The sequence below is a fragment of the Strigops habroptila genome, chromosome 3 (genome assembly GCF_004027225.2).
Source record: "Strigops habroptila isolate Jane chromosome 3, bStrHab1.2.pri, whole genome shotgun sequence".
Classification (NCBI taxonomy): Eukaryota; Metazoa; Chordata; class Aves; order Psittaciformes; family Psittacidae; genus Strigops; species Strigops habroptila.
Window position 1 is genome coordinate 31,150,757 of NC_044279.2, and position 124,484 is coordinate 31,275,240.

Sequence of the window (124,484 nt, forward strand, 5' to 3'; positions counted from 1 at the left end):
CATGGAAGGAGTTGCTTTGGGGTTGAAACAGCAATTTACTCTCCAGGGGTATTTAGGTACTCTGTATTTCTGCTGTGAGAAGGGGATCAGTTAGCAGCCGCAAAAGCACCTTTCCACTAGAAAAGGGCCGATACAACCTGCTCATTAAAACGGGGACACCAGGCACCTGTCACTTAGTAAGAGCCTTCTGAGTGGAATAGGAGTGGATAATGTGCTGGATTTTAACCACTGGCCTGAGGGTAGAAGCACCTGTATGTCTCCGTATTAGGTATTATTTCTCATTGATTTGACAGGGAGACCGCTCTCTGTTCTGGCATACTGAAAAGCAAAGACCACATTAAAAGTTTAACCCTTGAATACATTCCACAGGGGTCTAAAGTCCCAAGATGCTTGGTTAGGTATGGTTTACAAGCAAGCTCAAGTAATACAAGTCATTGCAAGGAGAAAGTTATGCAAACTAGTATTATTATGGTATTAGGATTAGTATTATTATAAAGATCCCGATCTCTGTCAGAGAGTTCCAGATCATCACTGATTAAATTGTTCTTATTTTTGTCAGTAGGTTTTGCTTCTTCAGGTATATTCATTACACCTCCCGCAGCTCACATGGGTCATCCACAAGGTCATTGGCAGGTGATGGAAGACTTTCCAGTTAGGAGAAGGGCAGCTGGAGACAGATCCTTGTAAGTCTCTTCCTTCAAATTCAGGTACCGAATTTTTCACGAGGGATTTTTGTTTACACTTGAGGAAAACTGCACCATGTCAGCACCACCTGGACCAAAGACTTACACTCAGATGTTTTCCTTTGTGGCTACAGTACAGAGGCTGCTTTTATGCAGCCCTGCACCTCCCATTTTCAATCAACCCTGGAAGTATATATGAACATAACGAACACAACTTCTCTGCTGACATCTCTTTGTATCAAGAAAAGGAGGAATGCATCACATAATGATGGCTGAGATAAATATGGGCAGATTTTCAAAATGAACCTTATGCTTTTGAGATTAAGGCACTGGTAGTAAAGAACCTCTTTCAATACTGCCATGCAGAAAAATGGTACAGGAATGAAACCTGTCTCTTAAAAAAACATACAAGTAACCTAGAAATACTGACTCCACAATAAAGTCTCTAGTTTGGTACACAAAAAATGCCCAGGGGAATAGTGAGGAGTTGTCGTGGTTTGAGCCCAGCCGGTAACTCAGAACCACACAGCCGCTCGCTCACTCCCCCCCCCCTTCTTCCTCCCCCCGCTCCCGGAGGGATGGGGAGGAGAATGGGAAGAATGTAACTCCCACGGGTTGAGATAAGAGCAGTCCCGCAACTAAGGTATAACACAAAACCACTACTGCTACCACCAATGATAATAACGATTAGTGAAATAACAAGGGGAGAGGATACAATTGCTCACCACCCGCCGACCGATACCCAGCCCGACCCGAGCAGTGATCTGGGCCTTCCGGGTAACTCCCCCCGGTTTATATACTGGGCATGACGTGCTGTGGTATGGAATACCCCTTTGGCTAGTTTGGGTCAGGTGTCCTGTCTCTGCTTCCTCCCGGCTTCCCCTCCTCCCTGGCAAAGCATGAGACTGAGAAAGTCCTTGGTTGGAATAAACATTACTTAGCAACAACTAAAAACATCGGTGTTATCAGCGTTGTTCCCAGGCTGAAAGTTAAAAAACACAGCACTGCACCAGCTACTAAGCAGGAGAAAAATGACTGCTATAGCTGAACCCAGGACAGTATCCACCCCTTATTCCATACCATTCACGTCATGCTCAGATCCCACATCTCTCAGCACACCATCACCCCTGTCCCATATATACACATATATATACACCCACACCCACACACAGAGAAAGATATCGTTCCCTAGTCCATGGACCAATCCCTGTAAAATTGCTGAACTCATCCAGTCCATGATGTCAGGTTCCATCTCTTGTAATAGTCTTTCAGGGCAGGAGGGACGGTACATGGTGTTGGGTTGTTGCCTGCTGATGATACCGCCAAACTCATCTGGTCACTGCTGAGCTCATCTGGTTTCCTCAAAATTCATTCTTTGTTGAGGTGATGATCGGAGGGAAGTCAGGGTCAATGGCTGGTGACCTGAAGATATCTAGCTGGTGGGCTATAAAAGTGTTATAGAGCAGGCAACAGCGTACAATTGAGTTCATTGGCTGTTTTCCCCCAAAATCAAATCCCCTTGAGGTACACATCGGACTTCCCCATCTTCCCGCATTACCCACCAAGTATATCCAGGTCCCTGAGCAAAAGCAACCCCACGAGTGGGTTTGCCTTTACCTGAAGCAGGAATAACCCAGACTGTCTTCCCCAACAAATTCTTTATGTGCACCACAGGAACTTTATCCCCCTCTACAGTACGTAAAAGTTCTGATTGGGCTGGGCCAGCCCTGTTGGCAGATCCCCTACTGTTGACCAACCAGGTGGCTTTTGGTAAATGTGTATCCCAGTGTTTGAAAGTCCCACCACCCATTGCTCTCAGTGTAGTTTTTAACAGCCCATTGTACCGTTCGATTTTCCCAGAGGCTGGTGCATGGTAGGGGATGTGGTATACCCACTCAATGCCATGCTCTTTGGCCCAAGTGTCTATGAGGTTGTTCCGGAAATGAGTCCCATTGTCTGACTCAATTCTCTCTGGGGTGCCGTGTCGCCACAAGACTTGTTTCTCAAGGCCCAGGATAGTGTTCCGGGCAGTGGCATGGGACACAGCGTATGTTTCCAGCCAGCCGGTGGTTGCTTCCACCATGGTAAGCACATAGCGCTTGCCCTGGCGGGTTGGTGGGAGTGTGATATAGTCAATCTGCCAGGCCTCCCCATATTTGTACTTCAGCCATCGTCCTCCATACCAGAGAGGCTTTAACCGCTTGGCTTGCTTAATTGCAGCACATGTTTCACATTCGTGAATAACCTGGGCAATAGTGTCCATCGTTAAGTCCACCCCTCGATCACGAGCCCATCTATATGTTGCATCTCTGCCTTGATGGCCTGAGGTGTCATGGGCCCACCGGGCTAAAAATAATTCACCCTTATGTTGCCAATCCAAGTCCATCTGAGCCACTTTAATCTTAGCAGCTTTATCCACTTGCTGGTTATTCTGGTGTTCCTCAGTGGCCCGACTCTTGGGTACATGAGCATCTACGTGGCGTACCTTCACCACCAGGTTCTGCACCCGAGCAGCGATATCTTGCCACAATGCAGCAGCCCAGATGGGTTTACTTCTGCGTTGCCAGTTGCTCTGCTTCCATTGCTGCAACCACCCCCACAGGGCATTTGCCACCATCCATGAGTCAGTATAGAGATAAAGTACTGGCCATTTTTCTCGTTCAGCAATGTCCAAGGCCAGCTGGATGGCTTTCACCTCTGCAAATTGACTCGATTCACCCTCTCCCTCAGCAGTTTCTGCAACTTGTCGCAGGGGACTCCACACAGCTGCCTTCCATCTCCGATGCTTTCCCACAATACGGCAGGACCCATCAGTAAACAAGGCATATTGCTTTTCACTCTCTGACAGTTCATTATATGGTGGGGCCTCTTCAGCACGCGTCACCTCCTCTTCTGGTGACATCCCAAAATCTTTGCCCTCTGGCCAGTCCATGATGACTTCTAGAATTCCTGGACGACTGGGATTTCCTATTCGAGCTCGTTGTGTAATTAGTGCGGCCCACTTACTCCATGTAGCATCAGTTGCATGATGTGTAGAGGAGACCCTGCCTTTGAACATCCAGCCCAGCACAGGCAACCGGGGTGCCAGGAGGAGCTGCGCTTCAGTTCCAATCACTTCTGAGGCAGCTCGAACCCCTTCATAGGCTGCCAGTATCTCTTTTTCAGTGGGAGTATAGCTGGCCTCGGATCCTTTATATCCCCGACTCCAAAAGCCAAGGGGTCGACCTCGAGTCTCCCCTGGAGCTTTCTGCCAGAGGCTCCAGGTAGGACCATTCTCCCCAGCTGCGGTATAGAGCACATTTTTCACATCTGGCCCGGCCCGGACTGGTCCAAGGGCTACTGCATGAACTATTTCTCGTTTAATTTGTTCAAAGGCTTGTTGTTGCTCAGGGCCCCATTTGAAATCATTCTTCTTCCGGGTCACGTGGTAGAGAGGGCTTACAATCAGACTGTAATTTGGGATGTGCATTCTCCAGAACCCCACAACACCTAAGAAAGCTTGTGTTTCTTTCTTGTTAGTTGGTGGAGACATTGCTGTTATCTTGTTGATCACGACTGTGGGGATCTGGCGGCGTCCATCTTGCCATTTTATTCCCAAAAATTGAATCTCCTGTGCAGGTCCCTTGACCTTATTCCGTTTTATGGCAAAACCGGCCTTCAGCAGGATTTGGATTATTTTCCTCCCTTTCTCAAAAACTTCTTCCGCTGTATCACCCCACACGATGATGTCATCAACGTATTGCAGGTGTTCTGGAGCTTGCCCCTGTTCCAGTGCAGTCTGGATCAATCCATGGCAGATGGTAGGGCTGTGTTTCCACCCCTGGGGCAGTCGGTTCCAAGTGTACTGGACGCCCCTCCGAGTGAAAGCAAACTGTGGCCTGCATTCTGCTGCCAAAGGGATTGAGAAAAATGCATTGGCAGTGTCAATTGTGGCATACCACTTGGCTGCCTTTGACTCCAGTTCATACTGAAGTTCTAACATGTCCGGTACGGCAGCACTCAATGGTGGTGTGACTTCGTTCAGGCCACGATAGTCTACTGTTAATCTCCACTCTCCATTAGACTTTTGCACTGGCCATATGGGGCTATTAAAGGGTGAGCGGGTCCTGCTGATCACTCCTTGGCTCTCCAGTCTGCGGATCAGCTTATGGATGGGAATCAAGGAGTCTCGGTTGGTGCGATATTGCCGCCGGTGCACTGTTGTGGTCTCAATTGGCACTTGTTGTTCTTCGACCTTCAGCAACCCCACAACAGAAGGATCCTCTGAGAGACCGGGTAAGGTGGACAGCTGCTTAATTTCCTCTGTCTCCAAGGCAGCGATACCAAAAGCCCATCTATACCCTTTTGGGTCTTTGAAATACCCTCTCCTGAGATAGTCTATGCCAAGGATGCATGGAGCCCCTGGACCAGTTACAATGGGGTGCTTTTGCCACTTCCTCCCAGTCAGGCTGATTTCAGCTTCCAGCATAGTTAACGCTTGGGATCCTCCTGTCACTCCAGAAATAGAAATGGGTTTCACCCCTTGATACCTTGATGGCATCAGAGTACACTGTGCACCGGTATCTACTAGAGCCTTATACTTCTGTGGGACTGATGTGCCAGGCCATCTGATCCACACAGTCCAGTAAACCCGATTATCCCTCTCCTCCACCTGGCTGGAGGCAGGGCCCCTCTAATAGTGATCACAAAATTCTCCACTTCTGTCTTGTAGAAAGGGATTAGTATTCCTTATCACAGGAGCTGGAGTAAAATCAGCTCTTTCGCTCCATCTGGGAAACTGCTCGCCAGAGACTGGAGCAGCAGCTTTCCTGGGAGGATCATCCTTGACCATTGTTCTCCTCTTCAGTTCACGCACCCGTTGCTCCAGAGCTGAAGTAGGTTTTCCATCCCACTTTCTCATGTCTTCTCCATGATCCCGCAGGTAAAACCATAGGGTGGCCCGTGGCGTGTACCTCGTATATTTTCTTTCTCGAGCAGTAGGGCGCCTTCTGTTGATAGCTGAGACATGGGTTGGTACGCGTGGAGAGCTGGATAGATCGGATAAATCGTCTCTCAATTGTTTGAACTCCTGGGACAGTTTTTCCACAGCTGAAATGATGGAAGGGGTGAGATTGTCTTCGAACTCTCGGAGTTGACGAATCAGGCAATCCACTGTTGGTGATACTCCGTCATTCCAGGTCATTGATGCCAATGTGTGGGCATACGATGATGGCGCACTCCGTGTAAGTTTCCGCCACATGGGTCGTGTACATTCGACTTCATCTGGGTCTACGGATGTGTTCCTGGAATCCGGCCTACGATAGATCATCTCTATAATGGCTGATTCCCTCAGGGACTGGATGCCTTTCTCTATCGTGGTCCAGTTGGCTGAGCAATTCGTAATATCGTCTTTGTAGGGAAACCTTTCCTTCACAGCTGCCAGGAGCCGCCTCCAAAGACTGAGGGCTCGCTTCTCTCTTGCAATCGCTTTGTCAATTCCTCCTTCCTTAGCAAGTGATCCCAGCTGCTTGGCTTCCCTACCTTCTAGTTCATGACTGTCGGCCCCATTGTCCCAGCACCGGAGCAACCAGGTGACAATGTGCTCCCCTGGAAGACGGGTGAAATCTTTTCGCATATTCCGTAGTTCGGTTGAGGTCCGGGGTCGAGAAGTGACCTCTTCTTCTTCTTCCTCTTCCTCTGACCCACGTAGTAGTGACTCTTGTTCAGGTGCTGTTGCATATAGTAATGGCACTGGGTCTTCATCTTTCTTCGCTTCACGGGTTGCTCTTTGTGCCTTTCGTTTGCTTTTGCTTACAGGGGCAACAGACATTGCCACAAACTGGACATTTGGTTTAGCTGCAGTGTTTGTCACTGTGGTTGGAGTGGCTGCAGTGTCTGCCACTAGGATTGGAGTGGTTGCAATGTCTATTGCTGGGGTTGGTGCAGCTGTTGTGCTTGGGAGTTGAGTAACACCAACAGCTGCATTATCTGTTGCTGTCGGGGTTTGAGTAGCTACTGTGCTTGTCACTGGGGTTGGTGTAGCTGCAGTGCTTGGAGTAGCCATATTGTCTGTTGCTGTCGGGGTTTGAATAGCTACTGTGCATGTCACTGGGGTTGGTGTAGCTGTGGTGCTTGGAGTAGCTATATTGTCTGTTGTTGTCAGGGTTTGAGTAGCTACTGTGCTTGTCACTGGGGTTGGTGTGGCTGCGGTGCTTGGAGTAGCCACATTGTCTGTTGCTGTCGGGGTTTGAGTAGCTGTTGTGCTTGTCACTGGGGTTGGTGTAACTGCTGTATTTGAAGTTGGAGTAGTTGCGTTGTCTGTTGTGGTCAGGGTTTGAGTAGCTGTTGTGCTTGTCACTGGGGTTGATGTAGCTGCTGTACTTGGAGTAGCTGTGTTGACTGTTGTGGTCAGGGTCTGAGTAGCTGTTGTGCTTGTAGTTGGCATAGCTGCGTTGTCTGTTGCTTTGCCATCAGATCCAGAGACATTTTTTTCCCTTTGAAGGTGCTGGATAGTGTTGAGCAGGGCTCTGTAGGCATAGGCCAAGCCCCAGCACGTTGCCAAAATTTGTCCCTCTCTGGTATAACCAGGACGACAGCACACCTCGTTTAAGTGTTTTACTAGTTTTTCCGGATGTTGCACTTGTTCAGTGGTGAAGTTCCAAAGCACTGGAGGGGCCCACTGGCCTAGGTACTTGCCCATACTATCCCACACACCCTGCCACTCATAACTGTCCAGCCTCAGGGAAAATCTCCTGGTGGTCCTCCTATATCGTCGTCTAACCCTAGACCAGATTCGAACCTGATACTGCTGAATTTTTGACATTAAACGAAATAGGATGTTCCTACGACGGGATGGCCGTGGGTAAAACACACTCCGTATGTTTGCCAACATGCTGATCCCCAGCACAATCAGCAGGCAGGTTTCAAGGGTACTCAAAGGCCATCTAAAACCTTCAGAACTCTCAATTGCTGTTGCAAATAGGCTGGTGGGGGAACGGGGGGTGAAAGAGAATGCTTCCTTCGTAAGTTTACCCCCCGAGGAGAAAAAAAAAGATATGCAATTGCTAAAATATTTCATTATATACCTCCCAATGTATAGTGGTGATGGCCACGCTGGAAGCACAAACCAGACCAGTTTCATGATCAATGAGTCTATTGTATTACAAGTCATTACCATGAAGTACAGTGAAACAAGAACCTTAGCCCAGGCCCCCCAGCCGATAAACGCTAAAACAGCAAATAGTGGCTGTAAGTAAGGTACAACATGCTGAAACTCTGAGATCAAGCGCAACACGTCTGAGAGCCAAATAATCACCATTGTGACGAGTAGTAACAATGAATGCTTATCACAAATATGATTAAACACACTCTGGTCAGATCTGTCGTTATCTCAACCTTTCGTGCCCCACGTTGGGCGCCAAAAAGAACTGTCGTGGTTTGAGCCCAGCCGGTAACTCAGAACCACACAGCCGCTCGCTCACTCCCCCCCTCCTTCTTCCTCCCCCCGCTCCCGGAGGGATGGGGAGGAGAATGGGAAGAATGTAACTCCCACGGGTTGAGATAAGAGCAGTCCCGCAACTAAGGTATAACACAAAACCACTACTGCTACCACCAATGATAATAACGATTAGTGAAATAACAAGGGGAGAGGATACAATTGCTCACCACCCGCCGACCGATACCCAGCCCGACCCGAGCAGTGATCTGGGCCTTCCGGGTAACTCCCCCCGGTTTATATACTGGGCATGACGTGCTGTGGTATGGAATACCCCTTTGGCTAGTCTGGGTCAGGTGTCCTGTCTCTGCTTCCTCCCGGCTTCCCCTCCTCCCTGGCAAAGCATGAGACTGAGAAAGTCCTTGGTTGGAATAAACATTACTTAGCAACAACTAAAAACATCGGTGTTATCAGCGTTGTTCCCAGGCTGAAAGTTAAAAAACACAGCACTGCACCAGCTACTAAGCAGGAGAAAAATGACTGCTATAGCTGAACCCAGGACAGGAGTACAGTATCATCTTTCCTTTAAACTTAGTGCTGGTTCAGTGACAAGATACATATCATTATTTCCCTTTAATAGTTTTGGATCATTAGTTGTCATCATAGTTGATTACAGTAACTAGCTATGCACTTAGATGTATGTAACTGGAAGCATGATCAGTAAATTTAATTTACTGATTCCCTAATGGGTTCATCTATGTCTTCAGCTGGGTGAAATTAGTAGTAACAGGCAGGAGTTGGTTTAAAGCCCATCTAAGTCAGCTCAGGATTGTTTCCTTGGTCTCCAGGAAAGTCAGATCCATACAGCATGCTGATTTACACATGTAAAAACATTTTACTAAAAAATGAAAACTCATTTCTCAGAGATGTCTTGGCTGATACTTATGTGTACACATGCCATGGTGTATATACAAGAATTACATTTTGCATGCATCAGCCATTAATTTTACTTTCCTAAAGAGGTATGAAGATAAAAAATAGTTTCAATGGCTAAGTTCATGTGTGTGCATAAAATTAATTGCTGGCAATGTAATAGAAATTATGATAAGGTGTGTTTCCACATGTAATGGGATATAGCATAAATTTTATGATTATGCTCTGTGGCACATAAACAGTACTAATTCTCCAAAGGGCCCTTGTGGATATCAGCTGATACTGGTTTTGTGCTGCTGCTGTAAAACCAGAAAACACTACATGAGCTGCTTTACCCTTTTCACTATTTTGTCTTTTGTACTAAACAGACATTAGTAACAGAGTGTGTGCAGAAACATTCCATGTCCTACTCTGAAGAATCAACAAAATGCATTAGATTTTGTCACTTTTTCTTTCAGTATCGTGGTTCTTTTAGAAAATACAGCATTAAACAATGTTGCAGCTCTCTAAATCAGAAGTTTTCCACATATTTTCACCACTGTAGAAATGTAATCCTGCTTGATATTCAGTATATATTTTCTCCTGACAGTTTTATGGTACAATTAAATTTCATACTTTCTTTTCTACCACTCTGAATATGCATTAGAAAACCAAGCATCATAATTCTAAGCCAATTGGCTTGATTTGCTTGTTTAAATTCAGATATTGCTTCTTTCTCTGCATTTCAAAGAAAGGCCATGGGCTGTAACAGTTTATTTAGAATCAACAAAGCACATGGTCACCAAAGGTCTAGCTTGCATCAAAATTGTATTTCTAAGCTCAAGTTATGCACTTTACATGAAAAATGAAATAATGTAATTCTAAAATGGTTTATTGGAGAAACAAACTGAAGAGAAACAATAGAGCTAATAGAGGGGTAGGGAGAGAGTCAGATTATGGAACTCATTGTGTATTAGCTGAAAATTATACTGATATTTCGATGGACTTAATAACTTAATAAGACTCATTTGAATGCAAAAGAATGAACATTGAGTTGATATTAACTTTTAATGCTTGTCATTTTATGTTCATTTATATTTTTAAATTATAGTCAATTTTTTTGTAATCAGACTGGCTAATTATACCTCAAACATGTAAATTTGACATGATGCCAAAACCAAATTAAAGAAAAAAATTCAACAAAATACTTGGTTATAAAGACCTATAATTCACTGAAACTGGATTCTGGCTGACTTCCTCCAACCACACAAAGCATTACGCTTTGCACTGGTAAAATAGTTCCGATTTTTCTGAGATTATTTCTTTAGTTTGTTTTACTGAGGAGACAATGCTAACACACTCTATTTGTGTAACCTTTTCCTGATCATTGAGTTGATCATTCTTGGAAAAATCCATCCTATAGCCTTGATATCTGCAGATGCGTTTTTCAAAACGAGATTTTTCTAACACTGAAATAGTCTTGAAATGGGATTGTGAGCTCTGTTCCAAAACAGTACAAAATAATACGTTATTTTTGTAAATCCTAAAGGTCTACTAATCTTCCAAAATCAAAATGTAAAACTAGTGCCTTACATTTTATATATCTGATTCCCTTTGGGGCAATTATTTCTCAACACATATTCAACAAAGTTACTGTGTCTAAGCATGCCAAATAGACAGGAGCTTATATGCTGCTGGAAAATGAGCACATTGTTTTCTTATTAATACACTTTGGAGTTAGAATTTAGTTAATTTCCTTTATCATGGTTCCAGAATTGAAATAATGCATTCCTTCTGTCAATGCTGTACAGATAGTTTTTTAAGAGCTCATAATTCAGATGTCTTTAAAATAACAATCTTTTAGGTTGAATGACCTTGGTCTTCACCAAATTGGGAGACACTGTGTACAAAGCTTTATATACAGCAAGAGACGTGCTGAGCTGATAACCTTGGTGCACCAGCTCCCTATCTGTTTGAAGGGATTTGTTTGTTTAGCAAGTATTTGTGTAATGGAATCCAACTATTTCATGACATTTTTTTGTTTGCAAAACAGGTGAGCAGATGAGATGATTAACATATATCACAAATAAAAATCCTTACTCCTTCAGTACACCATTTGTTCTCCTCCTCCCACCTTTCCTGAGGGTCAGCACTTTATTCATGTTGTCCTTCAGGACACAGATTGCAATGAAACCAGTAAGCTAAATTTTCTGAGAATCATAGAATGGTTTGGGTTGGAAGGGACCTTAAAGATCATCTAGTTCCAACCCCCTGCCATGGGCAGGGCCACCTTCCACTAGACAAGGTCTCTCAAGGCTCTGTCTGACCTGGCAAGACTTCACTCAAGCAAAACTCCAGTTTATTCAAGACTGAAGTTTCTCCCAAATAGCAATTTCAACTTGAACTGTGGCTTTTGGGGTAAAAACAATTTAGTTACTGCAAATAGTTCGGTTAAGTGAAGTTTCTACCTCTGCTTTACTTAATTCCGTAGAAATGTTGAAGCTAAGGTATGCCCCTGGGTTTATCGAAGTATTTTACAATGCCATCATAATTCCTCCTCACTCAGCTGTACCTATAGCCATGCAGTGTTCCTAATGCACAAAACTGTAGGTAGTGTCTCAAGCAACGTTGGGAAAGATGAGCAGAAATTCTCCATTCTGCCTTACTATTGGAGCTTTTCAGGACAGCTTTCCAGCAGCAGGACATTACAGTGCTGCCCTTGCTAAGGCACTGCAGAGGTCAGGCAAATGTGCTATGAAGTTAGCAGTCCCATGAGTTTACTAGCTGCAGCCACAGAGCTCCAGGGGGCACAGTTCAGTGCTGGGTTTCCACTGCTGTGGTAGGAGCTTGGTCTGCCTATTTTCTCTAACCTTTTTAGGTGTGGAGGTCACCAAGTTCACAATTACACCTATAGTTAATTAATAATTACTGAACATCAGTCTTTGTAGCTACCAGCTGAATGTGGTTCCCCTTCCCTATCTGTCCAAGCCCATACTATCAAACTGCTTATTTACATTGAGGCTTTCAATTCCCAGCATCTTCCTTATTGGTAGTTTACATCCAAAATTATCAAGTCAGTTTTCTATCACAGTTCATCTTCTTTAATGCTAAAGTCACAGCAATCTTACTTTGGGTTTTTTGTTTTGTTTTGGGTTTTTTTGTGGTGGAAAGGGAAGGAAAGATTGGAAGGCAGTTGGGTTTACTGACTGGTAGCGGTCTCATTCAACAGAGATTATTCAAGCACCTGTATAAATGGTTCTGCTCTAGCATCTTTTATCTGCTCTCCACTTGGACCCATGAAAGGCACATAATAACAGTTACAGAGCACTAAGAGGGTTTGCTTGCCCTTGGTACAGAGCAGTGAAAATAGAATAATTCTGAAATTTGCAGACCATCCTTATGATAACTAAGAACACATCTTTTCAGTGGCTCAGAACTTATTTTCTTTTATTAAAGCATCTTCCATAATAGCTACTGCATACTTACAATGCTAGTTACTTTCTTGCAATTATGTTATTCAGAAATAATTGGATTTCTGGGTTTAATTGGGCTCTAAATTAGCCAGAGCTTTCATAAAAGCTATTACAGAGATTTCTAATAGCAGCTTTTCCTGCTATTTAAGCACAGAGTATTTCAATAAGAGTGATTCACCAGTGTAAAAAGTCTTGGCTGCTGTGAACTCTAGCACAGGTTCAGATTAATTATGACAATTTAGGCACCATCCTTTTGTAATTAAACATTTGCTCAAAACATTAGCCAGAGTGCACCACTGTGTCAGACAACTGGTTGCCCTTTATTTAGAAAGATATGATTTTGTTTTCCAGCTCTTTGGAAGATCAAGAATCTTTATGGCTGAGTTCAGAGGCAGGGTCAGCATCTGTTTGCTCCCACCAGTCATCTCACCAGCCCAACCGGGAGGAGGCTGCATGAGGTGTCCTGACACCCTCTCCTGCCCAAGAGGTCCTATGCTCCATTTGCTGACCTGCACATGTGGGCTTGCGTGCAAACATCCCAGCACCAGGAGAAACGAGGAGTAAAAATGCAGTCAGGTATTTTGGAGAGTATCCTGAGGATCCTTTGACTTTGCCACAGATGACTGAAGGGTGATGATGAGGTGATTCAGGGTTAAAAGTAACAGTCCTGGCCTTTGTGCTTTTCCCTGCTTTCTGTCAGTAGCACCGCTACTCACGTGCAGTAGTATCTGTGATCCTCACGATCTTCACTATACCCTATAAGTTAGGCTGTATTTAGGCATTACTTTGATTAAGGAAAAGTGTGTTGCCTTATCCTGCCAGACAATAGAACTCCGAGACCATGATTTTTTCAGGTTAAAAATTAAGCTTCTCCCAGAAGACTATGTTAATTATATAACATTCAGCTTGAGGACAGAGTGTGACCTAGCATGTGACAACTCAGGAAGGACTTGAGAAGGCAGACTGCCTGGGTTTTGTTTTCTACAGAACAAGTTAGCAAGTCCCTATTTGGTCTTTTTTGCTTTAGAAAATGGATAATCTAAGAAAGTTTAAAATTTATTGTGGTAAATTTGCCTTATTCTCTGAATCACTCACCCTTCTGAAGACGACCACCCCTCTCCAAAGGCTACTGCCAAAGGAGAGGAGCCCCAGTGGAGAAGGTTGGTCTTGTTATTACCTGCTTTGTGGAAGCTGGTTAGCCGCAGCACAAATTTGGTTGCTAGAAAAGGCAGTATTTTCCCTGGACTAAATCAAAGGCAAGAACCATCTGCCATCTTCTGAGCTCATGATTTGCACTGTCCTTTCTTGGTTTTTCAGAAGACATCTGGTCCCAGTAACATTCTGCTCTGTTATTAGCACCACTTTCCATGCAAAATGGATACATGTTACATACAGCTTTTGCCTTCCACTCTACCTCAGCACCTGAGAGGGGAATCCCAGCTGGCTTTTGGGTGTTGATCCTGGAGGGTGCATACCTCTAGAGTTCAAGCATCACAACTGTAGCCCCATGTCCAGGTCTGGGGGACTTCAAGTAGCATGAGAAGCCTGCATTTATGCAGCTGAACTGTTATCAAGAAGTTAAAACACTGAAATAACTTTGGACACTCAGGGACTTCATAGGACACCGTAGGATATCAGCATCCCCTTAATTCATTATATTACTATGAAGTCCAAACAATATAGGATCTGAAGGACAGGACACAAATTCAAAATTTGCCAGAAATAAATATGAAGGTTGAAATAATTCAGTTAAACTATTTACTATTGAAAATTTTTCCTTTTCCTATGAAATGCTAGAGAATCAGAGAATCATAGAATGGGTTGGGTTGGAAATGACCCTACAGATCATCTAGTTCCAATCCCCTCCCACACTCAGGGACAACTTCCACTAGACCAGGTTGCTCAAAGCCCCATCCAACCTGGCCTTGTACTTTGGTAAGAATGCATTTTCTGGCAGAAAAGTCTCCTATTGACAGGCAGACCCCTTCGCAGGTATACTTCAGACAAATGGTGAGTGATGATAACATTTCACTATCTTGCAGCAGATGCTTTTTGGCTTTGTTTTATTCATACCAGCTTGAAAGGTTCCTTGAGATTTATTTTAAGGCTGAGAACGTTTTTTGGAAATTCATTTGCTGAAGCACATTTTTCACCTGAGAAGATTCAAGGTTCTTTTGTGTAAACAGTGGAAAATGACAGCAAGGCATTGCATGGGTCAATTCACAATCCTTTTCTAGTCAACGGGAGTTTTACAATTGACTTCAATAGAAGCAAACTTAAATGTTTTAAATCAATATCCCAGTTTGCCGTGGACTAAGTACAAATAAAACCTTACTACATTGTAAAAGGAATTTAGTTAATTGAGTCAATTCACTAAGTTAAATGATAAAAAATTTAATCAGAAGAGATATCTTTTTAAAAAGCACTGTTTAAATATATGAACTTCTTTTGGGGCCTCTTGCATATAAGCAAAGATTTATCAATATTAATCAATAATATATTCACCTATGATGACTGTGAATAATGTGATGTTTAATATTCCCTAAATTTTTTAGATAACCTTAGTAAAAAGTCATTAGTTATAATATTTATCTGTTACTTGAAAAAGAACATGATATAAAATGACAACTCAATTTTCCTCTTTGACATTTCAAATACAACTAGGTCACATTAATCAATCAATAATGTGCTCATCATATACTGTGGTCAATTATACCCCAACTATCAGTGACAGTTTTCTGGCTTGCAATCTGGGCACATATACTGTCATGACAACTGCATTCTTTTTAGCCCTTTTGTATTTTACAACCAGAGCTATTGCTTAAGGCACATCATAAATGTGAGAAAAGGGCATCAGATACTTCAAAATCCCAATTGCACTTTGGTGCTATTAGTGTATTTCCAAAGAATAAACTTTCAGTGCACTGAAATCCAAAAAAACCCAGGATAAGATCCCCTTCACTGAAGAGAAAGTTACACATAAAATAAAACTGGCATTACTACAAGTAGAGCATTTGCATTTGCTGATTGCACGGTTGCAATTATAGCTCATCGTTTTAATGAAGCTGTAAACTAGTTGAGCTTACTTCTTTGGTTTATTGCATCATGAGAACCTTTTGGAGGAGTTGTAACCATATAAACTATAATTATTAATGGTGTCTTTGTGAAAGACATTATAAATACTGTTTGCCAGGATATTATTTATATTCTGGGCTGTCTGTAAAGATGAGTCAATATCTCCCATATGAACTTTGACACAGTTTAAAATACAACTTCTCACCTTCAGACAAATCATATAAATCTTGACCTTCCTGGTTTTATTAATATTATTCTGAATGAATGATACAGTCATAAATGTTATGATAAAGTATTTCTCCATTGGAAAATGTTGGTTGACCAGTAGAGAAATTGCTTATTTCAACAACACCTCACTCTAATTTCTCTTGAAAAATATTTTCTGATAAGGAACAACAGAACATTTTAGATTTTTTCAAGGGGACTATTTCATTTTTCTTTTTAAAAAGAACTTCTTTTGAAATACTGAAAGTGAGTTATTAACACAACATGAAGGATAATGATGAGAGAAGCAACTCCAAAATATATTATCCAGAATTCTTATTTTAATTTCATTTCACATTAATGAAATCTGAAAACACTTTTGGAAATACTTGCTTGGAATAAGAGATTGTTTTAAATTGCAGAATTTCCCATGAACTATAATAGACAGCTTTTATGGGGCCACAGGCTCAGTTAGGCTAAAGACACAAGCACTGGTTATCAACCTTCTCCCTCCTGCAGAGATGATGGCTTCTGCAGTGCTGTCCTCCACAATTACCCAAAAATACAAGAAAATGTGACCTTTCCTGTGTACATTTTTTTCATCTTTCTTGGGCAAAGTCCTGTTTGCTCCAACTGGAGTGCTGAGAAGGAAGAAGATGTGTGTGATGAGATACATTTCACATCTTCCTTCATTAGTGCCAGCAGCTGAGTAAGGAAACAAGATGAGAGCAAATTTGAATATCAAAAGTCATTCTCTGATTCAGCCACTCTTAAAACCTGTCACATCACATTCCCATCAGTAATTAGCTACCCTGTTCCAATTCAGAAGCAACAGTATCTCATAGGCGTTTGAATGACCCTATCAGTTGCAAACTATTCAGGATAAAAATAAGGAAAAAGGAAGAATAAAATGTTGTGCAGATCTAGCAGTTCAATAGTTGTTGTTTACATGGTTTTATTGTTTTTACATAGTATTTTGATGCTGTTATACTCATTGGGACATTTAGAGGGTAATATAGTAATAATTAATGAAATAAGAGAGTCTGATATGCAACAGTATTCCTAGTGGTGCATTTCATACCATATTAGCAATACAAAAACCATAAAAAGCTGACAGTGGCAGTGAGTTCCCACTGGGACATACCCTAATACAGTAGTATCCATGTCAGCTTTTTTGCTTTTTAATCACAGCTTTGACATTCAGTGTTTTTCTTTTAAAAATCATATAGGTCTTCACTCAGGAGCCCAAATCATTTAGGTGATAGTGCTTCTCCTACAGTAAAGCCAAATCACGGAAGGAGTGTCCTTAATGCAGCTAACTTCCATTGATGTACCAACATTATCTGTGTGTGTGGTCTGTAAAGAAAAAGTCCTTTCTTAAGCCATAGCTTGAGTCCTAGTTGGTGCTGCAATGAGACATGAGACTGGCAAGCATTCTGATGGCAATCTGAATGTATATTTCTTTTGCTCTCAGAAACATGACGTTATGCTACCAGTGCACAAATATATATGAAAATTGCTAACAAAACCTGGTCTTTCAATATTCACTTGATTTAGTATACCCAAAACAAAGATTGGCAAGACCCAGATATTTTGAGCTTTTCTTAAAAAGCTGAAGTGAAAATGTTGATGAGAAGCATATGCTGAGTGGTCCGCTTGCGTGATTGGACTTAGTGAAAAATGGTCTCCCAATCTCCAGAAAAAAAAGTCTTAAGCGTTCAATATTTTACTCATCAACTGTAAAACTCCCTCCAGTTAAGTCTCTGAGAACTTCAGCATTGCCTGAAGTGTGGTTGGATTGCCAGTCACAGGTCTTGCACGGGGGGGCAGAAAGCTTCCCATATAAAGCCCTGTTCTGATTTTAGCCATGCTTTGAAAGAGAGACATAGTATGCCCACAGGAACAATGTGCAGGAATGGGGCTTTAGGTGGTGCGCAGTGGTATTGGCTCTGCCTTAGAATTGCCTTATTTTCCCCAAAAGTGTCTTTAAAATTTAATCATCCTGGATCTAAAAAATAACTGATTGTACTGTTGAATCTTCACATTCTTTTTTTTACACCATTCCCAGATTTCCATTATATTACCATCTCCCATCAGAGAGATCATCTTTGTTAGAGGAAACCGACAACCACTGGTTATGACAAAAAAGAATTCCTATTAACAAGTCATCATCTAATCATATTAGGATCTTTGTATCCTATTATCAGCTTTCTTATGAAATACCGTTTCTTAATGACAGGGATTTGACTAATACTGTGTGAACTCTATTAACATAATTTGAAAGTTACTACCAAGTGTATATTTATAGAATAAGGTGTCATCATTTTCATGCTTGCACATAATTCTAGCTTGCGATTTGATCAGATGTGAATGTTGAAAGCTAATTTTCATCAGATCAACTGATGAAGGTGGAATAGAGTTATCAGCACTTTGCGCTGGATTAAAACATATTGGCACTGAATTCAGTGGGGCCCCAAAGGGAGTCAGATATCCCTTCTCTGTGTCCACAAAAATTCTTTTGTGGATGACAGAGGCAATCCATCCATTTAAGCATTTTCTTTGAGGGCAGTGGTACAGCTTGTATATGCAATATGTAATATTTACTGTATTTCAGCTGGTTTCAAGGAACCAGCAGGCAGACCTCAGGCCCCTTCAGTCCCAGTTTCAAACCCCATGCCACAAACCCAATGCCTGATTCATTTCTGCCACCTTCCTCACTCCGAAATACCACATCTTTTTCTCCATGTTCCCTCTGTTGCCAATACAGATCTTACCTTAATAAGAGCTGCCTGAGTCAGCTGTCCAAGCTTCCCAAAATGTGGAAATTATTCACTGGTGTAACCGTCACCTCAGCATTGGAGGTCTACACATGGAACCATGTGAAAGTAGGAAAGAAATTTATCTCCTCTCTTTTTTTTGTTCCATACTTTTTGGTCCTTGTAGCTCTAATTCAGGGATAAAACACATGGCACAATATGTACATATTTAATAGTTCACTTTCCATCAATCCAAAGACAAATTTCTTAGGTAATAGTTTGTGCAAAAATACTTTCCAAGACAGAAAAAACCAAATTCTTCTTTTCATTGTCTTGAGAAGACAAAAAGAGATTTTTATCCCCTTCCTAATGATGATCTTCATAACACCTATCCCTCCTCCTTAAAAGAACAAAAAGCATTCAATTATTTTTAGAAAATAAAATTTGGTATGGGAAATAGCCTTTTTGGATCTATTTAAAAGATGTATATATATATTCTGCTAAAGAGTAAACATCAACTCGTAGAAACAGAATTCTACTTTACCTTTTCATAGGTAGACTGACACCATGATTCTGAATGAAGAAAACAATTGTTTTAGTAGGGTTTTTCCCAGTTTGAAGTACAAATGTAGACATGCCTATCTGAAATACTATACATAGACTCACAGAACTTCAGAGATAAATTTATAGTCGACAGCCTGTGCAAAAGACAGCCTCACACTGGCAGAATGCTGAGCACTAAGGTCAGGGACTGTCCTTTCGGTTTGTGTTTGTACAGCATTTACCATGAGCTAAGATCAATGGCTGATGTTCTTAGATCTACTATCACATAAATAGCAATATATTTTTATCAAGTACAATGCCACAGAGTGAAATAGGTAGTATCATAAATGACAGCAAATAGAGCAAAATTGTCAAAATAAGTAAGTTACCTATTGTGCTTCACTATCATTGCCATCTTTGTTATGGAAATCCATGTAAGGGGATAATGCAAGCACAGTAACATCAATGGAATACTTTGATTTCCATGAGCTTTGCATCATGTTTTTACTTTCTAATTTGCAACATCTGATAATCCACAATACAGCCCAGAGAACTACTAGTTTGAGTTAGCGAAGTTCTCCTACCTGATTGGTTTTAAACCAATTTATATAGGCTTGTCTAAGCTGTTAATACTGTTCAAGATTACCATGGTATTACTACAGTCTGAAATATTTCAAAGCTTACAGCACTATTTGTCACCAAATCCTTGAAATGGATTTGAAATTTTCAACACCACTTCTAGTTGTCTCATAACTATCACTTGTGAAACAAGCCCCTGAAAGCCTGGACTAACTGTGCTAAGTGTCAGAAAACAGCGTGTAGTCTGCTGAAAGAGTTAAAGCAGGAATTCAACTATTCAGCGTAAAAAGGGAGAATGCTTTTTCATTTCATCCAACTTCAGGTAGCTGGATAAACATTTAGTTAATTAAGCTGTGAAACTGTTTTCTTGATTTAGAGGTTCTGGTAGTTTCACTGAGTTCATTGCTTAAACTCAACCTGTTATTTTCTTTTGCAATTCATCCATTTTAGTAAAGAGTTACCCTTTTGAAACAAATACTGGTTTGGCACACATGAAAAGAACCCCTTTAATAAGTCTGTGTTCTGCTCTAACTGCACAGGGAGATAGATTAGTGGTGTAAGTTAGTCTGCACAAACAGAATTTATGCTTTCTTGCTGCTTAAAACAAAATCCGTGCATGGCTAAGGAAACCACCTCTGAAAATGTGTAGCTCCAATGCTCAGCCAGTGCAGAAGACATTATTGATAATCCGAGGTCTTGCTTTGAAAAGTTTAGCTAATGACAGTAGTTTGTGTGAGAGGGGAAGCAGAGCACCATCTGCTGTACAGCCGTGCAAATGTTTCAGAACAAAAAATGCAAAAAACCAAAAAAACCCAATCCTGCCTTAAATTATCCAAATAGTTAGGTCATATGGAAGGCCACCATCATCTAAAATTGCATGACCATGAGCTTGAGATGGACACAGACTAAAATTAGAGAGATGAAGAGCAAGGGTTCAGAGTTAGCCATCAAAAGCTACAGGGATGAAACAAAGTAAGAATTGTTGTTTCTTTGTAGAGATAGGCATGGCTGTGATTTTTAAAAGTACAGAATTTGACTGCCTATATACACATGCTACTATACTGACATTCTGTTTGGCAGACTTGCTAGCTTGGACTAAAGCACCGTAGTGAGAAAATGCCCAGAAGTTGTCTTAGTATGCCTATACCTCAGGAAAAAGGAAAATTATATACTCAGGGGCCACTGTCAGCATCTTGTGCAATTTCCCATAATTTATAAGGAGCTGGTAGCCATTTGAAGATGAGCCTCTTGGGGCGCTTTTATTTGGGAAAGTTGAAGTTCTTTGCAGGGATCTCAAAAAGCCGATCAGGTTTGGGCATGCCTGTCACACTCTGCAGAGGATGCAAGTGTTACGAAAAGAGATGCCAGTGACTCCGGAAACACCCAGCAAGCCTGAGGGCAGCCTGCCGTCCACACATCCAACACATCCTACATGAGCCACTGATAAGTGCAAGAGTGACTGATTTCTGTTCTATGAATCATAAAACCATAGAATCGTTAGGTTTGGAAAACCTTAAGATCATCTAGTTCCAACCCCCCTGCCATGGGCAGGGACACCTCACTAGACCATGCCACCCAAGACTCCATCCAACCTGGCCACGGATGGAGCATTTACCACTTCTTTGGGCAACCTGTTCCAGTGCCTCACCACCCTTACAGTAAAGAACTTCTTCCTCATATCTAACCTGAACTTCCCCTGTTTAAGTTTAAACTCATTACCCCTTGTCCTACCACTACAGTCCCCGATGAAGATGGCTAAGGAAACCATCCGGAATCCTTGTAGGCCCCCTTCAGATACTGGAAGGCTGCTATGAGGTCTCCACACAGCCTTCTCTTCTCCAGGCTGAACAGCCCCAACTTTCTCAGCCTGTCTTCATACGGGAGGTGCTCCAGCCCCCTTATTATCCTCGTGGCCCTCCTCTGGACTTGCTCCAACAGCTCCATGTCCTTCTTATGTTGAGGACACCAGAACTGTACGCAGTACTCCAAGTGAGGTCTCTCAAGAGCAGAGTAAAGATAGTCAGCAGAGGTTCAGTTTTTCTTCCTGAAGCAGGGGAAGGATTCATTATTAATGCACAGGTAGGAACTTAGCCTCAGCAGTGAATTCCACATGGCTCTTACTTGTGGGCAGCAACTCAGGACCTTCAGGTTAGAAAATCAACACCATAGCAGTGTTACTCACAGCTTGTGGCTGGCCCAGGCAGGGCACTCTTTCAAAAAACAAGCCAGAAGAGTGCTACACTTTTAGAGAGATTAAGAAACAGTACGACCAGAAGTCATCGGTCCTTTATTAGCAGGTGAATCCAGAGATAAGTCATAAACACATAGGCTACTCAGACATGCACCTAGAGTATTAGCTCTGAGCAATCAGTAATCCATCAATTTGAGTGAGGAAAGCTCCAGAACCAGAACTGCAGACCCAATCCTGGAATGCCATTTGTTGACCCACCCTGCACAAGAAGACGATTTAAAATACACCTGGACTGATGCCCAGCATCCCTGGCGTCATCCAGCTCCACACTTGCCTGACTTCATCATCTGGCAGAGCAGAAAGTGTTACTCCAAGGGCACACCCAGAACCTCCCTGAAAAGACAGCCTACAACTAGCCAATTTGCTTAACTATTGCTATTTGGCTGTTAGGATTAAGAAAATGAAATTGCCTGTGAAAAGCTGAAGAAATCCACTGCAAACATCCTATCTTGTACTCAATTTTGTGGCAGGGGGTATTTCCAGCCCTTTACTTCTCAGAGCTGCAACAAACATGAAGCCCAGCTGCCAGTAGCGGGCAGCCAGATGTGCTGCCCATTTTCAGCCCACGCCTGCTCAGAACCATGGAGCTTTAGCACAGAAGCCAATATACAATATATATATTGTATATAGAAGCCAATATACACTCATACACAAGTTTCATAGCAACTGCTCTGCTTCTTTCACCTTTCTGTGACCTGGTGGAAAAGGCAGGCAATGTTCTGGTCACTTCAGCCCTGCAGCTCACTTAGAGTGGTTTCAGTGATCCTACTAGAAAGGCTGATTCAACCTTTCCCCACTCTTAAGAGCAGTAGAAATGTTTTGATTGTTTTCACTGAGCACTAAATCACATCCTTGATGGGCAAGGGTAGTTTATTGCATTGACCAGCCAGAAGAAACATGAGGCATTTCAGACTCCAACTCCCAGAGAAAAAAGCTGTACTTTGTCACTGTCTGCGTCCTTCTACAGGCCTCTGTAAATAAGAAACTAGAGTTCTTCGCATAACTTATTTCATATCAATCATCAGCAAGTCAGGCAGCTCTAATAATAGCCCAAAGTGATCTACAACTCACAGCTCAGTCCAGTTTACAAAAGCATTTTGATAAGACCCTAGAATGAGAAGGTAGTCACAGCCTCCTCTGGAGGGAACCCTTCACATGATTAAGCTGTGATCACCATCCTAATTTGGACGGAGCTGCTTTTGTGCCATTTCCATTTCATTTGGACTTTGTGTGCTGCTGCTATGTCAAGATGCTATTTACATGATGGTTGGTTTTACTCAGAACTGAGTCAGCCTAGCAGCTGAGATTGTATAAAGCAGTAAAAAGCGGTCTTTTGCCATGAAGAACTGGCAAGCAAGGTTGATGGCAACGCATGAGGAGAGGCTGAAATAAACAAGGAGCAAGGGGGATGGCCCATGGGATGGGACAGCAGGTCTGGGGTCATGCTGGGGCTGCAGCCACACACAGGCCACACTGGGAAAGCCACAGGTGAAGGGGTCAGGCAGACAGAGAGCACTGAGGATGCTGGCAGGGGAGGGACCTCCCAAAGTCCCAAGAGGAGCAGCCCAATGTGGAAGTGGCTCGGTCAGCAGTACCTCAAGTCGGTCAGAGGGGACAAGGGAATATGCAGTTAAATCCAGAGATTAAAAAGAACAGCAGCCTAAAACAGGCAGCCAAGGGAAAATTAACAGCTGGATTTTACCTCAACAGTTCAGCTGTCAGTGACTGTAGCAAAGACAGCTAGAAAAAAAGAAAAGCACCAAAAGCAGGTGGATTTCACCTTAAAACTGGGACTCCAACATGCGAAGGAAGGAGAACATTTCAGCACCCTTCTGTCTCTCCCCCTTCATAGGGTGCCTTGGTGGGGCTCATTAAGTCCCAGAGGGAATACAGGAAAAGCCATTCTCCTTCCCCAGGGAAATGCAGCATTGTGATTGTTCACCCCAGTCTGGGATGAAAACATTTGGATTAAAACTTTTTTCTCTTTTGTTCAGGTAATCAAATCAGAGTAGTATAATTCAGTTCAATCTGCAGCTATAGAGGGCTAGTAACTTCTTATTTCTCATTGCTGTTGAATTGCCATTGTTGTCATTTTTCTTAGTTCGTGTCACTTCACTGGAGTGACTGACCAGTTGGAACTGTGCTCCATTTACCAAGTGTTTTAAGAGAAAAAAAAAAACCCCACTGTGAAAACCTTCTTTAACAAAATGAAGTCTTTGGGCATTAAAAATATGCCCATGCTCCTTCTGTTTTACTCCAGACCACACAAATGTGTTAATTTCATGAAATAACAGAACCTAATATTATGTAAAATTAATATGTGTTTCCTTAGAAAACTCAGTTTTGGGCCAAGTAACCTCTCTTAAAAATACAGATGAAAAAGGAGTTCAAAGAACACAGTTATAGTAGCACTACTCTTCATAAAACAAATTTAGAGGGCAAAACAAGAAGCCTGAGATAAACACAGATCTGATGCTGCTAAAGTTGCACTGTCGTGCTCTCTTTCCCCTGAGGTTTTGCTGAATCTAGGGCTCCTCGGTGGCTGTATCAGTAATGGTCTCTTAAAATTAAGACCAAATGTGAAAGGAATGCAAAACAGTTTGTGAGTTCTTCCTGTCTGCGGAACCAATTACATTATTAAAGGCTGCCAAACAGTCTGTATTTAATTCCTGCTCAAGATTTCACCGCGTCCCGAAAAATAAAATTCAGTTCCTTTTTCAACTAGTGCCCAAGAGATATTTAAGAACAAAACTGCATGAAAAGAGTCACCAGAGGCGTTATGAGAGGTGTGCCACTTAATTTCCTTAATTTCATGCATTTCCAAAAAGAGTATAACATCTAATTCTTTGCCTATCCCATGTTCTGTACACTTCACAAACGTACCCCATTGATTTTCAGTCCGCAGAGTGCAGGGCAAAGATAAACAATAACTTTATATAGAAAAAATTGATTTTAAACCATTGATCCAAAGCCCTAGGGTATCAAAAGATTAGTTACTTCTGAGGAAAGTACTAAAGGTGACTTTCGGCTACTTCATTATTGAGAAATGTAAAGCAAATAACTCCTGCTATTCAAAGCAGCAAGGTACCAATACAAAACAAGCCAGTTTGGCATGCAAGAGACCAACAGAAAGAGACCCAAATAGGCATTGCCAGTAACTGTTAGCGATAAAACATAAATGCTACATCTCCCTGAGAAAAGAAGGAAGAAAAACCCCACACTAAAACTCAGTGTTTTATTGTAATCTCCAGATGAAAAGAGAACAGCACAGAATAAAACTTTGTGATGTGAGATCCCACAAGGATGTCTTCAAGTATATGATGGACCAGATAAATAGGACAATGGGGCTGTAGTCTGGTGGGCATCACCGCCTCCTCCTGAAGTCGCTAGGAGCGGAGGACCCTCTGCCCTCACTGGTGTCAGCCCTGGGGAAAACAAGACATCTGACAGTGCCAAAGGAAAAGCAACCTTTAATCCACCAATAAACTACTTCCACAATCCCCTTATAAAACTCAGGACTGGAAACAGTGAGGGAGGGCTACCGTAACTAGACCTTGTTATCCTTTAACATAGTGTGGTGGGTTGACCCTGCACCAGGTGCCCACCAACGCTGCTCTATCACTGCCGTCCTCAACTGGACGGAGAGAAAGTATAATAAAAGGTGCATGGGTTAAGACAAACACAGGGAGAGATCACTCAGCATTTACCATCATGGGCAAAACCAAACTTGGCTTGGGGAAATTAGTTTATTACCAATTGAATCAGAGCAGGATAAGGAGAAATAAAACCAAATTTTAAAAACACCTTCCCCCCACCCCTCCCTTCTTCCCAGGCTCAACTTTCCTTCTGATTTTTCATCCTTCTCCCCACCAGCAGTGCAGGGGGACAGGGAATGGGGGCCGTGGTAAGTTCATCACACGTTGTCTCTACCGCTCCTTCCTCCTCAGGGGAGGACTCCTCACACTCTTCCCCTTCTCCAAAACGGGCTTCCCAAGGGGTCACAGCCTCCTTTGGGCATCCCCCTGCTCCACTGTGGAGTCCTCCAGGGGCTGCAAGTGGAGAACTGCTCCACCATGGACCTTCATGGGCTGCAGGGGAACAGCCTGCCTCACCATGGGCTGCACCACAGGCTGCAGGGGAATCTCTGCTCTGGCGCCTGGAGTGCCTCCTGCCCTCCTTCTGCACTGACCTGGGTGTCTGCAGGGTTGGTTCTCTCACAGATTCTCACTCCTCTCTCCAGCTACAATTGCTCCTGTGCAGTATCTTTTTTCCCTTCTTAAGTACGTTATCCCAAAGGTGCTATGACTGTCACTGATGGGCCTGGCTTTCGTCGTGAGCAAGTGCACCTTGGAGCCGGCTGCATTGGCTCTATTGGATACAGGGGAGCTTCTAGCACCTTCTCACAGAAGCCACCCCTAAAGCCTGCTGCCCTGAACCACAACCTTGCCATGCAAACCCAAAAGGCATTTGCTTGTTCAGTTTTAATGAGTCTTGCTTTTTCAAGATTTTCTCTTTTTTTAGGCCCACGCCGCTGTCTGAAAGAAGTTCCAGATTTCAGCTGCAAAGTGAATGTGTGACAAGAAGAAAAATGACGAGAACAAAAGCAGCCTGTGGTAGAGTGTAATCTCTTATCGAAAATTGCCTTTCCTTCACGTACAGCAACCTCACCAGCATTTCCGTCTCTTTCAGTAGAATCCTTTAAGTCATGGAAAATGAAGATAGTTTACCCCTAAATAGATGCTCTTCACAGTCTATTTGTTGTTTATATTCACATTCACACTGTGCCAAGAGTACAGTCATGCTTAAACTCAGAAACCTTTAAACATCTCATTCTCGCTGCACATGGTGTAATTCTCCCTCACATCGTATAAACTGGTGGGAGAACCTGCCAACATGGGTCCAAACAAACAACGCTGAAAGCAAGGTCAGAGCGAGGAGCGGGCAGATCTTGAAGGTAATTATGCAAAGCCACTATCAAGATTATAGTTACTTCCAAGGAACATTCCTCTCGTCCTCCATCACAAGCAGGTTCATGCTGAGAACAGCAGTTCATGGTCATCAGAGCCCTCACCTAGAAAATTGGGGAAAGCATGACTGGACCAACCTCCTGTCTAAAAAATTCCAGCTGAAAGACTGTGCCCAAACAGCATTCTGTCTAGCAGCTTTACAAATCTGGTGATAACTTTATGTACAGAGCCTGTGCCAGGTTATAAACATTAACTACACAAGCAGGTTCCACCTTTGCTGTATCACTGCAAGTGTGATTCACCGCCATGTGTGATTCAGGATGATGGCCTTAGACAACTTGCTAAAATCTACGCCCTTTCTATGGCAGAAGCAATGACAACTCATTCTACAGGAGCGAGGACTCCTAACCAAGGAACTGTTAATATTCAATGCATGTAATGTCTTCTGCTGGCATGTGGGGAGAAACACAGAAGGACCATCCTTCAGGACGAACAGTATTCATACAACCATGGATGAGACCTTATCCTGAAACCTTATCCTAGAAAAATACAGCATACAAGAGTCCCTTTAAGCTTTTTCACTCAAACCCTGAATTCAGATTTCACAGTGGTTCAGGATTTCTAGATGCAAGAGCAGATGTCTTTAAGCAAATGTACTATGGAAGCATGGAAGAGAACCAAAACTGTTTCCACAAGCAGGCACAAAACCAAAAATGACTGCCAAAATAACTTCTACTAAGCCAGTGGAAAGGTTCCAAGTTTTTAGATTTTCCATATATCCTAAATTGACATGGTGAAGGTTTCCCTAGGGACAACAGATCCCTGCCCAGACACTAAGCCCAAAACTTAGATCACGTTTTATCTGTGTGCACCAAACAGTGTTTGTCTTGCTACTGACAAAAGTATTTCTCACTGTGAGTGAACAAAACCACTCCAATTACCTGGACCATCCTGTTACCCTTCTACAATATGAAGATGCTTGAGTTTCAGGGACAAGACCTTAGAGATTGCTATGAAAAGGCAGAAATTGTGATGATTATATAGAAAAAAGGAGGAGGTAGAGGAAAGAGAACATCATGGGCACACAGGGCATTTAGGATACTTAATTCCTCACCTTCTGTAATGCCCTCAGGCTGAGAGACTAAGTGGAAGCTTGTATCAGATAGCCTCACCCTAGAATGAGGAAAGTGTCTGAGGTGTCTCAAAGACAATCACAAACAAAAGGATCTTAAACTCCCAGCTTGCAGAGAAACTGATATGAGGCTATCCCCACATGGAAAATAATCTTTAGAATATTGTGTCATTATCCATTGATGATCTGATGGTGCAAAATATCAGGTTGCCCAGAGGTAATGAACAACAGGAGGGCTTGGATCCAGCCACGTGGCATCCAGAGCTTCACCATCTCAAAGAAAACACCCCAGAGTCACTGTTGAGTTGCATGTGCTATAAGTGTACAGGAGAGCTTTCTACTCTGCTTGTATTTTGAGGACATTTACATGCAAACATTGACGTACGAGCAATCAAATGTGCTGGGCTTTTAGGTGACTGAAGGGTGCTAATTTTAACCAGCTTAGTGGACCAGAAGAGCATGACTAATAAGTCAAATGGCACTATTTTTACTGATTTTTGCATCATCAAGAATTTTTCAGGATAAGGATGACTTCAAGTCATTAGCTTCACTGTCGTTTTGTTTTTCATTTAAAGTTCTTTCAACTACTTAATAAATCCCTCATATGGCCTTGATATTTACACTCTTTCTACAAGCTGAAAAAGAGACACAACGTTTATTTCCACAGTTTATTTGATATGAGCTTCCATTCAGCCCTACATCACAAAATAGTAGGTAGAAATTAGTGTACACTGTTTCCACACTGCTGAAAATGAATGCAGATCCTGAATATGACAGTCTGGCAGAGAGTTGTTCAAGCTGCTGTCTGCCACTACTTAGGAGCACACACAGAGCACAAGTAAAAAGACAGTAACTTTTGTAAACTTCCTAATTGATTTTGTTGGGCTACACAGATTCCTTCCCAGAAATGAAGGACAGAAAAGCCTTATAATACTCTCTAAAGTTCAAACTTTCTTATTTTAATCATGCGATACCTACAGAAAGGCCTTCTTTTCTGATCAAAACAATATTGCCAAACTGAAACTGGCAGCCAGAATTAGAAATGCTGACTCAGGAACAGAAATAGAGATAACCATAATTCACACATCAGCCAAATCTTTTAAATCGACAGTAACCTACACATGCAATGTACAGATGCTGTAAATCAGCTGGCTGAAGTTCATTTGCTTTAGAGTCATAGAATATCCCAAGTTGAAATGGACCCTTAAGGATCTTTGAGTCCAACTCCCTCATAGGACTACCTAAAACTAAACCATATGACAAAGAGCATCGTCCAGATGCCTCTTAAACTCCAACAGGCTTGAGGCCATGATCACTTTCCTAATGTTCAGTCTGAACTTTTCTGGTCATTGTTAGATCACCCTAAAGGTTGCTAACATGAGTAACTAACACAAACTGGATTTCTAAGATACATTAGCTAGGGGAAAAAAAAAAATATAGCTACATTTGTATTTGCATCCGAAACCCTATCACAGGACGTTTTCCTGCTCAGTCAGGAAACAGAACACGTATCACTTACTATCCAGTGATTTCTCTTGGACTAACCACGGACCAACACTTAGCAATTAAATTATTCAAGCAATAATTTCAAATAAATATGTTTCAGAAAAAAAACCCCTTTCTTTCCTGGACATGTTCACAAGTAGTTGGAATGGCAAGGAATAAACCTTAAATGGATCCAGCTTTGTCTGGGATTCACCTTAGCTCACATTAGAAGCCCACATTGTGGCACTTGCTTCTGACCTAACTTCCCAGTCTCTATCAGTAAGGAAAAAACAACTACTTTTAGAGTACAATTATCTGATTTACATTACATGCCTACCTCAGACTGAAATGAATCATGTTGCAGAATTCTGTAAATTCCTATTTTTCTTTCATTTAAATGGTGGTCTACCATCATTAGTTCAGAGAAGTTGGATGCTATGAATGCAACCTAGCTCTTCAGTAAAGGCACTATAACATTTCCTTATGCATAGACTCCTTTATTATGTAGCACCAAAGAATATATGAAAAGCAATACCTCGCATATTGAAGAAATAACAGCTGAAAAAACTCCCATTAAAAAGTTATGAGTGCCAATATTACTGAAGAAAAAAAGAACTGAGTGGTAGCTAAATTTTACATGGAATAAACAGAAATAACTGTAGGCTACTTCAGAACAGGTTATCCAATATAAATATACATAAGACCATTCAGAATAATTACATATTTCTGTATCAATACAAGGTTGCAATTTAAAGAATTGTCATGTCAAAAGTAATCTTCTACAGGTCAGTTCAAGGACACCACAGACAAAAGCTAGAGCCCTCTGATGGAAAGAATTCTGTACCATTATGAGGATTTTTTTTCTTCACTGCAGGAGAAACATTTGCATGGAAAGAACACTTCCATTCCTCCAAAGTTCATAATCTGTAATTTGCTAAGATATCATAATTAAACTGTTAACTTTAAGGAGAAAATAAACTGCAAGACACAAGCTCTGCTCTGATGCAGGTACTGGCCTGTCCAGCAGTATTTCTCCTTGTTGCAGTCTGAAGAGAATGGGCATCAGGTATGTTCTCTGAAGGGGTTTGGGTTTTCAACAGTTTTAACAAGAGGCAATGGGCACCAACTGAAACTCGGGAGGTTCCCTCTGAACATCAGGAAACTTTTTTACTGTGAGGGTGACTGAGCAATGGCACAGGTTGCCCAGGGAGGTTGTGGAGTCTCCATTTTGCAGATGTTCAAAAGCCATCTGGACACAACGCTGGGCAATCAGCTCTAGGTGGCCCTGCCTCAGCAGGAGGGTTGGACCAGACGACCTCCAGAGGCCCCTTCCAACCTCAATCCTTATGTGATTTTATGATTTTTTTGAGAGTTCTAGGAGCTACTTTGCTTGTTCCTAACCTGCATCTGGTTTCTGCTGCTTAGGCTCTTAAGATCAGTTGTTATTGAGTGGACCAGCTATTTTACATCCGTGAAAAGCAGGTGCACCATTTGCCAACATCAGTCATTCAAGTCTCATAAGCTACCTTTTTAATCTGTTATGCCTCCTATCAGGATATTAAAACATTAGAAGCTGGAGGAGGGTTCTTCTTCTTCCTTGTGTCTTTCTATTGACCAACCTACACATGCACAGCTAACTCTTTTTTGCACAAAGCTAAGATGGTAGGGATAGGGACATCAATTTTTAATACCATATCGCAGCCTCTCTGAACCTTGTAGCATGACCCCAAAGGAAATTGTTTCGGGGATCGAGAGATTCCGGATGGAGAACTTAAGCCACGCACACAAAATAAGTAAAAGATGGTTTATTACCCTATTATACGTCAGCTAAAAAAACAATTATAGAGATATAACACTACAGAGATTTAGACAGGTACTGTTAAAAGAGTTAAACACGGATTCTTACCGACCCACACAGCTGTCCAATGACCAAGAGGCCAGCTCTGAGGTGCATCGTGACAAGAAGGGGTGGCAGGCACTACCTTAGCGGGCGTCCTCGCGGAGGCAATGTTGCCCTAGGTGGTAGTGAGATCTGCCTCACCATCCCTCCCGAGCCCTGGGCCTTTTATCTGTTAAAAAGTGCACACTCATTCTGACATGAGGGGCCAGCCCACACCAGAAGGGGTGGCCTGGATAGCTGTCTGCCGTGTCTGTGCCATTAGGCACAGGGGGCTTATGGGGTCTCTTAACTTCTGCTTTCTTTCTCTCCTTCCTTCACCATCGTCACCTTCAATTGCCCTTGGCTACCATTTATGGGTAAAAACGAGATGGTATAATCCAAACTGTACCCACCCCAAAAAGTTAGCAGGCTGTTTGAGGAAGTTAGCAGGGCTTCGGGGGTGTGCCACCACAGACCAGTTCCTCTTTGTCAGACTCATTTGACACATGCCATTGCATGTCCGCGCGTGGACTATCCCCGATTCAAACTAAGCGCACTTCAAAAGGGTTGGGGGCGGGCCACTATGGACCAGCTCCCAGTTGTCAGGCTTGTCTGACACAGAAATAAAGGACTGGGGTATCTCCTCTTTTCGACAAGATGTCAGTCTACAACACACCTTCAAGACATTAGGTCTAAGATGATATTATGGCATTTTGTGTTTACCAATATGAGCAGACCTGAAAAGCAACACCTCAAAAGCAACCCCCATCCCCATTCACATCTCCCTTCCTCTTGAGCACTGATTGTAGCAGACTTGAAATCTCATTCTTCTGGAGGAAATCTCCTATAAGTTGGTTAGCCTGCTTCATATTCTGTGTGTGAACACACGAGATCAAAGACTGGAAGGAAAGGCATTATCTTCTGGAACAGTCAAGGAAAGTTGCACCAAACCTGGAGGTGACAAGATGCAGAAACCAGCTGCAGATAAGCCAGCTTTGTCCAGTACTCCATCTGTCAGAGATGCGTCTTGCAGAGAGACACAAAGATGACGGCAAGTGAAGTTTCAGCAAGATAAAAATAACAAAAGGTAAAAATTAAAATTACTAAATTATGTAGGAATTACCATAATGTCCAGATTGCAAAATTGGGAAGTATTATGGGGAGAATAAAAGAAAAAATCCCCGCAGCTGACAGAATTAAGGACTAAGAATTAAGGACTAAGAATACAATGCCATAATTTTTGGAATAAATTAAGAACAAAAGAAATAAAACTAGATTCACTACTAATGACAATGTTGTTGATCATGCAAAAGCATTCAATTAAGTCTTCTGCATTCAGAAATAAAATACATTTGTGTCACATGAGGATGTTGAAATACTTTCTTGTCCATTAGCAAACGAGAAGAAACTTAAACAAACATTGACCAAGAATAAATGTTTCCAAATCAGTGGATCTAGACAATTTAAAGTAGGAAATCATTAAAGAATTTCCTGACGAATGCTGCTGTTAATAGTTCCAATAAATCTTAGCATTCCCAGAAAATCTCAGAAGATAACCTAAATAATTTTAGCATTATCCAAAATACTAAGATACTTGTAGTCAAGGCTATTCCCAAATATAAATTATTACAAACATTGCAACACTACTAACTGGAAAAGAATTAAAAGAAAATACTACAATCAGAAGTAATCAGTGTGTTTTCCAGGAAAAGAAAGCTTTTCAAACCAATCTGGTATTTATTCCTGAATATATTCTTTTGTTCCATGAAGTTGAAATTATACTATGCAAAGAAAAAACCAGAAACATCAAAACTTTGCAAGATTAACTGGGCACTCTCAACAACTAAGCGCTGATAGAAAAGTTTTACCAAAGAGCTGATTCTAGTGATGTTATGAACGACATAACATTATTAAAAGCTTTCATCAGTAATTTGGAAGTAAATACAAAGTCATGCAGATGACAATACCTGGCAAGATGATAAACAACAATAACAATATCAGTTTTGCAGCTGAATCTCCATTACTGTGGTGAAATGGCATCAGGCTGAGCTCATTTTAACAAAGACAAATGCCCCATATCAAGGATGGTAGATCTTATCCCAGGAATGGCAAGTGAGCTAACAAAAGCATTCTATATACAAATTCAGAAATGACTAGGAAAATTTTACCTGTGTATTAAAATTACCAAGTCCTTAACTATACTGAAACCCAGTATACCATCCTGGTGCCCATATTTTAAGCAGGATTTTGGAAAATTGATGAAGGTAGAGAAGGAGCCACAAAACTTAAATGACGCATGTCTTCGTGAGAGTGTTCATGAGCTGAATTTGCCTGGCTTATCCAAAACTGAGAAGTGATTTGATTATGCCATCTAAGTATCTCCATGAGGAGAAATGGCAGGATATGAAGGAGCTCTTTAAGGAGTGGAGAGAGGCATGAAAAGAATCAGTGGCTGGAACCTAATACCAGAAAATTTCAAATGAGACCTGAGGCACATACTCATCGCTATGAGAATGATGAACCATTGCAGCAAACTGGCAAAGGGAATTATTTTTCCGCTTCATGTCTTCAAACCAGGACTGGACACTTCTCTGAAAGGTATGATTTAGCTGGACACTATTATGCTTAGTCAAACTACTGGGTTCATTAGATTAACAGGGAGAAATTTAATGGCTTGTGATATATGATGGATGAGACTAGATGAACTATCACACACCCCAAGGCTTAACTCTATTAATTGATTTATCAGTGTTTTATGCTGCCATCCATCGCTATAGTATCTGAGCACTCTCATATTAAATCAATAGCAATAGTGAAATCCCATGTGGACTTTGAGGAGCTTCTGAAACTTTTGCTTGCAGGAGTAAAACTAATTAGAGGAGGATTTTTGAGTTTTTTTAGAGGAGGGCAGAAGGTCTGCATTTATCCTTCTTGCTATAGACTGTATATTACTTTACTTCCTTTGTGCTTATATCGTGTTTCGAAGCAGTGAGCTAATGTTTTCAGTCAGGCACAGTACTGCTAAATGGTTCTGTTTAAGAAACACAGTTATGTTTGCTCCTCTGACACTTGCAAACGTGCCAGGAGATATCACAACAGAATGCCTCAGAGCTCTGCTTTCCAGTGTTGTTTAGGGTAATGGACACTCGCTTTGCTGATACCAAGACAAAAATGCATGCCCAGAGAGTTGTAATTTAGATGAAAATGAAGAGTGGCAGTAGGCCCAATGCACCATATAATCTATTCCTTAAAAATTACATATTTTCAGAAACAAGATACGACTCTAAGAGGATAATGTGTCTGTTCTACAACAATTCTCACTCCAAAGCAATTGGATTTTTGTGTCTAACAGTTATTACAGACTTACACTGTAGGATACAGTGTCCTCAAAATACATGCATTTTGCAGAAAGGTACTAATTCAACCTTAGACTCTAAAAATTATAAAAATGCAAAACTTTTCTGGACAAAAGTACGGAAGTTCTTCCCCGTGTACTATTTAATAATGTACATTAACAAAGCAATATCTAATTCATTTTGAGACTCCTTGAAGTCTAACACACCAAAGATAGAGCAAATTTTCTAAATGTTTCATTTTTCTTACAAAACAAACTTACAATAGCAAACCACTAATGCTTTATTATTCACGTTAAATCAATTTTCATTAGTTACACCCTATCGTTCTGGCCAAAGAAAGATCAAGTTAGGCAAACAGGGTTACTGCAAAAATAAGATATTGATCTAGTTTTTAAGCAATATCCTACCATTACTTACTTTTGCTCAGTTTTATTCATTGCTTTTATGGACCAGTGAAGAAGGTACTTCACAAAACCATCTTTCAATGGGCCATTTGCAGCTCTTAATTTTTCCAGCCAGACAAATTGTACATATTGTGCACTCTCTATTGCATTCTGTAATCCGTCCAACACCTTTTTTGGGCTTTCTGAAGTCATAAGTCAATTCTCTGTCTTTGTACATGGCACAGAAAGAGGAGTTAACTGAAGACCACTTTTCCCTTAGCTACTGTCCAGCACCTATAGGAACAGGGCGGAGACCAAGCCCCTCACTCCACTGCACACCAGGTGCCCTGGCACTTGTCATTTGCTCACACTGTTCCTCAAAGCCCTGCTGAGCTTGTCTGCCTCAAGCAAGTAGAATGGCTCAGATCACCACTGTTTAACAGCTTCGTCGGCCAAGCTTTCTTCCTGAAAGCATGCCTTTAGTAAAAAGCCTTTATCTCTACAGAAAAATAAGATTAAAACTTTCTAATAGTCTACACAAAGCTGAAAGAAAAACTCAGTTTAGTCCCTGAGCTACAGGCAAGAAATCCACAGCACTACTTAGGAACTAGTTTGGGTCAAGAACATGCTTACATGCCCAGATGTGTGCTCACCCACTAGCACTGTGGAGAAAGCAGCATGCCCACTCCAGGGTACCTTTTTGGCTGGAGATGGCATAGTTAGCTCACTACAGCCAACAGCCCAGTTCTGAAAGCACATACCTGTTGGCAGAAGCAATACTGGCTAATGGGCGTAACAGCCACCCTGACCCAGAAAGATGATCATGAAAAGAGCAGATGGAGTGACAAACTCCTGGAAAAGACAGGCAGCAAGGCGACGAGAGTGGTAGCAGAGAAAGGAGGCAAGCCAGGAACAGAAAGCAGGAAAGATGATCCCCATGACAGGCAGTAACCCCTCAATACATCAAGTTTACCCACTACATTAATGAAAAATATCAAATCAAATAAAAATACAGTATATAACACACCCTGGGTAGCAAAAGTGGGTTTTATTTCTTGGGTTTAGATCTGCAATCCTGCTTCACCTTGATGAACACTAACCATAGCAAAAAAATGTAAAACCAAACAACAAACCATAGCAGAATACTTTAAAATTAAAAATGAGGAGTAGCAGTGATGTATCAGAAACTGCATGATATCATACTTCTGAAGTCCCACAATATCCAACAGCAAGCAGAACGTCTCCTAGGCACCAGCTGCTCAGTGAGACAGAGTAGGTTAGCTTTAATTAAATTTAATTTCCTAGTCTTAAATCAGGAGTTAAAAACTGATTATACTGCTTCCATTTTCTTACAAGCCTAAAAAACACATGCCCTAAATATTCATTAATTCAACCGCAAAGATTTGCAGTTTAGGATAACTTCTACATCTACTTTTGTATTTCAAAGCAATTCATATGAATATTACAGACTGATTTAATGGGACTTGCTCTAGCAAAATGTGTTCACAAATGACTGGCAGAACATTAAGATTCATAAGACATAGACATAACAGAAAAAATGAACCTGTTGTACCCAGACCATAATTCTGAGAATGAGGATATGATATTAAATGACCTAGAGGAAGAACAGGAGATAAAGCAACCTCCCAGAATATGAAAGCAGTAGAAAATTCATTAGGCTACTCTAATAAATTGTTTATCTCATTTGGTTTAATAATTTAATATGAACTAGATAAAACAGAATGGCCATTTAGGAATAAACAAAAAACATTTTCAGAAATCAGTGTTCAATGCTAGAAATAAGGGAGGAAATGAAAGGCAGTACAATCTAGCAGCACTTCTTTAAGTGGGGAGGAAGCCACAGACAACTTCCGCAGTTGCACCCCATGACCTTATAGAAAGAAGTCTGAAGTGCAGAAATAATCACTAGCAAACAAACTTCATAGTCCCTTTCCTTCCCTAGCAAAATTCTTTTCGGTTTCAAGGGGACATTCATTAAAGTAAATTCCCAATGTTTTGCTTTGCTCTGAAAAGGCAAACAAATCTATGAATTTTGCTGTGGAAAAGAGCACAGAGGGAAGAAACGGGACTTTGAGAATATTAGTTAGACAGCTACCTTGAAAAGTATTAAAGACTGTAGCTGACAGGCTTCTAATGGACTTACTTTGGGAACATAATATGCCTGTATCTTCAAAGATTGGCACTTAAAACCACAACAGACTATATCAAACCCAATGAGTCCTGCTCTTGAAGACCCATTCTGATAAACAGTGCAAGGAAACCGTCCTGACTTTTAATGTACATGTAAGACCCATGACCAGTCAAAACACATTCCTAAATGAAGGTGTTCATGTATCAGGAGAAGCTATCAAGTTTATTCCCCTCTGGCTTTGACCCAGGCACAGAAAGTTGGCTTTTGGTGTTGTTTTTCGTAAGTGTCATGTGGAATTCTGAAGACAGCAGTGCAGGAACTAAGAAGAAGATCTGAATAACTGCATCTTTTCACCTCCCTTTCAGCATGACCATTAGACAACCACTAATACCAGTATCACTAAACAGCAGCAAGTGGACAGTTATTGTGGGTTTCAAAGAGTTCAGATAGGGTGATACTAAGGATCTACAGTGATGACTGATGGTTCCTTTCTTTGGTGTTTACAGTAAACAAGGAACCAGTCTTTTAGAAGATACCTGCCCATGCCTCTGCATAAGGGGTTGACTAGGAGAAGTCAAATGATTTGACTGAACCAAGGATGCTGACCCTTACATCTACCAAATCAGAAATTAAGACTCAAGGATAGAATATTATTTCAAAATTGTTAATTACATTTCACAAATCTGTAGTTCTCTAGTTTGTTATGAAAGTTTCTGCATTCCTTATCTCCCTATTTTATCCTTACATCCTTTCCAGTTGGAAACTAAAACAGGGAAATGAAATCAATGATGAACATCTAAAAGTGGAAACAGACCATGTCCCAGGTTTGTTCAACTGAGGTGGCACCCAGATAGGGGATGAGCATTTAAAATCCAGATCTAGAAGTGACAGTCACTGGTCTGATTAAAGGAACTTGCAGTCATATAGATCAAGTAGCCAGACAGCAGCCAAGCATCTATCATAAGACAGCACAGGGATACTATTGATTCAGAAAAGAAACAACCAGCTGATCACTCACGGCACATAACGTATTTACTAAATGCTCAAAAATTCCTCCCCCCCAAACATCCTCAAATAACAATCTGAATAAAAAATTCCAACCACAGTAGGACTACAGGTCCTCCTTTAATTACAGGTCTCTGCATTCAAACAAAAGAAGAGTTTGGAGATTATCATTTAAAAGCAGTGCAGGGAAAAGGGGGAGGGGAGAAGAAAAGAGCCTTGTAGAAATTTGCTAGCAAATATACAGGAAGATGCACATTCATAGGTTTAAATGAGGACTCTAAAGAATTGAATGCAGCTGTGCATAAAGCAACTGCAAAGCTGAAGAGACACAACTGAATTTCTTCAATGCAAGAATTTCTGATTAGTTAATATTCCTTTAAGAAACTTACAATCTTAATAGGCCCAGAAAGGCTTAAAAATGCAGTGGGGAACCACCAATCTTACATTTTATGACAAGCTTGGAGTACAAGATGTTCTTCTATAGATCTATTAAGTGGTTTCAAGAGAGAGATTTTGAGAACTACTTTAAAATGAGATTTTCTCCTCACTTCCTGAAGTGGAACTTTCACCATTACCTTTGCAAACATCATCTGTTTTTAAATCTGAGCAGTATTTCTAGTAGTCTACTAGGACCACAAAGCAACTGTGCATTATCGAAGACTTAGCAGTTAAACACAGAAAGCAAGTTGTGTTTCTCTGTAGAGCTAAACTTGAATCAAACATTTTTCTTTTTATCCAAGGGAACCTAAAGTGCATACACTTGTGTTTAATTTTTTAAGATTTGACTTGCTGAGTTCATGCTTTGCCTGCTTTGGCAACTTGAACAAGTAACTTGGCTATTATTTGTGCAAAACTTTGTAAGAATTTAAGTTATTCTTCTCAAATACACAGATAAATTTAGCTGGTGGCCTGGGTTCAGCCGTAACAGTTATTTTTCTCCTTTCCAGTAGCTGGTGCAGTGCTGTGTCTCAGCTTTAGTCAGAGAACAATGCTCATAGCAACAACTAAAACATCGGTGTGTTAAGTAATGCTTACCCTGATCAAGGACTTTTCAGTCTCATGCTCTGCCAGGGAGGAGGAGCACGAGAAGCCAGGAGGAAGCAGAGACAGGACCCCTGACCCAAACTAGCCAAAGGGGTGTTCCATACCACAGCATGTCATGCCCAGTGTATAAACTGGGGGGAGTTACCCAGAAGGCCCAGATCACTGCTCAGGTCAGGCTGGGTATCAGTCAGCAGATGGTGAGCAATTGTATTGTGCATCACTTGTGTTTATTGCTTTCTTTTCCTTTTCCCCTTTTAGTTTTATATTCTCTCCTTTTGTTACTTCCCTTATCATTATTATTAGTAGTATTAGTTTTATATTATACTTTAGTTACTGGACTGTTCTTATCTCAACACATGGGGTTTACGTTCTTTCAGTTCTCCTCCCCATCCTGCCTGGAGCAGGGGGCGAAGGGGGGAGTGAGCAAGCAGCTGTGTGGTTCCGAGTTAACGGCTGGGTTTAAATCACAACAGCTGGACAGAACTGAAGAGATGGAACAGAAGATATCCAGACAGACGAGAAACATGACAGGAAACCACTTCAGGTTGCTTTTGAACAACACAAGTTACAACATCAGTTCTGAGTGTTTCTGTGCACAGAAGTGCACAGACTGACAGCAACAGCCACATCGGACACATCTAAAATCTCCTCCAAGATCCATGGTGATGAGAAGTACCTTCCCATTACTTCATACTTCTATTGTCTATGCTACAGAAGATTCCACTTCCTGCTAATGAAGAAAAAGCCATACCTTCACTTTATAGTTCTCTGCTACTTATTTTAGCACACAAAATTACGGGAGCTATTCCAAATGCCATCCCTTCACAAAGTAGTGAAATGGGCAGGGAAGCTATGATAATTATGGTAATCACATTAGATAGCATGGGAGGGAATGTAAAAATAATGGACTATTTATTTTTTAAAAAATGGAGACACAAACAGCCTACACATCCATTTAAATTATGCAGTATTCCACTCAATCAGGTAAAAAAAATTTACATAGTCAATAAATGGGTATTTTATTAAACCTGCTTGATAGTCGAAAATCTTTTAATTTGAAACAGAAACTGGACAAGGGAAAAGAATTTAAAACTTCTAAGAAATGGAAATTCTAGGTATGTCCATGTGTTTGGAGACACCTTTACAAACCAAGTAGGAGAAACCGAAAGTCTAGTGATTTCCTACAGATAAGCTAAAAAGTAGAAGACTGATTTTACTACTCAGTTTCACCCCATTTAAACCACCACAAATACCACCACATCCATAAATGTGAGTAAATAAGCAGCAGTGCTTCATTCTTACTTTCACTTAAAATAAAGAGAGCCTAATAATACACGTATACGTAATTCATTACACTTCCAGCTTGGCCTCTTACATGTTCTGCTTCTAAACCTTCTGAGCAGACCCACACCATTCCCTTCTCCCACCACTACATTGCAGTTATTTCCTCCTCCATGCTGTCTAGATGGGAAGTGTAATCTGGGAGGAGGAAACGAAAGAAGACTGCATTCTCAGTCACCCTGTTATGGAAACAGCAGAGTCAGAAGCACGGGAAGCCTGTGTGGCTGGAATATGTCTAGTATGGACAAAAACATGGTTACAAATCAAGAAAAAAGCTTAGTTTTCCAAACAACATTTTGCCACAAGCTTATAGCTTGACCAAATTTAGGTCAAACCCAGCAAAAGGCAACTCCATGTTGCTTTAAAATCTGTTTAAAATCAGAATAAGGAAAAACAAATTTTTTTCTTCTAAACCTCTTTTCTAACTTTTCTAAATTTAAATCAAAAGCTTACCAAAACAAATTCAACTGTCATTAAAAGATCACCTTCAGTCTAAACTTTGACAAAACTATAAGTACTGGAAAGACATTTTCATAAGGCTTGGTAACAGGCAGAGGTGCAAGTACCATAAATAAGGATGCTTTGGTCTCATTAAGGGATAGCTGGCCTTTCATACTGTCTACAAAGAGAGACAGAACTTCATAAAAGTAAGATAAGACATCTTCAAACAGACCTGTACCACAAGACTCTGATCCCTCTTACACAGAGACAGAATAATGGTACCATGATACAGAAACATCAAGCACGATGAAAACATTTATCTTAATTTAACCTGAATGTACATTTCCTGATGTTTACATTTTTCTATGAAACTTTACAATTCTATTAGTATTAAAGAAATTTATAATAAATAAATTGGTAAAAATAGGATTTCTAAAGTTCCATAATTTTTCAGGTCCTATTTTGTTGGTTACTTACTGTATCTACGGAAAAAGCAGTTTCTAAAACTAGATAGCAATAGAGATTTCACTGTCTATATCTAAGTTTCTAAACATGTGTGCATATAACCTTACAAATCAGGTATTGAAATGTTTGGGAGCATAACTGGTTTTCTATTGCACTGCTCGGTTTTCCAGTCTTATTACTGTCTCTAAATGTTCTGTCAGTCAGATTTGTTTTAAAAGGTAGGTCATCTTTCTAAATTTAAGACATAGGAACTATAGCACTAAACATTTATTCAAAACAGATGAGTACTCCAGAGAGTTACTTAATGGAAGCTACGAAGCACTTGCTGTCTTTTAAATTTTCTAAAGTGTTCATGAGTTTTACATGGAAATGGATAATCGAGATCAGTTCAAGTTTATATTAATAAAAATTATACAAAAACTATGGCGTAAGACAGTATATTCTGCTATCTGTAATATGCTAAGTAAACATTGCTTGAAATAAGTACAAAGAAAGAATTTTTATCCTATGATAAGCTTCAACATTAACCCTTTTTGTTCTAATCACCTACAAAAACTGAACTTTAAGTGGAAAGGTTGCTGCTGGTGTTCACATTCCACTTTTTTTTCTAAAATGGCTTAGCAGGGTTTAAGCAGTATCTTCACATGCATACAACATACTAAAATTAAATTCAAATCTGAACATTTATGTAAAGACAAACAAAAAACAGGCCAACAGAAGTACTTTTTTAAACACAAAACACACAATGCAAGTAAAAAAGAAAGCTGAAAACAAATTCATATAAAAATCAGTATTTATGTAAAAAAATAATGCACTGCATATTGTAAAATCAGTCAATAACAGTATTCACCTTCACACAGATTTCTAGAGTTTCAGACTTCAAAAGGTGACACAGCAAGGAAAAGAGACTGTAATTACATGTGAGGCAGACTGCTTCCTAGGTTCCATCCCAGAAATTTACACCCTGAGCCAGCAGGGAGATTAGGAGCAGAATATAAACTCTGCTTACAATGGAGTGTGTTTTGTACTGCTAAAGCATTTGTCCAGCCCACACGGATCTGGGAGTCAGAGCCAGCCCACCTTTGGCAAGGAAAGAGCCACAAAAATTAAGCTTCTAAAATGGGGTTGGGATGAAGGTGCAAGTCAGTGAGTGGATCTTCCAAGTTCAACACACGGGAACTTTTCTGGAATCCAAAAACTCACTTTATGTAGACTTCATCTCAGTTAGACCAGTTATCCAAGTTCAAATATACTTTACAAATACATTTCATACCATGCAAGTTTAAATAATATTTTACTGTAAAACTAGAACTCAGCCTTTTTTTTCATGTTTTTCTCGGGGGGGGGGGGGGGAGAAGTTTGTACTAGATAAAACATTTTCTTTTTCGACTAAGAAAATTTAAGAAACTAAAGAAAGCCTAATCCCTTGCCTGTTGTAAATCACTATAATGCTACTGACAGTAATGCATTCACTTAGTTGAGGGTCTGCCCCAAAACTATTTTAAAGCCATGTTATTAAAAAATATGGTAACAGGATATATTCTAAAAAACCCATCTAATACACAGTCTGGTGAAGCATCAGAATTCTTATTACAGTTCTTCACTTTTCAGTACTAAATACTCCATAATAATCATCACGTAATAATTCTTAGTAAGGAAATACAACAGCTTTTCACTGGTGGTTTTTTTCCTGCTTCTAAAATGCCCTATAAAGCTGCAAAACCATGTAATTTTTAAGAAGTATTGTAAGACAGACAAGTTCAAACCAAATTTTTTGCTTAAAAAAAAAAAAAAACACCCCACCAAAAACCAAACCAAAACAAAAAACCCCACAAAAAACAACAACAACAACAACAAAAACCCCACAAAAACCAAAAAACCACCAACCCTCAACTCTGCTCTATCTTTTGACCATGTTGAAACAAATGCCGTACATTAAAAAGTCTCTGCATCTACACACAGAGAAAACTAATATCACATACTGGTATTAATTTCTCAGAAAATCGTATTTATAGTGTGCAGTTTACATCTAAAATATGCAAAACAAGATTGTCAAAACAGTACTTCAACATGTAAGAGATGAACGCATAAAGGCACATACAGATTGTCAATTATTATATCACATTTCTTTGAAAAGAGTGTTTTCTGCACTTGTAAACAATTTCGTTTACATAAAGGCTTACACCTTTAAAGTGAGGTTAGTGCTGCTGCCTCAGTTATTGCTACATTCACAGTTTAGCAGAATTTTAGGCAATGAGGTACACTCCCAAATAGAACCATCTTCATTTCTTCTTTGTTCGTCTGATCATTAGATAACTGAATTATACAGACTAAAACTACTGACCGGAGAAGCCAGTAACACCTAAATCATTTTATCAAACATTAGCAGTGATTAAACTTCAAAAGAGCAAAAAGTCAGCTTTGCAGAAAAAACTTCCTGTTCTTCATTACAAGAATATTTTCTTCATTTTTATGTATGCTAGTAAACTTTTATCTGGGCACAGTGAGAACCAATTCAAGCCATATTAGAATTTTTGCACCTTTTGAGAAGTATGTTAATTCAGTCTCTCGATTTAACAGCTTACAGTAAAATCACCTTCCCTTTGATCTTCTGGCATACAAGTCTCTTATGCTTTTTGTCAGCTGCTTTATGAACACTTTGTATACTCTTCCACAGTATGTATGCATGGTTTTACGTAATTCCAGTTCTAGGGGCTGCAACAGGGAATGAACCAGATCATCTCCAAACGAATACTGCAAGGAAGTTAAGAAAAGAAGATTTAAGGTCAATAGAACAGAGAAGAGCGTCATTATTCAGAGGGTTTTAAAGAGTTTTATAAAAATGTCTCTGAACATTGTATTTGCTTTCTAAAGGTTTCTTAAATATATTCAACAACTCAGCTTCTTGAATGCAATATTTGAAAAACACCTCTAAATTACAGAAATAGTCTCTAAGGCTTTCAATAACCCTAACAAGTGAGATTATTTTTTTATTTTTAAATCTAAGCATGAAGATATCCAGACAGACCAGGAGGACATTTGAAGTTATCTTATTAAATTAAAAATTTACAGATCTAAAATGATTTCCGGTAATTTACTGGTCAAACAGTAACTTTCTTGAATGACAGATAACTTTTAAGGAATACAATTCTCATCAAATTATAATGAAACAACAGCATGAAAAGTGGTACTACTGAAGTTTCATTAAACTGAATGATGGTCGAAAACATACTATGTTTAACATGGGGATGAAATAAAGAAGTCATCAATTCAACAGTGCAATAATTTTTATAAACAAATGATAAGCTAAACCAGCATTTCAAAGTAACGTAATTTTGTTCATCTCATTACCACTGAATCAGCAGCATTTTACATATTTTCTCTGCCATATTCATAAACCAAATGGGATAATAAATAAAAAGAATTTTTTCTTCTGTTTTTGACAATGTTCAAAGGAAACAAAGAAATCGTATTTTTATGGCAACATATTCACGTTCCCTGCAATGTATTCTCAGACCCCCAAAAGTACTTCTCTTCATTTTTATATCCATATGACAACATGTAATAAAGCACCACTAAAATATACTATTGATTTTTGAAGGTTATACACACACAATAGCCTGCTACATTAAAATGTGCATCAGTGCTAAATTTTACAGCTCTTCAGCGAGTATACTGATGCAGTGATAAATAGTTTATTAGATGCCTTATTTGCAGAATGAAAAGAAGTCATTGTGCTTAATATTTAAAGGAACAGCAACATATTAATATACAATCTCTAGAAAAGGTCAAAACACAGTATTAAAAAAAAAAAAAGTATTTTCTACAATCCAAATCTAGCTACAATTAAATGTTTAAATGTTGCCATAAATACACGCAAACCATGGGAAGAAGGTCGAGGGGGGGGGTTTCCTGCATTTTAAAGTCTCCAGAAGAATGAAACTTCTAGCAATCTCCAAATGCTCAGACAAACAGCTTACCAGATGTATTTATTAAAGGAATGGGACTAAAGCCTTTTAAGTAGACATTGACAGCTACAGGCAATGTTTTAGAATCCTAACCTACACATAGTCTACACTGTGCTTCAGAACATGCTCACCACAAAAAGAATACACTGGAATTCTATCCAAGCAGTAAATGAAAAGCCCATGAAACACTTAACATCACTTAAAAGAGAAAAAAATTACTTTGTCGCAATCAAGGAATAAACAAAACCTACAAAGTACATGCAGCACTGTAGATAAAACAGACAAAAAAATAAGCTTTTCACAAGTACAATGTTGAAAGCACTTACGTTTTTTATTGCTTCATAGACAGCCCTAAAAGTCGGCTGTTTATCATCATGGTAAACACCTCTGTTTCCATGAAGAATAAATATACCCTCTTCTTCAGCTTGCTTACAATTGCTTCCATAGATGCAATGGTCAGGGCGATAATTCCATTGGCAAGGAAAGACATAAAGACTTTCTATGCAGAAAAATAAGAACACTGGATTAAGTATCAAAACAATTTCAGGAAATATACTAATCTTTTTATTTTTTTCTTAAAGCTGCTTCATAAATTTCTGTACAGTAATTTTGAAACCTAACAGCTAATTACACTCTAGCAATCTCCAATGCTGTCTAAGTAAACGCTTTCAGAAAACATAAAGCAGCAACAAGTCCCTTGAATACTTTCACAAAAAGCCTTCTAAAAGAGCATTCTCCATGATTTTTTAACATCATAGAAAAGATCAACTTTGTAATGTTTGACTTTGAATCAATGTGGATTTACCTGGATTGTGGAAAAACATAATGTTCAATAGGTCCTGATCACCCCAGGTTATGTTCAACTTGTACTTCTTCAGCAGTGGCATAAGAATTTCTCCCCACTGTAACCGGACTGGTGTCATATCATTCTATTAAACAAAAAGCAAAATGACACACATTCAGGACAATTACTCCTATTAAGATGGAAATGCCCTACAGAATTGCAGTAATATGCTTTTCGAAATTACAAATCTCAAATGCATAGATGATTTCTTCCTTTTAAACAAATTCACACATCTAAGGAAAATAGTTACAGGCATTTCCAATATGTTTTCCCTCTCAATTATTGTAAGGAAAATTATATGCATCTCCTACTTCTATTTAACTGCCACATTAATTTTTTGTCTCCACAATTTCCCTCAAACATCTTAAACCAAAAGTGTTAAGAAATAGCAATTTTTTTTATTCAGCAGTAGGATCTAACAAAAAACCTGAATTTAAGTGATGCATGCAAATAGCTGAGCATATTTCATGCAATTTCTCTATCACAGAGTGCTAATATACACAGGTTTTAAAGTTAACTTCAAAAATTCAGAACAGATCAATATAAAATTAATTATTCAATAGTTTCAAACACATAAAGCTGAAAAATACTGGCTACAAAGCAGTGTACAAAAAATAACAGAAATCCTTCAAAGGTTTTCAAAAGAATTTTCATTGAGTTGAACCGATTTTCTTAGTTACTGACCTTGAACTTCCACAGCAAAGGCGTAACTTCTCATTAGCAAAAGGCAGCAAGACTCTAAATCAACCACTTAATTCACAAATTCTTCACTCAGTAAAATCACTTCAAAGGGAAAGGAGAAAGTTCTTCTGAGGTTTTGGCTGAGGAGGTGCTACCTGGAATAAGCTGGTCTACACTGAACTCCACATTACCAAAGGTGTTACCATCTGCAGTATAACAAAGGTACACATTCTAAAACTAATTTCTCGTCTTTACACCACATCTGAGCTCAACTAGAACAGAAAAGGAACGAGGCTGCTCACTCTGTACCTCCTACATCAGTAGGGAGAGTGAAGATGGAGTAACAGAAAGTCCCAAAGAGAGAAAATTCCTGAACCATTACAGGATAGTACCCTTGATGCTTTCCAACCAAGATGGAATAAATAAATAAATAAATAAATAAACTTAGAACTCCAGTATGGTTTGGGATGTGTACACAGAAACACCATATTAATGTTGTTAACATGTCATACATGTTAAGAAACACAAAAGATTCCCAGGCACAAAATACTCAGTTTAGAACTATAGAATTTTAGAATTTTTTAGAATTCTCGGAGCTTGCCGCTGACAAACTAGAAAGTGAAAAAATTAGTGGTTTGGTTTTTACTCTTTCCTCAAATCATCTCAGCCACCAAATATACAAGGCTTTCAGAATTGAAGACTTAAAAAAAAAAAAAGAAATGCTATCAGATTCCAGACAAGAATTGGTACAAAAACAATCCATAGCTTATTTTATGTAAGAAGCTAAACACAATATTACAGTCCCTTCTGTTCTAAAAAATTTATGACTGTGATTGCTTGCAAGTATCAGATGAGAGCAGGCATAAGAAACACACATGAGAATTCTCCCCTAGCAAGAATTATCATTATGCTTAGTGCAATGTGACTAAACAAAAGAAAAACACAGCTTAACACTAAGGTGAAACCTTCCAAAAAGCGAATCAACCAGAGTGAATCCCAGTGGGTAAAGATTACTCTCTCACCTGAACTTTGCCATCCATAGAATTTTGGCCTGAGGCTTAAATTTAGACTCAATGCTAAGAATCAAAAATAGACTTAAATTAGCTCACTGATACCAGGATAATCATAGGAGAATATACAGTAGTAAATAAAAGTTTTAGAGCAACTCATAGAGATATGACTTTTTACTTTTAAAGTGATTATTTCATACAATTTCCATTTAACTTGTACAGTTTTAATAGCAGTGAAATCCAGAGTATATCCCAAGGAAATGCAAAGCAGTTATAGCATGCTCGCATTGCCAGATGTCTAGAAGCAATACTACTTGATAAATAGTGCTATCAGATTTAAGAATTTGAAACTGTGATATTTCAATAAACTCTGCATAAACAGAAAAGACTTACATATTAATTTATTAACAGCGATGTGTAATGAAACCAGTGAAGGAATCACATACCAAGAGAAACTGAATAGTTATACAACCTCCTTCTTTAAAATTCTACTGCAATTTGTAGCAAAGTCAAACAGTGTGAGAGGTAGACTACTCAAGTTCAATCAAAATTGATGACAGAATTGCTTTTCAAAAGTTCTTTAAGTAAATATGAGAAAACTAACTCTACGACAGCTTAAGGATTTCCAGAACATAAACCTCTTCTCCAATGCTCAACAAGTTGCAAAGCAGGTTAAAGAGGTTTAAGAAAAAAAAAAAAAAAAAAAAAAAAACCAAACCGAAAAAACCCACTACAGTGGTAGTGGGCATTTCTGCGATGCCAGAAGCTGGTACAGACAGGCTCTTATGAACCATCAAAACTCTACATTTTTTGAATGGAAGAAAATGTGTAAGAATAAAATCTACATAAGGACATTAAGATATTCTCCTACATGGGAGTTTTTTTTTGAGAAGGTTTAGATACTGTGCTGTAATTAGTTTGGCCATTATTGACTGTCCCAGAAGACTTCTGCCTGGCCAAGGCTAAAGTCAGACTTAAAAAAGCTGTTACATATAGCTTGTAGTAACCTAGTATTACCCTTCTCTTAATTCTAGTAAGAAAATATAAAGTGGAAGAAAAATATTCAAACCATACAGCAATATCTAAAACTGCAGCTGTGTCCCACAAAGAGTTGACCAATTTAAATTTTTTTATGCCAGATGAGAGCAAGCCCATTGGTTGGGTTATACGGATTAGTAAGTAAGATAGAGTCATGTACCTTGTTTACATGACTCTATCCTCTTCTTGCATTAACAGTGTAGTGCTAATACTTACTAGATGTTTTTTGTGAGATGATTTACTTCACTTACCCAGCAGAAAGATTTCTTCTTCCTACTGTTACCAAATTTAATTGAATCATAGAAGGGACCAACAAACACCAGAGGTTAGGACAAAGTAAAAAAGCAAGGAAAAGCAGCTGGTAAGAGATGGGAGCCTTCCTTTTAGAAGGGGTTAGCTTTTGCACAGGCTCACTGTATTTCCTGGATCTATAGCCTTAAGCAATACTGAATGGTTAGGAAAAAAAAAAAAAAAAGTGTATAACAGATGAGGTCATTAGAACTCTCTCAACTTTATGTTTTGGGTTTTTTTTGTCTAAAGTATACCCATGAATCTCTCCTTTGCACATACTATCTGGAGTTATTTTGTGTGAGGCTTGTTTGATTTTCTAAGAGTTTTTTCCTTACCATCATTGCTCACATCCCAGGCACCACAACTAAGTTTCTTAATAAATTTGTTCAAAGTCACTGTTCTCTATTCATAAAGCATCAGTGGTCTAGGACTTTTTCTTAACACACATATCTGTGGTATTGGCTACATCTGTTGCAGTCTGTATGTACAGAAAAATTTTAAAAGCCATTATTACCTCTTCCGGCTCCTAAATACTCCAAGCCATTATTACCTCTTCCGGCTCCTAAATACTCCTGCATGCTTTACATTCCCATTTTAATTGCTGCTTAGCAAAGACAACAGACAGGCACTAACCATCAGAAACTCATTACTGATTTTAGTCTTATGTCCAGTTTGCACTGTTTAATGACATTATATTCAAAAACATGTATGCATGCATATGTATCTGTATACATGTATACACGTGTGCTTATACACAAAGTGCATATATTTGTACTGTGTATATATACACAGAGTCTCAAAATACACAAGGCGAGTAAGATAGGACCAGGAATGACAACTTCCATAAGGCACCACAGATAGCCAAGCAGCTAGGATGCTTGTCTAAAATGAATAGACCTGACAGCCCTCAGAAGACTGAGGCTTGAATAAGTAAGTGGATAAAATAAGACTTAATCCTGAAACAATACATGGAACCACAAGTTTTCTGCAACTCAGGTGAGCACTATAAACGCTGGTTAAAAGTCTCCAGTTCTTTTTATTTATTCATCTTCTGGTTCCTCCTGACTTTTACAAATCAATGTGACAACAACAGAAAGATGCTTAAAGGCACCAAACAGCTCAACCTATCATTTCTTCAGCCCAAAATTACAATAGACAAAGAACCTACAGTTTTAAATCCGTCACATTGAAGGAATATCCTGATCCAAAGTTTCCACTATTTCGACAAGTGCTCTAGCCACCCAACAGTCATACAAAAAGGTCTATAGGCAGCTTTTTAAAGATACAAAATTTCCTAGAACCTATATACTCTTTGAGGAATTTGTTTAGTCTCCTGAATATATACAAATTTGACCTTCCTATATGTAAATGAAGCATTTCCTAGTTCTACCATATTTGACTGGCATAGTTAATGGGACACAACATGGGAAGCTTGTGCATCTTAGGGCCCTGTGATGCTCCACAAGCTTGTGGGACCACGCTCTAGGTACAAGGGGGGCAAAAACTAAATTGTTCCCGCTGGTGAGTGCTCTCCAAGCCAACTTCTCAATAATTAATGTTGTATAACTCATTTCCTGCTTTGTCATTACCCAAGCTGCACTACCTAGCTATGAGAGAAGGATAAAACAAGCACTATCATTCCTAAGTTTCACATAACCTAGTAGCTCCCTAATTAGACATCCTCAAACTGTTCTGACTGGGCTAAGCATGCTACTACAAAAGCCTAATACTATAGGACGCTTCCCCAGTGTGTCCAATAGGTGGAACAACTAAGTCAACAGCATGAACCCAGTTCATAAGGTAGTCTCCCATATGAAACAATACTGAGCCTTCCAGTACCAAAAAGTGTCCACTGATAAATATGTTGGTCACTGTCAATAAGGTCTAACAAGAGTCTCAGCAAGCCAATCACATGGAGCAAGTATCCATCTCCACAAATTCAGAGCTTGAATAAACAACAAACATTACACTTGCCGGAAACATACAAAATTTCAAAATGCTTCAGCTTAACAAGAAAATCCATATATGTCAAAACACCGTGCATCTGAACATTTTATCCGTGTTTCTTGCTCAAGATAATCAGACTAAGACTTCAAGGAAGATGTACAGGATGATGAAAACAGGGGTAAAAAAGGTATGGGACTAGAAGGAGGAAGATAAAATTAATGCAAGAAATAAGTTCTCAGCAACCACGTTAAAAGCTGTACACAATCAAAAATTTAAAATGTACCAAAAAACCACTCAGATGTACAGAACAAACCATCTTTTTATTTTTTCTTTTTACTTCTTTACTACTTTCAAGGAAAAGTGAAAGAATATTTCTTTGTGTGCACCACTAGTCTCAAATATTTGAGGAATAGACACAGTGCACATACAAGCATTCCTGGACAAACATGAAGTTCAGAAGACATGCAAAAGCATGGGCCAGAAGTATACCTGCATCACAAACAGAAGGGGAAGTTTAGGTTTGAAGTGACAGTAAAGCCCTGGGAAGGATTCCAAAGATTGATGACTAATGATTCAGGGCAGAAAATGTATTTCTAACACTTAAAACAACTGAAATGATGCAGAGGAATGGCTTAATTGCCTTTTATTCATATATATATATATATATATATAATTTTTTGTTAACTAAAGCCATCAGAAAGGGCTTTGAATCATGTGCCTTGCTATCGGGAAGCTTTACCCTGTTTCTGCTTGCACAGCACTGGGTAGCTCACTCCAATCTCAGTTCCTTCCCCTTAATTGTATGAATGCTAAGCCTGCAACTCATCAAGCAGACTTGCTTAGTACACTACATACTGAACAATTTGAGAAAGAGCATTAAGATTAATGTTTTCAGGACAATTCAAGACTTCTTTCTGTTCTGATTTCCCCATACCAGTTTTGACACACAATCTTCCTCACAACAGAAAGTCCAGTGGCCCACTTAGCCACTGTACATCATGCTATCTATACTGCAGTTTGCCAGCAGGATCCTAAGAAAAGCATATGGATTTGTGCCTTGCCTTACAGCTGACGCCTTATAAATCACAGGTATTCACCCTCATAATACAGAGCAATTATTAAAAAATTACTTCCTCCAAGGCTGGGTTTTGTTTAGCAATCTGACATATTCCATTGCATAATAAATATACAACATGGCAACAACAGGAATATGTAGCAGATATTTTCAGCACCTAGAAAATGCTCCAGCTCTCTAATACTAACAAAAGGCAGAAAAACCCCATTTTGAATTTCTAAATACTCATGAATTATTTCACCTACTTAAATCTGTATATATAAACTTAAATTCTAAGAAACCACCAGTTACAGGTGTTAAAGAGAAATTATTTTACATTTTCCTCTAGTTAACTGCAGAAAACTGCAGTTAAGGCAATTTTAGTATCCTACATTATCTATATACTGCCAAAAATTTTAACTCCAATTTCGGCAAAATTGCATAAAGTTTCCAATAATTTGATAACTTCAGTTGTACTGAGAAGCCCAACCAAAATTCTGAAATAGTATCAATAAAAGACCTACCTTACCTCAGAGTTTACCTCACTAAAAAATTTATTACACAGAAATGCATTGTGAGAGATTAAGATACACAGTTTTCAATCGCATATTTTTCTCATTATGCTTTTCAATATTTTCATTTCTCCAAATACTATAAGCAGGAACATAAACGAATAACAAAATAGACAAGATTCCACTGATGATATACACAGAGAAGCTTTCTTCTTGGGGAATCTACAGCTACACACTATAAATACCAGAACTGCCTACTTTAACTACAACTGAGACAATTCATTCTCCATTTATCTTAAATTCTCTATATTTCCATAACAAAAATACATAGCAAGAATGTTAAGATAAAGGCTAAATGTTTCTTAAGTTGGAAATCAGGGAGATACAGTGTCTACTGCAAGTTTATCATCCCTGGCAGTGTTCAAGGCCAAGCTGGACAGGGCCTTGGGTGACATGGTCTAGTGGAAGGTGTCCTGGCCCGTGGCAGGGGGCTTGGAACTAGATTATCTTAAGGGTCCTTTCTAACCCAAACCATTCTATAATTCTAAGTTTATATTGCCCCTCTTAAGGGTGTACCTTCCAATAGTTTTAGACTGCATGATTACTTTTCCCTAATCAAACTTCTCTTAAACAGAGAAGGACTTTTTTCCCTAGCATAACCACATAGCACTGCTTTGTTACTTGCGTTTCAAGTACAGAAGAAAAAGCTTCCGATTTGTGAAAGACTGGCCATTTCTGCTGCTGCATGCACTGCTTTAGTAAGCATGTTCATGATGAACTTACTTCTCTACAAAAACTATGACTTCAAAGAAAATCAGAAGATTCTTAAGGTGATAATCTCCTGGGTTACAGTGTAAAAGATCAAAATTTGGAAACCGCAGTTAAAATAGCTTACTAAATGTTCTAGCACCACCTCCTGGTCATGTTACTACACTCATTTTTAAAAGCAGTTTACAGTATATGTTAACTGTTTTCTGGGATCTCTACAGTGAAGAAAAAATACCAGAGTATCTACTGACAAATGTAATTTACAGTAAACTGTATAAAAGTCACAGGATTTCTCAGATCTAAGAAAAATTTAAACAATTGAACACGCCTGAAATACAGGAATTCCAAGTCCTACAGTGAATGACATTTAAAAAACACAAGTTAGATACCATTTTAAACACAGTGTATTTTCAGAGCATTATTCCAATTACAAGAACAATAGTTTGAAAAATGCTGTCTTCCATGAATTTGAAACAGAATCAGAATTAAAAGATGTAAATCCATGGAAAATGCAATAAAGGCAATACACATACCTTGAAATACTTCCTTCTGATACGTGTCATATTCATTAACATGACTCCAGAATTTATTCCAGTTACACCATAGTAGGGATGTCTAGCAAAGCGATTATACCACCCAATACGAGGCTCTTCATGTTCCGGTGCCATTGCAGCAATTTGTGTGGAGTTGAACTTTCCCAGAAAAGACCAAATATCATCAACAGGTCTCAAAAACAGGATGTCAGTATCAACATACAGTAGCGAATCCACATTTTTGAGGATTAACTGTGAGGGAAAGAAATTTAAAACCAAACTTTTAAGTTTTACTGAGTTTATCTTCATAAAGCAGAAGTTGCTACCATTACACGATGAAGCCTGATACATTTGTCATATGCATATAAATTCACTTTAGACTGATGGTTTGCAGTCAATAAGTTTGTCATCATTCCGTCTTTATTCATTTTGGAAAATTTTTGTAGAGTGTAGAGCTTTATACCCTGGGGCTCCTCCAAAGTTAGTGGCAGGCCAGGTGAAAAATTATCATAGCAGGAGCTCCTACCTTCCTCCTGTTCCCCCGCTATTTAATCAAACAAGCAAGAGGTGTAAGGGAGCCCCAGATGAGACAATATTTGGGAGATAGTTGACATTGTTATAGTTCAGCTAGCCTTAACGATGGTTTCTGAAGTCTCTTAGATGATCAAAGGCTACACAAAACACTGGCAACAACAGCCCATTTCTTGTTTCATTCTAACACTTCTCAGACCCATGCATGCAGGGAATTAGGTGTGATAAATCCTTCTTACCTCTGAGAGGATGACATGACCTGCACCTCTCACTGAGGATACTGTGCCATAATGCAGTAAATGAGAAAAGGACTTTTATTCTATAATGTATTAGTGCCACAGAAAAGTTTAAATTCAGAGGTTTTTTTCAGGATGTCACAGAAGTAACTTTTAGGAGGAGTAGTAGTCCTTAATTTAAAACTAAGCAGAAATTAGATTAACAAGACAGCTTGATGCTTCATAAAGAGACTTCTGTATTGTCCTTTTACAGAATAACTTACTGGCAAGAATAGCCTTTGTGAAGCACACGGCTTAAATAATTTCTTCCATTCAGCTGCACTCTCAGCTGGAAATGTTATTGGATATAATGTATAATTAACTTTTCCTTCATAGGGGAAGTCATCAAGCTATGTGAAAAGAAAAGATCATAAAAATTACTTCAGTTCAATTACATTACAAGAAAAGAAATCAATCCCCCATTCAAATTGATAATTGAACACAACTGCAAGACCTCTCTTCCATATCAGAAATGCTTCCTGAACTACAAGATCCTGTCAACTATTCAAAATACTTGAACAGAAAGTGGCACCTGCAGGCCGCTATGAAGAAAACATATTTCAGATCATATACAGAAGAACAAGTAAAATAAATTAATATTTACAAAAAGTAGATACATCAAACTTTTTGCCCTCTTACCTAGTTTTTACAGGAGAAATATCAACAAAGTCTTTCTCAATTTAAAATAACCTTACCCAACTTTTGTCAGTTACTGTTTGCATGACATTAGTGTGCATATATCAGTATGTATAATATACTAATGTAACAGTATGACATTTTCAGCACAAAAATAGTAAAACCCTCCACAACTATATATTAGTCAGCTTCAAATACCGCTTCTCCAGTCATAAAGTTATATTCATTAACTGAAATTTACTAAAATTAGACATAACCATATCTATCATTTTCAAAGATCAATGTTTCACTTTGTTTAGGCAACGTAAAGCTGACTCATACAGTAAGCACAGGGTCAAAAAAACAGACAGATCTCCATTTTCTCTTGTAAAACCAACTTTAAATAAGCTCACACAAGATAACTGGTTTGTGTTTAGAACACTGGGTTTGTATTTAACAGATTCGAGGTGACAAATGAGGAAGCTTTGGTCTGTCTCTACAAGAAGTTTTGATATCAGCAACTGGCATTTTTATGCAGGAAAAGAAGATTCAAAATTCCCATCCAACATTACAGAAGACTTGGATATTACCTTATTCATAGGCCTCTGCATTTCTGCCACTATATCCAACAACTAATGCCCAAGAAGCAGAGAAATTGTTATAAATTACTCAAATTGTACTACAAATTGACTAAATAAATTATTTGGGTACTTACTATGTCCTTGAATCTCTCATGCAACTGGTCCTCAGCAAAAATATGAAACTGTAGAGGTTTGATGCTGAAAATAATGGCTGATCTCAACATAGTAACAGTCTCCTCCAGCCTTTCACCACAGGCAACCACTGCTAGATGCATTTTCTCAGAAGGATGTGTCTTCATATAATCATATCTGATACAAAGATATTTTTTCATTTGGCATCATTTCTAGCACAGGCTTAAAAAAAAGCTCTACCATTTACTGCAGCATGTAATTTAACAGAATAACCTTTATCATATTTAAACCAGCAAAGGGTAACTCAAACAGAACATACAAACTACAGCACTACATCTCATATACAGGCTTACATTTAACCTGAACTATTCTCATACTCACTCCCACCATCCCAGGCTATGAAGGAAAAACAAGGTATGAAAGAGCTGTACAGAAACTAAACAAACAAACATTTGTTTTCTTAGTAATTTTACTATCCAGCACTAGGAAGGAATTCCATCCAAACAGCTATGTTAAAAGAAAGATCACATGAAGTTACATCGAATTTGAAAGACATTGTCTATGTGCATGTGCTCATTTTCTCCACTTTCCTTGGACTCAGTACAGAAATAGGTAAACGTGATAAATATAGCAGAATCAAGCTCAACAACAAAAGTGAAATAAGCCCTACTTTTTAGGAGTCCTGTTAAGAACATTTTTGAATGATCTAGGCATTTTGTCTGTTTTCTGCCCTTTTGTCAAACCCATGCTTCAGCACTTCTCCTAAGCACTGGCAAAACACAAGAAGCTTTCTCCTCTCCTTCCATCCCGCAGGAGTACAACTTGGGTTGGAAAGCAGGGAAACTAACAGTTCAAATGGCCTTGTGGGATGTCCTGGTGCTCCCAGTGGTTCTGGAAAGTCTCTCAGGTACCCTGACCACATGCACTGCCCATGTCCTTGGGGCTAAACCACTGCAAGGTGTGGCGACTGGGACCTTCTTTATTCCTGAAGACAGCTGCTGTCCAATAGCTATGGTGAGAAGTGCCTGGTAGGTAGTATACTGGATACATTCAAAAGTTATTATTTTAATCCAACAGGCTAAAATTATTATTGGGTAAATACCATTAGCCTGGTGGTAAATGCAGTGGACATGCTAAACCTAAATCCATGTACTCCTGGATTTCATATATTTAATTAGTCAGAAAAACATTCAAAGGTTTTAAACATATGTCAACTCAAAGCCAATTCTCAAACAATATCCTGTGCTTGAGCTAACTGCACAGACTGTGGGAGTAGGGTGGCTAAGAGAGCTCAGAGTATCTAAAGGTTCAAATTACAAGCTTAAATCCAAGTTATTCAGACAAAAAAAAAAAAAAGAAGTTAGAAAATACTTTTCCAACCCACTAACAGTAGAGAAATTCTTGGCAAACATACCAACTATTCTTAGAAACTTGACAAAGAGAGAGACACTTCAAACAGAAATTAACAGATGTGTTTCTTAGCAAGTAATCTCTACTCAATTTTTATGTAACTAAAACATTTAGATGTGTACAAGTTTTCCTTTAAATTGATAAAAGATACTGTGCAAATACACCTTTTTTTCTTTAAGGCATGCGAGAGCAACACACATTATTTTGAGTTCCACGAGGCAAAACATAAGCAAAGTTATCACTGTAAAATGGCTTAACTTTAATGCCATCAAGAACTTCTGCATTTAAAAAATATTGAGTTTTTGAAGAGTTTAATGCCCTGGAACAAAAAAAACTCCAGCATCTCAGGGATTTAAGATTAATAAAGTTTTAATTAGAACGTGCGGTCTGTCAAGTCAAGGTTTAGGGCATTATTAAAAATCACATGGGTGAAAGACCTCATAGCTAAGATTCAGATCCTAAACAGGACACCTAAATGAAGATGGTGACATACGAGATTGTATCCAAAGTCTCAATAAAGCCAATGGAGATCTAGTGAGCAGGATACAAAGCATAGAAAGCAATTAATCTTATTTCAAAGTAAATATTTAGCGCTTGATGCAATACCGCCATTTAATAAGCTCTAGAACATCACACCTGACCTCCAGGTGCCAGTCCAAAAGGATTGGGTGTCTCAAAGATCATGTATCTACTAGTCCCAAGGAGATGTGTAGGATAACCAAGTGCTTCGCAATTAACACCAGCCATTTACTTCTCAGCAACTTAATGGCCAGTCACCTGCATCATTCTCTACGCTCTTCCAGTTTCAATGAATGCTTAAGACCTACTTGACATAGACACCCATACACAGACTTCTGTGTTCACATGATTTAATCCACAGACTGAAACCTTTTCCAAGTCTTGCACAAAACCCTGAAAAATTAGTTCAGGTTAACAGGGAGAAAAAAAAAAAAAAAGTAGAATCCTGAAGCGTAACTAGGCATTCCCATTCAGACCTTTATTCATAAAGCTAATTTAAACATTACACCATGCAGTAAGTAGCTCATGTAAAAAACACAAAGCAAGCTGGATGTGATGAGGGTAGCTGAAACCCGGAAAGCAGTACACTGCTGCAGTCTGAACAAGCTGCAAACAGCAGATTAGCCTCATCACTAGTCCACTGAAAAGGGAATTACAATAATTAAGCCCTGCAGTCACAAGAGCTTACAGTGATAGTGCAAGGTCATGTGATAAATAAGGACACAACCTACACAAACTGCATAGCTGAAAGCCAAGTTCCTGCACCACATGTAATACATGGCTTTCCCTGAATAAGGTATGATGAAAAGTATGCCAAAGCAACTCTACAACACACTGAGATTCCAAGACTATTTGATTATTTCTACATCGAGTGACATCTGTGAATGAAAGAACACTTCAAGCCACACAACAAAAAAACAGACTGATCATATTATAATGCTTTTACATTTTGTTCACACTATCTGTTCTATGAGCTTCTGACTTCACAAGTTCAATTTTTTAGATCTGCCCTTAAAAATATTTTTTTGAAAAGGCAAAAAAATTTTTAGAAAAAGCTAGTAAAAAGTGAATCTCAGTTGAGATCTACAGAGGTCTCAACAGAAGACAGGGAAAGAAAAACCTTGTTCATTTAGACAGTCCTGGGTCTGGTATAACCAATGACACAAGATTTTTCAGCAACACATTTCTATCTTTATCTTTTTTTTAGCAGTTCAGCAGCTGAGCTGACCATGAGCAAAATATAAAGTATTTTACCAGAACTGTAACTTGTCTGAACCTGAGCGATTTTGGTGTCACGAATATCACACCTCTGGTATCAGAGCAATACCCTTATTGAACCTCAAAATCCAGGTTCTGAAAGTGTTAAGACACTTTCCAAGAAATCTTCAGATGCAACGTGGAAAACACAAAAATACAAATGAAGATTTCTTTATTCATATTTCTAATGACCAGTAGCCTGATGTTTTGGTCTGGCAGTACTTAGTGGAGAAGCTGGGAAAAGCAACAACAGAGTGAAATACAAACTGTATTTTAGTAAGGCTTTTGAACAGACTAACAAGGAAAACTTGACAGCCTGATTTGTAAAGGGAAAAAAAAAATCTCCAATACTGTGGGAGCCCTAGCTCCTGCAAGGGGAAAACCAAACAAACCCCCCCCCCCCAAAACCCCACACCAAATTCCAGTAATTAAAATGAAAGAGCAAAGAATGCACCTGTAATCCAACAGGAGATACTGAGCAGGAAGCCATGACAGAATTTCAGCGTTCAGGGCAAATAAGAGAACTTTATTTGTCTGAGGATACTAATTACATGAGCAGTAGGGACAGTAAAAATAAATGAAATAAAACACTTGAGAGAGCACACCACACATAGTCCCATGAGTTTAGAAAACACATTTCAAATAATCCACTTGGACACTTGAGAGCAAAAGCATACGCTTTACAACATGCTGCTCATCAGCAGCATAAGGCCAGGTACAAGCCTTGCCCTGAAGTATTTTGTGTTGAAGTGTAGACCTTCATTCTGCAATGATTAATTCTGCTGTGGGGTTAATAACCTCTGACAGCGGAACATAGCTGGATACACTCAATGAAGTTGCTACAACAAGATTTTCCAGAACCTGTCTGTCAAAACACTGCCTTATGTACACCATGACACACTGTATATTAAATTAGCACTTCTAGGTCAATTAAAATTATGAAATAATCATTTAGTAGTAAGCTACAGAGGTGTGTTTAGATGAGTTGCTCTCTTCTAGAACCCTCACTGCATCCCAGCTGAACTTCTTGGGGAAAAAAACAGAACCCAAACAGTACTGTCACTAAAATACTCATCAACTCCATGAAAATCCTAGCTCTGCCCTCTAGACTTGGCACAAGGCACCATAGCGGGCAGTCTCCTGTGTAAGTTTAAGAGAGGGCTCTCCTGTTCTTGTTATGTAACACACTGAGAGCACAAGTGAGAGGGTATCAAACCCTCAGGAACACCTGGACATAAGGAATCCTTTACACAACTCCACCTAATCTGTGATCATTAAGCCTGTCCCAATCCTATCCTGCTATATACTGAGGTCACAGCACAACGGCTGCTTCTGCTGCACGCACAGACTGCCACACACCAAGCTCCAAAACTTCCAGAGCAGCTACAGCATTACAGCATCTAGTGTGAGCTGGGTACCATTCAAAGAGCTGCTGCTGTGTCTAAGGACAATTTCATTTTTCTCCCTTTTTTTAAGCCACATTCAAATACAGTGGCACTGTTGCTATGGAAAGCCACGAAGGAACCACAGTCAGTCTTAATTCTGTGTTACAAACTTTCCCATCTGTTGATGTACTACTAAGAACACACCTAGGGATCAACAGAGAGCTCCCTGCTCAGCTTCCCTGGCAATCATGCTGTCCTCTCCTATTTCCTTAACAGGGCTGGGGGAGCCAAGGAAGGAAAGATTAGCATCCAGGTACTAAGAGCATAGAGTGGTATGAGTAACTGAAGCAATAAATTGACCTCAGTTGTCCTTTCAAATCTTCCTCTGGCCCACTGAGGAGAGGAATTACCATTTTTAATATAATTGCATTTAGCTTGAACCAAATATGTATATAAAAAGACAAAAACATTTGTCTTTTTCTGAGAAACCTGCTGCATCCTAACCTGCACCACTAGTTTTTATATACAACCACCGTCATATTACATAATGGTAATGCAAGGATTATTTTGTAGCTTATAAAAATAACTATTTTAAAAATTATTCTACATCAAAACAAGTTCTCCTACACTCATTCTGGTAGAGCAACAGCCCTGCTTTTCTTTGATCTTTTCTCCATATGGTCTGTAACACATGAGGCATGCAATATATGGCTTCCTAAACATGGTTGCTTAATAAAGTCTCTCAGTCCTTCCACAACATCATTAAACTTTCCCTGATATTATAACCAAATGGACTAGGCTGCCAGGCTCAGCTGTGTTAAAGTTGTTTACACTTACAGAAAGAACAAACAGAAGCCCACTGCAAATGTGTTTTCTTCTTCAGTATAAAAAGCTACTCACATTATCAGTGCAAATATTTCACCACTGCAAGCTTTTTTGACAATTAGCATGGAAAATGCAAATTATATCCATTAGAATATGCAGGGGAAATATTTTCCTATAATCAACCTGTATTATTTCAAACCTGGCATGAGGTACCTGAGAAAAACAAATGGTAGATGTGTATACACAAAAGAAATGGCTTACTTATCGCATCCTTTTTTTCTTTCAATGTTTTGTGTTTGATCTAAATCAACTGATCAAACACAAATTGATCATTAAAGAGCCTAACCCAGCAATCTTTAGTTACCAGTAAAAGAAATAGGCAGAGTGAGAAGGCAACAAAGACTACACTGATTGAATTGCAACTGTTAAAGCATTTCCACACATATTAGAATAGGATCAAGGTAACTACAGAAATTATCCAGATTTGAAAGTGATGAAAATTCCAGTTTTTACTCAGCTTCTTAACTTTCTACTACTGTATATTGAATTAAAAAGTTCATAATCAGAGCTTAGTTTGTAAAACTATGTTAATGATACCAGCACCTATGATGTTCAAATGTCATCTATTAAATTACCAACTCAATTAAGTATGTTAGGTTTGAAGTTACAACATATTAGCTGTTTAAAATTTGACTATAAAAGTCCAAAGCTCCATCCTCCAATGAGCTAACTAGTTTAGAAGAGACATCCTGTTTTTCACGACTGTCAACATTCATCTCAAGATATCAACACCACCTGGACCCCAATATGCTCAAAAACAGTGAAACTTTTTTTTTTTTTCCCCATAGGTAACACAACTTAAAACCCACTTACAAGCGACATCTAACAACTGAAATCAGGCAGGTCAGATAGCCATAGTAACGACCCCTAAGAATGTCTTAATCAGTCTCAGTTGGAAATAAGCAAGCATACCAGCTAAATGACACTCAGCACCTTGAAAGGTGTATTAGAAAAGATATGCATCATCTAAATCATGCAAAACCTGAGCGTCATGTTATCGGCAGTTTCTAAATTCTTGATAAAATCTATACCCTGTATGTAAAAGTGATCTCATGCTTCCTCTATCAATGTGAAAGTTAATAAATATTTTGTACCACAAGCACAGCACAAGACATTCTGTCTCAATGTTGATAATCAGAATGGTGATAAATGTGGGGGCAGAATAGCTCCAAAATCCTTCCTACATACAGCATAGACAAGAGATCTTACACTGATACTTAAAGAGACAAGATCCTTACTATCCATTATTAGAATTAGCAGCTGTTCAGAGCTCATCAATTTAAAATGGTGTTGAATTAGCTATAGCAAGAGTCATACTGAAGTCTATATATACACACCTCTCCTAAAAAATGTACAGATTCCTCTATAGGTCTCCAACACTTCTATTATACTAACTTGAGTCCTACAAATCCACAGAATGTTAGTTGTCACTTCACACTTTATACACTTACAGGTACTCAGAGGAAATGACACAGCAAGCTGCATTTCAAAAATGTCTGTGCCAAGTTCTTTCTCTCATGGATAAACAAATCCCTGTGGTTCTGATATCCAGGAGAAAAAGCCGCCAACTGAACTTTAAGTCAGAAACAGACAAAAACCAAGCCAAGTTTTTTTCAAAGAAAAGAATTAAAAATCCAAAAGTTGAAGGACTACCTTCCAATGTTTGAAAAACTTCACTGGTAACAGGAAAGGAGACATTCTAACACTGAGATAAATTTTATGAGTCTGCTATTGGCAAAGAAATTCTGGCTACATGATCTGCTCCTCTGAACCACCTAAATTTGTTAGTTTATTGACAGAGCAAAAATAGAACACCAGAATCTCCATTCACAAACTGATTTATGATCTTGATAAACAGTGTTCTCTTTTTGTGAGTTAAATCAGGCCAAATAGAAGATTCAAGTAAGTGTTAGTGCAGTTCAATGACCTGACTCACCCACTTCTATTAAAAGCAAACTCATTGGAATTCCCATTATTTTGTTGGCACGTCTACAGGCAGTGGAGTTGGCTATCTTACGATACCACCACATACATAACACTTAGGTTTTTCTCATATCCCTATCCCTTCAGAGTCCAGCTTTATCCTGCACCTCACTACAACTGCACTTAACAAGAACACAAAGGCTTAGTCAACTCAGGATCAAATTATTTGGAATAAGACACTGTGGTAGAACTCTCACTCCTTTCTATTTCAAAAGATACACAACTTGGAATGACAATGTCGCCTCTTCACAGAAAAAGCTTTCAAGAGGCCTTATCTTTATGAAGAATCTTGAAGTGGCCCTACACACACAGTCTCAGAAAACAAGAATGCTAGACTTAGTTTCCTGTGGTTAATAAACCTGCAGGGAATTAAGTTCATTCCTCTTCTTCCAAAAATCTGTCTGCAAACTTCAGAGCAACTATTCAGTATCACATTCAAAGCATAAGATGATATCAAAGTTCTGAAAAACCCTTCAGCTTCTCAGCGCTCCTAGTACAGTGCACATATTTTGACTTAAATAAAATCACAGCTCATATCCAAAGCTGAAACAAAACTGCAACTATCTTTTGTGTTATTCCAGCACATACGAGGAAATGAGGCTTAGACAGCAGGTTCAGATGCTGAGAAATTATAACTGCTTGCTGCTATCCAAAGAGGAAGCATTTTCGCCTCCTCTCTGTCGTCTTCCCAACCTCTTCTACACAAACTCACTGCACCTCTCTCAAACCAACTGAACGTATTAAACAGGGCAAGAAATTAAAATGAAGTTTGGAGGAGGCAAGGGGGGGCGCTTCTGAAGTTAGAGCATCTCACTGATGAAATCAACAAGCAGAGTGCGCACAATATAGGGGGATTAATAGTAATATATTGATAATCAAACTCAACCTGAAATGATTAATCTGAATACCACATCCCCATTACACATTTAAGCAGCTTTTTTTCCTTTTGGTTGCAAAATGTATACGAAATTTTGCAAATATTAGGGGTTTGCAATGACAACTGTTTCACTCTGAAAGAAACTACACTCATTGAGTAACATCATAATCAATACATTCTTCAACAGACTTGTCTTCAGAGCCACATAGGGCATTTTAACAAGGTAATACAAGTCACAACTTAAGGTATGTGCAAAGAAACTGCAGGGGGCTTCTCTGCTTCTGGTTCTAAAGTCCTACCTGCCTTAATTCTGGCAGAAAATCCAGAAAGGAAATTTCCTGCTTAGTCCATTACATTGCATTGTGGAGAGTTCATGGACATCATCACAGTCAATAGGGTCAGAAGACAGTGAGACCCCCTCCTCCCTCAGCACTACACAACTGGCTCAGATGTCCATGGATGAATGAAGCTTACAATCACATCCTGTCCCTCCACTAAGCATTGGCTAAGCCTCTATGCCCTCCAACACAACAGTACTAACATTTGGTTTACCCCTCTGTGCTAAACTTCATAAAGCTAAACTCCCAAAAGCTAACTTTTAAGGAAAGAAAAAAAAGTTAACCTATTCAGACAGCTAAATCTGCCAAAGGGAAAGCCAGGTGAATACCTGCAGATTGACACGCTGGCTACCAAGGACAGCAAGAAAGACTTGGCAGTCCCAAATTACAGGTGCAGTTCGCTAACAGACTAAAAAGTCAATCTAAGCCATCTCTTTTAACTTCTTGGCAACGGATGACCTTAAAAAGCACTGACAGCACAGAAGCAGAAAAGAATAGAGAAGAGATCTGAAGTCTTTCCCACCATCACAATTTTCAAAAATACATTGTCTTGTGAAATTAAACCTTTTTTTTTTCCCCCTTTGCTTACCTAGGAATATTCAAGTTTCAGACTAAGAAGAAGAGATAACCATATCAAAGGATGATCATCGGTAAAATTTTGAATATAAGAAAAATTGATTTACAACATTAGTTATATACTCAAGAGAACTATGCAGGTTAGAGAACATATCTGTCAAGTAGCTTAAGGCTTCTTCCATTTCTTTTCAAGCTACTCCGTAACCTGACAGCCTAAAGCACCTGAACAACCACATCAAAACATTTAAACTTATTGTTAAAGATGTAAGTTTAACGACACAGTCTATGCTTTAACGTAGTGTATCTTATGAACATTCCAAAACAGCTGTTTCAGTGCTTTTGGATGAAGCACCCTCCTCAAATTCTATAAAACATGTAACTTGAATAAAGAAACTTCAAACTTACATACACAGCATATCTGCCAGTTTTATTGAAAGTTAGTTACATCATGGGTATTACTGTGCAGCAAGTTTTATGTATCAAAAATAATTCATCAATAACTTTTCACACAATATTCAGATGGACTTTACTCCAGTGTTAGCAAGTCTCTATTTAATGAAGCAACATAACTGGAAAAAAAAAAAACCCTACTCTTTATAACAACACTTGAATCTACAATTTTATAAACATAACAGGAAAAAGGCCAGCTAAAGGCAATCATAATATAAGCAGGTGAAACGCATGTGAAGCAATCAAAGTATTTTGCTTTGTCACCTTGCTAAATAGCCAAAAACATTCATGAGCTACACCTGCCTGCAATCAAATAATAAAGTACTATTTAATAATAGATCCTACCTAAAAGCAGCTTCCCAAAAGCAGTTCATTCCACAAACATCAGAGGGCAGCATCCAATAGGAATTCCAGAAAGATACAGACAAATTCTTACACCTAACAGGATAAGACAAAAATAACCTACATAAGTGTTACTGATTTTATGGCAAAATTAAATGGATTATTTTCTAGCTCAAACATAACTTGAATAGTTAATTACCTGGCAGAAGACTGGCTATGTGACAGAACTCGGGTAATACAAAAGAGGAGGTACTAGGTGCCAACCAGGAGGATTCTGTTAATGCAGACTGGTCCCCATCCTTTAGCCTTTCCTCTCCATGTATTTTCAGAGTGAGAAAAACAGACGGGCTGGGATTTCAGAAGGTCATTCTATGTTGTTGTCTTAGTATAAGTCTATAGGTAATACAGTGAATGGCAACACTTACTGCTGGCAAAAACTCCTTCACCTCTGCACCTCTACTTCAAGCAGACGAATAAATGGAGAATTTCTTTTTCAAAGTTATATTGTCTATTTAAACGCAATCCCTATTCACCCATGACCCTACTCAGTGCAAACCTGCAAAGCTGATTTTTAACAAAACACAGGGTTTTGCAGCACCAACAAATTCCATTGTTTCATAACAAAAGGTTAATGCAATATCAAAATAATAAGGTTTTACTAGTCTACCACTACATTTTATGCAACAGTAATATAGGAAATATTTTAAAAGAGCATCAGAAGTGTATTTCAGAGGCTCTGGTGAGGAAATCAACATCAAGATTTAAAATCTAAAATGAGCAAGCAGGATATTGCAAAGCAAGGGGTATACACTTGTGTGACCTCCTCTGCTTCCATTATTGGCAGTGGTGACACAATGCCAATAATGTTCATCCTCCTTTGAAAGCTGGCATCTGTAAGTGAAAGATATGTGCAAGCAGAAAACTCCCAAAAAGCCTGATGATGAAAAGGTATTTAAGGACTACAGTTCAAAACTCTACCGGAAGTTGGCTTTGCAAATTTCAAATGAATCAGCATCATCTTGGTGGAATCATCTGGTACTTGTAAAGACCAACATTTTCAAATACCAGACTTAATACAATAACGTAGCACCAAAAATGGCAAGCTGTATAATTTCTTCTTTTTTCAACACTTGAGACCTGGTAAAGAGTGTTTCACAAGTGTTTCACACCTCATGAAGCACTGAGGTGGTGGACCAGTTCTTTGGTAGAGATTGCAGGAAGTCCTTCTATCCTGCATACGCATGAATTAGTCAAGTCGTTCTATCTCATGACTTAAGAATGGTCTCCACAAATAAATATCCAGGTACAAAAAAGGATAATGTAGATTGTGACTGGGATATCTGCAGTCCTCTGGAGAAGGTAAATAATGTAAAACTACAAGTTGTCTCTGCCAGATTCTTTCTTACATTAATCTTCCTGGCTTTTGAAGTTTTTTAAAGACTTCAAGGCACATTAAGGTCTTGTGCCTATCTGAAAAACAATCTTCACAATCTTCAGTGTGAAGCATTTTGAAGTAACTGTCTCATTACTTTTAGGCTAAATTAATAGACTATCTCTCAAAAACAGTTTTCTGGTTTGGAAGATTATTATTATTATTATTACAGGGGATTCCTCTTCCAGCTGTCAAGGCTGTGTTTTTCTAGCTGCCTTGAGCTACCATCCAATCCAGACTACCAAGCCAAGAGGCAAGCTTGAATTAATGCCCAAGTCTTTTCTCTGACATGTCAGGCCTTTCTGATATCCCATTTAGCACAATAACAAGGTTGTCAGCCTTGGATATGATTCATAAATTTTGTGTTTGAAACATATATACATGTCCTAATTACATTCTTACGTAATTTACCTAATGTTAGACTAAGACTTTTTTCCTGCCTGAGAAGTCCTTCTCAGCTGACCATATGCTATCATATTCCACAAAGCTTTTGCATAGAAAGGATTAAGAGGCTGGAATCCTTGGACAGCATTTTCTTCTTGTTGTTCTCAATAAGATCATTCAAAATGACACTCATGAAGGTTTATTTTTACTTGAAATAAAACTTGAGGAAAGCTTAGACTACAAATAAGTGTTACAAGTGTTTTACAAAGCTAGGGAGATGCACTGTATCTGTTCATCAAACAGGCACAGTCATAGTTACCTGAGCGAGGTTACTAGTCAGGCAGGAATAGTCACCTTCAGCATCAGGGAGGAATATTTTGCTCACATCTATTATAGGTTATGCGATTAAAGGCCAGTCGCCACCAACAGAAAGCAGAAAATAATGTCAGGTCAGGGAAACCCAGCAATCTAACCCAGGCACATGGAGCACCCTGACCCAGCTCCAATGCAGAAGAGCAGTCAGTCCATGGGCCAGGCAGAAGATCCACCGGATGAGAAAACAGGCAAGGCTCTCCAGACCAGCTTACCAGATGTCTACATGGGTCTGGTGCTCACTGTGGGATCAAGGTGGACTGGGGAGGAATGAGAATGCAAAAACAGAGAGAAGAGGGTCCAGTCACACGTAAACAGGTGGCCAGTCAGTACAACTGGCCATGTTGTGTGCCTGGTAACCAGTCTCCTCATTAAACTCAATTTCTGTTTTCCTGGGTGCCGGTGGGCTCCATTCCATGCGCATGTGCATGCACAGAGGTGGAAGTGCCAGCGAATGAAAAGATGGCTACAGATCAAAGGGGCCCATGAACCTGCAGTGCCAGAAACTGGAGAGACCTGTGCGCACACAGTGTGCGGGTGTGCATGTTGGTACGCATAATCACTAGCACATACCAAGCCAGACTAGCCCACGAGTTGAGAAAGAGGCTTGGGAGCCAGGTATCATATAGGCCATAAGGCTGGGCCAGACTGCAGCAATCACAGCATCTGAGCTACTTGAAAGAGCCTCTCCACCTAATCACAAGAGACAAGGGTCTCAGGGATGGCTACTGGAAGGACCAGAAGGCCTAAGCCAGCCACCAGAGAGGCTTTTGAGGGTTGGCTACTGCTAAAGATCATAGGTCTTGACCAACCATCCGAAAGACCCACCTGCTTGAGGCAGTCCCATGGTCAGCTGCCACAAGGCTAAGGCCAGTAACTGGAAGGATCCATAGTGTACTCATATGTGCACATCCAAGAGGGTCTGAGTACCAGAACTGAACTGGGGCTGCAAGCCTCATGGGTTTGCATGCTCAAGCCAGCAACAGGAGAGACCAGAGGATCCTGTTCCTGGATAGCCTGCGTGTCTAAGACCAGTTACTGGAGGGAACTACACTGTATACATTAACATATTTTTCACTGAAGACCCTTCACCCTGACCAGGCCGCTTGTGTTGTTTGTGCACTGTTTTCTCTGTGCTGATCTCTGTGGCCAGCCATGTATGCATGCGCTGTGGGCACACATGCCCATTGGGAATAAATGCTCAGCTTTGCTACTGGCTGGACCCAGGGACATGGAGCTGCAGCAGCCTCACCTCCATCAGACTACTAGGTTGGACAACTCCTAACACCAACCACTGTCAAAAATACAAAAGCAAAGAAACAAAAGTTTTTAAAAATCGCTGATATCAGACCGGCATTCTCAAAGATGTTTGCCAGTTCAAGGCATCTCTCCCTTAAGCAACCAGCCATTTCATAATTACCTTCATCAGGTAATTTAGCTTCAAAACCAATGGATAGTAAAAATTTTAGTCTTGCAGACACAGCAAAGGTGCCTATACTGTGACCTGAAAAAAAAAAAACCACTTTTCAGAATCAAAGGACAATTTTGTGTGCAAATTACACAGTAATGCACAAGTCACATTGATGAAGACTGAGGGCCTGTGCTCAGATAAGTCAAGTTTCAACCATAAGGAACCCCCCAAACATCAGTGGTAAAAAAAAAAAAAAAAAAAAAAAAAAAAAAAAAACCAAAAAAAAACAAAAACAAAAAAAAAAAAGTCGTTTTGTTAACTGCATTGGTGGGCTTCCCATTAATGGAGATCACAGTTCCCAAGTATACTTTTCAGTCTGTGTGGCATCTTTTATCCTGCTGTAACTTCACAGCATATTTAGCACTATGTCCAAATGGGGAGGGTTGCAGTCATGACTACTGCCTCCCTTCCAGCACTGCATTAACAACCAAAGTCTAATCAACTGAAAGAAACAACTAACAGACAGACTGGTGTCTCTCTACAGCACAACGTGCAGCGAAACAGGAAGGATGCATTTTTTTTTAGTTCCTTCCTGCTCATCATCACAGAAGTAAAAATTTGGGAAGACTGATGCTCAATTCAGCTCCCAAATGCACTGAGAATTTCTGATTCTTCTGAAGAGCTTTTCCTGAACACCTGCAGCAGTATCAGAAATTTCTTATGATGTATTTTGTCAGAGAAGCAATGGCTTTATTAGATAGGAAACAGTAGATGTAATGTTAAATGTCTGATACAGACAACTTAACTGGAAAAATCTTGATAATGTTTCATTAATTTACAACATTTCTATGAAAAATAACATTTGCTACTCAACTTCACTGCTTGACAAATTCAGCAGATTTTTTTAAATGGAGTTTCAACTTTCAACTCCCTCTTGGGAGTACTGTGTGCAGTTCTGATGTCCTCAACGTAAGAAGCACATGAAGTTGTTGGAGCGAGTCCAGAGGAGGCCACGAGGATGATAAGAGGGCTGAAGCACCTCCCGTATGAAGACAGGCTGAGAAAGTTGGGGCTGTTCAGCCTGGAGAAAAGGCAGCTGCGCGGAGACCTCATAGAAGCCTTCCAGTATCTGAAGGGGGCCTACAACGATAACGGAGAGGGACTTTTCATCGGGGACTGTAGTGGTAGGACAAGGGGTAACGGGTTCAAATTTAAATAGGAGAAGTTCAGGTTAGATATAAGGAAGACGTTCTTTACTGCGAGGGTGGTGAGGCACTGGAATGGGTTGCCCAAAGAAGTGGTGAATGCTCTATCCCTGGCAGTGTTCAAGGCCAGGTTGGACAGACCCTGCCCATGGCAGGGTGTTGGAAGTAGATGATCTTAAGGTCCCTTCCAACCCAAACCATTCTATGATTCAAACTGTTCAATGTTTCATCCTTTTAAAAGTTTTATTCTGAAATGCTTAGACAGTTTCTAGATCAATTTCTTAAGGCACAAGTGTAGCTGAAAAACTGCTGGTGAAACTGCTGGCTAAGCTCTGACACAGATGGAAAATAGCTGCATACAGCACAAGGGAAGAATGAACTACCTACTACAACCAACCTCGTCTGCTGTCTAAGCTTGTGGGTATACTTCCTACACTTTTCCACGCACTATGATCCACTTAACTCTCCCTTTACCAGGACAGTTGGAGAGCAAGAGACAGATACAGTCAGATATCAGTGTCACACATAACAAAACTGCATGGCTGGCTGCATGAAAATGCTAAACTAATGCATAATAGAAAAAATGTTTCATTATAATAGGGTCAAATCCACTGACCTCACTGAATTCACAGAACTGACAACAGACTGATTCCTGCTCCACTTCTCAAACTTGCCATGAGGATAGCACTTTTCCTAGACCTGAATAGAAAGATGAACATTATCTGTCTAAATGAAGTCGAAATATTGATAAAATTAACTGAAGATTCACTTCTCCTATGCACAGTCTGCTAATTAACTGATCTGAAAGCATATGGAAAAAGACTGACTTGAAAGTATATACTCCACTGACAGCAGATTATAGCTCTATTATGTGACATACATGTAGCAAATATGCATTTATTCGCTCTGGTTTTTTCCATTTTTTGACAACCACCTTATTCACCCATAAATCATAATAGCAAAGGAAAAAAGAGTGACTACATATACTGGCTTTTGACTGACTTTATATCTTCTGGAAGTAGACACTTCAGTATTTCCTTTTTTTCAAGTTCAGATCTATTGTTCATTTAGTTATTATACATGACAGTTATTATTAGTAATGACTATTCATTACTATTTTTATAACTGGAATGAATAATCAGGAGGACTGATTACCTTCAATGTTAATCTTTTTTCACAGCTAAAATCCAACCTTAGGACTTAGCTAACAAATTCTTGAAAAGTTTTTCAGCTATTTCTATCAAGTTTCAAGACACAAGCCTTTAGCTTCCAGTCCTCTTGTAACTCAGGCTACGGTAGCATTTGAAACAACTCCTCACCAAAGTGATTACCCAACAAGCTCCCCTGAATTATATTGTTTATTGGAGGATCTTGCCTGAACCTGTAATTCTAGTTTCAATACAGTACTTCCTTTCTAATTAAAGATTCTCTACTTATAAGCATCATCACACTATTGCAAAATTCTTCCAGGTGTGGTATTCTGAAGCTTTATTCAAAGCTTGCAGTTTTCATGTTTGCATGCTTCTGAAAATTAGCAGAAATCTCAACTTTCCCCTCTCCCATCCCAGAGCATGACTGAGCTCATTCTGCACTTTTGTCATATATATAACTAGATTATTCAGGCAAAGAAAACCCTTCTTAGCTAAAGAGAAAACAGAATCACTGCTGAGTGTGTAAATACCTTCAGATGGCAGTTACAATGGCTTTGCTAAACTGTATTTTAAAGTTATCAGTGAAAACAGCTTGAAGCAATCCATTACTGAGAGTTACTATTAAACACATATGAAATGTTAAACTTCAAGGATTAGAAGGTTACCCAAACACAATTTACTCTAAAAGGTTATGAACCCTTTAGGATATTACACTATCACAGAATGGTCAGAAGTAGGCATAAAACAGCCATGTGGCTATCATGCTCAGACTCCACTAAAGAAACAGCTGAAGTATAGAAGCTGAAAACCCCCAATACATTCACCAAGATGCGTTTATCAGTAACACAGGTGAGTGTAACACGATTTCATACTTGAGAATAACTGAAGTATATAGATCTAAAGAAATATTCAGTGGGGCATTTCTTAACTGCCACAGGACAGAATTTTTCCTTAAACAGAATTCTTAGGGACTGTTTGATGGGACTGACTCGCAGTGAGTTTTGCATACGCTGTGTGCACGAACCACATATAAAACTTCAATAATTTACAACAGGACAATGTTCATCCTGAGCCTTCAGTCTGACAGCAGTTTACAGGTAAAGATTTCCCACACAGGTGTCAACAGACTGATTTTGCAAGAAGATATGCTCTCATGAAACTGCATGCACAGGAATTATTTGTGGCACTTAAGACCTTTGGAAAATAGTTTTCTCTATTTATAAAGCTTTTCCACATTGAAACACAGGGCACATTTTTATCTCATTTCACCTCACTGCAGCAAGCGAGAAGCTTCTTGCACCTTGATGGGGTTCTTGCCTACCAGTATCTTTGACTTACAAACTATACTTTATGCAAATACTAGAATAGTACAGCTTTTAAAATAGGCTTGGTTCTTCTTTTGCTAACCAGGAGCATGATGCACCTGAAAATAATTTCAATGTTTACAAATACAAATTCTTTAGATTGTCTTTTACTCGACACAAGTTTTTTTCATGTAAATTGCATATTTTCTTTAGTAAAACAAGTACCATACATTGGATTTTTTCCACATATTTTTATTTAAAACTGATTTATGAGGGTGCTGTGGCGCTGGCACAGGTTGCCCAGAGAAGCTGTGGCAGCCCCATCCCTGGCAGTGTTCCAGGCCAGGTTGGAGAGGGCTTGGAGCAACCAGGTCTTGTGGAAGGTGTCCCTGCCCGTGGCAGGGTGGGGTGGAACTGGATGAGCTTTAAAGCCCCTTCCAACCCAAACTATTTTATGATTCTATGATCATTAAACCTATTAAATCTTACATAAAACTGTTAAAGTTAACTCTTTTATTCCAGTTATCATGTTCTTTAGCACTAGCAGATTTCAGCTTCTCATAGTAAGTTTTAATCATAAACTGGATGTGAGGAACAAGCATCCTCACATTTTTTCAGGTCATAATCTGAACTAAAACAAAAGCATGGAGGGAAAACCCCCCAACATTCTCTGAAGTAGTTACACCAGTCAAAAACTGGGTTTCGCATTTCAGCTCACTCCACCCCTAGCAACTCAGAATGCTGTTTCATGTATTTTATGATGATTAAGTCAGAGCTTCTGTCCTCCTGCCATCCTCCATAACTCCTTTGCAGCAGCAACAACACTTTCATAATTACACGATGAGCCTGTTCAGAGTGCTGAGCTGGCCAAACCCTAGGCAGTTTTCAGGCAGGTCAGCATGCTGTGACCTGGGAAGCACAGGCCATGTAAGGAGCGCAGGGTGTCAGAGCGTGTCCAGCATTAGGAAGGAGGTACACTCATCAAACCATCATACTTAGACAGCTTTAAACTGCTATGGAATCTAAGCAAAGCTAGAGGTAGGCTGGCCCTAATTTCAACTCCAGCTTTAGCAACAGATTTCTTGTCACTCCTCCTTTCCTGGCATTAGCATTCTGGTAGCCGCAGGCAACCATGATCATGAAGCTATAAATCTAAAGGAAAACTAGTACTTTTTCATTCTATAATCTCACTCTCTGCTTGACCACATGAAAATTTCTGCTGACAGGAAGAGCAGGAAACAGAAATACACAGCTATGCACAGTGTGAGCTGCTCAGATTTACACCACTTTAACTGCAGAACTGAACCCACAATTCCCTGTGAGAAGACTGCCTTTACTAAAATATCCCATAACAAGTATTTTTGCTTAAATAAAGTTATATTTGATGGCCATTAAACTAACAAGTTTCAGAACTGAGCAACAACCTGGAAGTTTCTTAGCTTGGAAGAAGAAAACGCACACCCCCCAGTTCACCCACCCTATTCCAACAGGGCAGCAGCCTGATTTCAGCACAGGACGACCGCAAACCGCAGGCACCTCCCCAAGCAGTGGGACAGTCTCCTCCGTCTCGATATCGCCCTTCCCGCAGCAGCGCAGCCCCGCCGCGGGTGCCGCCTCCAACCGGCTGGTCTCTAACACCGCTTGTTAAAGTTGACTTTGTTTGGATTTAAGGCTTTTTCGCCCTCTGCTCCGCGGCAGCCGGCGGGCGGGATGCCGGAACACACAGCGACACCCCCCGACTCCGGCCCCGCGCCGCGGCCTCCCCGCCGCTCAGACGCTGCCGGACGGCGCCGAGCAGCCGGGGGCGCCCGCGGCCCCCGCGGGGGGCGAGGGCGGGCTCCGAGCCCCGCTCCGCCCGCCGGAGGGAGGGAGGAAGGCGGCCGGCGCGCTCCCGCGCCTCCCCGGCCCTCCCCGCAGGAATGCGGGCCAACCACCGCCCGCCCGCGTCCCCGCCCGGCCCCGGCCCCCGCGCCCCATTACCTGCTGGCCGCCGCCTCGCCTCGGCCCGCGCTCGCCGCCGCCTCTCGGCCGGCGCCTGCCTGCCGCCGAGCGCCGTGCGCGGCGGGGTCTCGGGCCTGCCGCTCCCGGCCGGCGCCGGGCTCCTGCTCGAGGGAGAGGGCCAGCTGGCTGAAGCCGTAGAGCAGCGAGCAGACGCCGCAGCCCAGGCAGAGCAGCGCCACCCGCGCGAACCGCCGCATCCTCCCGCGCCGGCCCCGGCGCCCAGCGGCGGCCGGGGCTCCACCGGCAGCGAGAGCCCCAACGGACGCGGCGGCGGCGGCGCCAGCCCCGGCATGCGAGGGGCGGGGTCGAGCGGGAGCAGGGCGGAGCTGGCGGGGCGGGGCGAGGCCTGAGGCGCCCGCACGGAGCCAGGTGCCGCCCGCGGGGCGAGGCGGTGTCGCTGCGGCGGCGGCAAGTCACAGTTTGGTTGCCCTAAACGTGAATAAAGCTGGAGGTGCCCCTTTACCGGTGCTCGTACCTCGGGGGACGGCGCTGCCCTGCTCCCCGCAGGAGGTGCTGGCTGGGCCCGATGCTCTGGGGTGGGTCAGGAGGAGCTGCCGGCCTCACCCGAAGCCCCCCTGCTGAGCCTTGTCTTGCCAGCTGCTCAGATCATCTGAGAACATGTCCCTGGGAGTCAAAGAATCGGCCAGGTTGGAAAAGACCTTTAAGATCATTAAGTCCAACCTTTACCCCAGGACTGCCAAGTCCACCACTAAACCATGTCACTGAGGGACTCATCTACACGTTTTTTGAACACTTCCGGGGATGGCAATTCCACTACTTTCCTGGGAGGCCTGTTCCAACACCTGAGCACCCTTTTGGTGAAGAAATTTTTCCTAATATCCAACCTAAACCTCCCCTGCTGCAGCTTGACGCCATTACCTCTTGTCCTATCACTTGTTGAGAGAAGAACTGTCCCAGGTGGAGGCAGAGACCAGTATCGACAAACTGGAAGCCCACAGGCTCAGTGCACAGGCTAGCTTGCCTTGTCCTCATTAAGGACAAAAGTGAGGCTAAAGCACCAAAAACTGACACTTTTTTCCCCCCACTCAAGGTTTCTGTTGTGGTATCTTTGACTTTCCCATGTAAAAACTTCACAACTGCCTCTTCGCAAGGGCATTCCCTCGATGGGGTTATACAAGTGCCCATCCTCCTCGCAGAGACACAGCCAGAGTGTGCACATTATTATGGACTCCAGCCCCTTCCCTCCTCCTGCCTTGGCACACAGGCACAGCACCCTGGCCCGGGGAGCTGCTGGATGCTGAGCCAGGTGGGTGCTAGGCTGGAGAAGCTTGGTGTCCCGGTGCCGAAGGGTTCCTTTGCGGGCACTGGCAAACAGCGGGTTATCTCGGCTCACCAAGTCATGCTTCTGGACAACAAGAAGTAGGTCTGGGAAGTGCGCTGAGGAGAAGTAATAACGGAAGTGTGATCTGCTGGGCAGGGGAAATGTTGGTTGGGTTTCAGCTGAATCCCATACAGTATCGTATCCGCTTTCTGGTCCAGTCTACTGAGCAGAGCCTGACAGCCTAACCCACTATTGCCAAGGTAAGTACTTTAAAGTCCTCAGCCAGTGCTTCTCCCTCAGCTCCTAACATCGTTTTGGGGGGATTTTTAAAGAAAAATTTGAAATACTTTTGGTTTCTTCTTCATCCTTACAGTGTGTTTGGCTCACATTCGCTCTATGAACTGGGAACATCCTTTTTTAAAATAAGCAGTGATATCCCCACTTAATCACACGAATTCAAGATCCTTTTAAGAAAAAATGCCAAAATGATTTATTATAAAGCTTAAAAATATAGTTCTGTTGTAGATTCTTGAGGCTGTATGTCATATGTGAATGCCCATAAAACCCGAGCCGTAGCTTACTGCTGCTCTTGGCTGTGTTTAAAAGAAGGGGGAAAGCAGAATGCCAGCTGGCAACCCTAGTAGCTAGAAGAGAAGTAATGCCAAAGTTGTCCTGCCAAAATTGTTCATCACCTCTTCCTCAAAACAAAAGTAGAAATGAGGAATAAAAATCTCAGAAAATGCAGGATACTCAGCTCTCTTGGCAGTGCAGATACCAAGATGATTACTAAAAGATACAAGCAGCGACATTAGGGCTGAGAAAAGCCATAGCATCCAAGAGCAGTAAGGAACTAGGGAGGATGAGGATCAATGACAATTCAGGGCCAAAGATGGCAAGCTGATGATGGGAGTCATAGGTGAGATGGGGCAGGGTTTGTAAGGACTCTCTAGAAATACTCTGCTTAATGAATTAAGGGAAATTTATGTTAGCGAGATCCGTGTGCCGACATGCATCATGGAAATAACCACCTCCAAAAGTGCCACTCAAAGTCTTAGCTGGGCTTTCTGACCCTCTGTTTTCTGTGCTTCCATGCCTCCTGCCACAATGGATGAACTAACTCACTGTGCAGCTTCTCCGAATTTGTGTTTGTGCTCAAAACCTGGCCCATTGCTCTCATCGCATATCTGTCTGCCAGCCTGTGCCTTCACACATTGTCCCATTCCACAACCCCTTATCTATACTATCAAGTCCATATGACAGGGAGTAAGTAATATAGTAATACGAGAGTCAGAGTGGAGAGATACAATGGAGTCTTTACTGACGGTGAGCATAAAAGCAAAGACCAGTTAATCCCTACTGAGGTGTGACACTTGCCTTTTGTATTGAAGAGCATTCCAGTCAGGGAAAATGAGGTCTGAAGGGTGTTACAGAGGGACCAAGAATGAATGTGGCAGCTAGGCAGCAATAGTGCTTTCATGCTTCAGAAGAAGGAAGTATATTCTTAGATGAGAAAAGAAGAAATAAGGAGTCCTAAAGAGAGATGACATAGGGGAGAATTTTATCTTTTTTTTTTTTTTTGGATTATCAATCATACCATTTCTCAAGTAGGTATTTTCAGGGTTCTCTTTATTCAGTGCTGTCCAATAATGCCTGAATAATTAATGAGACGATCTGCAGTGCTCTAGAAGTATAACTGAGGCAAGGTCAGAGAGAAAGTTAGTGTCTTTTTTTAAAGGTATCTGATGGTTTTGGGAAGAAAAAAACAGATATACACCCACACAAGCCTTTTTTCACACTGCAAAATCTGTCCATTTAATCTGTCAGTTGGTCTGATAAAAAGATAAAATGTTTCTCACTGCAAACTGGGCCTTGTGAATAACAAAGATAAGCAAAAGCGACTGAAATGTTGTACCAGGAAAACAATCAGATGGTATCTCAATTACCTAATTAAGCTTTTAAAATTCTTTAGAGAGAAATAATTACATATCTTTATTACTCACCATAAACCATTAATGAACAATATATAACATTTAACACTATAATGTTTTCTAGTCCTTAATAAACTTAACACATGAAGAGGTACAATCAGCTGCAAGGTTCTCTCCGTTTATTATCAATCTTAAATCTTAAAATCCTTTTCTTGACTAGAATTTAGTTACTTAGCCATGGTAACTTTTGTATCTTTAGGATTCAGTTCCATATACTATATCCAGAAAACAGCTGAGATCCAGAAAACAGTAATCTTGGTGAACTACAGATGTTAAATAACTAGATAGGACAATTGATTTTTTAAAAGAATCAGCACCTTCTACTTCTGCAAGGTCATAAGAGCAGTTACTGTGTGCCACAAAATGAATCTGAAATTCTAACAACTCAATAGATCAGGAGATAAATCAGATCAACTTTAAAAAAAAAAAAAAAAAGAATTATTCACAATTATGGAAGGGGATTCCCTGCAACAGAGAGAACAAAGAGAGAAATCAATTTCCACTCTAACTTCCATCTAATTAAAACCCCCAGTCCCAATCAGATACATTTTTATCATTCCTTCTGGTCCTGTTCTTTCAGGACATTAAACCATTAGTTAAGTTGGCAAAGCAATAAGATTTTGTGCTGACAGATTTGTGTCAATGCTGCCTCGTGTGCAGACCAGTTAAGGGTTTTTCAAAGGCAAAGACACTTCCTTTGATGTCCACATGCCCTTTTGTGCAACCTGCAGTGTCAACACTTTGCTATGATAGATGGCAAGGTTGGGTAAGCAAGGGGAAACTGTTCAATTGCCATGTGTTGTGCATATGGCATCATCAGACTTCTTAGTGCAACGCCCCTTCCCTGTTGCTGCCAGGCATCATTTTTCTTTCCTTCTAATTATTTTTTAAGACAAGGACTTAGTTTGGTACAACTGCCTTCCACTCTAATGGTATCTACTATTCAAATTACCTTACATCTGCCCCCAGTGTATAAAAATGTTAATACAAATTCTCAAAATCAATTTTTATTGATGACCAAAATATTATTGCGTTCCCCCATTCCTTCCCTTTTTAGCTCTCATGGTTCTGCCTTGTAGTGTGTGTTTAACCTATTTAGACTATAAGCAGGAATTTGCAATTACTCATGGTATCAGCAATACAAACACCTAAGGACAATAGTACAAACTGCACTGTGAGCAGTTTGGGAAGTGGTGTGATACTTTGCAGAATGCCTACTTTCTTCTAATTTGAATCAATTATTTCTTCATCAGGAGTACAGTCTACTTCAAAATTTGTTTAAGGGATTCTCTGGGAACAATTATAAATAATTAAACAGTTGAGAGTAAAAACATTTGTATCGTTCCTCTTAAGAAAGTTCAACTTCTATGTCCTAAATAAATAAATAAATATACATCTATATATCTAGACTTGCGCAAGTTTTAGCACTTCACTACAATTAAAAACGCAGAGTTTTCTAGGAGCATAAAGAGAATTTTTTTTTATCCCTTTTTCTCTGTTTGTGTGTCAAAACCTTTTCTTTTTTTCTTTTTCCTGTAAAGATTTCTAAATATGGAGCTCCAAAACATCAGTCCAAAAGGGCTTCTTAGTGTTGCGCTTTAGTTTCTTTGCGTCATCTAAAATTCTCCAAGGACTGTACCTGGCAGGGTTATTTGTGATTAAAGTACTCCTGGAGGGAGTCAGAGCAAACTTATCTACTTATGCAAATATGTACCAGGTATAAAAATGTAGAAATAAGGCAAGCAGGCCTGGCTTTTGTTTCTTTGTTTATATATAACTATACTCAAGTTTAAAAGTCCTTATCTTGTCCTGCTGTTGTTTGCTACAGCATCAAGTGCTTTGAGTCCCCTGACACCCAGATCAGGGCCTTTAGATTTCTACAATATAACATCGATTTTTTTCATGTAATGGAATAAATATTCACTAACAGTAATCATACACATTAACAGCTTTGCATTATGGCTTGAAAGTTCTATTTTTAAAATGAAATATATCAAATTATCTGGAAGTAATCCTGTAAGGTATTTTCTATCTTTTCCACTTCACAGTAATAGCGCAGACTCTACACAGTGAATTTAATGCTACTTGTAGTATGTGTGCTCATCCTAGTCACTTGTTTGGAGACCCACAGAAGGAATGTATTAGCTCATGAAATCCTCAGACCACAGACTGAAAAACACTGCCTTTTTTTTAGTTTATTTTTTTATATATTTGACATAAAAGCTTTATATGTTTTATTTATTTATGATTTCAAAATGCAACAAGCCTGCATGGCTTGGGGAGTGAAACTGCATCTAGCAAACAGCTAAAATTGAAAAAAAAAAAGTTAGGTGCCAACCGCCAGCTGCCCTTATAAGAGAAAACAGGTTTAAGAGAGTTGTCAAGAGACTTGGAGAGTCATTCAGCAACTCAGGCCAGGTGATGCGCTGGAGGCAGTGAACCAGGTAGTCAGTTGCCCCTATTTTAAAACAGCAGCATAGCGTGGAGTGGAAAAGATGACAGACTATCATTCGGTAAGGAGAGGTTTTGGAAAGACCTGGTCAGCCAAACCATGTGAAGAGTTGATTTGCTTTGTCAATTCTTAGCAAGCCACTTGCTGTTTTACATTTTTATTTTGTTTATCTGTACCCTTCTTTTGCTTACTGTTCCTCTTCAAGCAGGGTTTAACATTGTAAACCCATGTAAAGACATGTCAAGGATAAAGAAACAAAGTGCTAATGTTTGTCTCTCCACATCCTTTTCTCTAGCGGTTGCTATATTTCCATAATTACTTATTTAAAAGCCAGATTAGAGCAGTCAAATGTGCTAGCTGTTTAAAGCACTTCGTGCTTGAACTATCAGGAAGAAGAGATAAGACATTAATATTTTCTTTTGTATTGACTGCTCCTTTTAAAACTGAACAGGACAGCCATCTAACAAGCACCTAAGGTACATAACAGGTACCTAGTATCCTGGTACTTGGTCAACACTCTTAGTCATGTCTGAGGTTCACAGAAGTCATTATGGTGAGCAGGCAGTTTACCTTGCACAGTCCCGTACCAGTCCCTGGAGCGTACAGACATTAAACTGATTGGAATACTGGATTATATTTATACTGATCGGAATATAATGAGTTGGAACTAGATGATCTTTAAGGTCCCTTCCAACCCAAACCATTCTATGATTTATATAAGGTGTTACTAGAATTGTGTTCTCAAATTATTCCAATGCATGAGTGGTGGCAGAGTCAGTGAGTAGTTGGGATATCGTGTTGTACCAAACTTTGGGCCTGGAACATCTAAGGTAACTTCAAGAGCTGCTAACTCATGATTGCATTTACACATTACTCAGCCTTTCTTCACCCATCTTTTATCTGTAACATTAGAAAGATTTCTTTTTTTTTTCACTCTTTTTTTTCTTTTCAGGTCAAGAAAGGGTGAAATAAAATTGGACGCTGCCCTGAGCGATCACCAGGCACCAGGCCCGTAGTGGAATGCTGTGATCTCCCATGGCTGCCAAAACATTTGTGTGGAATTTGAGATTTGATCATCAGACCCACAGTTGTGTAGCAGACTGAGTGAACAGTCAACGGAGGAAAGAAATGAATAGAAGGGTGATAAAGGCTTTACAATTTGCTCTCCTCTTTTGAATTCCTTTTGTTCTTCTAAAATAGATGAGTAAGTAGACTAAATTAGACTCCCTTAATTAGTGACAGTAGCCCCATTCTGGTATCTCCTACATGTCAGTATTTCTGCTAGAACCAAACCTGGTAGTTAGGTCAACAGTTTGCTACCACTCACTGCCTGCACTTTGGGATCTATGCCCAACACTTGCAGGGTGGCATTAAAAGCATTCTGCACCCAAGGACGTATTGGCCTCATACAGCCTCCTTGGAATGAGGATGAGCATATGTACTCATGGGCAACACTTCAGCCACTTGCTACAAACATGGGAAACTCCAATAGTGTTTACAAGGGAACTGGTTTCTTTCAATAATGCCTTGTAGGATCTTAGCCTCACGCTGCAAAGCAACACAAACAGTACTGAACACTGGAACTATGTGTAGCTTGAAGATAACTTGACACAACCCACACAGACCATTTTTTTAGAACTTGTTTTAGTAAGGAAGAGTACTTGCATATACAACAAGATGAAGCTTTAGCCAAAGCCTTCGTTTCAAGCTTCTTAAAGCTTGTTACTGTAATTTGTAAGCATAGATGCTTTCATGGTTTCTTGCCTTGGAAGCAGTACTCCCAGGAGTATCTCAACTTCCATCATAGCGAAAAGGGGTAATGTATCACCTGTCCCAGTAAATTAGCAGAGGCCTCTTGGCATTTTGAGATCAGATTTTCTAAGCTGCTTGTTTATTCCCAAACTGCCCACTTGTATTTCTTGCACATTTTCCTAGACAGTACAAATAACACATTCAGAGAAAGGTCCTGAATAATTTGATCACTTTATTCACCATTTTATTTATCATAACACACCCTAAGCATCACCACTGCCAGTCATAATTGAATATAGTGCATCCACAATAGTTTTCACCAAAAATACTTTCTTGTCAGGTTACTCACAGGCAAGAAGTATTAATTTATTCCTGGGGAAGGCATATCATTTGCAATACATCAATTGCAATACATGTCACTATTCTGGGCTTCAATCACATCTATTTATGCTCTTCTGAGACCAACTGTACGCTATCAAACAATGTGAAATAACTGTAGAGTTAATTTTTAAACAATTCCATTATCATTAATTATGTAGCATTTATTCTGGAAGAAAATATCTTTGCACTGTGATTCCGACTGTTTCTTTCTTTCCAGACACTTCCCCTCAGCTTTTCTGCCAAGCTTTCACAATTTCAAACTGTTTAATAATGTCTTTGAATTGAGGTCAGGAAGGGGTCAGTTCGAGGCAGTGTCCTAATAGGTTACTCTATACTTGGATAAATGCATCCTTCTCCAGCTGTATTGTCATCTGTATTTAAAGGAATGCTTAACTAGAACCAAACATAGTTCATCAGAAAATTTTTAGCAGCTCATGATCCAAACTGTATCTTCGGACTGCTACACAGCAACTTTTAAGTGTAAACCAACATACTGGTTATGTTTTTACGTACCTTTTTATCATAAATCTGTATACATTAAAAAATTACAACCACACACAATCTTTTGTTCACGGAGATGTTTATTTTTGTCTTCAATGTTTGTAGGGAATATGATTTCACTAGAAAAGTGTCTCAGAGAAACTCCATTCAAAGTCTAGGCTTAAGAATTAAGGGAAAATATACTTTCAGCTGTACCAGTCCTGAGCAAAGTTTAAAAATAAAACAAAATTAAAAAAAAAAAAATCCTCTAGAGATAGGAAGCAGCACCAATAAAACCAGAGGGCCTCTTACTGATATCTGCTCATGCTTTCTTTTCTGCTTGAGAATTGGTAAAAACTTAGGTAGGAAGAATTACTTTATTCAAATGTGGACCTAAGATTCACAGTCCCAACCTCTCACCAAATACCACACATTCTTTTACAGTCAGAGTTCAGGGCCTCAGTTTTACTTTTAATTGAATAATCAGGACTGCTAACAGCAAGACCATTGCCCCCATGGTGTAACATTTTCTCTTAAAATGGTAAATAAATATTTATTTAATATACTTCTTTTAATAAATATTTATTTCCTATCAAGTTCCTGAAAAGTTACATTGTTCTTAGAAGTATACTACTCAGAGCAGTTATAAAACTTCTGATAACATCAGCTCTCAAAATCATTCAAGTGGCTTACATTCTGTCTCCTGTTCTTTCAGTGAAAGGATTTCAAGCCATTGGTAACACTCAGTATTTAACGGTTGGTTTATCCAGGACATTCAGATTCAATCTGACAAAGTAAATACTTCTAAGAGTCAGAACAGAAAAGGCACTTACTCATTTTGGGGAAGACACCTGGCAGGTAAGATTTTTATTTTCAAAATAACAAGCCCTTTTTCTGACAATAAAATCCTTTAAAAGTACTGTTGGATAAACATAAACCCTATGAATAAAACCAGCTTATGCACCCCTTCCCAAGAAAGGTAATACTGTCCTTGATTGAGAAACCGAGAAGTGTGAAAGCATCCAGAAATACTCAGAAGTTTTATTCACTTCTGTGCTATTCCAGTAGGCTATCACAGCCGAATAGAAGAAAAAAAACCAATTTCCTCCAAAGAATGTATGTTTCACAAACTGAAAGCCTCAGAGATTTCTCAACTGTTTCTTATTACGTACTTGTATCAGCAACAAAATTTAAGATTCTAGCGCGTTATAACCAGGAACATCACCTTGGTTACAACTGATCACCTGTGACTCCATTCAGAGGAGCAAATCTTCTATCAAACTTCCTTTCAATCAAACCATTGCCTCACTGATGCTCTGTATAAGGCACTTAGTAAATTTTAAGAGCATCTGACAGTGCTGTTGGTAGTTTTGACTTGTTTGTGAGGATGCCCTACCAATGCTTCAAGATTAACGGGCTAAGGTGTGGAATAATCACTGAAAACAGCCATATGAACTACTGGCCACAAAACTCTTCAGAAGCCACATCCATTCTAGTCTGGGTTCTTTTTATCCTTTCAACATAAAGCTATCCTTTTTCTAGTAATTCAGGAATTAACCCCTTAAAAGTGAGTAGTGTCTAAATGTAAAAGAAGAATTTATTTTGTTCCTGACTAGCTCTTTAATCAAAACTTCTGCCCTTTCAATAAATGACCTATATCCAAGAGTGAAATGGTCATGGTACTTACTATTAAATTCACAAACCCTACATCTATCTTTAGACCAAGAGTCACTGAACCAACAAGCATCAAGAATCAAAGCAACACACATCTGTAAGCATGGAATGCTGCCTACTTCCAATACAGTACACAGAGAAAGGAATACTAAACACACACAGAAGCCATTATATAGTGGCTTTTCTAGGCATTATTCTCAAAAAATACATTTTCTTTGTTCTTCCCCGCCTTCCCACCTTGTCCTCTGTCTTTTTGTTGGACTGAGGGTTTTTGAAGGTGTTTGACATTTTAGAAACAGAAGCTGCCTACTTGGAATTTCTGTGGGAAAGCTGAGAAAATGCTCGGTATCTGTGCTTGCTCCCCAGACATCCTTCTCCAGCTGGCACCGACAGCATTTTCTTGCACCTTTCAAAAAGTCTGCAGGTACTGCAAGTTACTTGGCAACATTACGCCTCCATCAGTTGGAAAGCATTTTGCTCATTTTCCATGTTTAGAAGCCTCCCAGCAATAGAAGCAGACCACCTGCAGCAATGCAGATATGAAGACCAGTAATTAGCATCACAGAATGCCAGCAACCTCAGCCAGAGTGCTTGAATGGTGCAGGATCAGTTTAAGTAAGTTTCCTCTGCAAGAATCCATTCAGTAAATCAATTCTATAGAAACAGGGAAATCATTGACAAAATTGATAATGACCTCTCAGCTCCATGTACCATTGTTGGTGTTACAGAAACCAAGATAGAGTTGAAGGACTGGGAATAGTTGTCAAATTCCCCACTTAGAAAAGCAGGCATAATAAATTATTTCCAACTCACTGCATCCCCTGAAACTACAGATCTACTTTAAAAGAACAAAAGAGAAAAGAGAGAAGGAATCAGAATGTGTTTCCTTCACAGGGGGGAGTAGTGATACTCAATGAATACATGTAACCTTAAGAGATTTCCCCTGCTTAGATTAACTCATAGCTGAAGGCTGTTACAGTAAGAGATGATCAGTCAGATGGCAGATTTTCTTGCCCAGAGATCTGTGCTGTCAGGAACTGGGCTTGGCATTGAAGCATTTTGATTTACGCTGTGCAAAGAAGGATCAGCTTGAAAAAGACTTATCATAGATGGTAGTTATATATTAGATGCATGTAAATAGCAAATTCCCAAGTGGGCATTCAGAAAGCAGAATTGCCCTGACCACTCAGTTGTCTTAACTAACAGATGCTAAGTCACTGAGCTACAACCTTTTCTAGTGACAAAGTACTCATGGCTGCCTTTGAACCAAAGAGAATTTGTAGTTTGTAGAATCTGGTGAGCTTGGGAAGGGGGTAAAGAGCCAAATTTCATTAGCTCTGGTTACATATATTTACTTCTTCTGCATACTTTTGCTTCTTCATAGAGTAGAGGAAAATTATGATCACATGGTTAGCAGGTTCTAAAAAAACCCCTGATGAATACTCTTTTCCTCACCTGTCTTCTCAATAAGTCCACTATAAATTAGAGCACCAGTGCTCTAAAGCCACATTTCTAAAATCTTAAAGTTTAACAGAGCTTGTTCACTTTGGAAGCACTTTGACTAAGATCAATATTTATAAACAGAGAACAGTGTAATTAAAGATTACACTTTTACAGGTGCCTTAGATCCTGAAAATGTAGTTCTAAAGGGCTTCTTGCTCAGATATTCCTACCTTTGTAAAGATACGCCATACTTTCCACAGAATAATATACATTTTGGAACTACTCTTTAAATCATTGTTACTGGAACACTGTTTTTTCTGGTGGTGATTTTCTTTCTAAACAGGTCCTTTTAAGACAAGGACTGATTAGATAATGTTACAACTTTGTGTTTTAGAAATGCCAAATAGTGCATCAATCTCTTGTGATCATTCTTAGTAATACTCATTTGAGCTATGGAATATGATTTTGCCCTTCATCTTCCATGTTTAACTCCTTAGAAGTACAGCTAAAACTTCCAGTGCATGTTAAACTGTCTTCTCTTAAAATCCTTTGTCAGTGGACAGAGCAAGTTCTTTCAGATTACTTTTATCTGTTTCCCGTGATAAAAAGGGCAAGATAAGATCGAAAACGTCTCCTGAGGGATTAAGTATTATACAGTGGTGGCTCATTTTAATTAATTTTCATCGCTACAATTAAATAGAAGCTGTAAACAGCTCTTGCATTACTAGGACTTTAGGATCTGAAACTAATTTATTTGTTCACTGCATTTTCTCTCACTGTTTGAATTCAGTGGCATAGTTTAGGTGGGGGGGAAGGACACCTGGACTCCTAGGCCGTGTTCATAAGCATATCACAATATTCTTGTGTAATGCCTCAGGAACGTCACTTAAACATCACTTGCTGTTGGGTAACACCATTTACTAGCAAGTGTGCAGCCACCTATTGCTGTTGCACCATTTACTCCATTCTAGACAAGAAGTTACTATAATTTCTGTGAAGCATTGATTTGTAATTAACTTTTCCAATTTTAATTGAGTAGTTAAATCCTGTTAATTCTTATTAAAACATGAGTCCCTCTTAGTCAAACTAAGCTCAATATCTGATTGTTGTCTTAGACAAATCTCTTAAGTCCCTTTAAACAGTTTCTCCTCCTATTAAAACTTTGACAGTACCAAAGAAAACCAACTGAGCTTCCTCAGTTTGCCTGATTTTACTGTACAGCTGTTACTAGTTTCTGAAGTTACACCCGTTCAAATTGAGATGGACATAAGTCAGGGCATAATTTCAGCTAAGAAAAACCATCAAAAGCTCAAAGTGTATTTCCAGCACCTCAACTCTTAACATAGAAATAGGCATTCTCAAAATAGCATATTTGACTGGTCCACTAGCCAAAACCAGTATTATTTTATCTTATTCCTGAGTAAGCACAGGCCAAACTTACAAGCATATCACTTGCTGCTGCCTTTGGAGAAATTAAATTAAATTGTATTTCTATTTCCATATAGTTTCTGATATTTGAAAGGAAGTATACTAGGACTCCCTAACAGGGAGCACAGTCAAATAAAGGCATATGACAGAAAAAAACCCAAGCAGATACAGTTAAAGAACCCTGGATGTACATAAAAAGTACACAATAGACAGTTCCATGCCAAATCCATCCTGTGTAACAAAAGTATAATCAATCAGCAGAATGTGGGAAGCTGTCAGGTTTTTGAGACATGAAAGAGGAAAATTAAAAGAATTTAAGATGCAGAGCCATACACTTGTGCCAAGTTTAGAAGACCTGCCTGAACACTACAGTGAACTACAGTGAACATGTGTTCTCTCACACATGGCTACCTAAAAACATGCTACCCATAACGGTCATAAAGAGTAAAGTGCACAAATTATAAAATCACACAATTTTTGAGATTTTACAATTTATGCCCCAAAACATCAAATAGAGAAACATGTAATAGGTTAAAACTTCAGCCATAGTCTTAATTTCAAGATTTTTAATATCAAGAATTTTAACATTTTTAATGTAATTCTTTTTTTACTACCATTTCTGTTATATATGATTTTATATGGCATAATTTAATCTGCTACTAAGTAGAACAATTTTTGTTTATCTCCAATATGTAGACTTAAATTCAGGAAAAAAAAATAGATCACAGTCTACAGCTGTATATTTGTCTCTTCCTTATACCATCTATAATTACTGGCAAATCCAGGAATAGAAGAGACTGTATTATTGTACACTGTATCAATGAACTATTTCTACTTGATTTTTCTTCATTTCTCCCCCTTTTTCCTTTCTGAAACCAGACAATCAATCGGCACATAAAGGAACTCATTTACATGGAACACTATCACACTTGTCTTTGTTGGGTCACCACTTCATGAACAACCCAGGATGTATGGCTGTTGAAGACTGGCGCATATACAGATTTAACAAATAACAGTTCTTATGCAGAGAGCAGTCACAGAGAAAAATAGCTAATCAAAACACATTACAACATTAAATTTCCACTTTTTATAAATGGAGTAAAGATGCTTTTAAATATATTTACAGTTAGAAAAAGGTTTTAGGATTACTACAAGTCAAAAATATTTAGAAATTATGAAAGTGAAGTTCATTTAAATTATAACATGAACAGAGCCAAATGCCATATTCTACTTAGAATTTGTCTACTCTGCTGTCAGTATTGTCACATCCCTTTATCACAAACAGGCAAACATTACCTTAACAAATGCCAAAACAGGCATCATTGCATTGTAAACGCTGGCAACGTAATAGTTCAGTTAAAACCACCACAGCTCAGTTTCTAGATCCTAGCTGACTAGGATCTAGAATCAGAGATTTTACAACTGTATTGTATCTCTGATTAGAAACTGCTTTTTTATGTCTTATTCCATAAAGAACAGTGAGACTTTTCTGCATTCTTTTTGATTATAACCATGCTTGTACCACATTTTTGAGATTATTCTCTGGAGACAGTTGAATCATAGTAAAGTCCACTCCATCCTCCCTTCCGTCCAAACCAAATGGCTACTTATTTCCGAAGATACAAAGAGTCCTCTTGTTGGCAGTGCTGGGTGGTTTATTCACATAAAGTTAAATGAAAATACGTTTCCCATTTAGTGAACTACTGGTAATAGGTTATTATTTGTTTGCAAGGAATTCTGAAATGTGTTAGCATTCATTACATTTTAAATTAGAAACACATTTCATAAATCATTTACCATTAAACTGCTTAAACAGTTTCAGCTCTCTTGTAATCCATTACATCAGTATATTCCGCAAATAGTCCCACCTAAAAATAAAATATAAAAAAAATAAAGTTGAGAAGCATGTATTTTTTTCTTTTAAAAACTAGTGTATGTTATTCTGCATACCAGCCCAGCCCCCAAAACATTTAAGAACCTTAGAATGCATTGTTTTACAGATACTAAGATTTGGCCAGGTAATGGCAATGAACAGACATCCTATTTAGAAAGATAAAGCAGAATACATAATAAACAGGTCAGTAGTTATCCATCTGAAATAGCCTATAATTAACATTTGATGTCTAAAAAGTTTAAACAGCAACACCAAGGAATGAGGTATGTATGTTCTCAGATATCACATCAGACTTTCATTTTATGCAACTAACTGTATTTCACAACTAGCATTTTACAAAATAGAACAGTACCACTGTGCCTGTAGAAGTACTGCATTAAAAACAGAAAAATACATTACTACAAGAAACCACCAAACATCACAATTGTCAGGGGCTACAAAAATCCATTGCTTTAGCTGTTAGGAGACATATCATACGTTGGTAATAATTTGGGGCTGGATTCACTACCAGTAAGGTCTACCCAACTTTTACATGGGCTTAAAAATATATTTACTTTGAATGAAAAAGAAAAGAATAATGGGAGTAAGCAGACTACCTCACTAAAAGGAGCTAAATGGACATTTGTACTGAACCTGAATCTATAATTTAAAATCTACACATGGATTGTATGTGTGTATCAAAACACTTATTGGTTGTAAACAAAAATGCAAAATCTGTATTCACAAAAATATTTTATTGGTAATTTTACATAATACCAGATGGGATTGTAAATAGTTCTGCTCTGCATCAGTATATTGCTAAGTGCATAAATGCTGACAGTTCATGCCATAAAGTAGGGTGCTGAGTTTTTTCATATGGTTTATGACATAATATATTCTAATAGGCCAAATCAATATTAAAGAAATTGATTCAGGAACAAAAAAAAAAATGAATAGTACTGGTATTTCCTTATTCTTGTGCAACACCTGATATTCCTGTAATGAAATAAGTGACTATGTGACACTAGATAAATTTGGGGCAAGGAAATAGCACTAAGCAGAAATGAGAACTGCACTTCTGTTATTTTTAAAGCTTTTCCAAACTTTCATATTTCCAAATGTTGGGTTTTGTCAAATTCATCGTCATCTGAGGTTCAATATTTGTTACACAACATAGAATACCAGTGTACAGTGACAATGTCGTACTCTACCTGAATTGTAAGGTTAACCAATCAATGCTTAAAATGTGTTTTCTATTTTGCTTGTAAACATTACAATAAGTGTTTTAAAGTGTGAAAAAAATATTGGTAAACCCATCAACATAATTCAGTAATCTAGTAAAATGTGTCAAACATTGGCAAAAATTCATACAAATGTTTTATTTAATAACATTTTCCCTATTTAACCACACCAAGTACCAGCAGGTGTTTTTAAGATAATTATTATGAAAATTCTGTTGCAGCAATAGTTGATTAAGTTGATCTTTGACTTGCATACATATAACTATGTTTCACAATTCTCAAATAATACATATTTAGGCAGCTTGAACTATGTTATAAAAATTTAAATTCAGTACATGCCAATAGTAAAGACTCCAAGAGTTGTGTTAGAATTCACTAAACTAAAAGTGAAAATGGACTTACCAATAACACTGCATAATGAACATTCAAACCACATTTTCATGGCACCTTTACACATGAAGATTAAAAAGTTGGTCTGAAAATGCTTTGTAAGCATTTGTAGATTGCGTTTAAATTATTGTTTCTACCACTGCACTTTTCTTCTTTATTTAAGACTGCATAAATTATGTTCCAGTCAACATACCAATTGTGCATGAACAATCTGTCATGAAAATGTGGTAACAGAAGTTATGTATTTGCATGTTTTGAAGAGACTAAAGAAACTGAAAGAAATAAACTTTAATGAGATTCCCCATTCAGTGATGATGCTTCTCCTCTGGGTGAGGATGACCTGGACATTCCCCTCTCTGTGTTGTCAGAGCTAGAACCACTCTGACTGTGTTGATCTGCAGAAGCAGCACTGGAAGCAGGTGGTGACTTAGTTTTCTCCTTAAAGTCTGTAATTATGACTGTCAGATCTCCAACGGTAACTTCCAAATGCTGAGCGCTACTTCGATCCACATTTTTCAATCTTGGCCTAAATAAAGCGAATAATCATATTAAAAGCACACACACCATCTTATTGTCTTACTTCATAGGAGCTCTGGAGAACATGTATGTGTATATAAGACTATGTGCAACATGTAACACATAGGAAAACAACATACCGCAAGTATTTATGGTAGATTGTTGCCTAGTATGTTTTACATTAAAATAGCTGAACATAACACATTTCCTTCTCCTAAGATTATTTAAAAGTTGACCTTATGAATAACTGTGGAGCAACATGGACATGTTTGTTGCACATGTGAAGTTTTCTAAAGGCTTCTAAAATGAAGCCTGTCTTTATTATGGCTATAGAAAGTTAAAATTTTGATCCAGGGAAGCATCCATGTCTGCAGCAGCCTTACGCAACAATTCTAAGTAGAGAATGATGTTCTGTAATGAAGATATTGGTATTTGATTTTTGAATTCAACAGCACAGACAGTGTTAACTTGCAGCATTACGTAATTTCAAAACTTCACTAGGACTGCTAATGTATTATTTGAACTGGACTCTGTGTTCACAGTACAACTCTGGTATATCCTGGCATATGATGTGATTTAAATTATGCATAGAGCTGAGTGCTACACTCAGTGTTGATAGGCTAAGTCTCTTCATCTAATCTCTCAATTGTTTGATTTTCACAACAAAAAGGACCAAAGAACACTTTGACTTATATTCTGCCATCATATTTTTGCTAGTGACAAGCATAAAGTACTTCCAATTTATCACTTTCCTTTGACTACCATGAAAAACTGTCAGACAGCTGAATTTATACAAGCTGTTATGTAATAGCGTAGCTTTATGCATTGACCTGATTCAAGTTGCAATAAAATAAATGACATCACATGTTAGCAGGTGTGCTAACAGCAAAGCCCTAACCTTTATCCTATCATCTGACTTTGTCTGAAGTAGAATTGGTTCCCATTCACTTCAGCTGAACCGCCTCATGCCTTTCCTCCACTAGAATAGAGGCACACTTTCACATCTTGTTCCCCTGGGGCTGAAGTAGCACAACTGAAGAATTCAAGAGAAAACTGAAAATCTGCTGCTCTGTAATATGGGAAAGGAGAGAAAAACTCAGCATTATCAACCTGTGTAAGTGCTATGCCTGGAGCTTATTAATCATCTCGAGTACGCATGCAGATTTTTATGGTCCTTTCCAGCAATGATGTACAAGTTTTAAGGCAAAGAGAATAGAATACCCTTTTCCCAGAGGATACAGAAGAAATCTGCTTAAACTAATCAAGCATTCCTAACTCTCTATCCTACCTAGCGAATCAATTCTGTGAAAAACCAAACCGTTTGAAGCATTAAAAACGTAGTTTAGTTATTTCAAATAGCAATTCTTAATGCAAATCTCAATACTGGCATTTCAGTCCAAGATTTTTTAGTTATTTGTTAAACATTCTCCCTCTTTCCCTACCTCACCTCTGCATTTTTAATGTGCTATTGCAATTCAACCATCAATACTTCAGTTTATAACATTTAACTAAATTAATTCTCACTATGTTAACTTCAAATACTTCATAACTGGAGTACTTCAGCTGCATGAGGTAAGCTAGTAAATTTAGTATTGAAGGAAAAAAAAAAAAGAAAAGGAAGGAACATCTCGGTGTCCTTAATCCTAACTATGACTTTCTTAATGACTGTTCTCTCTTGACTCTCAATCTCTTCCAGGTTCTCATCCTGATGATCCTATTTCAGGCACAAGAGAAGCAGCTGCTACTTCTCTGCATAACTAATCCAAACTATCTTCCTTGACTGGACTACTTTGGAGTGCCTCCAAAAAATGAAAATAACAAAAAAACAAAAAAACAAAAACAAAACAAAAAAAAAAATCAATAGTTCCTCCCACATTTGATTAGACTACATGTCTCTCACACTTCTCAACTCTTTTTGGCACAGCACTCTTGCCACAATAGCTTTATGCTTACACTATAATGATTTAGGGGTTAAACTTGCTGCTTTTGCGTTGCAGTTCGCACCCTCCTTCCACCTGGTCAGGATAAGGCTTTTACAACGGCTTGTCTGTACTGTAATATTTTATGTTTTCACTTCTAAGAGTCCAAGGTTTCCTTCAGCATCCCAGATGTAACAGAGGTTTTTATCACTAGGTAATATACATGCCTTCTCCTGTCACACTGATTTATACCCTAGTTCAGCCCTTCAAAGTTTATTCCAGATCTGCAAGGATAGCAATAACCACATTACCACTCTCCTGTCTGTCACTGGTTCACTTTCCCCCTTATTATTTTACATAAAAACTAGTCCCTCCTGTCCCCTCTCTTTTCCATGATTAGTATCTTTCATTTGACTATCTACAGTTTCAGATGGTGTGAGAAATACATCCGTAACCATTAATGAAAATACCCAAGTCTTTCTCTCTATATTCAGCTGGTCTCCATCTTCTGGTTAAAATTACAAACTGCAGGTTTTCTTTGCGTTTAGTAGGCATTCTAATCCAATGAAACTTCACACACAAATATTTAACCTTATTCTTGAAAGAGTTTGCCACAGCACTTACAAAGCAGTAAAACCTCAGAACATTTTCTCATTTTCTTTTCTAAATTGTGTTTTACCAATACTGCAAAAGTTTCTAAAATTTTTACCTGGTTTTCTTATGACTGTTCTTTTTGCTTGTTGTTTCCTTTTCACTTTTTTCCTTTTCTACTTTGTCTTTTTTCTCTTTCTTTGATTGTGTAGGGGGCACGAACTGCTGAGGAACCTGTTGTGCAACCAGCTGAGAGACAGGTCGAGGTTTCCTGTGTGCACATATATATATAGACACTCATAATGCTTAGATTTTACAAGTCTCAAACTCTTTACACTTCAGTTATTAAGATTAACAATCACTATGAAAAGACATACTGCTAAAACTGATCTTGCTGCTAACACTTCATTAAAACAGCATATCAATTTAAACCATTACAGCCTTTTGTTTCACTTGCATAATCAACAAATGAGATTTAATTTTTTTTTTTAATGATTTAGAGACAAGATTTTGCAATGTGCCCTCCTCTCCCAGTTGTCATATCCGGGCAGAGACTTACACAAAGTGAACTCCAAAAGATGAAGCTTCCAGAGGGAATACTTTGCCACCCACTCCTGGCCCCCTCAAATGATGAAGGGGTCTGTTTTGAGTGTACCCCAATACAGAAGTACACAATCCATACCGCAAAAAAAGGAAAAAGCTGAACTTTCAGGTATCAGAGCTAAAGCCCCTGTTGGCCTTACAGAGTAAAACTCCAGTGTTTTCCGCTCAAACAAATCCACTGAAAGCAATGGCAAATCCTGTTGTGTATCATTTTTAACAAGCTGTTCATGGGTAAAAAATACACTGCCCTAATATTAGTAGGATGGAGCTATCAGAACATACATACTTTAAAAGCTGGAAACAGAAACTTCTAACCACATTCTACCAGTGTGCATAGTGGAGGTTTCATTTCCAAGTTTTGATCCGAACTAAAAACCAGGGTAGGAAGAGGAGCAGCGGGCAAAAGAATTTCAACAGTTTATTATTTTTACATTTTCTGAAATATTATTTTGAAATGGCTTCATTTTGTATTGGAATACAGGGATTTTAATTTGAAATGAAACATTTTACTCTTCCCAATGCAAGTGAATTTATTTATTTTGAGATCTCGGAATTAAGACATTTCAAGTCATAACATATACAAAGGAAGATTCTGTGGTTCTATTGAGACTTTGAAGATGCAAATTTCTTCTCCAAAAGAGTGCTTACCCTGCCAAGCTCTTGGGTTTTGTTAGCTGGGTTGTGTTGTTGGGTTTTTTAAATAGAAAAAGCACAAATTGTATGCACTGTGATAATCTGAAAATACAAACCAGTTACTAAAGCAACAGAAGGCATTAGCTCTTACACATATTTATTTATCTCGACCCACACGATCGCGCTACCAGCACTTCTTGCTCAGGTGAAGTGAAGAGTAAAATAAAAAAAAGCAGAAAAATCAAGGCAACTCCCATTAGCAAGTTATATTTTCAGTAATGATTGCAATAGTTCATGCTACAGAGTGAAAGCCAAGTCACAAGAATCCATAAAGTGTGGGAAAGGTGGTTAATATAAACCAGATGAGATTACATGAGTCTTCAGAGCAAGTTTTTAATGAATTAAAGTAAAAATAAAGACTATTGAAAATGTCAACACAGTAGAACTTTAGGTTAAAACCTAGACTACCATGTAACACTCATAACCAGTTCATAGTTACCATTAACTAACCCCATGCTAACTCATGGAGAGATGAAGATTAGCAACAGGTCACTTAGTGAAAACTATCCAGCTGGCAAATACATGACTACACGCTTTTCATGAGACCATTGCAACCAAGACCTTGGAAAACACACAGTACAGAGAGTCCAGAATCACTGAAATGTCTCAATGGACTACAATTGTTTACATTACATTGCTCCAGGACATAGGGATGTGGGGAGTTAATATTTCTGGTGATGGCCAAGTGACAATCCTGACATTACTACGTAGTGACCTGAGAGAATGATCTGACAAGTTAGACAGCAGTGAACTTCTCAACATAGACATAATTATTGCTCAGGACTATGGACAACACTATGATCATGTAAACTTGCTAAAAAGGTCTAGAGAGAGGAAAACAAATTCTTAGCCAATTATTTTAGGAGTTCTCAATTTGCAACAATTTCAATTCCTGAGGGCAAACTAGATAACTTCTATTAGAGTACAGCTAGGAAATTAAGCTTACAACTAAGTCCTAGGTTTAGAACTACTTTTTCTAGTGCCATTAACCAAATGACAAAAAAGATCTTTACCATAAGGAACAGAAGTCAGTTAAGACAAAGAAAACCCACAGAGAAATCACATTTGGGAGGATGCACTAAAAATTAATATAGAGTTTCTATGTGGTTTTGCTGTGACAAAGAATTTCACTCAAATATTGTATTCCTCGCAATTAAACATCCACCTTTTTGTTGTCAATTATTTCTACAGCTGTCTATCAGTGGTATCTGTGTTCTACAATTTCTTACCCACTTTGTCACTTCCAGATTGCTTAAATGAGGCATTCGATGGTTTTATCTTAAAAATTTGAGGAAAAAAAAAAAATACAATTCACATCCCTGAACACTGATAGTGTCTTTCAAGCATTCCTTATCACCTCCCTTGCCCAGGCACTCAAGAGGGGCTACTGAACTGCAAGCAACGGCTTTGCAAGCCATACAGGCTTCAGGAGATAACTTTACCACTCATGAAGCTTTAACCTGATAGAATTGTTCATGATTTAGCAGGAGCTGAATCATGTCATTCAAGCATGAAGGAATTCATGGAGAGAAAGCTTTCTCTCAGAGAAGATAAATGGAAGAAAAACTATTCCTGCAACAGGAAATTGATCTTGATGATTTGCCAACATATGACATTTTAAATTATTGGTTTTCAAAACGAGTTAAAGACTCCTTGTAATAGGCTGCTGCAGATTAAGTAGATAGAGACAATGTTAACACTGCCTTTTACTTCATCAATATGTTTATAGTAATTTGCTTTTTGAGCATACTCAAGAGCACTTCGTTAGAAAGAAGCTCTATAAACTTCTGCATTACAATTACGAGAATTTTTGCCTCTATCACTGGGAATGACTTTACAACTGAAGAATCTAGAACTAGAGGCAGAAATGTTCATAAATGCAATACATATTGCTTAGCCCCTCAAAACTTTGCATTTTTTTCTAATAATTTCACTTCAGTCATTTTAAGTGGAACAGTGGTAAAGAGATTATATGCTATTACAAAAGGTAAGAGCTATCAACTCTTTCCAGCAGAGGTGAACTTTATAGTTTAGTCCCTAAGCACTGCAGCTGTACCAACAAACGGATTTACTGAGCTTCCAAGAGATCACTGAAATCACAACTCCAAAAATTATGCCTCTCCTTATCTATCACTTAGTTTTCCTTTACAGCCAGTGTTGCCTTTCTTCTACGTTAAGATCAGCCATATGTCTACCTACATTTCTATTCCAACCTCACCCATTATGGTTTTATTAATTATTTAACTCCAATGCTGCTTTCAAGGTCCTGCACACAAATACTCCGACACTTCATAATCTCCTTTGAAAAATAAGGAAAACTTACATTTTTGCTTTTTTAAAAAGCCAACAGACAGTAATACAAACATTCAAGGATACAGTTTTTGCCTTCTCTGCAATTTCCATTAATGCTAAATGACAAGGATGTCATCATTTTAACTCTATTCTTCTTGTTGCTGGATGTGACTACTTTTTATTTTACAGGATTTCATCTGGTTTAGAGAGTATATTTACAGAAGCTGCAGAGACTTGTCTATTCAGATTTTGTGTGAAGAAACTCATTCAACACTGATGCTTTCAAAAGAAGCAAATATTTAATACTGAGAAGGATGGACTAGTTTTCACTGTTGGCATTATTTAAAAAAAAGCAGCATTTACATGCTTAGAGATGAACAATCCTCATTCGAGACGAAATGCAGTGCACTAGACCAAATGATATCTGGAACTTTTGCCCCAAGTCATTTCCCTCTCCCAGAGCTCAGCACAGTACCTTCCTGCTCATAAGTCATTTTGGACATCTCACAGCAGTACATGATTCCTTAACTTCCCTCACCTAGCATTCACCAATAGTCTAAGTAAAAAGAATTCTGACCAATTTGATATGGTGAAATAACTTGGTCTCATTACACTAAGCAGAAAAAGATCTATGTACAATACTAATAATCAACGTATGCAGCAGAAGCACAGGAAGCTCTCAGTAGCCCGAGCTGTGCATCAAACACGCAGACGACCAAACTGGCTTAATGCTGAGGCATCTTGGGGTCTGTCTGAGTTTAATTTATTCAGAGCACAACTACATTTGCACAGTGCTGCTTTTACAGCCATCACGAGTCCATGAAGCAGCGCGAGCTCAAATTCTGACAGACCTGAGCTACTTATCTGTCAAACCAGCTCTTGGGTCCATCTGCTATAGTCTGAAAACAGAGAGCATGATGTGGGCAATTGTTAGTTTTCCATGAACCAACCCCAAATCTACCTACATCTCAAGTGAGTCCTGCGTCAGCACGATGCACCCCTGTGTGCCGGGTCAGGAGAAGATTCATCTGTTTGGTGCTACATATCCTGAACACACAGAGCCAACCAAGTAAGACTGCCAAGCAGTACACAGTGCAGCCAAGCTAATAAGACTGCTGAGAAGCACAGCACAGAGACATCAACAGTCCAACAGCACAGCCAACAGCTTAGCTTTGATTCGATGTGAGCCACGTTGCAGCTGGACTGGTCCACACAGAACCAGTACCCATATCCTCTCTGCAGCCACATACCTCAGAACATAACCTATGCTGTTCTGCATGGAAAAACATGCCATAATTAAATCCAAGTGCTGAATACATACACGTTTTCAACCTGTTGTGGGAAAAATGTATTGTCATCTATAGCACATGATTTGCAGAGTCCAGATATTCTGAAGAAGAAGAGACATACTCAAAGGCACACTCTTGAAGCTAAATCTCTTCTGCTTTTTGTATTTATTACTGTAGAAGTATTAAAATTACAGTTTCTCAATCTTAACAGAACATGTCTAAATTAAGGAAATGCTGTCACCTCAGCTTTCAATCAAGCTGAAAAATATTCTTCAACAGATAACCTGGATCCAGAATAGTATCTGTCAAGCAGAGCTTCTATTCCAATATGATCCTTCCCTTCCCTCTTCTCAAGTCCATCCACCTCCTGGTTCCAATTCAGACAAGAAGCCCTTGCCGGAGGCTTATCCTGTCTGCAGTGGCAAATCATCCATTTTGTAAAGAAAGTGCCACCTGCAACATACGTAAAAACTTTTAGAATACCACATGTTAAGTCAGATATTTAAGCCTGCTATTGAGCTCTGATCACTTTACTTGCCACACTTCCTCCGATGACTAGAGCAATATTCTAGTTCAGTTTTACTTACCTATCTTAGCTGATAAAATTCTGTTTTCAAATTCCTCTTACTCCCTGGTTTCCTACAAAATTACACACATCTTGCCACATCCTAGAAATCAGGAAGAAATTGCCTGTGAAACACTATTCCTACAGAAGGATGTAATGTCGTAGCTGCCCAATACGGTATTGATCTGTTTTGGTTTCTCTTCCAGATACTAAGAAGCTGCCTTTTGAATGACAGAAGGATTCAATGAAACAGATAACATGTTCATACTATGAAAAAGAACAGGTAACTATTATGTACCAGGACTCATTTATTCATCAAAACAGTTTGAGCTTTCAGGCTGAACAGCAACATGTTATCTTCTACCATATTTTCATTCTCAGCTCCTGAGCAAAACAAACTCTGCGGCATTTCTTCAAAATTCTTCACTTGCTTTTATGTAGAATCTCTACACAGTATCCCATACATTCCATAATTTCAACTTCGCACACAAATTGTCCTTTCTTCCATTGTAAAAGATTGTCACTTCTTAAAAAAACAAAACAAACCCAAACAGGTTTCAGAAACTAAAACAGGTTTTATTCAAAGGCACCCCTTATCCTTAAGCAGTACCATTTATCTAAATTTCTCTTCCCTGCAGGGAGATACTGACCTTTTGTTCAAGACAGCAGATTTATCCCTCAAAAAAAAGAGAGGTTAGAAATATCTGGAACAGAAACCTCACTGATTTTGTCTTGCCCTTGGTCACAGAATCCTTTCCTCAAAAGCGAAAATCCACGTTATTCTTCAAATACAAAGTATTCTTCCCTTTCAGGTGATTCAGAGGACAGAATAAATGCTTTTAAGTTAACGGAAGTTCCCAAATCTTCACTTCTTGTTGCTTTAAGGCCCTCACTGCACAAGACCCAAGTAGTAAGCCTAGGATGTTAGAATCATAGAATCATAGAATCGTAAGGGTTGGAAAGGACCTTAAGATCATCTAGTTCCAACCCCCCTGCCATGGGCAGGGACACCTTGCCCTAAACCATGTGGCTCAAGGCTCTGTCCAACCTGGCCTTGAACACCGCCAGGGATGGAGCATCCACAACCTCCCTGGGCAACCCATTCCAGTGCTTCACCACCCTCACTGCAAAGAACTTCTTCCTTATATCTAATCTAAACTTCCCCTGTTTAAGTTTGAACCCATTACCTCTTGTCCTACCACTACAGTCCCTAAGGAAGAGTCCCTCCCCAGCATCCTTGTAGACCCCCTTCAGATACTGGAAGGCTGCTATGAGGTCACCACGCAGCCTTCTCTTCTCCAGGCTGAACAGCCCCAACTTTCTCAGCCTGTCTTCATCCGGGAGGTGCTCCAGCCCTCTTATCATCCTTGTGGCCCTCCTCTGGACTCGCTCCAACAGTTCCATGTCCTTTTTATGTTGAGGACACCAGAACTGTACGCAGTACTCCAAGTGGGGTCTCACAAGAGCAGAGTAGAGGGGCAGGATCACCTCCTTCGACCTGCTGGTCACGCTTCTTTTGATGCAGCCCAGGATACGGTTGGCTTTCTGGGCTGCCAGCGCACACTGCCGGCTCATGTTAAGCTTCTCGTCAACCAACACCCCCAAGTCCTTTTCTGCAGGGCTGCTCTGAATCTCTTCTCTGCCCAGCCTGTAGCAGTGCCTGGGGTTGCCCCGACCCAGGTGTAGGACCTTGCACTTGGCTTGGTTAAACTTCATAAGGTTGGCATCGGCCCACCTCACAAGCGTGTCAAGGTCCCTCTGGATGGCATCCCTTCCCTCCAGCGTATCAACCGAACCACACAGCTTGGTGTTGTCAGCAAACTTGCTGAGGGCGCACTCAATCCCACTGTCCATGTCACCGACAAAGATGTTGAACAGGACCGGTCAACAACACCGATCCCTGAGGGACACCACTCGTTACAGGTTTCCAACTGGACATCGAGCCATTTACCACAACTCTTTGCGTGCGGCCATCGAGCCAGCTTTTTTTTGATGTTTTTGAACATCAGCTTCATTCACACTTCTGCAACCTCTTCTGTCCCACCACCAAGGCATGGCAGAACTCATTCCGCCAGTAATCTAGTCAGACAGTGCCCTGAATTTCACTCTTCAGGGTGTTTCAAGAATTACCAAAATTGTGACTCCCAAAAGGCCGTACAAACAGTACCTAACCCATTTATACAACTCATCTTTGGTCAAATTTGTGAAGAACTTTGTGGGATATAAAAAAAAAAAAAAAAAAAAAAATCTTTTGCCCTTCCAAACTCCACACACCGCCTTTTTTTATGATGCCTCTTCAGGAAAGTCTTGGCGTTTGTTCCAAAAGCTGCATTATAAACACAGGTTATGCTGATGCACTACTGATTAAACCCAGAATGCTTGTCACAGTTCTAACTAAGGTGGTAGAAACTCTAAAATCAAAGGCAGGTTTCTCAATTAAGTATCTTCAGGCAAAGCCTAAGAGAAGAAGCTCAGTCAGCTTGTAGGAAAAAATACCTAGAAACAGTCACCACACATCAGAGAAAATCAGTCAGCTCCTCAAACCACTGCAAGTTTTCCTGTATCCCACCTTCTTCTTCATTTACTACTTACAAAGGACAATGGCTTAAAAAGCAACTTTCCCCAAATCACTTGACAGTCACAAAGAAATATGACTACTAGAGTACTGTCATGACAATGCCTCCAGTTTCTGCCTGATTAATACCCTTTTGATTTTTAATTCTATCTTCAAAGAAATAAGGTTAGGTTTAACGAAGCCCTAATAAAAATCCTGTTTTGCTGATGTTTGTATCGTCTTTCAAAACTCTAAACGGAATACAGTTAAGCACATTAGAATCTTGTTGAGAACAAAGTTGAATCATTCAAATCCTACTCAGTTCTTTCATTATTAGACTGGATCATTTCCCAGTACAAATGTACAGGCTTTAAATATCTTACAATTTATTTGAAGATCATTTTCCACTCACATCTATCCTAAGTATTAATGTCTCAAGAAGCTAATAGAAATCTGATATCCACAGTAATACTCTAATCTCCATTTTTCTAGCTCATGGTCATTACTGAAATCTCAAGAAAAACTTATCTTTGCATACTTTCTACTTCATCATTATATTCTTGCTAGTCCCTACTTACATCTCCGTCACCACATTCCTCATTTCTCCAGCTACTAAGGTCCACATTCTCAAATACAACACAGTAATTAGAGCTATTAGCTTAAAACCAAAAAGGTTGTTCCTATTCTCCAAAGCAAGCAGATGTATAGAGGGAGTCAGCTGGAAAGATGCATGATCTTACAATAAACAGCTTCTTAAACAAACAGACAAAAAAAAAGGATATGAAGAAGTTGTTTTAAGTAGAAGATTTTCTAAGTGAAAGACTACTCTTGTAACACATTATTAGGAGAATATCTTCACTTGGGTATGAATGTTTCGAGCCATTCTTATGGTATTTATGTCAGTAACTTTTACAGGGTACAGCTATAGTTAAATATTGCAGCAACATTTTATATGATACACTTCCTGCGTGTTTTCAAAAAGACATTAATTATGCAAAGTTCTAACTGTAACTGTTATACAGCTTAGACAGCTTTTTACTCTGAAGATCACAGGACAGGTTACAACCAGCAGCTTTGGAATGTGACTTTTCCATGATGGACTGATGATACAAATTTAGATGCCAGAAGGTCTAAATGGCTCCAGAATGAAATATATATATACACACACACACTATATTTCAAATTCAGTTTCTGTAAGAACACAATACCTTAAAGTAGAAGTTACTAAGAAGTAAACGAACTTTCCTCCCATCCACTAGTCACTTCTTTTTAAAAGTTATATCCCTCTCCCCACCCTTATATACTGATAACAAGTTACTTAACAAATACCAAGTAATTAACATTCCCTCTTCCTCAGGCATGTTTTCTCTCTTTTTCAGAAGTCTTTCTGCAAATCAGGTTACAATGACGCTAATGATTTTTGCATCTATACCTCTTCAGAGTTTCTTTTCCCTCCCATTGTAACTGGTTTTAATAATAGCAAATGTAAGCAACTTCGCCTAGTCAGAGAGAAAACTTAAATATACACACAGCTACCCACGTCTTCCTTGTTTTGAGCTGCTCTTTGCCTGCAAAGAGCTTAACTTCAAAGAGATTGCCTAGTTGGGTTTTTTTAAAGACTAGGAATCCATGAAAAATGTTGAAGGCCAAGGCCTGTATTTATATGGACATTGCAATGGTGTTGACAGCTTTAAATAAAATAAATGGAACCAAATTTCTTTTAGCATGGTCATCTTGTTATCATGGCTTACAAATGCACAGGTGAAGTATTTCCTAAGAGTCAAGAAATTGTTACTTAATTTCTTTATAATATAGAAAGAAGTCAATAGAAGAGAGACACATGCACTGTCCACACATAATGATGCAGCCAGCCAACAGTCAATTTGACACATAGTGAAGGACAGAATCTCACTAAACTTCAAGGAAGAAGGAAAACGTTTAAGTCTTACATTTTAGGCCATTCATTTCAGGCTATGCACAAATCTGTATTGTTAAGGTGTAAGTACATGCAATCTGGCTATACAGAAACCAAGACAAAAAATTCCCTATTTTTACCCTATCCATTTCCGTATCTTTTTTACTGATGTCTCTTCACGCCTCAAGAAGCAAATGATATGTTCAAGCGGTAGTTTGACCGTAAACACTTAAAGTGTGAAATATTTTTCAGACTTGAATAGCGGAGGACTATTTTTGTGAAATGCAAAATACTCATTCCCAAATAATTAGAGAGAATTGTCACAAAACACACAACAGCTTTTAACATATCCTTCCACATATTTGCAGATTAGTAGCTACAATGTTTTGAGACTTTATTTTCTTCCATCAGGCAATTTTTCAACTAATAGCTTTTTTTCCCTAGATTTCATACATAAGAAAAATCTACTATTTTAATCACATTCATCTTTTAATGGAGTATCATACCTATTCCACAACTCTTTGTGTGGCACCTTGTGCAACAAGAGCTTCTAGGTGCTGCCAAAATACTGAGGAAACAGTATTCCAGAACAAAGAACACTGCTTTTTCAACTTCACTAAAAACCCAGCACAAACATTTGTTCCATTACCATTGCTGATTTTTACGAACAAGCACAACCAGACCACAACTTACCTCCTAACACCAAAGAAAGATGACAAAAAGGAGAGGGGGGGAGGTTAATTTCTGCATAAGCAAATCAGTAATCTTATTTAAAGCAAATGGGAAATTGTCAGGAACGCTGTGTATACTAAAGTAGTACTGCAAACACTGTGCCCAATTAGATCTTGCAAACCGTGGTCTACACGGAAGTTATCAGGTCATGTAATGACGCCACTCCTGATTTTTAGCAGTTGAAGTCGCATTATGAAAAGCAAAGAATATTTCGTATTACCCATTCTTGTAATGCAAGTACAGTGATTGCTAGCAATTAAATTAAATCACTAGCAGGAGCAGCAGCCTTTGGATTCTGACACAGATCAGCTCACCCTCCCTCAGTCATCAGTACTCCATTAAGCTATTCATAGAATAAAAACTATCAGATTAAACTATGTTTAGCTTGCCGTGTCACATGAATATGCTCACACTAATCACCACACAAAGCCATCTTGTGAGAAACTAGTCTTTATTTCTACATTGAAGCAGTTCATGATTAAATGCATCTTCAACACTGATAATTTACGTTCTTATCCAAATTTAGTTTTCCTCATTACCATCCCTTCTGTCATATCCTAGAATGTTAACAGTGTATTACACTGCCTCCACAAATAATACAACTGAATAATTATGACAGTGCAAACAGTGGAGTTAGTGGTCTGTATGGGAAAACATAACATAGATCCATATGCATATTGCAAAGTAACAATGCAATTCCTACATCTTCTATGTATATCTGTATTCTAACTTTCAGCCAGTGTTTTCATATTCCTAGCTGGTTTAAAGCATGAATCATTTACTTGGAATTCATCCATTCAGTGCATTTCTAGCAATTCTGTCTTTCAATAAAAGCTGATTCAATTAGAACAGACTTACAAAACCCATATGGTTTTATCAGTCACTGTATAAATGTGCAGAAAACTACCCCTTGAGGCAGTGTCCCTATTTAATCATTCCCTTAAAGGGAATGCCCTATTTTCCAGATGACATTTAACAGATGAGGTCTTCAGGTCTCCTGAAGACAAGTGGTACACTGCACAACAGTCTGCCCTGAGAAGAAATATCCATACCAGAACCTTTATAAAGCCCAAATTCATCTTCACAAATAGTTTTTTAAGCAGCCATCAAATGTTGCATTTCCAACAACCAGTCTTAAGGATTCAACCTCTTACACACTGTTGTTAGAAACTCTTCTCCATATGCCACAAACTGTGGTTCACCAATGCCCAGCATAAGTGACAGCTATATTAAAAATACCCTGTTTGAGAAACATATGGGTATCAACCAATTTATGTTTCCTAGATAACAATGTGCTATATACAGGCAGGGGTCAGGAAGCTCAATTTCCTTAACATCATCCCCTGAGGAGGCAGCATTTGGACGTCTGCAGAGAAGGCAGTGGTTACAGTGTTTTTTATCCCTAGATCCTTGGGATTCATGGGGAAGTGACCTCTCCCAACTTCCAATCGCACAGATTGGATCCTCCAGGCTGCTGCTCTGTCCCCTCCCTGTAGAAACTGTGATGCTTCTTGTATCTATGCAAAAACACACACGCAAAACATGAGGTTCATGCTGAGGCAGCAGCACAGTTACCACTGCACAAAATGAGGTGAATACTTGGCACAGCTAGTTTTGGGACCAAGCAGGAAGGAGCTTGCTTCTAACCCATCTTATTTGTTCTGCACTTCTGTGTGATCTTCCCAGAAGGCTGCAGCATTCTAGAACCTTCTTCCATTCAGTCAGTCCCATGAAGATGTCCTCCTTAAGTAGGGGAAAACACTACACACTGCCTAAAAAAACAAGTCTCCATAATGCTCCTCAGAACAGATGTGTATTAGAAAAAGATGCCACAATTGTGAGCCTTGACCTTTTCTTTTTCCCTTCTTACTCAATTAGAGAATTTGAGCTTACAACCCTCATCACAGAATTCAATGATGTCTGTAAGAAACAACTTTCCTTTTCCTGAGCATGTCAAAGCAACTTTTTTTTTCAGCTTTTAGGAACTCTATTTTTAAAGTAAATTTTAAACCCCCCACTCATTCACATGTTTTTTTCTACCAAGCACTGTCATTTGACTTGTGCAGTTCAGATAAAGTATATTCAAGGATTACGGAAAAGTTTGAAGTCCCAAAGTTCTGGTAAGTTAGAACAGGAAAATTTTCAATTGTTCATTTCCTCTCCACCCCCCAACTCTTAAGAAAACAAGAAAAGACTTGTAGCAGACGTCAAGGTTGTATCTTGTAGTCTTCAATCTGACTTCTGATGGAAAGTTTGCCAGCTGAAAGCCTACCAACAACATTCTGCAGTTGAACTCTCCAAGTTCAAGCCTGCTCTACATCAACGTACCACATACCAGTGGAATGCACATCACAGAGAACAGACAATCCTCAGGATCTCTCTGTCCTACTTAAACTAGGATAAGCTATTGCATGAAAGCATTAAAAATGATCACTTAATATTTTGTTCCACTAGTCTACTTTGAAAATATTTTGTAGCTGACTGTATCAGCTAACAAGACATCATTTGATACTCTGAGAAACTTTTCTGCAAAGCATACTATCCTAACCTTTCAAGATGAAACGTACAGACACTATCACAGGAATAGGCACAGTAGGCTGTCACAACAGTAAAGGAAAGATTGTTATAAAAAGTTATAGGACAGAAAATGCAACTTCTCATCACTCTGCAGGCGATAAAAGAGCTTTCTTCTTATCAGCTAGACTTCTCTTTAAACATACTTAATCTAATTGTAGGTGTTTATTCAAATCTCAGTAGCTTTTAGTCTAGGACAGCTAACAAATTTTCCCTAGAATGAGCAAGAATACCACTGGTGGCACTAAAAACAAAGATGACATTTCCACTAAAGAAAAAAAGCTAAACACATTGAAACATGCGCTACTTACGCCCCAAAGGAAAGTACTTGAACATGGAAATAGAAAGATATCCATTATCAAACATGGAGAGAAAGCAAATACCAGATGGCATAAAGGCTTCTTTGCTTCAGTCATCACAGAGAAGTTTAACACCATATAACCAAATTAAGGGGATACAAGTACAAATTAGAATAAGAAACAGACCAGGCTACTGAATGTTATATATTTGACAGTCAACAGCGTCTAAAGAAATTCACCCCAAGAAACAAATTGTTTAGAGAACAGGAAGAAGGAAGAATGTCATCAAGTACTGCAGAAGAGGGAGAAAAAGAAAAGGTAAAAAGGCAATCCCAAAATGGTATATAGGATTTCAGGAAGGAGAAGATGAGTCGGCCTAACTGAAATTTCAGGAAGATACTAGAACGACATTATTTAACAATTGGGAGCATTAAAGGATAAAGCCAATTGGCTTGACACAGTCTAGCTTCTCTCTCGAATGGACCAACTGTCCTAGTGACTAGGAGAAAAGCAATACACTTCCCAAGTCTTGACTTGCAATGAAATCAGAAACACATTCTCCTACTCAAGCTAGACTCTGACTGGGACAAAGTTGTGCAGAATGAAGTTCAAAATTACACTTTGTTTGTTCGGTTTTAATAGTTCTCAACCACCAGCTGTAGATGTAGGACAGCATTTATAGTGAAGTTCTATTTAATATCCTTAATTGTGTTTTGGACAAAAGAATAAGGAATGGAATAAGCAAACAGCACCAAGCTGAAAGGTGGTGAGAACTATCTGCCAAAATCATCCTGACTTAACAAGGCTCAAAAATCAAAACAATGAAATCCAAGGAAGACAGCATAAAGCACCACAGGCCCCACAGTTGCATACAAAAAACCCTGCTTAAGTAACAATGGAACATAAAAGGACACCAGACTGTACTGAATCGAGTAGATCGCGACGCACAGAGAAGCCAACATCATGATACTATTGCACAAGAGGAAAAGCCTCATTCAGGGAAGAACCAACACCAGACATCATAAGTTAGCAGAATTCTGGAAAGCCACAGTCTCACTAAACCTTACACTGGCAATGACTCAGCTGTAGGTATGTCCTCATTCTGGGCCACTACTGTAAAAAACGTGTCAACTGAAGAGTGAAGAATAAAGAATTGTGATATAAACTGAAGAAAAATGCCACCCATAAGAAAAGGCTGCTGAAATTTCGTTTCCTTAAGAAAGACTTAGAGAAAATGGGTGAACATGGAAACCTTAACCCAGCAACCAAAGAACTACAAATATAGTGGGTAATTCACTGGGGATAGGGGGAGTATAAATCAACTTATCTTACTGAACACAGAAGTTGGATATCTGGAAAAACATCAAGGGTAAAAAAAGCACCATAAATAAGCTATATAAAGGGGTTACAGTCTCCTTCACTGGAGACTTCTTAGAACAAAGATTATGTTAGAAGCTGCCCAGGTTTACTGATTCTCTTTCAGTATGAGAAAGGGTCTAGCTCACTGGAAGACCTTTTTCATCCTGAGTTCCTAGGGCAACATGGATAAGCTAAATAAGCCATGTTAGCCTTCTTAGAACCATCCCTATAAAGAACTCAGATGTATTCAGAGCTTTTACTACTTTAGTAACTGTGGAAAACAAATGCTCACCCGTTTTGCTTGGCTTTGCTACAATTCAGTTGAACAAAACATTCTTAACTCACAGAACCTATCTCTGTCCCTGCAGTGCCTGTTAACAAAGTTGGCCTTCCAGAGAGCATATCTCTTAAACCTATGTTCAGATCCAAGATCTTGGAAAAAGAGAGCTAAGAAGCTTTTCTTCCTGTTCAGCAGCTTTGATATCATTAGTTATCATAGGAAGGGAACAGAAAAAGTTTATAGAAAGCAACAGGTTTCTGGTTTTTTTAACTACATAAGGTATATACCCACAGGACAATGACGGCTACCTAAATTTCTAGCCAAAGATGACTGCTGATACAACTACTATTTTCAATATGATGCAAAAAGAAACAACTAAACTAGGTTTAAATCAACCATCAAAGTTGGATGAGACAGACCCTGATGGGTCTTAGATCAGTATCAAATGAAATACTGTTCGTTTGGAAGTTACAGAAAAACCCCAAACAAACCTCAAACCAAAAATACCAAGCTCCAGCTTAAAAAGAAAAGCAGCACATTTTTTCATGAGCTGTTTAGAAAAATGGATTAAAGTATCTGTCAGGTTCAAAACTACATAGATTTAACAACAATTGAATTAAACTTAAACAAACAAACCACCACAAACCAAACCAAAACCAAACTTCTAAAATATAAGCTTTATTTTCCTCTGATTGGCTGCTCGCTTCATTCTCTATTGCCCATACAGGCTACACGTACAAACAGCATCAAAAGAGCCACCCCAATCAGTAAAAATCACTTTGTTGTTTTAGACAGAAAAAACCTCATTCAAGTTGGTGTACAAAATTCCTAAGTTTCACTATATTTTTCAGAGAAAATAATTTCTAAAGAAATTCCTAAATAATTCCAATGGATACTTCTAAAAACTCTTTTTAAAACGAAGACTAGAAGCCCAGAATGACTAGATTTCCTGACTGCTATCTGCAGAGCAAAAGAGAATTATTTATTCATTATTCTCTTCATAATTTAATATTTAAGCTAAAACATAAAACTTGTCATACAGAGCTTGGTAAAATATGGATTATATATGACTTTTCCACTCACTTCATTCCTGCAAATATTTCCTTCTCCAAACTACCACAAGTAAGGAACAGCTCTTCAGTCTGTTAAGCTTGATTCAGTCATGTATCTGTAAAATCAGCATGACGGGCGGTTCTTCCTCTTTCTCTCCTTCACAACCTTCCCCCTGACACACGCGTGCGCATGTGCGCACACAGGCTGCATACTGGAAGGCAGAAGAGAGAGTCCTTAACAAGCTGTTGTAAAACAGACATGTTAAACCAGATATACAAGATAAGCACCAACTCCCTGTCCCAAGCAGCACTGCATTTCAACAGAAATACAAATACCACATTTGGTTAAATGTAACTGATTTGTGCTTATAAACATCCAGATGGTACATGACTAAACAAATTGCACATGTTTTCTGAAGAAAAATGACCTTGATATCCAAGTTAAAAAATTAAACATTTTATTTATGCTTCTCAAAGCATAAAACAAACTCATGACAGTTTCAAGTAGAGACCTGTATCTCATGTATTTAGGAGACTGTCAGACATGCTTACAAAATACATGCACATATTGAATGGCCACACTCTCAGGCACAATCAAGGAGCACAGACCAAATATCAAGCAAACGTACAAAGATGGCATCCTAGTTCCTTATACCTCAGACTCTTCTGTCTGGTGTGATTTAAACTTGGCTTTTCATACCTCAGGCTGGGAGAAAAGGAACAATTCAGTAATGGAGATCAATAGAGCACAGGGCACAGAAGCCATGCCCCATTCGGCTGGTTATGGGTGTCTACTTCAGCAGTACAGGATGTTAAGAGGTATGGATCCCGAATCCACAGAAATTCATCCTGACTTGAGATGGCTTTCTTATTCTGGCTACAAATTTCAGGAGCTATTTTATGTAAATGATATTACATACAGCAGCTCACCCAACACGTGTATCAGAAGAATGCCTAAAACAAACAAAAAAAAAACCCCAAACGCAAAAACAACTTCACAGAAGCCACTTTTACCTGGTTTATCTCCTTATTCTGCGTCCTCCTTTCCCCCCCCCAACACCAAAAGGAAAATACTTTGGGCTTGAATAGTGTGCACTGAGTCTCATAGATTTATAGGTAAGATCAAGTTTTTACTGAATTCAAAGCAAGCTATAAAAGTAGTTCTAAAAATTAAAATTCAGTAAAACCATAAAAAGGATAAAGTAGCTACAACCCTGTACAACAAACCTGCTCCAATTATTAGCTAAGAGAATACAACTAGTGAAAATATCCTTTGGAATTCTGCCCTTTTTCCTAATTTAAAAGTCACAGAATGTTATCAACTCTGAAAAGGGGAAATTGAGCACATATTCCTGGTCCTCTTTTTTCCTTTATTTCCATAGCTGAGTATCATGCCAAGCATTTCAAAATTTAGGAAGCTGATTTGCAGTTCCTCCTGTAGCTCCTTACTACACTCCCCTAAATGCTCATTCTTCACACTGGAAGGATGGAAAAGCGCAGCATGGAATAAAGAATGGCATCCTGCAACTAGAGACCAGACCATAATACACATGCACCAAAACCACATCAAGAAAAGCAAAGCAATAGGTAATTTTAAATCTGGATGCTGGCACTAACTGAATAACAACAGCATTAATATGATCTGAGGAAGATGGAGCAAAGAGGTGATGGAGCACTAACACAGCCTCCTAGAAGACAGGAGAGAGCAACAAGCATACATCCCTTTAGAGAGAATGCTAGTCCTTTTGCTACTTCTTCCCATCACCACTGAACTCCTAATCTTCAGCTTTACAACACATTTAAGTTACAATTTCTAACCCATTAGCTGGCAAGAAAACAAAACAAACCAAACCCCAACCAAACACCTACTGAAGGACAGACAAGCTGGGAGCAAATGCTGCAGTGAGGTCTGTCCAGGGATCCAGCCCAGCTCTTGAAGATCAACCAGTACTGGTGTACTCCTGGTTCAGATAACATCATGAAGAGAAGGAAAGAAAAGAGGAGAAATGGTAGTGTGCCCATGGAGGCAACTTTCTTTTGGCAAAGCAGTAATTGTGAGAGTCAGACCAAATTCAGCAACCCCACTATAACCTTCCCAGGAGCCAAACAGTTCTCTTTCAGACTTTCAGCATAATATCATTGCCACGATTGCTTTTATAGAGACACCGGTGTGGGCTTTTTCAGAGTTGTAGCAATCACTTTACTCTTCTGTACAACATGAGGGACAGAGGAGGAATCACGATTTTCAAGTGTTTATGTCTCAGCAAAACTTAAACAATTTCATGGGGCAAGGAAATCAAACCACTTATTTAGCCTAAGGACTCTTCCTCTTGCCAAACTTCAACGGCCTTTGCAAACAATAGAGCTTCTCAAAGAGATCATACAATTTCTTTATAATGGAAACTATTAGGCAACCTAAATATAGAGTTCATTACCAGTTTGCTCTATAACACAGTATGTTAGGGTTCTATTCAGCATTCCTTACGCATGCTTCTAATGAACTTCAGCAGGAGATTTGTCCAAGTAAGGAATGATTATTACAACCCTAGGTTCCTTACATTTATACATCTTTCATCTAGAAGGATTTCACAATGTTTTAAAGGTCACATGTAGAAAATTACTATATTCAGCACAGTCTCCTATCAAGAGGTACACAGTAATTTCTCAGTACCCAAGCAACAATATAGAACGATTTAGGTGAGAAAGTAAATAAGAAAGCCATGTCTACAGGGAGAATTTAGATCCTCAGTAACATTACCAAATTAAAGTCTGGCAACGGTTCTACAGCAAAAGGTACAGGGATTTCCAGCTGGCAGATAGGATCTTAGTGTTACATTCGACTCATGGCACATCTAACTGGCACCACGCTGGGGCACTCCTTTAGTACTAACACACAGAAAAGAGTGCCTCCCACCTTGAGAATCACTTTCACCGCTTCCTGCGGCATCCAGGATTTCTCTTGGACATCTCTCACCCAGGAACAGCCCAGTTTAAACATTCAAGGTGGTACTGCCATGGACAAAGTTAATTAACACCATGATCCTATCTGCTTTGAAAATTCAGCTGTCTAGAAGTATATTAAAAGATAATCAAGAAGTCATAAGAATTATTTCCACTAATCTTAACAATTCCACCGGTTGTTAAAGATCATAATCCATGTCTAGCCTCTAGCATAAAAGATAATTCTTTCACAGAGAAGAAATTATTCAACAGTGAAAATGCCCACAAGCCCTACCCCACACCTGACAATATTTCTGTTGTTAATTTACATGACTTGTATGTATATAAAAAAAGACAACTGTTTTAATCAACTTTGCACTTAATTTCCAGGGGCCTTCAAAACCACTAAACTTGACTATGATTGCCTGTTTTTCCATCTGCAAATCTGGTCATATTTAGTGAATTTTAACACACAGAAGCAGACAAACCATCCACCACAAAGAACACTCTGAACTAAAGAAACCCCAGTACTTTTACAGTGTCTTACAGACAAAGCTCTCACCAGTAAAAAAACACAGTAGAAATTTTGAAGAACCACTGCACACTAAGAACTGTGCTGAAGCACCAACTTAATCTAACATTAAGCTTCAAAATAGAAGACTTAAAATTAAAAAAAAAAAAAAAAAAAAAATCACAGTGTCATCAAAACACCCTAACATTGTTATTCTGACCAACACTGATGGAAAACATGTTGTCGTACAGGCAATACCAGCAAATGTTTTAACAAGGCCCCAGTTTGGTCCCTTGGACTCCAGCTCCTTAGGGAAAAGAAAAAAAATCTACCCAAATGGCCTTTTGTGTCTCTCTGGCACCCTAATGATTCCCTCCACAGACACAAAGGTCTGCTTACCAGCTCAAATCTGATTTCTGAACCGGGGCCTAAGACTGCCTGGCCTAAAACCTCAACCTGTAGTTATCTCGTTCCATGTGTCCATCCTGGGCTCCACAAACATGTGAAAATGCAACCCACTTAAACCTTAGAGGAAAAAGAAACCCATAAACCTATTCAGCTACACAGTTTCAGAATTCAGGTAGAGAAATAAAAATCAGTGTATCAGCTAAAGGTCTGCCTACCAGACCGCTGTGGGGGACAAAGTGGAAACAAAAAAGCAAAACCAAACAAACAGACATTTTGTTGCTAAAGTATTAAAAAATTATGAAATATCCAAGACAGAAAAAAGAAGGCAATGATAACATTGCCCTCTTAGGACTGTTTATTTTTTCCACAATTTTTTGTTGGCTTGTTTGGTTTTGTTTTGGGTTTTTTGTTTGCTTGTTTGTTGGGTTTTTTTAAGTTTCACTGTTTTTATCCAACTGAGTTTCCAATGCAGCAAAACATGATTTTCAACTGACTGGAGGTTACAGAGGCTTTATTCGTGCTGGTTTAAAGATTTTGCATTCATTATGTCAGCAGCATTATTTTGCTGAGCATTAACCAATCTGCACACATCTGTGATACAAACATAGTACCATTGTTATAACTGGAAATCACGCTACACATGACAGATGCAACTCCTCTCAGCACGTTTACCTCACCGAGTTCCTTAGTTTAAAAAATAAGTAACAAGATTAAAAAAAAAAATCAACTAGCATTCAAAACCTGAAGTTACGACAAGTCCTTTCAACATTCATTCCGGTTTTCAGAAATCTAGGAAATCAAGTCTAGAAATCAAGATGAATCATTCTTGTCAAGTAATTGAACCCAACCCTGCCCTTACAATTTCAAACATACAGCATTTGTTGCAAGTCATATTCAGCGCTGCTTTGACCCGTATCTGGAATGTAACTGCTGTTTTTGATTGGATTGCAACTTTTATTGCCACTTAAACTTCTCTTGCTGACAAGACAAACCCATCGATATGATAACTGTAACAAAGGATCCTTTAGCAGTATTCTCCTCAGTTAGCATGCAACGGCTACAAGTGCACTCCTCTTGGTATTTTAAACAGCCTCCGTTCCCCAAGCACACACATTTAGGCCACAATACTGACAGACACCGGCAGACACAGGGACCAGGTAATCCACGGCAAGCTTTCCGACGGGTGGACAGGGAACAGGTCCTCCTGGGAAGTCAGGGATACGCGGGGCGGCACTTCTACACAGCGCAATCAACAATCCCTCCCTAATCAGCCGACGGGTCTTATCCACCCCTACAGCCCCCAGAAACCGGCACAGTGATGTGCTGTGATTAAAACCTAATTAAAATATTAATAATTTTTTTAAAACGGAGTATTTATAAGGCAAAGTTAAACTCATAGAAAAAAAAAATAGTTTACAAGGAAAAAAACCCAAACATTGAAGGGCGAGTGTCTTAGTGCATGCCACAGGGGATGGTTCCTGCGGGTGTGAGGGGCACGGCCCCTGCGGGGTCAGGCTGCGCAGGCAATCCTGCCCTTCCTGCCGCTTATTATCCCTGTTTCCACGCACTCCGGCGTACCGCTCCCCGGCTTGGGTCACGTTCACCGGGGCACCCCCCAGCCTGGGCCGGGGCTCCCCGGTAAACGTGACCCGATTCCTGCCACCGCCGCCCTCCCTCACAGCCCGGGGCGGCGGGAGGCTGCCCACGGCTCCCCCCGCTCCCGCTCCGCCGGCGACCCACCGTGTGGAGGTGCCCTTCCTCACGTCGCACATCATGCACTTGAAGGCCTCGGCGCTGTTGCGGAAGGTGCAGACGCTGCAGTCCCAGTAGCCCTCGTCCGAGGAGGGTTTCGGCTGCCGCTTCGGCCTGCGGAGACACACGCGCGCCAGGGGCAACACCGGGCGCGACGCCCTCACGCCGCCTCCTCCCCCCCGGGGGCGCCCCGCCGGCCGCCATCGCCGCCGGCTCCGCGCACCCGGCCGCCGCCGAGAGGGCCCGGGGAGAAGAGGACGCGCCGCCGCTGCCCCTACCTGGTCGGGCTCTTCTTGTCTCCCATGCCGGCTCCAGACGCGTCCCCGGCCCGGCCCCGGCGCGGCCCTTTGTGTGTTTGTCAATAAGGAGGAGCGCGGGGGGTCTCTCGGCTCTAACGGGGACCTGGGGAGGAGGAGGAGCCGCCGCCGCAACCTCCAGCTGTCGGGGAAACTCCTGCCGCCGCCGCCCCCTCCCCCCCCTCCCCCCTCACGTGTCCCCCCGCCGCCAACCAGCGCCCGCCCGCAGGCCGCGGCGCCCGGCGGGCCGCGCACGGCGGCAGGTTCGCAACCGCCGGCGGCTCGGGCGCTGCTAGCCGGGCGGCGGCGGGGCCGGGGCGCCGCGGGGGCTGCTGGGGTCGGCGGGAGGGGCGGGGTGGAGCGCAGCGGGGCGGAGCGGGGCGGGGGCAGCCGCGGCGGGGTCAGCCGCGGCGGGCCCGCGGTGGCGGGAGGGGTCCGGCGCCGAAGGGCGGCCTTGGCGGCGGCCTTGGCGGCGGCCGGCGTGCGGGCGCCCCGCGGCCATTGTCCCGCCAGGGAGCGCGGCCGGGCTGGGCCGCGCCGGGGGCATGGCCCGCGGCGGCGCCAGGGTAGGCCGGGTGGGTTGAGCGGGCAGGTTGTGCGGGCCTGCCGGGGAGGTGCTGTCCCGCGGCTACCCGCCCGGGCGGACACGGCGGCCGGAGCCCATCCTGGAGGCCGCGGCCGGGGGGAGGCTGCGGGGAGCCGGCGGCCCTGCTGCGCAGTCCTCGGCTGGCGCGGCCCGGGCGAAGGCGGCCGAGGGGAGCTCCGGGTGGCCAGGGCAGAGCCGGGGAACCGGCGGAGGGGCTGTCCCGGGCGGGGAGGAGTGCGGGGCTGCTGGACAAAATGAGCTGGCCGCGAGTACGAGCCATTTAAACTGGCCTGCAGGGCTCTGCTCCGGAGAACTGCTTTTCTGTTAGCAGCCGGTGTTGCTTGCAATAGCCTCTATATTGCCTTGGTCTCCTTCCCAAAGAAATTGCCTCAGGCCGTGCTTTGCAGTAAGAAAGTATCTGGCGGTGGGAACTAACCGGGAGGTTCTGCTTAGGAACCTTGCGCTAAACCAGCCCGTTCGCCGGAGGCGGGTGGAGAATGTAATGGGTGCCGATACAAAACAGGAGAGCGCGGTGTTACCCAGTGCCTCTGTGCAGCGTGGGGCTTCTGCGCTTAAAAGCTTACCAGTGCAACGTGGTTCACTTGCAGCGTAGCCACATTAAACAAAACATGGTGTTTATTACCTGTATTATCTTAGTGCACAGGAGCCCCAGCCACAGGCCAGGATGCCATTTTGCAAGATGCTGTACAAACAGAACAAAGAGCACATGTCCAAAGTGCGTAACAAAAGGCGGCGGTAGGCGCAGGTAGATGGCAGAGTGCAAGCAGACAATGGGATGATACTGGTCAGCATCAGAATGGTCAAAGCTGTTTTTGCTGCATTTGTCTTTGTCAAGGAACGGTGGGGTTTAGAGAGCAAAATGTGCCCAAGGAGAGCTTTACCAAAGTGTGTGAAAAAGCCTAAAAGAAGATGTAGGCACCTTTGAAAATTAAGCAAGTGGACAACAGAGAAACTTTCTGAAGGCAAAGTGGTCAAAAATAATTTCAGCTAGAAATAAAGGGCTATGATGAAGTGAAAGAAAATGTAGGTAAAATGCTTGAAGTCTTCTTAGGGAAGCAATAAAAGACCCATTATTTGGAACATCACATTTATGTAAAAGTAGTAACACTTATACAAGATTCTCAGTCTTTGTCTCTAGCCATCGTGTACATCAGCAGTTGGATGCCAGTGTAGTATGTCCTACTTGTGGTTGGCCATTTACTCTAATTTCCTTCTGTGTTCGCATCCTGCTTCCAGTGTCGTAGTTTTCCTCACCTACCTTTTTTCCATACTTGTCTTTCCTTTTCCTTTCTTCCTCTATTGCAATTTCTTCTCTTATGCTTCTCATAGAGCCTTCTGTGAATGAAATGGATGGATTGCACATCTGAGGATAGGCCACACCAGGCACAGGCAGCTGGCTTGGGTTCATTGGTACATAGTTAGACATCTGTATGAAGGAGGTTCCTAGACCCCACCCCTAGCACGGAGGAACAGGCCTCTGCCAAAGCTGATCTGATGCCAAGACAGACATGCAATTTTCTCACTTATGGGGACCATTTTTCTCCATTGACTGTAAAGAGAGCTTTGCACCAGTAGTCCAGAACTGGACATCTACCCTTTAAAATTGCAGATTTAAATGAGGTGACTCACCTGTGCTTGAAGCTCATGCTATGTAGAAATCACTAGACAGGAAGCAGTGGAGAAACCTGTCTCCTTGTGCCCTTTTCCACAGTGCACTCTCTCTACTGTATAAACAAACATGTTATTTCCCCACTTTCAGAAAGCAATTATTTTGAAACAACCTCTTGACCTTTCCTCTGTCGCAGTCTACTTTTTCCATACTGATTGTGAGAAACAAAACAACTTCTACTGGTGGTTACAAAATGCTGGGATATGCTGTAATCTCGCAGGAACCATTCTTGGAGAGAACTGTTTCCAATCAGCAGGAGGAATCACAACTGCCAGCCACAAATGTTATCCCTAACAGACAAGTAATCTTTCTGATTGTTGTGTTTCAGACCTTCTGCTGCATGGCCATCACCCAATCCACTGCGCTTAAGGATCTTGGTGTTTTGCCAGCAGCGTTGGGCCTGTTTACCACTGAACTCCCAACTAATCTTTATTTAGTGAGCTCAAAGGTTATTCAGATGGTGCATTCAAAACATCAGGAGGAGGGGTCATGGTGCTCCCTATGGTGCCCATGGGTCTTATTCTTGAGTAACACTGAAGAGGAAGAAAAGGTTGTTTTCCTCACGCCTTGTTCTGTCCTCAAATAGGAGCACAAGAGAACAGCAGTGGAAGCACCAAGCCATCCCATGTCATCTCTGCAACTGGTGATGGAAAGCATCTTTTAGTAGCAAAGCAGGGAAGCACGTGTGTGCAATAGCCAAATGCTTAATCAAGAGATTTAGGAGGACTTTGCTACAGACTTAAAAGTTGAGAGTACCACAGCCAGATATTTTGTCATCAAGCGATGCCTGTGTGAACCCAGAAGACTCATCTTGCGCTGCTAAATATATGGTACATGACCTTGATCTTTGAATGACAAAATTGATGGCATCAGTATGAGCAGTCTAAAGAAATGTTTCAGGGAAAGAAAGGGAATGAATGAGCCTTTATTTTAAATTTCCTTAGGTTTAAGTTTGATTTCATTTAGAAGTACAGTTGTTCCAGAATAGTTATTTGCACCCTATTTTAATTCAGCTGAGCTAAAGTAAGCACATCTTTAAGGCAGAAGGGGTGGGCGATAGAACTGTGTCTTTATACATCAAGCACTCACTGTCTAGCTAGTGTTTGGTCTCTTTTTATCTTAAAATTTACTTTTTTATAGCATTGTACTAGGGAAATGCTCATGGTATGATTGTGATATTGAAGATGATATGCTGATAGCTTTGTGGAAATTAAAGATCTAATAATATTTTCAACATCTTATGGTATAAATGTTCTTGCATGCATGACTTCTCACTTTAAAGTTTATTCATATTAAAAAGGATGTGAAAGGGGATGGTAGCAATTTCTAAGTATCTTTTTGTGTGAAAATTCTTGCTGCAGAGAAAATTACAGTTGTTCCTGAAAAAACCTGTTCACATACAGTTATTTAAGAATAGGCTGTTGCTGTGTAAATCCATATGAAGATAGGCCATTTAGTCATACTTGAACCATTGTTGTGTACATCAAACCTGTGCCAGTTGCTGCATTACCAGCATCTTGAGCAATTAAGTAATCATTTCATCACTGCTTGAGTTTAAAAAACTGTCCATAAAGACAATGATTATAGCATTGTAGATAAACCACCTTTTAATCCCTATTCATAAAAAGGAAAACTAGGTAAGTATAAAATTACATTGGAACAAATGCACGTTATTCCAGCACAGTGTGTCTGTTTTGCTTGGGTTGTACTAATATAATAAAACCAGCACAATTAAATCTCTTCACGGGAATTTGGTGAGGTTTTTTAACATACTTGGTATACCGAGGCCCAAGTCCCATCTGGGTTTCTCTATGCTACTGCACTGCAGAAAAACCCAAACCAACCAACCAAACAAATCAGAGCTTTGAAAAGTAAAAGATACTTGCAGACCCTGTATCTTACTGAAGACAGTAAGATTGATGACAGTGAGAACTGCCTGTCCAGCACGTGTTTGCTCAGCCTTGAGGTCAGCCCGAGCCATCACAAATGTATCAGTAGCTCCTGGCAGTCCATGCTTCTAATGTGTGGAGGCAGGAGAGGCTTCTCCTAATGTGTGGAGGCAGGAGAGGGAAATTCTGCTTTAGAAAGGGCTGGGGCTGAGCGGGGCCATATCTAGCGTATGTTGTAACATCAAAGAGCCTAAAACATGTTTTAAAAGTGTTTGCATTTTATTGGGTGTACAAGCCTGACCTAAGCACATCATATAATTTTTAGGGAACTATTGTATTCACAAGACTTGGTTCACCACCATATCCTTCAGGTTTCACACAGTTAGAATACCCCTGGCATCAGCAGGGATATGCTGTCATGAACCTGGAGTGTCACGGTGGTGAATAAGCCCAGGAGTCTTTCCAGGCCCATAATTTGGCTGTATGTTTGTGTGAATTTGGCTCTGAACACATGAACCAGAGGATTGTACATAAAGCACTTGCAGGTTATAGCATGGCAGCAGTATTTGTGTGTGTAGGATCAAGAAAAATTTGACCATACTGGTAATGTTTTATATTTGTCCCCTATGGACTGGAATGAAATTATCAAGCCACTTAATATTCAGATGCTTGGTAATTATCAAATAATTCTTTCAGTTACTGGCTATTTCACATTCATTCTCCTGGTTTGGGTGCAGCCTTTTTCCTTGCAGATTTTTTAGCGAGTTTAAAAGATGATGAATGTTCAGCTCTATAGTCTCTGTAAGTCCTCTCCTTCATTACAGAAAACTCTGCAGAGTAGAAGTTTCCCTACTTTTCCCATTCAGCCTCTCTCAGAGGTAATCCGAGGTGTGAAGGATCGCTGCTAGGAATAAAAGAGCATTCTCTGCACTCATTAAATATTTCTGGTCCTTTCGCTGTGATTCCCAGGCATGGTGGTGCACATGCCAGTCTTTTAGACTGAAGGTGGTATTTCATTTCAGATAGGTCACTAAAGATTGTTAATAAATAATACTGATACTTAATTGTTCTATCATACCTCTCACGGGAGAGGTGTGCTAAAAATTGCCTGTGAATGCTGAATTGAAGGTATGCCAGGCGATGGCTTCAGACACCAGAAAGGTGTTCACACACCCTGTGTCTGGACTTGAGGAGCCTGTGGAAGTTTCCATCCTAACAAATGGTGAAAGATTGGCTTCTCCAGGGCAAATGGTTCAAAGTGGTAACACTGGGGCCTTGCTTTAAACCATCTATAAAGGCAGCAGGCTCACTAGCCTTTGTAGATTTGGATCTCTGGAGTTAAAGGAACTGCAGTGAAACTGCCTGTATCACCTATACAAATTTGGGCCTAAATATTTCCCTGGCTGCTCCCATCAGGGTGACTTGAGGTAGTGTATAGTGCATCCTCTCCCAGGGGGGGTTAATTTGGATGAAGTTGGAGCACGCCGAGGAGGAATGGGTATGCATTGCAGAGGCTCCTTTAAAAAGAAACAATCTCTGTCTTCAGCTGCCAGTTCTTGCTGACATCAGCATAAGATCTAGCCGGTTACAGGGGTGAACACATACATACCTTGATTAGCAAGCCAAGCTCCCTCAGGGCTATATGAGAGAAAAAACATAGCCCATTCTCAATGCTGTCTGTTCAGGTCCGCTCCCTGATTTCATCATCTGCCTTTATCCCTCCTACTTTGCTCTCTCTTTCCCTCTCTGGTACTTGTCATTTTCCTGGTGGTTTTTTCCCCCTTTTCCTTCTCATCTTTATGTGTTCTTTCAACCTCCTTCCTGTTTTCTTTTCCTCTGCATCTGAGATTTATCTTTCTAGCTGTTTTTCTGTACTGGTAATTCTGCCTGCTCCATCTTCCAAGTTCCCTTTCTGTCATGTCTCACTCTTCTCTTGCTTGCCTTTCACCTTCACTGATGCTCTCTCTTTTAGGAGTTGTTTTAAAGCACTAAAATCTGGCCAGAGGTTGAGTTTCCTATTTTTGTGTTGGGCGGGTGGCAGGCTTCCAGTGGAAATAGTGCCAAAGGAAGAACAGCAGCCCAGAGGAGATTTCACACTTTACAGCAACATTTAAAGCATTCTGAATCTGATTAGGGGATATGGCTGAAAGTCACATCGCTGCCTGGTCCTACACGGCATTTTTAAAAAGCTGTCAGAGCAAAAAATGAAATACTGGAACTAAAGCCCCTAAGCAATTCCAGCTTCAGTTCAGTACTCCAGCGTCGTGTCAGTCAGCATGCAAACACCTACTGCAACAGCTGGATTCACAAGTGCCATAAGCCACCTTTGGATCAAAAGTGCCATTCAATTTTTCTTACTCTAAATCTCTTTTTTAAATTCCTCTAGATTTACTTTGAGATCAGAATTTGACTTACAGGCATTATCTCTGACAAAAGAAGGGGAAAGGGTGAATGTGTAGCACTGTGACATCAGGAGAAAAAAAGGAGATTGCAGATGTCCTGCTTTTTTTAGATGTAATAGAAGTAGGGAATGAATAAACCAACCTTCTGTCAGAAAAAAACATACAAAGGTAATGAGTCCTTAAGAAGAATGCCTTCTCTGTGTGTAATAAAAAGCATATTTCACTGCTCACAGCTATATATGCACACAAACACACACAGAGACATGGGTACATAAATATTCAAAACAGTTACAAATTTGTCTTAAAAGGTATTCCATATCAGCTCACTACATTTTTGTTATGAAATACTCTGAGGTAAGAGGTGTCCATGAGAAACCTTTCAAGTCCCTTTTTCCCAGTTTCCATGTTACTCTAGGTAAAGAAGAGAATGATGGACTTAGTAAAGGTGCAGCACACAAGAGTGCTGGTAAGAGATCTCACTTCTCTTTTTTGGCTTGGAATCACTAGCTTTGTCTCAGTTTGGCAAAAGATGATGTCCTTTATGACATAATCCATGTCAGTATCCTCTGCCTCCAGCCCCAGTATTACACTTTCCATTTTCCCTTTTTTCTTTTCTCCTTTTAATTAAATGAATATAAAATACAGCATTTAACAACAAACAGGAACAAAAAAAGCACAGGGATCAGATCCAGTTAATAGAACACATCACTGTGGGTTCAGAATCAAGGCCAGGCAAGGAAGCCTGTCCCCTGAGGAGAAGACAATTTCGTTGCCATCGTGTTAAGGTTATT

At 39.8% G+C, this 124,484-nt stretch overlaps 2 protein-coding genes and 1 long non-coding RNA gene across 4 annotated transcripts; all 3 read right to left on the reverse strand.

Annotated features, from left to right (window-relative positions):
- Positions 1 to 42,321: 42,321 nt before the first annotated feature.
- Positions 42,322 to 75,866, reverse strand: GXYLT1 (glucoside xylosyltransferase 1). The gene is made up of 8 exons (XM_030478687.1): positions 75,582 to 75,866; positions 66,346 to 66,438; positions 56,323 to 56,497; positions 55,217 to 55,342; positions 54,187 to 54,438; positions 46,314 to 46,437; positions 45,835 to 46,007; positions 42,322 to 44,294 (listed from the first exon to the last, which is right to left on the reverse strand). The coding sequence occupies exons 1-8, from the start codon at positions 75,797 to 75,799 to the stop codon at positions 44,133 to 44,135; spliced, it is 1,323 nt and encodes a 440-aa protein (XP_030334547.1). The 5' UTR covers positions 75,800 to 75,866; the 3' UTR covers positions 42,322 to 44,132.
- Positions 75,867 to 84,020: 8,154 nt separating this feature from the next.
- On the reverse strand, positions 84,021 to 117,527 carry YAF2 (YY1 associated factor 2). 2 transcript variants are annotated; one of them, XR_003990458.1, is made up of 5 exons: positions 117,109 to 117,477; positions 116,819 to 116,944; positions 95,131 to 95,283; positions 91,999 to 92,512; positions 84,021 to 90,350 (listed from the first exon to the last, which is right to left on the reverse strand). XR_003990458.1 is itself a non-coding variant. In XM_030478686.1 (4 exons), exons 1-4 carry the CDS (start codon positions 117,132 to 117,134, stop codon positions 92,275 to 92,277), a joined length of 543 nt encoding a protein of 180 aa, XP_030334546.1. In that variant the 5' UTR covers positions 117,135 to 117,527; the 3' UTR covers positions 84,021 to 92,274. The 2 variants fall into 2 exon arrangements, 1 of the variants encoding a protein (XP_030334546.1); XM_030478686.1 differs by having other exon boundaries at positions 84,021 to 92,512; positions 117,109 to 117,527.
- LOC115604979 lies at positions 110,825 to 113,279 on the reverse strand. Its single transcript, XR_003990459.1, has 2 exons — positions 113,089 to 113,279; positions 110,825 to 111,431 (listed from the first exon to the last, which is right to left on the reverse strand). It is a non-coding gene; the product is annotated as an uncharacterized LOC115604979 (long non-coding RNA).
- Positions 117,528 to 124,484: the final 6,957 nt, after the last annotated feature.

What these genes read in the sequence shown, in the direction of transcription:
- GXYLT1 (XM_030478687.1), bottom strand. Translation starts at nt 75,799, where the DNA reads ATGCGGCGGTTCGCGCGGGTGGCGCTGCTCTGCCTGGGCTGCGGCGTC. An exon ending in GGCGAGGCGGCGGCCAGCAG is followed by an intron (nt 66,439 to 75,581) that starts GTAATGGGGCGC and finishes TTATCCTGTTAG; the next exon opens with GTGTAAGAATTTGTCTGTAT. An exon ending in TCTATGAAGCAATAAAAAAC is followed by an intron (nt 44,295 to 45,834) that starts GTAAGTGCTTTC and finishes ACTTCCTTGCAG; the next exon opens with TATTCGTTTGGAGATGATCT.
- YAF2 (XM_030478686.1), bottom strand. Translation starts at nt 117,134, where the DNA reads ATGGGAGACAAGAAGAGCCCGACCAG. An exon ending in GACAAGAAGAGCCCGACCAG is followed by an intron (nt 116,945 to 117,108) that starts GTAGGGGCAGCG and finishes GTGTCTCCGCAG; the next exon opens with GCCGAAGCGGCAGCCGAAAC. An exon ending in AACAGTCATAAGAAAACCAG is followed by an intron (nt 92,513 to 95,130) that starts GTAAAAATTTTA and finishes CGCTTTATTTAG; the next exon opens with GCCAAGATTGAAAAATGTGG.